Below are 102,750 nucleotides of genomic sequence, written 5' to 3'. Positions count from 1 at the left end.
TCAACAGGGGGCGCTAAATGACTTTTCCAAAGCATCAGGGCTTTTCTTCCTGTCACACACACACACACACACATACACACACTGGTGACTTGAAGAGATGCAGGGAAATGCTGGGAAAAAGTGTCTCAAAAGTTGTTGGCAAGTTTGCAAACAAGATGTTAACTTAAAGGGTCCCTGACATGATTTATCAACTTTACTTAAATATGTCATATATTGTTTGTAATAATGTTCTACATTGTTTATTTTTGGAAAATGAACGGTAAATTAGCAAAAATAACATTTATAGTTCATGACGCCAGCCATGATGCGCAAGCTCTCGCAGTTCAGCCTCATTTACGGAAGTGACGTCATCGGGGTGCTATCAATCAGGTAAACAAACATGGCGGTGTACGAGACAGAGGATGTTTACAGTGATTACAGCCAAGATTTGTGCCATGTGTCAATAGTTTGAGGAGAAAAGAAGGGAGAAACATCTGGAGATGAAATAGAGAACTTGCAGAACATGGACTTAAGCCTTAAGACATGAAAATGAAGATTGGTTGCCTTCAAAATACAGCATGGTAAGTGTAAATTACTCTGGAGTTGATTATCCTGCAATTATTGCTTTCAGTGAGCGTAAAAGGGTATTTATAGCCTGATTTATTTTAGATTTTGTCGCCGTCGCCGCCCCCAACAATAAAAATACATATGGCTGTGAAAAGATGTTTATATAACATGTGTAATGCTTTACAGAACTCGGCAAAAACATCGACCGCCTCTCCTGTGGGAAGCCTCCTGGAAAAGACGGTATCCCCCCCGCCCCCAGAAGTCCTGAAGAGTGGCAAGCCGGTCCTACTGCAACATCTTCATAACCTCCTGTGCCTGTGCTGGGAGAAAGGCTACGTCCCCCAAGATATGCGCGATGCCAACATCGTCAATCTCTATAAGAACAAGGGGGAGCGCAGTGACTGCAACAACTACCGCGGCATCTCTCTCCTTAGCAATGTGGGCAAGGTCTATGCCCGCGTCGTCCTGGCACGCCTGCAGAGTCTCGCCTCTCGAGTGTACCCAGAGTCCCAGTGTGGCTTCAGGGCTGGGCGATCTACAGTGGATATGATCTTCTCTTTACGTCAGCTGCAGGAGAAGTGCCGTGAGCAGCAGAAGCCCCTGTACATTGCCTTCATAGACCTGACAAAGGCCTTCAACCTAGTCAGCAGAAGCGGGCTCTTTAGCCTTCTGCGGAAGATAGGTTGCCCCCCAAAACTGCTCCAGATGGTCATGTCCTTTCATGAGGACATGCACAGCACAGTCTGCTTCAATGGCGGTACATCTGCCTCCTTTCCTGTGAGCAGCGGCGTAAAACAAGGGTGCGTCCTCGCCCCAATCCTCTTTGGGATCTTCTTCTCCATGCTGCTACAGTATGCCTTGAGCGTCTGTACGGAAGGCATCTATATCCGCACCAGGGCTGATGGAAAGCTCTATAACATCGCCCGTCTGCGCGCGCGATGCAGCACTGACGTCTCACACAGAAGCTGGACTGCAGGAGCTAGTGGACTGCCTGTCTCATGCTTGCAAGGAGTTTGGCCTGACTATCAGTCTAAAGAAAACAAACATCTTAGTACAAGACACCCCCACCCCACCAGACATCTCCATCGATGGTACGCACCTTGAGGTCGTAGACTCATTCACCTACCTCGGTTCGACAATCTCCAGTTCCTTTTCTCTGGACACCGAGATCAGCACAAGGATCGGGAAGACAAGAGACAAGAGAGCAAAGAGGAAAGCAAGGACAGTCGCTACCTTAGCGGCAACCTCCTTTATGTGCAACAGATGCTCCAAAGACTGCCATTCTAGGGTTGGGTTGTACTCTAGAAGATGCAACTGTGCATGATTGCGCAACACTATCATCTCCCGAGATGAATGGATGCCGGACGAATGCTTTACAGCCTTGTCGCTATCATGGAATAGTGTTAGAAGACATTATGTAAACAAGACATGACTACTCTGGCCAACTTTGACATCGTTCTTCTCGTCTTTTATTTCCTGTGTACCGACGGAATTTTTCAAACTGCGTTCATACCGTACTTTCAAGCTGAGTGCTTCTTGTAAAGGTCTTCCTTCATAGCAGTCATCAGTGAAATGATCACTGAAAAAGAACAGAACTCGAGATGGGCGTCCATCTGTCTCTCGTTCTCTGTACTTGCTTTGTGCATTGTTGTCTTAAACCTTCCACATTTGGAAAAGAAAACAAACTTACAGTATCACTCGGACACTATGGACATCCAGCAGCAACACAACATTTTGGCATGACTACTATGATGAAAAATATACTGAACCAAGTCGACCATCTACCTCGAGAAGCGTTTGTTTACTCTAAGATATACTGTATTGCAATACTTTATTGCAACTTGTTCACTGAAATTTAAAACATACTGAAAACAAAAAGAATATATCTTTTTTGTCTCTTTGATTTGTCTTTCAAGCTATTTTTCCCCAAACACAGCTATTGAAAAAGAGGGGTTGTCTTACATTCGGGTCAATATGGGGACAGTGACAGTGACAGTTTCAAGAGGGTCCTTGGACCCCTGAATAGGTGTCATGTTCATCCTTATTACTCACTCATGTGATGCATGATGGTACAATGGGAGTATTAGGGCCATATTGGAAAAAAAAAAATCTGAGATTTTGAGAATAAAGCTGTAAATTTGTGAGAATATAGTCACATATTTACGAGAAAAAAGTTGTATATTCTCCTGGAAAGACTCCTCCAGTTCCGCTCCCACAGTGAACGCTACAGGGCTTCATTCATTCCACACGCCATCCAGCTCCACAAATACCTCACCTGTCTGTAAAAGATTATTCACAACACTGTTTCAACATTCAAGATTCAAGAGTTTTAGACACTATTCTGATAAATGCACACATCCCCGCCAGGGTCAGTGCTCATTGTGGCATGTATTAGCTCTAGAATTGCCACAGTTATCCAAGTAACGGTGGAGTGATCAAAGGAACCATAGCTGATTTAATGAGCCATTCGCAGTTTCACTGTGCAGGTCCGTGTGTACTTAGACTTGCATGGCTTAATCTTTGAGACAAGCATATGCTACTGGCAGGATCAACCAGGTGGTCTAGTGGTTAGCATGTTGGCCACACAGTCATAGTCTGGAGATCGGGAAGATCTGGGTTCGATTCTCCCTTGGGCGTTTCTGTGTGGAGTTTGGATGTTCTCCCGGTGCGGGCGTGGGTTTTCTCCGGGTACTCCGGTTTCCTCCCACATTCCAAAAACATGCATGTTAGTTTAATTGGAGACTCTAAATTGTCCATAGGTATGAATGTGAGTGTGAATGGTTGTTTGTCTATATGTGCCCTGCCATTGGCTGGATACCAGTCCAGGGTGTACCCCTCCTCTTGCCCGAAGTCAGCTGGGATAAGCTCCAGCATGCCCCCACGACCCTAATGAGCAGAAGCGGTATCGAAAATGGATGGATGGATAGACACATTTTATTTAAGAGTGTTTGTCTTTTTCTTCTGCGATGGAGGTACTGTAACCAAGCAAATTCCCTTGTGGATCAATAAAGCCTATCTTAGTCTAAGTCTAAAATGACAGGGGTGCCCAAATTTCTGCACCGATCTAATTCTATTTTGATGCGTGTTAATACAGTAAACCTCATTTCACTTCTGAAATACTACTGTGTCCATCAGTTATGTGATATGCAACAATGAAATAACAGATCCAAATATCCTTTGATTTATTCAAGAACATGATGGAAATTGTCAGGGGTGCCCAAACGTTTGCATACGACTGTACTTGTCAACAGCAACAACATTCTCTGACAAGGAGGAGGAAGGAATTCCACTTATTTTCCCTTATTTTGAAATGCTGTCTTGGCATGATGCGACACTTATCCAGAGGTTGGAAGGGGGGTGGAAGGTGGAAATCCCGGAGCTGCCCAATGCCCTGAATCATTGTCCTTGCAGATTGCTGTGGCATGGAGACCATCATCATTTCCACCTGCAGTACCACGGAGGAGCATCACAATACAGTAAATTTACGGGAAACTATTTCAACAGGAAAGAAGGTCAAAATATGGGAGTTTCGCCAAAGAATTTGCTGCGATTGGACTTCCTGGATGTTGGACCCGCTGTAGCTCCAAAGCCAAGCCTCTCCACAAATGCCTTGTCATTTGGTTTTGGCCACACGCACGTGTTTCGCGTTTGCACGGAAAGACGGCGTCAACGCCCCGCCTCTCATGTGGCCCAGGGCGGGACCGTCTCTTCTACGAGGCGCCGGTCAGCACTGTCGTCAGCCATGTGGTCTTCTCATACATGTGGCCAATACTGATATTCATAGCAAAAGAGGAGGAGGAGGAGAGGAGGCCATGATATAAACTAACTGAGGCAGTAATAATACTCCTGCCTCCCATCATAAACTTCCACCAGGCTGGAGGGATTGCAGACACCCCCCACCGGCCTCCAGCGCTCTGCTCAGCATCATCATCATCGTCTAGCGACTTTATCTTATTGTCTTGTTTTGTTTTCTCACCAAATAATAGAAAGGCATTTTTCTTGCGGCTGTGGTTTCGCACGGCCGGGCGATATTATCAGCCTTCTCTAGTCTCCGACCAGAGTCACAAGCTTTCTGGCTTCCATGACATCAGAACTTTTTCCCCTGTTACATTTTTCCAAAAAAAGTTTAAAAAATTTTTGTTTTGTTTGTTTCTCATAACATTACAACTTTTTAAACACATTTTCCCTTTAATATTTCAACTATATTCTTCAAAAATGACAAAAATATTACAAATTATTCTCATTAAATTGTGACTTTTTTCTCATTGGAATATGACATTTTTCTATCAATATTTTGACGTTATTCTAGTAAAATTACAGCTATTTTTTTCCATTTTCGGCTTTCTGTTGTTTTTTGTTTCTCATAATATTATGATTTTTTTTAATTTTTACTTTATGTTACTAAAATGAGGTTATTTTTCCTTGTAATATTACAACGCAATTCTTGTAAAATTACAACGTTTTTCTCTTAATATTTTTACTTTATTCTTGTAAAATTACTACTGATTTTTCTATTTTTGCTAGGGGTTTTCTTGTTAAATTATGTTTTTATAATGTCCCACGGCCCAATAAAAAAAAAAAAAACAGCCATGGGCTCAAACGGCCACAAATTTTGACACAGTGTTGTGCCAAAATATCAACATTTCAGTGTTGGAGCATCAATATGTTGGTATCAGTCCACCCATTGCTAGCAGCTAGTTAGGTTAGCTTATCATAGTGACTGCAGGCTTGAAAACAAAAAAAATGTCACTTCCTGTCCAGCTCTCCCAGCACGGGAAGACATTTACAGCAACACACAGGGGCACAAGTCTTATTTACTGTATATCTACTATTTTGGGTAATAGGAGTGTAAAGGTGACTATAGGGGTGTTACTTCATGTCTAGAGAGCTCTAATAATGTTAAAAAGCGTATTTAGAAGGTCGTAAACAGGTTTTTACGCTCTAACTAACAAAATATTTCATTTATAAATAAGGGATCCAACTTCACAGAAAATTCACTTATCAAAGTTGGGTTTGGAGCCAATTTACTGCGATAAAAATTATAAATACATAATGCAAAAATGTAAATATGAAATACTTTGACACATTTTTGTGCCAAAATATCAACATTTCAGTGCTGGAGCATCAACATTTTGGTGTCAGTCCACCCATTGCTAGCAGCTAGTTAGCTTAGCTTATCATATCATTTACAGCAACACACACAGGCACAAGTATTGGGTAATAGGAGTGTAAAGGTGACTATAGGGGTGTTACGTCATGTCTAGAGGACTCTAATAATGTAAAAAAGCATTTTTAGGTCGTAAACAGGTTTTCTATGCTCTAACTACCAAAATAGTCCTTTTATAAATAAGTAATCAAACTTCACGGTCATCACTTATCACGGTCGAGTCTGCCAACTATCAGCCGCGAAAAACAAGGGATAAAAATTATAAATAAAAATACAAAAACATGTCAAAATATAAACATTTCAGTGTCAAGAGTATTGATATTTGGGTATAAATCCACCCATTGCTAGCAGCTAGTTAGCTGAGCTCAGCATTGTGACTGAAAACAGATGGAAGTACTTGTACAAAAACAGCACATGTGATGCTCCAAAGAGCACACACACACACACACACACACACACACACACACACACACACACCCCTTCACACACAAGTGTGCTGGCAGACATCTTAACATGGACAAGCTCCCAAATACATTAAGCCCCTTCATAATTTCCAGCCTCTCCTGCCATGTGAATTATCCCAAGTTTGGCAGGCAATCAGTCAGCAATCAGGCCAATCAGGGCTGCAAACAAGCAAAACAAACAGCGGGAGGGTGAGCGATGGCGGGATGGCGTTCCCGTTGGCCTCGCGTGACCTGGGGACATGGCGGCCCCATGACAAATAAGCTCAATCACAGTCAGCGCACTTCCCACTCCTCCCAACTCAACAAACGGCTCTATTCTTGCAATCTAGCTGCCCTTTTTTTCCTCTCCATCAGCCCCCCCTTCCAGTCCATCTGCCCGGACAGGAGGGAGGCATCGTGGGAGTTTTAATTGCCTCGCCATTTCCATGAAGCCAACTTCATTACATTAGCCGCCCCGGCCTACACGGCATACTTGTAACCTGCTGCAATGTGTTTTCTTTATTTATGCCGCTGATAGCTTCCCTCTCGGCTGGGGGGGTTGTTTGGGGACCGCTAGGTCCAGGGGGAGGGAGAAGGTCAAAAGCAGCTCTGCAAGCACAGACCATCATTGTCACCAAACACAAGCAAGAATCCAAAGCCTCCTCATGGAGGAATGATGAGGCGCAGCTCACAGGAAGTGCAAACATTTGGGAGCTTTTGGGAACTTTTAAACACTAGAATGTAGTGAAAGGAGTGGTATCATCGATATTAGCGTGATGAGACCGATATTTCTCAGTTGCATTGCAATTAGGCCTTTCAGGATAATCGATAAATCGATTACTCGAACGAGACAAAAACAAAAACAAAACAAGTCGATAATTATGCCTGCCTCGATAAATTGACATGTGCACGCAAGCGTGTTTCATGAATAGTGGAATAAACGGAGAGAGTGAACCCTCATCTCGTTCAGCCTCTTTGAGGAGGCGGGGCTACTGAGTGCTAGCAGTTAGCCTCGTGAGCCAGCATACGCTAACATGAATGAAGAGAGCCGATAGCCACAGTGTGGGAATATTTCGGTTGTAAACAGAATGAACAAGGTGAACGCATGAGCACCGACGAGCCGATATGTCGCATTTGTTCAAAAGTAGTGCAACACGACCGACTTGCATGCACACCTGGAACACCACCATCCTTTTCAGTTTTCCCCAACTGCGAAAAAAACACTGCTGGAGGTGCAGCAGAGCCTTCGTCCCGACAGCCAGCGCTTACTGAGGTGTTTGGTCTGCAATGTGTCGCTCGCTACACTGCGACCATTCAATACGGTTATAAGGCATACTTCTTATGCCATATAATTCATGAAAAAATTGCCTCAGTAAACATTGTCAATAATATCGATTATCGACGATCATTTGTTGCACAATTATCGACCGGCAAAATCTGTTATTGTGACAGGCCTGACTGCAGTTGTCATGATTCAAAGAAAATGTCACCTGCTTTTTTGCATCTTAAAAATGTAGTCCCAAAAATAGGTGTTGAAAGACAGGGGGTTGTCCATTAAGTACTTCCTGTTGGACTAGGCTGTCCAAAGTGCAACCCGGAAGCCGGGCCTCTGCATATTTGAAAAATGACATTTACAGTGGTACCTCGGTTTTAGTTACTAACTAAAACTAATTCCAAACGGTCCTACAAAAAACGAAACATACAAAAACTGAAACAATTTTTCCCATACGAAATAATATAAATCCAATTAATCTGTTCCCGACGTCCAAAAATACATTTTATAGACGTGTCCCATTGCTGGGGATGTAAATTTCTTCGTGCTAGACGATTCGACACGCATCAGGATATACAGGTTAAGATACGATTCAAAAACGATACATTTTAAAAACAGAACGATCCCACACAATTCGATACAGTCTACAAACGACACGATTTGATTTGATACAGTTCAACGGTTCCATTTGTTGACGTAGACATGATTCTTACATTATAAAATAAAGAAGCCAACTGTACAAAAGTGTCATTCTTACAGTCTTTTCAAATGTGTAAAAGAGCACAACATATCCACCAAGCAAGCAGGAAAACGGAAAACGTTCAGGCGCAATGGGAAAAAAAACACTTAAAAAAATAAAATAATTTGTAAATAACTACATTCAATTTTATGTAAATGGATGTCAATTTTGGAAATATGGGCCAATATTTTATTTGAAAAAAAACAGTTAGAAATCCCACAGTTTGTTTGTTGCAACTTGTCCTGCTTTGCTCGACGGTCCTTGAAAGCACCATGTAACTTTGTCCCACGCTGCACAGATAGACTACTATACTGTATTTGCACCCTTTTTCTTTCACCTCATATTTGCTCCCTGTCCCGTGCAGCCCACCACCATCGCTTCAGAAAATCCTCGGGGAAACCCTGTGTATTCGTTTAGCGCAGGGGTGTCCAAGCTATTTCCACTGAGGGCCGCATACTGAAAAATCAAAAGATGCGGGGGCCGGTTTTACATTTAAAAAAAAACAAAAAAACAACCCAAACTAAATATTTTATATAATGGATATATATATTTACAAATATAAAATAATATTATTATTATTTTGAACTGTTTGTCCTTACATTACTTTTACAAATATATCAACATTCTACATCCTCATACTAATATGACTTCTCTTAATATTTTAACTTTATTATCATAACATTATAGCATTTGCCCAACCTAATTTTCAGGTAATTTCAACTTAATTCTTTGTTTGTTTCTTATATTACAACTTTTTTCCTATAATATTTCAACTTTATCCTGTTTTTTTCCTGTTAATATAATGACTTTACTCTCTTCATGTTTTGTCTTTATTCTTGTTGAATTACTGCTTTTTTTTCCATTTTTGCAGTTGTTTTAAAAATTTCATTGTTTACTTTTAGAATGTGCCGAGGGCCAGTAAAAAAACAGTCGCGGGCCTAAATGGCCCCGGGGCCGCACGTTGGACACCCCTGATTTAGTGCTTTTAATTTGATGTTGTTCCTGTCTTAGTTTTTCCACAATACATAATACATAAGATGAATGAGATGGCTATAATGTACGTCAGGGGTCACCAACGTGATGCCCGCGGGCACCAGGTAGCCCCCACGACCACATGAGGTGCCCGCAAGCCTGCTTTTCATTCAGGCTTCCAGTTAATAATGAAAGAAAAACAACATGTGAGTTGTGGACACCAGCATTTTGTTCATGTTCTGGTAAAACAAGCATATTCGCTTTGTTTGGGTTTAAAATAAGCTCTGAAAATAAATGTTCCAAAAATGAGTAGCTCTTGGCCATTTTCATTTTGTAAAAGTAGCTCTCACAAGGAAAAACGGTGGTGACCCCTGGTGTACGAATATTTTGCTCATGTGTTGAAAATCTTTCCCGGTGACGAGCTAGCACGCTCCTACTGCTATTTACATCCATTCTCGACTTTAGCCGCGCTCACATTGACACAAGCCCCCAAATAGCTGTCCTCGGCTATGCCTGCCGATAACTAGCAGCTCGTAACCCAAATTTTAGCTTGCAGTTCAAAACAAAAAAGTGAGCTGACAGACGGCTGGCATCTAAAAAACATTTAGTTGGGACACTCGTATGCCAAGGTACCACTGCATAAAGGACTATTTCAAAAAATAACTTTGGTCTTGTTGCGAGAGCCATCTGCCAGGGCTTTGAAGGTAAATTTACCAATCAAAATACCCTTTTCTTTCTTCATTTCTGCTCAATATTTGCTCGCGCTTGGGGTTCCACATCCACCGCTACATTTCCTCAAACTACGGTGTGGGCCGAGGGTCAAACAGGATGTGCGCACGTTAATCGCGCATCAAAACAAATAGTGGCGTTAAAGGAAATTCACTTTGACGGCCCTAATAATTACCTATTTTTTGGGGGCCCTTTCCCTCCCCCCATACGGCGCCTCTGGCCGTAAACATCGTCGCACATCGCTACGCTACGTCTTTTTCGTCAACTTTTGACCCTTCATGATGTCTCTTAAGCGTGAGGCAGACTCTTCTGATGGCAATGTATCAAAGAAAGTGAAAGCGACAAGTGAAGTGACCGTGGAGAAACGCCGACCGACATTGGCTGCATGTGCACGGTCCAAGCTGCCACCAACGTGAAGGATAAAGACTACAGATGGGCGATATTTTTGTTTGTTTGTTTTTCAAACCGATACCGATAACGTTCTGCTTTTTAAGACTGATATAACAACTTTTTTATATCTACTTTTTAAAATGTAGATTTAAGTGTAGTTTGTGCACACCTGGAAGTAAGAAGGACTGTAACAAATTAGGATTTGACCAGGTGTACCTGCTGATTTGTCCTAATCAAATATGATGACATTACTACTACCACATCACTACTATCAGGAGAACCAGAGTATAGAGCAGAGGGAGTCATCTGCTGTGGCCCAGCAGGGTGCACTGAATTCGGACACATGCTCAGAGCAGCCGGTGTGCCGCTACGGAGGTCGGGAGAACCGAAGTATAGAGTGGAAGGAGCAACTCGGCATGGCCCAGCAAGGTGCACTGTATTCAGGCACACGCACCGAGCAGCCGGTGTGACGCCATGAAGGTCTCTGGCAAACCTTTGCCAACTTTCAAACACCGCAGTGCTGGCGTTTCAGGTGGCTGATGAGGTTTTTTGTGTGCTTGATGGGGTTTTTTTCCCCCTCATCACGCCGCACCTGGTACAACTAGCACGCAAAATGTCTCTGAAACAGCGAATGTCTGTTGAGTTACAACAGTCCATTAACATCACAGGCAGGAGAAAAAAGGAGCGCATGTACGGGTAATTTCGCCTCATTGGAGCGTTTTTTTTCAATTCAGATTTATCGGTTAGGCGTAGGGCTGGCCGATATGGAGCAAAACCCAATATTTTTTTCCACAAAGTGAGTTTAGACAAAGTCAAAGCCAGATATGAGTGTGACATTTATACAAATTTTTTAAATCTTTTACAAAAAATTAGCCGCAGAAAAAAAAATAGTCCATTCTCTTCTTGAAATAAATGTAAAAAAAAAAGTGAAATATAATCTTCAGTCTTAATCGGGCCGCACTCACAGTCGTCCCGTTGCAACCGCGTTAGCACCGTTAGCTCTTCCATCTTGTTGGGGGGGGATCTCGCCTTCCCCATGATGACAGACGGTAAACATGGTTTATACCGTCTTTACCGCTGTCGGCGCTTCACTCCCGCTATGCAGCTCTCCTCCTCTGTATCTCCGCGGGGATCTCCGGTCGCCCGGCGTAGCGAAGGTGTGTGTGGCTCAAAGCTAACAGCTGCTCTCGAGTGCATGAATGAATGCATCTCCCGCAACAAGCAAGAGGCAAGCTACAAACGTAACAAGACGAACATCCATAGCTGCACACTTGCTTAGGGGGCCGGTATGGCACAAAAACCAATAAGAAAGTACCAATAAAGCACTATTAAACACTAAAAAACGTTGCAAAAAATACAGAGCTGCTGTACCTAGCGGCGCCACCTTGAAACATGAGACCTCCGCATCAAATCCAGTCTACAGTATATCGATATGAACGATATGCTTGTTTTTGATATCGTGCTTAAAAGAAATGTGAATACATCGCCCGGTCCTAGTATGACGTCATCATTCCCTCGCATCAGCCTGATCATTTCCGTGCGCCGCTCACGAAGATGGTACTCTTGAACATGTGAAAGGATCTGCACCCATGAAATAGACAGTGATAAATTAACTCATTATTGAGACCTTCCTCCTCCGGATCAACCTGTCTCTCCCTTTCTTGCAACGCCCTTTCCAAGCGAGGAGTGCATCCGAGTCTGCTGCCACCTTGACAGGAACAGGTTTCGCTGTCATACAGGACACACAGAAAAGCCACCATTGCTCCATACGTGCATGCAAACACACACACATGTCCCCATTCATGAATTCCTCTATGTTCCACCCACTTCCATGTACAGTTCACGGCATAGTCCTGACGTGTGCGCCTCTTTCACAAGTTCCCACTTTGTAGGCATTGCACAAAGCACTCTGCCATAGTTATCAGAGACAATATGTACTCCGACAACACTGAAATAAAAGGCACAGATAACATGCAGACGTCTGGAGGGGAGAATGGTGCAAGAAGTAGAAGCAGTAAGACAATGGGGAGAGAGCGGTGTGGCCGTAATGAAAAAGTGTCTGTGGAAGTGAATATGAAGGCAGATGAGCCTCGCCAACCTCGTCTGACCACATTAACAAAACCTAATGGAACGGCCGGCTCCAAGAGGCCTCGTCATCCATTATCTGACTGTTGCCCCGCGCAACCAGATAGGCTGGCGGCCTGGGGAAGGCTGCGGCTCGCCCGTCATAAACGCCGTATTCTCTCCCCCTTTTGCTTGTCTTGTTCTCCGTACGTCGATACCCTAATGAACTCCATCGCTAGATCCATCGCATGCTGTGGGTCACAAATCAGTGTCAGGTACGAGGAGGGGAAAGGATTTCCATAAGCGAGGGGCAAAAAACAAAACAAAACGCAAAAACAAGATCCATCACGATTAGCGCATGGAATTAAATCAGCTTCTATTTATGCCAGAAAGGAAGACATTAATAAAAGACGGGGACAGGTAGGGACATCATGACCTTCATCTGTCGTTCTGCATTGACCTTATTTTTTATGTAAAACTTACCTTGAATAGACAGAATCGCTACAAAAACTGAAATCCCAGCACGATCAACGGTCAGAAAATACCGATTATTTAGAACTACAGCGGCGTGAAAAAGTGTTTGCACTCTTCCTGATTTCTTGGTTTTTTTTGCACGTTTGTCAATGTAATGTTTCGGATCATCAAACAAATGTAAGTATCGGTCCATGACAACACGACAGAGCACAAAATCGAGGGAAAGGCTTCTTGAGACGTCATCTGTACTTCTGTGAAGAAGGTGTCGGACGTTTCGCTCCTCATCCGAAGAGCTTCGTCAGCGAACTAACAAGTGCTGGTAGCCTAGGCCTTAAATACAGTAAGAGTGGGCGGAATTGGTGTGCCAACACCCTCCTCCTATTGGTTCCTTACACTAAGCCAGGGCGGAGTAGTGGTATAATGCTCTCCGGCTATTAACAAAATGAAAGTTTTTATTGTCGAGAGAGAAGAAAAATCCAAACCTACAAGGCCCTGTGTGAAAAAGTGATTCTCCCCCCTCCCGTTCAAACAAAACCTGACTGTGCGAGTTCAAGTTCACTAACCTAGCTAGCTTTGGGACTCCAGCTAGTCCAGGTAGTAATGTTGAGACTAGCGAGGCGTTGTGTCACTACGCCAGTAAAGCATAGTTCTTTGTGTTAGCTGCTACAATAACAATATTGCTTAGGTTAGGTTAGTTATGGAAATGGGACATTATTGGTGGTTTTTGGAGGGTTTCTTTTGGGCTTTATTGTCGAAATAGGAGTGACTCATGACGTCTATTGTTAGCTCCCTAATGCTAGCTGTTTTTCTCTCTTCAGAACGCAGAGAAAAGGGAAAGACGTGCGTGGTCATGTTTCACATCAGGATTGTGGATGACGGGCAAAAATTCCCCCAAAAAAGTGCACTTTTCCTTGAAAGGGTCCTTGATGTGATTTATCAACTTTGCTTAAAAATGTTATATATTGTTTGCAAAAATGACATTTACAGTTCATGGCGCCAGACATGACGAGCTAGCTCTCGCCGTTCGGTCTCATTTCCGGAAGTGACGCAATCAGCTACACAAACATGGCGGCGCACAAGACAGGATGTTTACACTGATTATGGCGGAGATTTGAGAGATGTGTCAATAGTTTTCAAGGAGAAAAGGAAGGAGAAACATTTGGAGATGAAATGGAGAACTTGCAGAAAATGGACTTAAGCCTTAAGACATGGAGATGAAGATCGGTCGCCTTCAAAAAACAGAATAGTAAGTGGTGGAAATTACTCTGGAGTTGCTTATCCTTCATTTATTGTTTTAAACAGACTTCTTAATGAGCGCAAAGGGGTCTTTTGAGCCTTTTTTATTGTATATTTGACCCCCAACCTTCAACATATTGCTGTGAAAACATGTTTACATACCCTGTATAATGTTTTGCAGCCTTGTCGCTATCATGGAATAATGTTTAGAAGACATTATGTAAGCAAGACATGACTTTCTCTGTTCTGTGGCAACTTTGACGTCGTTCTTCTTGTCATTTTTTTTCCTGTGTACAAATGGAATAGTATCTGTACACAAAACGCATTTATATTGTATTTTCAAGCCAAATGCTTCTTTGTTATGGTGTTCCATCGTAGCAGTCATCAGTGAAATGATCACTGCAAAGAACAGAACTCAAGGTGGCCGTCCATCTGTCTCTTGTTCTCTGCACTTGCTTCGTCCGTTGTTGTCTGAAACCTTCCACTTTTGGAAAAGAAAAACTTAAATAGTATCACTCGGTTACTATGAACATCCAGCAGCAACACAACATTTTGGCGTGACTACCATTTTGGTGAAAAATATACTGAACAAAGTGGAACATCTACCTCTGAGAAGCGTTTGTTTTCTCTGCTTAAGCTGAAAGGTGTCACCCTGACGACGTCACTTCCCAAAATGACACTGAACAGCGAGAGCGCCATCAACCATAAATGTCATTTTTGCAAATTTACCGTTGGAACAATGTAGAACATAATTACACGCAGCATATAACATATTTAAGCAAAGTGGATCAATCATGGCAGGGAGCCTTTAAGTAGGACTGTTAGTCACTAATGTCTTAGCGGTAGGTTGCTAATCGCCGGTTAATTCGCAGCACTTACCCACGCATACGCTCGCTGACTGAACCTTTTGTGTGGCCGCACAGAGGATGCGTTTCTGCGACCGAGGGCTCGGGGGCGGCGCCAGCTCGCACTGGTTCTCGACATTCCCAGGGACGCCGGAAAGAAAGGGAGACACTGTGTCACACTCATGACTCCACACTGTCCACACTTTTACAGACTGCATCATGTGCTTCCTCCACTTTTAAAATTCCGGGAAGTGATTGATCCGTTTCTCAATTGTGCGGAATCATTAGGATTGACAGTTTCCACATGCGCTCCAAATTGGTTTTGTGCTTTGTTTGCTGCCTCCCGTCTCATCAGCGTGCATGGATCAGTCATACACGAGGAGATGGTGACGCCAAGCTCCATTAAAGTGGGATGGAAGGACATCATATCAGCATTAATCTCCCACTTAGCAAGAGCAGCCTGAGGGCAGAGCGAGCGATGGGAGGAGGAAATGTGATTCTCAGCTCTTCCCCACCCGGACTCGGGCTTTTGATTTTTATGACGTTCTCTCTCTCTCTCGGATATAAAACACGTGAAGGTCTCGTCGAGTCAAGAACGAATCCACTTTGGTGTTCCCGTCAACGTTTTGCCAAGATTGGGATCGGGAACTCTCTGCACCAAGCGCCACATTACACAACTGGAGGAGTTTTAGCCCTCGTTTGACTCTGCCTTTAAGATCAGAGATACAGCAAATCCCTCATTTATCACGGTTAATTGGTTCCAGACCAGACCGCGATAAGTGAATTTCCACAAAGTAGGATTCCTTCTTTATAAATGGAATGTTTTCGTAGGTATGGCATAGAAAACCTGTTTACGATCTTTTTTTTTTTTTTTTTTTTTTTTCTTTTACCCCTGTCCTGTCCAGCCTTTAAAGCAGATAGAATTGTAGATCTAAATGCCGTCAAGTGCTCAACAGATTTACTCTGCCAGAGAGAAGTGTGATATACACTTCCCCTGTCATACAAAATTTATTCGACCTTGATGCTTGTTATAAAGCAAATTTGGAGCGACCGGACCGGAGCAGGAGGGGACAGAGAAGAAGAGAAAAGGAAACGGGGGGGGCGAGAGGGGACAAAAACAAAAAAAGGAGAGACAAGAGACAAGGACAACAGCAGCAACAACAACAATTGTGACAGAACAACAGAAACATACAGAACGACATCAGCAAATAAATGTCCGTGACAACTATAAAGACGAACAAGGATAAAGGACAAATCAATATCAACAACCACAATGACAAAGCTGTCAATGACAATCAGACATAATAGTAGTCATGAAATGATGAACTATGACAGTGATCACAATGACAATACTGCATTGAAACAGTCGCACACAATAGCAGTCATGAAATGATGAATTATGATAGTGATCACAATGACAATACTGCATTGAAACAGTCACACATAACTGTAGTAATGAAATGATTATCCATGATAGTGAATAGAATCAAAGTTACTGTAATGCACATCATTGTAATAAAAAAAAAAATATACATATACACATATATATATATATATATACATACATACATATATATATACATATATATATATACACATATATACCGCACATACACACATATATATATATAGTCAAACTGCTGATATCACCGTCGCTGTAATAAAACCAACAACATAATAACACCCTGGTTAACTCAGTGAGTAATGTGGGGAAGTACGTATGTACTGTGAGTGTGCATATGTACAGGTATCTCTGTATGTGAGGAAGACTTCATATATATATAAAGGTGCAGGAATGTGTGGGCGTGTAATTGTCACTGAGAATGCATGAAAGGAAAGGGGCCGCCTTCCACCTCCCAGAGAGCCCCGCCCCAAATAGCAAGGCCGGGCCCCGGCCGCCAGAAGGCCACCAGGCCCATAGGGGCAGGCAGCACAAAGATCAGTGCCCCAAGAGCCAGCCCAGAGAGCCCCCCCCCCGGGAAGACCAGTAAGGGGCCGAAGAGAGGTAATCCCAGCCAAGGACAGGGCGCCAGCGGGCCGGAGGACTGCCAACCCCTGAGACCAGCGAGAGATCACACCCCACAAAGGCAGACGGGTACCGGGGGCCACAAACCGGCAGGCCCAGAGACGCCTCCACAGCCGGAAAGAAGCCCGCCCGCGCCGGAAGCGCCAATTTCCGCCCACCGCCACCCCCACCCCCAGGGAGCGGAGCCCGGCCCGCCCCGGGCCAACCCCCGCCCGACCCCCGACACAGGGCCGCCCCGCCAAGGGATGCAGGAGGCACACCCTCCACCCACCCGGCGGAGGCACGGGCGGCAGTTTACGATCTTCTACATACGCTTTGTAACATTATTAGAGCCCTCTAGACATGAAATAACACCCCTATAGTCGCCTTTACAATCTTATTATCCAATATAGTAGACATAATCAAAGAAAATAAGACATAGAAAACCTGTTTACAACCGTCTAAACACGCTTTTTAACATTAGAGCCCTCTAGACATGAAATAACACCACTATAGTCACCTTTACACTCCTATTACCCAATATAGTAGACATAATCAGAGAAAATAGGACATAGAAAACCTGTTTACAACCGTCTAAACACGCTTTTTAACATTAGAGCCCTCTAGACATGAAATAACACCACTATAGTCACCTTTACACTCCTATTACCCAATATAGTAGACATAATTACAGAAAATAAGCCATTTAAGACAGTTTAACTTGTAGGGGACCAGAATAGGTGGCGGACAGAAAGTAACGTCAGAGATGAGTTTTAGCTTGTTGCGGGCTATGGCTGCAACAGTAGCCCGGGTTATTATTATTAGTAGTATTATTACAGTATTATATTTTTACTTGCTGTGAGATCATTTAAACTTGCAATGAAAGCCTGTTGCTCTGGCACTGAAATCTGGTGCTTGTCTCACTAAACAATTACTGACACCTAGTGACCAATGTAGAATACTACATTCACATGTAGACCGGCGGCCTTAATGCCGGGGTGTCCAAACCTTAACGGTAAACTCAAAGAACACGCGTCCCATGTTCATATTTTGCATTTTGTAAAACAACACATGAAGACATGCTAACGAGTTACATTTAAAGACAAAACAACCCACATCTCCGCTTTGTGTTATAGGTGACAAAGTGTATTATTACTATGATTACACACAGTGGTGTGAAAAAGTGTTTTCATGAAATTAAAGCTCCCCCCCACACACTTTTCTTGTTATTTCTGTTAGTTTTCTCCTTTAATTGTATTTTTAAAATGTGCCGAGGGCTGATAATAAAAAAAAAAACACCCACAGGCCCCGGACCCCGGGCCGCACTTTGGACACCCCTGTCTTAACGGCTTATATTTGTATTTTAGTTCTCTTGTTATGCTTGAAAATGCTTAATTTAGGCAAAGGAAATGTGTCAAATGTGCTTAAATGTGCATATTTTGTTGACTAATATCAGGCCGTAGTCATTTATTAATTCATGAATTTTTGAAAACCTGATAGAGTGAGGGAGCGACCTTCAATGCAGCGAGCGATGACGGCACAACATGGAAATACAGGAAACACCACACGATTCTCTACACAGTATATACAGTAGATACACTTTAACTCGCTTAAGTCACCAACCCGTCTGTGTCGAACAAGTCATCATGTCCCGGGTGATTGTGTTATTATTGTTTTTTTTTTGTTTTTTTTTAAACACAAAAGCATGTATCGCTCTCAGTTCCACTGCATCCTTTCAGTCCATGCGCCGCCACCACCAGTCCACACTGCCATCATAAGTCAGAATGTGACCCGAGTACTGCACATACAGTAAGTGGAAGTTGTCGCACGGTGTCGTAAGGGAAAGTCTTAACTTCTTACACTTCCACAAACAATAACATTGCAACATTTACTTGTGAAAAAAAAATGTACGCCTTTCTCTGATCTTATCACAAAATGTCAGTGTGAGAGTACAGGCTCCCCAACATCAAGCGCTTCCACTGGGTAATTTAAATAATAGAGTTCATAAACGCACGGCGGCAACTAAATAATGTGTTGCAGAAACGCTCTAAGGCAGGGGTTTTCACATTTGGAAAGACATGGTCTTCTTTTGTTTTCTCAAGGTGCCGCGTCTCACCTTAAATCTTTTCAGGGCTGGCCCGCCTCACACTAAATCAAAAGGCAAGCATCACGTTGAAGAAGCTCTTATTTCATTGTTTCACTGTTTTGTTGGTTTCATACCAAATTTGTCGTACAATTTCAAGAAAATCCTTTTTTGACTCTGTGTAGTCACTCTGTTTACAATGCTTTAGCGCCCCCAAATGGCCCATTAAGGCTCGTAGCAGCAATGGGGAATGTGCAAAAAAAGAAAAAAGAAAAATATTAAAATTTAAAAATTGTGAATTTTTTAATCTAAAATGTTAAATTTAAAAACAGAAAATTGTAGACACTTTAAAAATTTTAAATTTTTAGTTTTACATTTTTAATTTACAACGTTTTTTATATATATTTTTTAATTTAAAAATACAACTTACAATGTGTTCAATTCCAACATCAAGTTTTAAAAAATGTTTTTTCCTCATATTATGACTTTATGCACGTGAAACAAGTTTTTTCTTACATTTTTTTAAAATCCTTTGACAAGTGTTTATTTTCACATGTCACTCTGTTTACAATGCGCCCCCAAGTGCCCATGTCGGCTCGGAGCAGCAATACGCAACAGGGAACATGCAAAAAAATAAAAAATCTAATCCAAAAAAATTTTTTTAAACGACTTTTACATTTTATATTTCTACATTATGCTTCAAAAAAATACCGCGTATTATGACTTTATGCAGGTAAAAAAAAACATTTTTTCTTGTTTTTAAAATTTCAAGAAAATCCTTTGACAAGTGTTTATTTTCAAGTCACTCTGTTTACAATGCTTTAGCGACCCCAAGTGGCCCATTTAGGCTCACATTGCGCCTGTCCTGGAATATGCCTGAAGGACCACTGATTAAATCCGCTTTTAACATTTAAATCCCCGATATTTCTCATAAAGAAATTCTGAGTTTGTAATTTCTGGAGTGTCTTATATGTAAAACATAAAATTTCTTACACATTTCTTTTGTAAAGCAGAAATAAACCATAGCACATTTGCCTGATTAGAATTGTGTGACTGAGTAGGAGCTGTCAGACAACGCAGGCTGGGGGTCGATGGAAAATACAACTTTAAAATTTTTAATATTTTAACATTATGCTTATTAACATTATGCAAATTACTTGTTTTTCATATTATGACTTTATGCAACTTTTTTTCTTGTTTTAAAATGTCACGAAAATCCTTTGACGAGTGCTTAGTTCCATGTCACGCTGTTTACAATGCTTTAGCGACCCCAAGTGGCCCATTTAGGCTCACAACAGAGACGGTTGCGCCCGTCCTGGAATATGCCTGAAGGACCACTGATTCCTTTCGCTTTTAACATTTAAATCTCCGATATTTTCACAAAGAAAATCAGAGTTTGTAATTTATGGAATGTCTTATATGTAGAAATATAAAATATCTGACACTTTTATTTTGGAAAGTAGAAATAAACCATAGCACATTTGCCTGATTACAATTGTGTGACTGGGTCCTTAGGAGCTGTCAGACAACGCAAACTGGGGGTCGGCGGAAGACTAGATTTTATTCCCAGCTGTGTGAACTGACTGCAGTAGCCAAAATGTTCGAGGAGGCGAGTGAAGTGTTCGATAACATGTTCAAATCCTCATTTCCCCTTACCTTTATTGTGTTTATCCCCGCGGTACTCATCCTGGTGTCGCCGCTCCCGGCCGAAGCGGCACATGAGTTCACCGTGTATCGCATGCAGCAGTATGACCTGCAGGGACAGCCCTACGGTAAGATCCACAGTGTCTTTTAAATGCTTAACCTCCACAAAATTTCTTTTTTTAATTTTTTATTTTACATTGACTTACAAGTCGACTGGTTTGGAACGCGACGTAGCTTCTTGCTCAGTTTCGCTTTGAATGACAGCATGTAGGGTTAGCATGATTTAGCTAACTAATGAAACCTGAGTTGCTCGTTGCCGTCATGCCACTCGACTGTCGCTCTTTTGTACAATTAAGTCATACAAGAGACACCCGTTAAGTTGAATTAATTGCATGTTATTAAAAAAGCATCCTTTTATATGACGTTTTACCTTCCAGTTACCAAGTGGCTTTGTGGACACTAGACAGTAAAAGAACTGATTTGTTACCACTTCAATTCATGCCAACTTTATTTGTAAATGTGCAATTTACGTATCGATACTAAAATATCGACACTTCCGATACCAGGCGCTTCATGCTCTGAAATTGATTCACAAATCCCAAAAATATTGATACTTTTGATACTTCAGTCATTTGGGGTGATGAAACGTTGGTTTGTTGAAACGTTGACTGCTTGTTAAACTAAAGTATGAGTCATTTATTTTATTTCTTTACTATTTTTACTTGTGTTTTCCTTTTTTATTGTTTCAATTGCACATATTTTCTATGATTCTGACCCGTTTTTTCTCTTGTTGTATATTAGCTTGACTATATTGTTAATACTAAAATAAATAATTGCTTAAATTGATTGTCATAATTTAATTAATAAATTAATGAAATTCCTTGTATTATTTATGCTATGATATGAAATGCGCTACTTTTTAAAAATTTATCAGACACATTAGGTGAATTTGCAAAGTGTCGGATTGATATCGCAGATACCAGCCTGAATTTTACTCCGTATTGATTCAGAAACGAAATCAGTGGGCCCAATCACTATTGTAAAGTAGATGTAGGCACTCCAAGGCACTCATAAAGCGCTTGGGGCACTGTCCTTCCTTTTCTTTACACAGGAAGTGTAAAAATATAGAATATATGAATTATATCATTACATTGTATTTTAAACAATTAATTGACATGCATTCGGAGTCGTTTTAAATCAACTCTGCTTCTTCCTACTCCAGTGAAGACATGGAGAATTGAGCAAAAGTGTGTGTGTGTGCGTGCGTGCGTGCGTGTGTGTGTGTGTGCGTGCGCGCGCGTACAATGGTGTGAACTAGTGTGTGCCCCCTTGCTGATTTTTTTTTTTTTTTTTTTTTACATGTTTGTCAGGCTTAAATGTTTCACATCATCAAACAAATTAAAATATTAGTCAATGACAACACAAGTGAACACAAAATGCAGTTTTTAAATTGAACTTTAACGAGAAAAACTATCCAAAGCTACATGTCCCTGTGTGGAAAAAGTGATTGCCCCCTAAAGCTAATAAGTGGTTGGCCCCCCTTAGCAGCAACAACTGCAATCAAGCGTTTGTGATAACTTGCAATGAGTCTCTTCCAGCGCTGGGGAGGAATTTTGCACAATTGTTGTCATTCAGCCACATTGGAGGCTTTTCCTTTTTAAGGTCATGCCACAGCATCTCAATAGGATTCAGGTCAGGACTCCGAAGTCCTCATTTTGTTTATCTACAGCCATTTATCACAGCAAGTCTTCCAGGTCCTGAAGACCATCACACTACCACCACCATATTTTACTGTTGCTATGATGCTCTTTTTCTGAAATGCGGCGTTACTTTTATGCCAGATGTAATGGGACACACACCTTCCAAAAAGTTAAACATTTGTCTCGTCAGACCACAGAGTATTCTCCCAAAGGTCTTGGGGATCATCAAGATGTTTTCTGGCAAAATGGAGACGAGCCTTAATGTTGTTTTTGTTCAGCAGTGGTTTTGGTCTTGGAACTCTGCCATGCAGGCCGTTTGTGCCCAGTGTCTTTCTTATGGTGGAGTCATGAACTCTGACCTTAACTGAGGCAAGTGAGGCCTGCAGTTCTTTGGATGTTGTTGTGGGGTCTTTTGTGACCTCTCGGATGAGTCGTCGCTGCGCTCTCGGGGGCCTTTTGGTTGGCCGGCCACTCCTGGGAAGGTTCACCACTGTTCCATGTTTTGGCCATTTGTGGATAATGACTCTCACTGTGGTTGGCTGGAGTCCCAAAGCTTTACAAGTAGAAATGGCTTTATAACATTTTCCACACTGATGGAGCTCAATTCATCTCAGTTAAGTTATGTTTTAACGGGGGGCAAATCATGTTTTCACACAGGGACATGTAGCTTTGGATTTTTGTCTCCCTTAATAATAAAAAGTTTCATTTCAAAAGTGCATTTTGTGTTGAGTTGTGTTGTCATTGACTAATATTTACATTTGTTTGATCTTAAACATTTAAGTGTGACGAACATGTAAAAAAATAAGAAATCAGGAAGGGGGGCAAGCACACCACTGTATATGGTGTTGGTATTGCACTGCTGGTGATGTGTTCAGGTCAGAATAAAGTTGGAAAAGAGCATCAGACTCTGTGTGACTGTGGGGAACTTCACTGTGACAGACGGCGGTCTGTCGCCCTAACAGAGAGCGGTGGCTTGCCATGATGCGTATGTGCTAATTGCGCTAAAAACATGTACGTAATTAATGAAGTAAATTAGTTACCGCCATTAGCGAGCTATTTTTTTACAGGCCTAATTCATATATGAATACACACATACCCATAAATACACAAACTACATTTCCCTTTTCAATTTGTTAGGCACCAGAAACGCCATCCTGAACACCGAGGCCCGGACTGTGGAGGCGGAGGTACTAAGTCGCCGCTGTGTCATCATGCGGCTGGCGGACTTCTCCTACGACAAGTATCAGAAAGCCTTGCGTCAGTCGGCGGGGGCGGTGGTCATCGTCCTGCCCCAAAACATGTCCACCATGCCGCAGGACATCGTGCAGGTATGCATGCATGAAAAATCCACATGCTGAGTAGTGGCAGCACTGGGGGGTAATGGTTAGCACTTGTCTATGTGCCCAAAGTTGAGTCGCATTGCAAAATATTCTGCTCTCCCTGGTTTTGACTTCCCTGTTGTTACACAGTGTGCAATTACGCTGCAGTGTTTGAAGGACGTGTTCCCCGCAAGCGTCAGCCCTCAGCGTAAAGTCAAGCACAAGCTTCTCACGGTTGAGTTTGAGGTTGCTGACGTTAAAGAGCTTTTCGCAGCGATTCCTTAACAAGCCCTTGGGGGCTTTTTCCACTTGACAAAGCAGGCCATTGTGGAGTCTATGCAGTTCTTTCTTGACCAAGGTCCAGATTATCTGACTTAAGAATGCTGCGCTAGCAGTGATTGATTAGCCACTGCCTTCAGAGGGTGTCAGTCACCTTTCTGGACAGCAACAGCATGGACGCTGTATTTTCCATAATGTTGTTCTGCTTGAGGAAACCACTATCTTGTTGAACGTGAGACAGATGCTGTTGTCGCTCTTAATTATGCATTTCAAGTATGTGTGTGTGTGTGTGTGTGTGTGTGTGTGTGTGTGTGTGTGTGTGTGTTATTTTGTAGCAATTCATGGAGCTAGAGCCGGAGATGTTGTCCACTGAGACCATCGTCCCTGTCTACTTTGCCATGGAAGATGATGAGCTGCTGTCTATTTACACCCAAACCCTGACCTCCTCCTCCTCGCAGGGATCTCTGTCTGCAGCAGAAGGTGAACACCTAACTGTTTGACGCTCCCAGCTTCAAACCTGGCCGTCATAGAATCAAGTAGGGTGGCAACTAACCATTGTTTTTTAGTCCGTTAACCTGAAGCTTGTCGTTTCGATGAATCGAGTCATCATATAGAACCTAGACCATCATTTAACAAGAAGTCTAAAATGACAATAATGGCAAACATGGAAAAATCAGCAGTCATTTTAGAGGAATAAAGCCAAAATATTAAGAGGAAAAAGTTGTAATCTAACGAGGAAAAATAATGTAATATTATGAGAGGGGAAAAAAGTCATTTTAGCAGCATAAAGTTGAAATATTAAAAAAGTAATATTATGAGAAACAAACACAACAGGGAATGCAGTTGTAATTAGTGTAACATGAGCTGTAATGTTATGAGAATTATGAGAAGTCCAAATATTATGGAAATAAAGTAGGGATGTCTGATATTGGCTTTTTTGCCGATAACCGATATGCTGATATTGTCCACCTCAATTTTGGATTCTGGTATCTTACTGGTATGTGCAACATCACATATCTCCTGTTGTTGGAGGACTGGACTGGACTTATTACAGTATTTATTATTATTATTGTTATGATGATTATGATGTGTTATTGCACTACAAATTTGACGTGATGTGTTCCGTATTTATTTCTGCCAGTATCGGGCCGATATTATCGGACATCCCTAGAATAAAGTCAGAATTCCCAGAAGACGATGTACAAGAAGAAATTGGAAATAGTCAGGAAAGTTAAAAACAACAGGCGGGCAGCAGTCATTTTCAGAGAATAGTCAAAATATTGAGACAAAATAGTCGTATTCTAGGGAGGGGAAAAAGTCTCACTTTTAAAGTTGGAATATTAGGAGGAAAAATAATGTTCTTATATATATTCTTACATGGAAGAAATGATAACATTTTGGGGGTGATCCGGATCACCGTCTGGATGCAGGAATTTATTTTTCAAGGATCCTTTTCTTCCAGGAGATAGGACCATTTTCGGCAATTGTGCAGATAACCCCACAAAAAATGGCCAGAGCACTTGGGGGTATCATTATTATCATTTATTGATATCATTATGAATCCACTTGCTAATGCTATGTTTTCCTGGTCAAGGAATCTAAATATGTCGATGAAACAAATGTAGGACTAATATTTATGCTGTAAATCATATGGGGGAACTATGGCGCTTGGCGGAGCTCTGCTCTTCTCGATTTTAAAAGGCGTAACACTATGACAAACAAACAAGTCAAAATATGGGAATAAAGTGGTGTTACAAGAATAAAGTCAAAATATTATGGGAATAAAATCATATTACAAACAGAACAGCAAAAATGGGTTAAAAAAAAAAGAGCAAAGAGAGAAGTTGATACTAATAATAGGCTTATTCACCTACCGTATATCAGAGAGATGAGATACACTTGTTCTTGTACACAATCTCAAAGTGGCCCTTGCATCCTTTCAACTTTTAGTATGTGGCCCTCACTGAAAAAGTTTGAATACGCCTGCCCTAGAAGGACCGACTCAATGTGAGGCAAACGCAAACAGTTAGTGGTTTGGTCCGCAACATATCAGGAAAGAGGCAGGAAGTGTCCATCACTGTCCTCCAACGTGAAAGTGTGTGTGGTGTGTGGGAGTATCTAGCTCTGTCTAAAACACAAAGATAACACCTCTGCTTTCATGGACCACTAATTCAAAAATAATCACATCTGAGAGGCTGAAATCGGAGCATATTTACATTTTCAAATCAAAAAACTATCGAATAAAAAAAAATAGTTGTTGGTTTACAGTGCATAATCAATGAATCATTGATTCACTGTTGCAGCTTCAGAAACAAATGCACTACCTTGTGGTGTTGTTGTTGTTGTTGTTGTTGTGCAGTGTTGCTGCATACGGCCACTGCAAATGGCTTCCAGATGGTCACCAGTGGTGCTCAGAGCAAAGCCATGAGCGACTGGGCCATCACCAGTCTGGAGGTGAGCGGCTGAACCAAGAATGCACGCTAACATTCTACCTCTTATTCATCACCTGGTAATTGATGTGTTTTTATCCGTGTTTGTGTAAAAGGGGCGCCTGGCTGGCGTCGGAGGAGAGGACCTGCCCACAATAGTTGTGGTGGCCCATTATGACTCCTTCGGGGTCGCTCCGGTACGTTCCCCACCCGAGCACGGCCGCCATTTGGAAGCGTGCCGCGACCTGCCATGTGTAACAGTGTACCGTGTGTTGTGCGTGCAGTGGCTGTCCTACGGCGCCGACTCAAACGGAAGCGGCGTGTCCATGCTGCTGGAGCTGGCCCGCCTCTTCTCGAAGCTCTACACCTACAAGAGGACACACGCCGGGTAAGCACGCTTGGACCACCAGCAGATGAAGTGCGCCCCTGCCCAGAGATGACTAAATTCACATTTTAAAATAAATCTTCTCACCAGTTGAGACGCGTCGTGTGTGTGTTAGTTTGCAGAAGTACTGGCATACTGAAACATGTTGACAATGTTTCGGAGCAGTTTGATGTTAGAGATGCGTGATATCAGGAACTTTCATCTTCTCAAGGCCGATACAATCACGCCTCATTGGAGCGTTTTTGTTTTGTTTTTTTATTCTCGGTTATCTGAGCTTCTTTTACTGTTAGTGGATTTGTCAGTATGACGTCATAATTCTCTTCATATCGACCCGATAACGATCGTGTGCCCATAGTTTATGAACTTGATTCTAATCGCATGTGTCGTTCAGATACAACTTGCTGTTCTTTGTATCTGGTGGAGGGAAGTTCAACTACCAGGGCACCAAACGCTGGCTAGAAGACAATCTGGACCACACGGGTAGGCCTCACTCATCTCACCTGCGCCTCTTTGTCCTGTGGTAGCTAGCGCCGTACCGTCCACCCTCGTACCTTTTTATTACTATTTGCATAGACTCCAGCCTGCTGCAGGACAACGTGGCCTTTGTGTTGTGTCTCGACACTTTGGGCAACGGAGACGCTCTGCACCTGCACGTGTCCAAGCCTCCCAAAGAGGGAACTCCTCAGCACGCTTTGCTCAAGGAGCTGGAGATGGTAAGATTAGTCAGGTGGCTTTTTTTTTTTTTTTTTTACTCCACAACATCTCACTGTTCCTAATATTTTGCTGACCACGCTCGCCCAGGTTGCCGGCAGCCAGTACCCGGGGCTCAAGTTCTCCATGGTCCACAAGAAAATCAACCTGGCCGACGACATGCTGGCCTGGGAGCACGAGCGCTTCGGGATCCGCCGCCTGCCGGCCTTCACGCTCTCCCACCTGCCCTCGCACCGCCTGGCGCGGCGCTCCAGCATCATGGACGTGCGGTCAGTGTCTCCCTTTCCTCGCCACGGAGCGGGAGAGCCCCCTGCTGGGTGGGTTCATTACTGCACAAGACACATTGTTTTGTTGTCCCTGCTGCTTTTTCACCTCCCTGACAGGATGATACATTATTGCTGCCGCATTATCACTGAAATGACGCATAGATAGCGTGTGTGTAGATGTGTGTATTTATTTCTTGTAGATGTGTGTGCATGAGGGATGAGGTGTACAGTGGATCCCGGTGTGTACTTCCCAGACCCCCAGCATTGGGCAAAATACCAAAATGTTAAATTTATTCACGCCAGTACTGTTTGACCCCGTGGTGAGCTATTGAAAATCAGCTGGTGAGGTAGGATACACCTTCCTACCCCCCCCAGAGTGATTCCTGCTTTTATGTCTCCAAAAGTGTCCAACAAGACCAGATATAGTGTGGTGCGGGTTACCCAGCATGCCTTGCGGTGTGTACATGGGGTGTAATTGTGCGTGTGGAGTTGTTTATTATGATGTCTGTGTGGATCTGCTGTACCCCCCTGCCTTTTGTGACGTAGTCTAATTGTGTGTGCGTGTGTGTTTTTGTGTTGTCCAGGCCTCATGTTGACATCCAGAAGCTCGGCAGGAACACCAAAGTGGTGGCAGAGGCGCTCGCCCGAGTCGTCTACAATCTCACAGAAAAGGTGAACAGACGCTCGTGGAGACACTCGGGTGTTGTGTTTGTCATCTGTCAAATCACTGCTGGGCTGTCCTTTCTCCTCAGGGAGCTCCCAGCGACCTGCAGATCTTCACCGAGCAAATGGTAAGCGCTTGAAGCTGGTGTGTGTAGTGCATACGTAGCGCTTGAAGCACGACGGTACGAGCAGAAAACCAACAGTCTGAACATGGCTTGGAACCCCCAGAAGGTCCAAGAGGAGCACCTGGCCGCCGTGGTGGACTGGCTCACAGCACAGCCGCGAGCCGCCCAGCTGGTGGACAAGGACAGCAGCGTGGTGTCCACCTTGGAGTACCACCTAGGACGCTACCTCAAAGACGTGAAGAAGCACTACGTCAAAGCAGACAAAAGGTCCAGTCTTTACTTGACACATTTGAACAATTCATCCATAACTCCTATTTGTATGGAAATGACTTGTTTCAATGACTTGAACTCTCTTGTCACTGAGCAGTAGGTGTACCTTTTTGAAAACTTATTTTGAAATGAATTACCATTACCATTATTACCTAGTACAGTAGCAGTAGTTGCTACTGGTGGTGGTAGCAGCAGCAGTAGCAGTAGTAGTAGTAGCAGTAGTAGTAGTAGTAGCAGTAGTAGAAGTAACAACAGCAGCAGCAGCAGCAGCAGTAGTAGTAACAACAGCAGTAGTACTTGCAGTAGTAATAGTAGTATAACAAGTTGTGATTGTGTTTTCAGGGATCCAGAGTTTGTGTTCTATGATCAGCTCAAGCAGACCATGAATGCATACAGGTGATCATCCTCATGCACACACACACACACACACACACACACGCACACACACACTGTGTGTGAGGTTCACAATTTTGTGTTCCTGACAGGGTAAAGCCGGCCATCTTTGATCTGCTGCTGGCCGTCTGCATTGCTGCATACCTGGGCGCCATGTACCTGGCCATACAGGTGAGCTCATCCCTACCCGTGTGTGTGTGTGTGTGTGTGTGTGTGTGTGTGTCAGAGTGCTGTTCTAAGAGTGTTGTGTTTTCCAACAGAACTTTGGCGTGTTGTACAGCGTGGCCCGTAGAGTCACACAACCCAAAACCAAGACAAACTAAGACCACACACCTTCTCAACCCACAAACTCTACTCCTATTTTTTATTTTATTTTATTGGGACGCTCTCAGGATGTTCCCCCCCCCAACCCTCCATCCGCCTCTGCTGCACACCTACAATGATGTCACATCCTGTCCTTGCTGCCAACATCCAAATCTCACTTCATACTCACCCCACACACACACCTCTTTTTTTCCCCACGTAAGACAGGGGTGTCCAACGTGCAGCCTGGGGGCCATTTACGGCACATTTGTAGAAATAAAATGCTACAATAAAACAGCAAAGAAAAGGCACAATGTCAAGAGAAAAAGCATAAATGGTCATATATTAGAATTTACAATAATATATACAGTATGGATCACAATACAACTCAAATCTTTTTTTTTTGCCAAACAAAAAATAGAATACAAATATTCTTTCATATTTGTCAGTATGCGGCTCTCGGTGGAAAACGTTTGGGCGCCCAAGTCTGTCTTAGGTAAATATGAATTATGTTCATGTCTGTGTCTTCCATCAGGTTTATGTCAGATATCTCGTGTGTGTGTGTGTGTGTGTGTGTGTGTGTGTGTGTGTGTGTGTGTGTGTGTGTGTGTGTGTGTGATAGAGACAAGGTGGGACGTACACTAGCGGTCAAAAGTTTGGAGACTCTTGCCCATACACTAACATGATAGTGTCTCCAAACTTTTGATTGGTTTATACCTTTTGAAGAGACAGCATAAAAGCGTCTCAATAATGAATAAAGTCAAAAGTTTGGAGACACTTTCCCATCCACTAACATGATAAAGTGTCTCCAAACTTTTGACCTCTTAAGAGACGGCATAAAAGCTTCTCACTAATCAAGAACGGCAAAAGTTTGGAGACACTTTCCCATACACTAACATGATAAAGTGTCCCTAGAGTTTTGACTGGTAGTGTACCTTTTTAAGAGACATCAAAAGTTTGGAGACACTTTCCCATACACTTAAGATGATAAAGTGTCCCTAAAGTTTTGATTGGTAGTGTACCTTTTTAAAAGATGACATAAAAGCTTCTCAATAATGAATAAAGTCAAAAGTTTGGAGACACTTTGCCATCCACTAACATGAGTCTCTCCAAGTGTCTCCAAACCTTTGACTGGTGGTGTACCCTTCTTAAGCGTCCCCCGTTTTGAATAATGATAAAGTGTCTCCAAATGTTGGGTAGTGTACCTTTTTTAAGAGACGGCAAAAAAGCTTCTCAAAACCGAATAAATCCACGCCTCCCAAAAGTTTGGAGACCCTTTCTTATCCACTAACATGATAAACTGTCTCCAAACTTTTGACTGGTAGTGTACAGTAAAGCTTGTCACGAAGAAAGCACTGGAAGCCTTCAAATGAATCTGGCATTAAAAGAAGCCTGAAAAAGTTCACATGTAGAAAATGAAATCCTTCTTAAAGCCTTTTGAAAATGTCTGTCCCCCTTTGAGACACAAAACAGTAGATGCTAGACCCTTAAAAATGTTGGAATTATCGTGTGTGTGTGTGTGTGTCTTATTTGGACACCCCCCATTGAGACAAAAGTCCATTTTCTTGTCTGATGGCAAGCTTTGTGTGTAAGAATGCACCCTCAGATGAGTTAGTGTCTTTCTTTATCACGCCGTGTCTCAGCGTGACCTTTGCCCTTGTCGGTTGCGTAAAACGGGCAGAAGCACTCAAGTGGTTCGGTCTTAAAAGGAAAAGTGGACTTTCTTCTTTTTTGGGGGAAATTTTGCCCATCATCTACAATTGATGACATTTACATAATGTGACAGCGACAGTTATTAACATTGTTACGCCCAAGAACTACGTTACTGGCGTAGTGACACCACGCACTCGCTCACAGTGCAAAAGGTAACGCTACATATTGGAGCTGCCGCAACTGCTGCTGTGTTTTTAACACCAGGTGTAGCGTTGCTTTCTAGGTTGCTGTGAAATCAATGCACCCAGGAAGGAAGTTAGAATGTTCACGTCTCGCAAAGGATCGTGGATGATGGGTAAAATTCCCCCCAAAATTGCACTTTTCCATTAAGACAAATATGTCGGGAGAATTTTTGGGTTTTTTACAATGTGTGTTACTGCATGACTTGTGTACAAAAACACCCTTCCTCTTTTTACAAACACTTTTCATGAGTTAATTTATTGCTCCTTGGTGCACCCGATTCCTCTTCAACTCTGCAAAAATAAAAATGTGATTCAAAATAAAGCACACATCTGATTATTTTTTAAATATTTTTTATTACTTGAACACCTTTTTATTTCAGGGGGTAACCAAAAGCAGAACAGTCTATAAAAGAGCCAGTGGTTGAATTGTGGGCGATTACAGGGATTAAAATACAATGTTTGATCCAAAAAAAGGTCTAAAAATACCCTCATTCACCCTTTTCCTTTTCTAGTGTTGATCTAGCTAATGTACATTACAAATGCTAATAAATTACAGTGCAATTCTTTTTGGACAAAAGGAATCCTTTAAGCCTGGTGGTGTTCATGCAAGCCGTCCTGCCCGCTGCTCCTACTTCACATTTTGGCACAATCAAAAAGCATTCATTTTGGACCAAAACAAAGACAAAAATCCCAAATGTTTCCTTTTGACCTTGTCGCTGCCTCACAACCCTCTCAGTACCATTTATGCCATCAGGAGCTGGGGCCTACCCCAGCCACTGTGACACTACCAAGGACATTTCTTTACGTTCACGTGACACTTTTTCCAACGTTTGCATCGAAATCAAACAAAGAAATGGGATTGTTATTTCAAGTAGTCACTTCCTGGGCAGCCTCTCAACGCAGGAGTTTCTAAGGTAGTTGAATACTTCTTTACATGCACGCAAAATCAAATTTAAAAAATGGAGTAATACTGTCGCCTCATTGATTTCCAGCAGACAGACGACACAACGTGCACGTTTCTCTTCCAATAAGAGGAGGAGACAAAAGTCAACACACGCAAAAATACCACCTTCTCATTAGGAATGATTGACCATGCCTCTTTTTCAAGACCTGAAAGTCAAGTCATTATTTCAAAATGATATATTTCTTAGCTGCTTGACAGTCGTTTGATTGATCAGGCTGGCATCATAACTTTCTTCTCTTGTTTGCTAACCCTGAATAGTTTTCCTAGAGAAGTCAAGTCAATATGGTCATTAAAGTCCAAAATCTCATTTGTGACCTGTAACACGTTCAATTAAAAAAAAAAAAAAAAAACAGGATAAATTTGGTAAGGTCACTTTTTTTTTTTATACATTTTGGACATTAACGCAATCCAATGTAGATGAATATATGCTATATCTATTATTATATCAATAATAATGAATTCATTTTGTTTTTGCCATATGCAGAGGTACCCCAGTGTCAGGGTTTTTCTTCCAGTCACACACACCAGAGGCCTAGAGACGACATGTGAGCCAGAGCTTTTCTGCCAGTTGCTCACACAAAGCAGGAACCTCGCTCGGTAAAAGTGTCCAAAAGTTGTCATCAAACAACAGAGGAGGAGTTATGATGCTCATTTGAAGATCATGCTGATCAATGAAGCCGCCATCAAACATCTGCTAGGAAAATATGAAATATTAATACAATTTCTAAAAATGATGAAATACGAATGATTTCACTGATTTTAAAAAGGATGTAAGTTTTCACCCCCGAAAGAAGTGTCTTTAAAAGAAAGGTTGTCTCATATTCGGATGAATTCAAACAAGTTAAATTTGCATGATTCTTGAAAAATGGGTTTCACACCATGTCCATATGTGGAATCACAGTCATCAGACAGGCTGTGTCTCCAATGCAATACTCCGTATGTGTACCGCGTGTACGCCTTGTACTCTGTGTACTTTGTTACTCAGGACGGCATGAGCGGATCAGTCGTATCGACACCAATGTTAGTATCGGTATCAATTACTAGTGTGATGAGACTGACACTACAATTTTTCTGTTTATTTTCACCAATACAATAATCCCTCGTTTACGCGGTTAACTGGCTCCAGACTCGACCGCGTTAAATGAATCACCGCAATATGAGTCAATGTTCATAATGGAATATTTTCGTAGTTAAGAGCATAGAAAACCTGTTTTTAACATTATTAGAGCCCTGTAGACATGTCACTTTTACACCCCTATTATTTCGTTTACATCACATTGCTCAGTCTACTGGATTACTGCAGGGCTCCCGCTAGCATAGCAAACTAACTAGTTAACCTCTCAAATGTACTTATCGGCGCTAGCATAGCAAACTGGTCAGCCTGGCCAATTGACTTACTCTAAACTTAAGTGTTTGAAACGGAGTGGTGAGGGGGGACAAATGAATCAAGACTTACCACTTCCACACGGAATGAGAGGAGAAGCGTTTTATCATTCGAGCTCAGCAAAGCACGTCGGCTCGGCTCTGCTAGTTCGATAGCCAGTCTCCATGCAGAGTGAAAGGTAATGTCATTTCATAGCTTTACTGGTGTATAGTGACCAAAATACTGCGTGTAACTTGTCTTTCAATAGTTTTTGACTAATAGGCCACAGTCAACCAGTAAACTGTCATTTATTAATTATGATTTATGATATATAGCGAGGGATTATTGTTTTTGTTGTGTTGGTTCAATTAGATTGTACAGTACAGTGTTTCCCATGCATTCATTTGTGTCACCACGAATACTTCCTGGTGCGGGAGTGGACTCCTCCCCCATCGATAAGCACTCACTGGCGGCTCAGTCATGTTCGTGACATTTTTTAACTCACTTTTTGGAAACGTGTCATGGCCGATTTACGCAAATTCGGCGATTCTGTCACTACATCAACATCCCCACCACCACAAACAGCTGCGGTCTTGTGAGAAACACTGCATTCAGTGTGAACGCACTTCCGCACTCATAAGTGCGCCAATTGAGACACAGCCATTCGTGAGTTAGCTTTCATGGCACGTGACGTCACGTGACCCGACGTTCAGCCAACAAGGAAGAGATGGTCCAGATGCGGAAGAACAAGTCCACTCTCCCTCCCTGGCCCCGCTTTGTATCGCATCACATCAGAAAACAATAATCAAATAAAATAACACACAACAGGAATAAGAACAGTGTGCTCTGACGAGGGAAAAAAACAGCAGCAGCTTCGATAGAAAGAATTCACCAAACAACAACCTGAAGTGCTGACAAAAGGTGGCATGACGGGACAGGAAGTCCAATAAGACGCTCAACAAGGCGACGTTTCATCTGCGGCCCAGTTCCGGCGTTCAAGCATGCTGCTTTTCAAAACAAGAGCCCAAAGTGGATCGAGAAGGTACCAAATCTTACTTTGTAGGAGTGACGGAGGGGGCGGGGCACCATTGTTGTGCAAATTGCATGCTTCCGTCCTTAAGAGCCACAAACACCGGGAGTGTCTGTGCGCTCCTTTCAAAATAAAGTTATGACTTTAAAAAAACTCATTCCAATGTCATGCATTCCTGAATACATGTGCATAAATATATAATTTTCTTCAATCCTATTATTGATTCTGATCTTTACACTTTTTATGGGGCTTTTTTGTTGCAAATTAAATAATAAGGATTTTAAAACAAAACCAAGTCAATCACTTCCAGCTTTTTGCTGTCATTAAAGCAGCTTGTCGGCCTTCATGCCAGTGCAACAGACACACACACGTTGAAAATTGAGGTGAAGTGTTGTAAAAGAACAGGCTGCATCCACACACACACACACACACACTATATAATGTTGCTAATGGATGTGGGAGGCCACCACGGACCCGTGCGATGAGAATAAAATCAATGAGGGATGGATGAGGAAAAAGAACACGTCACTAGGGGCATCTCCGGGTCATGTGACACCTTCACAGTCCAATGCTGACTTGTACTAAAATGCATAATAAGCAACAAGAAGAGATAACATTCACAGTGCTCTAATAATTAAAAAAATAACTCGCTTGTGTGTGTGTGTGTGTGTGTGTGTGTGTTCTTCCTGATCCTTCTCTCCTTCCGTACTGGTGGCCTCCTGCCAGGCGGGGGCGACGGAGAGCCGTTCATAGATGCTTCTCCTTGGTGATGCCGTTCTGAACGTGCTTCCTGCCGACACAGAAGAACGCTAAGTGAGGGAAGATATCAGCGTGTTGAAGGACGTACAGATAAAAAGAGCATCGCCATGGCCGCCCCGTGGTCCTGTCCGCTATTACGCAACACAAACGCCTCTTTAGCTGAGGTCAAAGGTTGCGGTGCTAATCATCAGAAGATAATACGGAGTCAGCCACGAGGCTCGTGGCGTGAAAGGATGCGTGACTTTAGATAAAGGAACGTTGAGGCTTTTTCTTCTTCAAAGCTCGTTCACTTATCTTTTCCTGATTGAGCTGGAGAGGCGGGGGACACCCTGGACCGGTCACCAGCCAATCACAAGACACACCCTAACCCTTACCCCATAAGCTTTACGCTACACCAGGGGCGTCCAAAGGTTTTTCTCCCAGCGGGGGCCACATAGTCAAACATGAAAGGATGCAACTTTGATATTTTGTAAAGATATGCGAAGAAGTTATATAGTGTACTGTATTACGTCAAGAATTTCCCATCTTTGCTCTCGCTTTGTTTTAACATTTTCCAACTCTTTCAACTTTCTTCTTAAATAATCTTCATACATTTTCTTCTTCTTCCCGCAATATTTGGACATTATTCCCGTAATATTATAACGTGTTCCCTCACCCAATTTTGTTGTGTTTCTCATAATATTGTGACTTTAAAAAATAACGCTTCTTTTTTCTTTCTTTAATATTTAAATTTGCTACTAAAATGTTATTTTTCCTCATAATATTACGACGTTAGTGTCATAAAAGATTGCACAGATTAAGTTGGGTTACAACCTTTTCTCTTCATATTTTGATGTAAAATTACTGCTGATTTTTTTTTTTTGCTGTTGTTTTTATTTATTTATTTTTTTTTTTACATTTTCAAATACAGTTTTTCAACTTTCTTTCGAAATAAATCTTCATAAATTTTCTCCTCGCAATATTTGGACGTTATTCCCGTAATATTTTAACATTTTCCCCAATCTAATTTTCCAAAAATGACAACTTTATTTTGTTGTGTTTCTCATAATATTATGACTTAAAAAACAATTTTTCTGTTTTTCTTTCTTGAATATTTAAAATTTTCTACTAAAATGTTATTTTTCCTCATAATATTCACACAGAATTACAACTTCTTCTTTTTACAGCTTTTTTCTCCTCATATTTTGATGTAAAATTACTGCCGATTTGTTTATTTTTGCTATAAATGGTCCAAATATTCAACTTTCTTCTTAAATAATCTTCATGCATTTTTTTCTCGCAATATTTGGACGTTAGTCCGATAATATTATAACGTCTTCCCCAACTCACCTTTCCAAAAATGACAACTTTATTTGGTTTTGTTTCCTATAATATTACAACTTTTAAAAAGTAACGACTTTTTTTCATTCTTTAATATTGCTCCTAAAACGTTATTTTTTCTCGTAATATTACTAATTTATTCTCATAGAATTACAACTTTTTCTCGTTAGATCACAGCTTTTTTCTCCTAATATTTTGATGTAAAATTACTGCTGATTTTTACATTTTTGCTGTTGTTTTCTTTACATTTTCAAATATTTCATTTCCAAATATTTCAACTTTCTTCTTAAATAATCTTCATAAATTTTCTTGTCGCAATATTTGGACGTTATTCCCATAATACTGCAACGTGTTCCCCAACCTAACTTTCCAAAAATGACAAATTTATTTGGTTTTGTTTCTTATAATATTACAACTTTTACAAAAATAAAAAGTTATTTAATATTTCGACTCTAAGCTAGTAAAATGGCATTATTTTAGTTTAGTCTCATAAAATTATCCCTTCTTTTCTAATTAGAACATGATTTTCCCCCTTTATTTATTCTTTGTTGATTTATTCTTGTAAAATTACTGCAGATTTTTCTATTTTTTCTGTCATCTTTTTTTTTATTCTAAGAATTTCTACTTTCTTCTTCTCAATTTTCTTCTCGTAATTTCAACTTAATTCCCCTAATATTTGGACTTATAACTTTTCCTGCAACCCTATTTCCCAAAAATTGCAAATGTATTTGTTGTCTTGGTTGCTTTTCACAACATTACGACAAAAAATCAGGCATTTTTTCTTTAATATTTCAACTTTGTGCTACTAAAATAGCGTTATTTGTCCTCATAATATTATGTTATTCATGTAAACATTAAAATGGTTTTCTCCTAATAGTTTGACTAATTTTTTGGAGGTATTTCCACCAAATACTTTTTCTGCAACCAAATTTTCCCAAAATTACAACTTTATGCGTTGTTTTGTTTGCCTCTCATAATATTGCAACTTTAAAAGAGTAACCACTTTTTTCTTTATTGTTTCAACTTTATGCTACTAAAATGGCACTATTTTTCCTCCTAGTATTATGAGTTTGTTGGGGTAAAATTGACTTTTTTCTCACTGCCACACAACTTTTTTTTCTTAATATTTTTACTTTATTATCTTTTTTTCCCCAATTTTCTTTTCCTATTTCAACTTTCTTCTTGTGAATTGTCTTCTCACAATTTTGCCTTTACTCCCATAACATTTTGACTTTATTCTCCTAGCATTAAAACTTTTTCTGCAACCAAATTTTCCCAAAATTACAACTTTATTCGTTGTTTTGTTTGCCTCTCACAATATTGCTTTAAAAGAGTAAAGACTTTTTTCTTTATTATTTCAACTTTATGTTACTAAAATGACATTATTTTTCCTCATAATATTACAAATTTATTTTCGTAAAAATGAGACTTTTTTTTCTCATTGGAAGCCAACTTTTTTTTCTTAATTTTTTGACTTTATTCTTGTAAAATTATAGCTGTTTTTTTCATTTCTGCTGAGTTTTTTTTCTCCCAATTTTTCCTATTCCAACCTTCTTCTTGTACATTTTCTTCTGTTGTGTATATTGATGTAATTCATATAGAATCACATATAATCTTTGTCAATTTTCTGTTCAGGAAATTATGACTTTAATTATTTTGGCTTGATTCTCCCAACCTAATTTTACAAAAAATGATTTATTTTTTTTATTTGCTGCTCATAAAATTACGACTTACAAAAAAAAATACATTTTTTTCTTTAATTTTTCAACTCCATGCCACTGAAATTATTTTAATTATTTTTACTCATAATACTAAAGCGTCAAACCCTACTTTTTTCTCGTTTTGCCTTTATTCTAGTACAGCTACTACTGTATAGATTTTTCCATTTTTGCTTTTGTTTTGTTTTTTCCATTCCCATATTCTTGTAACGTTATAACTTTTCCCGCAAAGCAATTTTCTAAAAATGACAACTTTATTCAATAAAATAACAGCTGCGGGACGCACTTTGGACACGCTTGGTCCACTATATTGGGTAATAGCAGTGTAAAGGTGACTGTAGGGGTGTTATTTCATGTCTAGAGGGCTCTAATAATGTTAAAAAGTGTATTTAGAAGGTGGTAAACAGATTTTCTATGTCTCACATGTCTAATTATCTCGTATTATGTCTACTATATTGGGTAATAGCAGTGTAAAGGTTACTATAGGGGTGTTATTTCATGTCCAGAGGGCTCTAATAATGTTAAAAAGCGTATTTAGAAGGTGGTAAACAGGTTTTCTATGATTTACATGTCTAATTATCTCGTATTATGTCTACTATATTGGGCAATAGGAATGTGAAGGTTACTATAGGGGTGTTATTTCATGTCCAGAGGGCTCTAATAATGTTAAAAAGCGTATTTAGAAGGTGGTAAACAGGTTTTCTATGATTTACATGTCTAATTATCTCGTATTATGTCTACTATATTGGGCAATAGGAATGTGAAGGTGACTATAGGGGTGTTGTTTCATTTCTGGAGAGCTCTAATAACATGAAAAAGTGTATTTAGACGGTGGTAAACAGGTTTTCTATGCTTTAACTATGAAAAAAATCAAATAGTAAATAAGGAAGCCTACTTGCCATCAATGGACTTGTGACGGTGTCGCGTGGACCCAAAGAAGCGCCATAATTCCATAATTTAAGAGATAGCATTTCTATGTCAAACTGACGTGTCAGGACGTCAAAATCACTCACTCATCGCCGCTTTGGTGATGTCCAGCATCATCATCATCATCCTCCTGTTTGCCGTCATTTCTGGCGGCGTGAGGGTTTCTGAGCAGGCCCGCTGCTGCCTTGCCGCCCTCCTCCTCCTCATACTCCCTGACGTCATTCACCTCCTTCATCTTCAGCACCTTCACCACGAATAAGACGATGAACTAGAGGAGGAAACGCAAACATTTCAAACAAAGATTTGGAATGGAACGTGTGTGTGTGTGTGTGTGTGTGTGTGTGTGTGTGTGTGTGTGTGTGCGTGCGTGCTCACCAAGAACCAGTAGATGTTCATGAGCAGCAAGGCGAGGAGAAGAGCGTTGAAGAAGAAGTAGAAAGGGATGTTGGGGACGGACTGCAGGCTGGACACGCAGGTGGCGTACAGCACTTTTAGGGGGAACCAGTACAGACGGAACCAGAACCTGAGGGACACACAGATGGAACGACAGCGTCACTGATACTTCTACCGGAGTGTGCAAGCTACACCTCACGCAGTGCTCTCCAAAGTGCGGCCCGAGGGCCATTTGCAACCCGCGTCACTTTCTAAACATATCATTTAACAAGAACACTTAACAACCATCTAGTGGTGTAGTAGTTAGCACGTTGGCCAACACAGTAACAGCCTGGAGATGTGAAGACCTGGGTGGGATTCTCCCTTGGGCATTTCTGTGTGGAGTTTGCATGTTCTCCCCGTGTGTGGGGGGGTTTTCTCCGGGTACTCCGGCTTCCTCCCACTTTCCAAAAACGTTAGGAATGTTAGGTTAATTGGTTACTTGGTTACTTGGTTAATTGGTGACTCTAAATGTGAACATTTTTTTTAAGTAGTAATATTATGACAAACAAAACAAAATAAAGTTGTCATTTTGGGAAAATTAGGTTGGTGAAAAAAGTTCTAATATGATGGAAATAGTATTGTGGGAATAAAGTCATCATATTATGAAAAAAGTTCTAATATGATGGAATAGTATTGTGGGAATAAAGTCATCATATGAAAAAAGTTCTAATATGATGGAATAGTACTGTGGGAATAAAGTCATCATATTATGAAAAAAGTTCTAATATGATGGAATAGTACTGTGGGAATAAAGTCATCATATGAAAAAAGTTCTAATATGATGGAATAGTATTGTGGGAATAAAGTCATCATATTATGAAAAAAGTTCTAATATGATGGAATAGTACTGTGGGAATAAAGTCATCATATGAAAAAAGTTCTAATATGATGGAATAGTATTGTGGGAATAAAGTCATCATATGAAAAAAGTTCTAATATGATGGAAATAGTATTGTGGGAATAAAGTCATCATATTATGAAAAAAGTTCTAATATGATGGAATAGTATTGTGGGAATAAAGTCATCATATTATGAAAAAAGTTCTAATATGATGGAATAGTATTGTGGGAATAAAGTCATCATATGAAAAAAGTTCTAATATGATGGAATAGTATTGTGGGAATAAAGTCATCATATGAAAAAAGTTCTAATATGATGGAATAGTATTGTGGGAATAAAGTCATCATATTATGAAAAAAGTTCTAATATGATGGAATAGTACTGTGGGAATAAAGTCATCATATGAAAAAAGTTCTAATATGATGGAATAGTATTGTGGGAATAAAGTCATCATATTATGAAAAAAGTTCTAATATGATGGAATAGTACTGTGGGAATAAAGTCATCATATGAAAAAAGTTCTAATATGATGGAATAGTATTGTGGGAATAAAGTCATCATATGAAAAAAGTTCTAATATGATGGAAATAGTATTGTGGGAATAAAGTCATCATATTATGAAAAAAGTTCTAATATGATGGAATAGTATTGTGGGAATAAAGTCATCATATTATGAAAAAAGTTCTAATATGATGGAATAGTATTGTGGGAATAAAGTCATCATATGAAAAAAGTTCTAATATGATGGAATAGTATTGTGGGAATAAAGTCATCATATGAAAAAAGTTCTAATATGATGGAAATAGTATTGTGGGAATAAAGTCATCATATTATGAAAAAAGTTCTAATATGATGGAATAGTATTGTGGGAATAAAGTCATCATATTATGAAAAAAGTTCTAATATGATGGAATAGTATTGTGGGAATAAAGTCATCATATGAAAAAAGTTCTAATATGATGGAATAGTATTGTGGGAATAAAGTCATCATATTATGAAAAAAGTTCTAATATGATGGAATAGTACTGTGGGAATAAAGTCATCATATGAAAAAAGTTCTAATATGATGGAATAGTATTGTGGGAATAAAGTCATCATATGAAAAAAGTTCTAATATGATGGAATAGTATTGTGGGAATAAAGTCATCATATTATGAGAAGAAACGTGACAAAGGTTATTTAGGAACATTGAAATATGTGAGGTTGATATTAATAATGATCTTTTCCACCTATACGACAACGCTGCCATGCCCATTTTTCTTGAGATGTGTGTGTGTGCGCGTGTTGAGGCCCACCAGGTGATGCTGAAGCTGACGGAGCCCATGTTGGACAGCACGTCATTGAGCAGGTAGTATCCTCCGCCTCTGGACTTCAGGTAGACATTAAGCTTGGTGAACTCCAACTGGATGTCGTTGATGTCGTGGAGGAACAACACCAGGATGCCCACATTGTGGTACCTGCAGCGGCGTGGCAGGTGATGTAAGAGCGCGTGCGTGCACACGTCGGAACGCTAACAAGAGACGCGAATGTACCTGAAGGCATAGGAGAAGCAGATGAGCGCCAGCGTGATGATGTGATGCACCACCATGACAGCAGAGTCCTTCCTCCACGCGTCCATGTAGACGGTGGCGTAGATGGAGTGGCCGTAGAAGCTGCCTTGGATTAGGTAGGCGATGGCGATGTCGATAGGCACTGACATTCCACTCTTCCAGTCTGGAAAAGAAGAAAAAAAAAACACCGATGTCTTCTCTCTGACCCTCAGTGGGATATGTTGTACAACAGTGGTTCTCACCATCGCCCCTTATCTCATTCAATCCCAGCCATTTTTTAAAAGACAACCCCTTTGGCACCGCCCATTTTAGACCATTTGAACTGATCTTTCCAGGCACACAATATTGTGTTCTCCGGCTACGTAAACATGGAACCTACCAAAACAAAGATTAGACTCCCGTCTTTTCTACATTTTCCCTTCTTTAGTAAACAGCAGTACAACATTTGAGTGTGACAAACATGCAAAAAAAAAAAAAGAAATCAGGAACGCTTTTTCACACCACTGCATGCAAGAGAAAATGTGTCCTCCTCCTGATAATGGCTTTTAAAGTATACATGTATTTAGAAGCTTTTGTTGCTGGTAAATATAAGAAAATATAAAAGTACGTCACGTATTCAACACAGCATTTATGTCATGAAATCAAGTCTCTACTTGGTGTGTTTGGTCATGTGTCAACCCCCCTCCCAGGGTGAACAAAAATCGCATCAAAGTACGCACCAACTTTCGTTTTTCAAGTACCGAAGCGCACAGCCTGCGTGATGTAGTCTTTGTCTTTTATCTGAGTGCCTGATTTCCATCACATAAGATAGGATGAAAAGGAGTTTGGTGGAATCCCAACAAGCGGCTCGAACCGCCGTCACACCAGCTCAACATCTCTGCCACCCGCATTCCACACCGGGAAAGGCAACCACTGAGGACAGCGCCACCAACTTCACAGGGAATAGCATTGCTTGTATGCAGGCCTGTCACCATAATGGGATTTTGCTGGACGATAATGGTCCTACAAATTATTGTCGATAATCGATACCATCAATTTGAGAACATTTTTTCATTCATCGTATGGCATAACAATAACAGTAAAAAAAGCAATTTCTGAAGAGTACTTAAACACTGTAATTGGAATAGCAAATGTAGGAGGTCATATTTGAGCTGGACCACGTATCAGTAGTGGCGGAGTGAAAATGTTTCTGATGTCCTTCAACACGTCTTCTCTCACTCGGTTGTACAGTTCAGGAATTGCTGTTTGTGACATGCGACTCCTGCAAGTCGTACTGTCTGTCAAACATTTGTAACATTTTCCCAAATGTTGTCTTCTCAGCCGTATTGAAAGGTTGCATTTGTTTGGCAATGTAGCGAGCCAGACTGGCTGTGAGCCCGCACCATTTTGTGCTATTTTGTTCATACTTATTTTGTCGACCAATCGCCTCAGTAAGCTTTGGCTGCACCTCCCGCAGTAGTTTTTTTACCCAGCTGGGAAAAGTGAAAAGGATGGTTGTGTTTCAGGTGTGTATACAAGTTGGTGGTGTTCCCCCTCTTCCTCATCACTACTTTCGAAACGCGGCCAATGGCTTAGAAACCATCGCTTCTGTGCATTCATTCATGCTAGCTTGTTGCTAGCACTCTGTAGCCACTCACTAGTAGCCCCAACTCCACAAAAAGGGTGAATGAGAGGAGGGTTCACTCTCTCCGTTCATTCCACTATAGAACCAATGTGCACAGACAGATACAGAGTGAACCCTCTTGTCATCCAGCCTGTGTGGCACAGAGAGACGAGTGAATGAAACACACACATGAATGCACATGTCCATTTATCGAGGCTGGCACAATTATCGACTTGTTTGATGAATCGGTTTATCGTGTGTATGTATTAGTTTGCTGGTTGATGCACTCTAACTTAGTCTGCAGCTTCTTAGTGTCTCTCCAGGGGGCACACAGCTGGTTGGTTGGTTGGTTGGCTGGCTGGCTGGCTGGCTGGCTGGTTGATTGGTTGGCTGGCTGGTTGGGTGGCTGGCTGGTTGGGTGGCTGGTTGGCTGGCTGGTTGGTTGGTTGGCTAGTTGGCTGGTTGGTTGGTTGGCTGGCTGGCTGGCTGGCTGGCTGGTTGGTTGGCTGGCTGGTTGGTTGGCTGGCTGATTGGGTGGCTGGTTGGGTGGCTGGTTGGTTGGCTTGTTGGCTGGCTAGTTGGCTGGTTGGTTGGGGCTTACAGCCAAAGGACGGCCTCTAGGATGAATGTTCCCGTTGACATACCTTCTCTATTATTTGGTGCGATGGCAATAAAGCCGTCTTGACTTCCTGACCTTGAGCGCTTATGTAAGACTGCAGGGCTTGTGGTGTGTGATTAAAAATGCACTTTACCCCTCCTCACTCTTCTGCACCTTGACAGTCTCGTGACAGCTGCAACATGCAACTGCAACGTGATCTCACGTGCATACAGTAATCCCTCGCCACGCCACGGCTTCACTCTCAGCACCGTTTTTCAAAAATATATTAATTCATAAATCATGCTGTTTTGTGGTTGAATATGGCCTATTATTAGACCAAAACTATGCATATTGAAGTAAAGTTTTGGTCTAAATGAGGCATTTTCAAGCATAAAAATGAAGTAAAAGACGCATTCAAAAAGGTTGTCATATGTAGTATTGTACACACTGGTCACTAGGTGTCAGTAATGTTACATTCATGAGACAATAGCCACCACAGGAAGTACTGTACAAAACAACAAGGAACTCTCCCAATTCTAACGTGTGAGTCTATATTATGTCTTTTTGTCTTAGGTGGATGTCTTATTTTTCTCATTTGTCTTATTTTCTCTTATTATGTCTACTATATTGGGTAATAGGAGTGTAAAGGTGACTATAGGGGTGTCTTTTCATGTCTAGAAGGCTCTAATAATATTAAAAAGTGCATTTAGAAGGTGGTAAACAGGTTTTCTATGTCTTCTATGTCTTATTTTCTCTTATTTTGTCTACTATATTGGGTAGTATAGGGGTGTTATTTCATGTCTAGAGGGCTCTAATAATGTATGTATGTACTTTATTTTTTTTAATAGTTAATAATGTTAAAAGCATATTTACAAGGTGGTAAACAGGTTTTCGTTGTCTTATTTTCTCTGATTATGTCTACTATATGTCTACTATATTGGCTAAAAGCAGTGTAAAAGTGACTATCAGGCTGCTATTTCATGTCTAGAGGGCTCTAATAATATTTAAAAAGTGTATTTTAAAGGTCAGAAACAGGTTTCCTATGTCTCATATGTCTTATTTTCTCTTATTCTGTCTACTGTATTGGGTAATATGAGTGTATATGTGACCATAGGGGTGTTATTTCATGTCTAGAGGGCTCTAATAATATTAAAAAGTGTATTTCGAAGGTGGTAAACAGGTTTTCTATGTCTTATATGTCTAATTTTCTCTTATTTTGTCTACTATATTGGGTAATAGGAGTGTAAAGGTGACTATAGGGGTGTTATTTCATGTCTAGAGGACTTTAATAATGTTAAAAAGTGTATTTAGAAGGTGGTAAACAAGTTTTCTATGTCTTATATGTCTTGTTTTCTCTTATTTTGTCTACTATATTGGGTAGTATAGGGGTGTTATTTCATGTCTAGAGGGCTCTAATAATGTTAAAAGCATATTTACAAGGTGGTAAACAGGTTTTCGATGTCTTATTTTCTCTGATTATGTCTACTATATTGGCTAACAGCAGTGTAAAAGTGACTATCAGACTGCTATTTCATGTCTAGAGGGCTCTAATAATATTAAAAAAGTGTATTTTAAAGGTCAAAAACAGGTTTCCTATGTCTTATATGTCTTATTTTCTCTTATTCTGTCTAGTACTTGTATATTGGGTAATATGAGTGTATATGTGACCATAGGGGTGTTATGTCAGGTTTAGAGGGCTGAAATAATGTTAAAATGTGTATTTACAAGGTTGTAAACAGGTTTTATGTGCTTTACTATCTATGAATAAAGAATCCTACTAATTTACTTCATACCTGCGCTAAAGGAGGAATGACTGTGTATATATACCATATAGAGTATATGAATGAATGATGTAGGATCTTACTATAGAAGACAGAGGGCGGGTCATGGAAAAAGGAGTAGGACGTGAAGAAGAGCAGGTAGGTGCTGTAGCACCACGACATGGAGTAGAAGACCAGCTTCCATGCGCTCTCCGGCATCTTGGCGGCATCTTTGGGCAGCAAGCTGCACCACCGTGCTAGAGGCTGGAAGGAAAGAGCACAAACACGTCCCACGGGTCAGTACACAGCATGCTGTCCTGTCTGTGTATGCTACATATCTCAGTACTTGTACCTCACACGTTTCTCTCTCTGGCATATTCATTTTGGGCCCATTAATATCCTTTATTTTAAAGTTATGTGGCTTTTCTCTCATTTATACAGGGTGTAAATTACACATACAGGATCAAATACAAACACCAGCGGTGTCCAAAGGTCCACATCGTGAAAAATGGAAGTATGTAACTTTGCCACTTGGATATTTTGTAAAATATGCAAAGAAGTTATATCTTTTGTAATGCATCTCAGCTTTTTCATATTTCTGAAAAAGCCTATTATTAATATCAACTTCACTCTTTTTTTTTTTTGCTGTTTTCCAAATATTTAAACTTTCTTCTTAATCTTCGTTTTCAAAAAATCATAATATGATGACTTTATTCCCACAATATTTTGACTTTAATCCCACAATATTAGAAATATTATCATTTTCCACAAAATTCCAACTTTATTTTGTTTTGTTTCTCATAATATTACAACTCTTTTTGAATCGAGGGAAAGGCTTCTTGAGACGTCATCTGTACTTCTGTGAAGAAGGTGTCGGACGTTTCGCTCCTCATCCGAAGAGCTTCGTCAGCTCTTTCCCTCGATGGACAACTCCTGTACGACTGAGAGCCTACACAAACTCTTTTTTTAATGTTTTTTTCTTGAACATTTCAAGTCTCTATGACTAAAATGACATTACTTTTCCTCATAATATGCCGACTTCTTTTGCTTCAATATTTTAACTTTATTCTCATAAATTTACAGCTGTTTTTTTCCGTTTCTGTTGTTTTTTTAATTTTCCAGCTATTTCAAATTTCTTCTTGTAAATTTTCTTCTGGTAATTCTGACTTTATTCCCTTAATATTTTGACTTTATTGTCCTAACTTTTCCCACAACCTGATTTTTCACAAAATACAACTTTACTTAGTTTTCTTTGTTCTCATATTATTATTAGTTATTATTATATTATATGTCTTTAGTATTTCATCTCTAAGTGACTAAACTGACATTATACTTCTTCATAATATTATGAGTTTATTCCCATAAAATTGTGACTTATTTCTTTAATATTTCAACTTTCTTCTTGTACATTTTCTTCTGGTAATGATAACTTTATTCGCATAATATTTGGACTTTATTCTCGTAACATTATAGCTTTTTCCACAACCTAACTTTCCAAGAATTACACTTTATTTTGTTTTTTTGTGTCTCATAATATTACAACTATAAATTATTCTTAAATATTTCAACGTTATGCTATTCAAATGACATTATTTACCTTCATAATATTCTGAGTTTATTGTGGTCAAATTGTGACTTTTTTATTTAATATTTTGACTTTATTGTTATAAAATTACCGCTGTTATATTTTACATTTCTGCTGCTGTCATTTTTGAAATTTTCCAACTATTTCAACTTTCTTCTTTTTACACTCAACAAAAATATAAACGCAACACTTTTGTTTTTGCTTCCATTTTTTATGAGATCAACTCGAAGATGTAAAACTTCTTCCACATCCACAATATCAGCATTTCTCTCAAATATTGTTGACAAATGTGTCTACACTGCGTTCCAAATTATTATGCAAATTGTATTTAAGTATCATAAAGATTAAATCCTGTGTTTTTCCGTTAAACTCATGGATGGTATTGTGTCTCAGGGCTCTGTGGATCACTGAAATCAATCACATACTTCTGTGATAAGTAGTTGGCCAGGTGAGCCCAATTAAAGGAAAAACTACTTAAGAAGAAGCAGACCACCATTTTCAAGCAATATGGGAAAGAAAAAGGACCTCTCTGCTGCTGAAAAGCGTGAAATAGTTGAATGCCTTGGACAAGGTATGAAAACCTTAGATATTTCACGAAAACTTAAGCGTGATCATCGTACCATTAAGAGATTTGTGGCTGATTCAGAGCACACACGGGTTCATGCAGATAAAGGCAAAATAAGGAAGGTTTCTGCTAGACAAACACGCCGGATTAAGAGAGCAGCTGCTAAAATGCCATTACATAGCAGCAAACAGGTATTTGAAGCTGCTGGTGTCGCTGAAGTCCCACGAACATCAAGGTGTCGGATCCTCCAGAGGGTTGCAGTTCTGCATAAACCTTTTATTCGACCACCCCTAAACAATGCTCACAAGCAGAAACGGCTGCAGTGGGCCCAGAAATACATGAAGACCAATTTTCAAACAGTCTTGTTCACTGATGAGTGCCGTGCAACCCTGGATGGTCCAGATGGATGGAGTAGTGGATGGTTGGTGCATGGCCACCATGTCCCAACAAGGCTGCGACATCAGCAAGGAGGTGGTGGAGTCATGTTTTGGGCTGGAATCATAGGGAAAGATCTGGTTGGCCCCTTTAGGGTCCCTGAAGGTGTGAAAATGACTTCTGCAAAGTATGTTGAGTTTCTGACTGACCACTTTCTTCCATGGTACAAAAGGAAGAATCGTGCTTTCCGTAACAAAATCATCTTCATGCACGACAATGCACCATCTCATGCTGCAAGGAATACCTCTGCTTCATTGGCTGCTATGGGCATATGAGGGGAGAAACTCATGGTGTGGCCCCCCTCCTCCCCTGACCTCAATCCTATTGAGAATCTCATCCTCAAGCATGAGCATCCTCAAGCAAAAGATCTATGAGGGTGGAAGGCAGTTCACATCCAAACAGCAACTCTGGGAGGCTGTTCTGACATCCTGCAAAGACAATCAAGCAGAAACTCTCCATAAACTCACAAGTTCTATGGATGCAAGAATTGTGAAGCTGCTATCAAACAAGGGGTCCTATGTTAACATGTAACTTGACCTGTTAAGATGTATTGGATTGGAATAGCTTTTTATTTTAGTAAACATGACCTTATATTGCTGTAAATTCAACACATTACTATTTTCAGTTCTTTACAAACTAGAAAACGTCTTTAAACTATGTTGTGCATAATAATTTGGAACAGTGCGTTTTAAGTTTTTTATTTTTTTTTTAAATACTGTTTTCATGAGGAGTTTTGTTCAATAACATTTTAAATAAAATTTGACAGCTAATGACTTGAAAATTATGCTGATCATCATTTGCATCACGTACTTTGGAAAATCAAACAAAAACATCATTTGCATAATAATTTGGAACGCAGTGTAAATGTGTGATAGTGAGCACTTCTCCTTTGCTGAGATCATCATCCCACCTCACAGGTGTGCCATATCAACATGCTGATTAGACACTATGATTAGTGCACAGGTGGGCCTTAGACTGCCCACAATAAAAGGCCACTCTGAAATGTGCAGTTTTATCACACAGCACAATGACACAGATGTGGCAAGATTTGAGGGAGCGTCCATCACCTCATGTTGCAGCAGGATAATGCACGGCCCCATGTTGCAAGGATTTGTACACAATTCTTGGAAGCTGAAAACGTCCCAGTTCTTGCATGGCCAGCATGCTCACTGGTCATGTCACCCATTGAGCATGTTTGGGATGCTCTGTATCGTATACGACAGTGTGTACCAGTTCCCGCCAATATCCAGCAACTTGGCACAGCCATTGAAGAGGAGTGGACCAACATTCCACAGGCCACAATCCACAACCTAATCAACTCAATGCCAAGGAGATGTGTTGCACTGCATGAGGCAAATGGTGGTCACCCCAGATACTGACCGGTTTTCCGAGTCCCCAGACCCGCTATTCCCCCAATAAAACAAAACTGCACATTTCAGAGTGGCCTTTTATTGTGGGCAGTCTAAGGCCCACCTGTGCACTAATCATGGTGTCTAATCAGCATGTTGCTATGGCACACCTGTGAGGTGGGATGATGATCTCAGCAAAGGAGAAGTGCTCACTATCACACATTTAGACACATTTGTCAACAATATTTGAGAGAAATGCTGATATTGTGGATGTGAAAAAGTCTTACATCTTCGAGTTGATCACATAAAAAATGGGAGCAAAAACAAAAGTGTTGCATTTATATTTTTGTTGAGTGTACATTTTCTTGTCGTAATTCTGCCTTTATTCCTATAATAGTTATATCAATTTTTCTGCAACACAGTTTTCCAAAAATGCCAACTATATTAGTTAGGCTATTCTCATGAAAATGACCCCTTTTTCTCACAAGATTGCAACTTCTTTCTCTTCATATTTGGACTTTATTCTTGTCAAATTATTGCTGATGTTTTCCCTTTGTTTGTCATCTTTTAGTTTTCTTGTTAAATTACAGTTTTAGAAAGTGCCGCAGGGCTGATAGAAAAATTGGAGTGGGCCGCAAATGGCCCTCCGGGCTGCACTTTGGACACCGATGCTATACGTACAGCCACCTAAATCTTTTAATAAGTGGTTCCAGAATGTCTTTTAACTTCATCCCTGTTCGCTTCTTGTCGGCTAACACGACTGACTGCATCCAGTAGTTTCTCAAGTCAAAGTGGAAGTTGTATGACACACGTCAGCGCTGCATCTGACCCAGTTGAAACAAATGTGATGATGCACATTTCCTCTCTAATTCCGGCTGCAAGCTCACTGTTAGTTACGCAAAGTTGGTATTATACAGTGTGTATGCTAAATACAATGTGATGATGAAGTAGACTCTACTTTAGTCTTCTATTCTCTACTTAGTAGAGAATAGAAGACTACTGGATGCTCGTTTATATGATGAGAGTATTTTAGAGAAGTCATATTTTCCATACATTCCTCTCAAGTACGTGTCTCATCCAGGATGATATGTGTTTCCAAGTGGAAGAAGAGTTCCCCTTGCCCACATTGTGCCTCCTCAGCACATGCACCAGTCCTGCCATTTATTTTCCTCACAACACAAGGCGCCCGGGTGTTTTTATAGCGTTTTTCACGACAGGAAGCTCAAAGCCCGCTTAATGGCAGCCTCATAAACAGAATTCACACGCAAATGCACCACTGTGGACTCGACGTGTGCAACGGGAGGGAGGCAGGAAATAGAAGGATGCCTGACGCATGCCTGCGCTATCCAGTACATCACACTCGCTTGTTAGCATATAATCAACAGGACATGAAGCGATAAGGCTCTGATTACACCACAACTTCATGCAGGAAGCGTGTCCTTCCAAGGTCACTGTCAAAGGAATCCTTCATTACACTACAGTATACAACCAACTGTATAGTAGGCCCTCGTTTATGGACATTCATTGGCTCCAGACCCGGCTGTGATACTTCCATTTCTGCCAAGCAGGATTCCTTATTTATAAAGAAAACATTTGCGTAGTTAGAGCATAGAAAACCTCTTTACCACCTTCTAAATGTGCTTTTTAACATTATTAGAGCCCTTTAAACATCAAATAACACCCCATAGTCACTTTTACATTCCTATTACCCAATATAGTAGACAGAAACAGAGAAAATAAGACATAAAAAAAACCATAATATACTCACACGTGTTAGCAATTTGGGTTACAAGCTGCAGGCATAGCCGAGGACAGCTATTTGGGGGATTGTGTCAATGTGACCATGACTGAAGTCGACAATGGATCTAAATATAATTAGCTGTGCAAAGCGCTACCGTAATCACCGGGAAAGATTTTCATTATAGCCACCTCATTCATCATACTTATTATGTATTGTGTAAAACTATGCCAGAACAACATCACATTAAAAGCACTAAATGAATACAGAGCCACCATCCACCAGTACCAGCCTGGACTTGGTTTTTCAGAGAGGTGCACCATACAAATAAATATTACCTTTAAGAAAAATGGTAAAAATGCAGTCTATCTGTGCAGATAGTAGTCTATCTGTGCAGAGTGGGACAAAGTGAGATGGTGTGTTCAAGGACCGTCGAACAAAGTGGGTGAGTCCCCGCTCGCCTTAAACATGCAAAAACTGTTGTATTTCAAACTGTGTATTATTTTTTTTGAATAAAATAATGGCCCATATTTCCAAAATTGATATCCCTTTACATACAATTTGATGTAGTTATTTACAAATGATTTTAAAGTGTTTTTATCATTGCACATGAATGTTGGGGGCCCCTGCCTTACAGCATGCTTGGGGATATGATGTGCTCTTTTACACATTTGAAGATCCTGGAAGAATGGACACTTTTACACAGTTGGCCTCTTTATTTTATAATGTAAGATTCATGTCTACATCAATCGTAATCATATCGTATCGTATCGTTTGCACACCGTATCGAATCGCTGTTGTTTTTGAATCATATCTTAACCCGTGTATCGAGATGCGTATCGAATCGTCTTGTGGTTAAATATGTTAAATATGAGTTAACTGTGGACAAAATGCAATTAATTGCAATTCAATATTTTAATTGATTGACAGTTTCAGTTCTCCCACAGCCTCCATCAAAACTGCACAAGCATCATGGCCAATGATGCAAATTAGACAATGACGCCATCTCGCCCTCCTCTTCAATAATGTCACTATGTATTCTTTACTTGTGTATCTTGCTTGCTGCTGTAACAAGTGAATTTCCCTGCTGTGGGATTAATAAAGTACTACTACTACTACTACTAAACACCTTACCTCTGATAAACACCAGTGTGAGGAAAATACAGCATGTGTACTGGGACTTTTGAATATTGAAAGCAGGAGTGGTTGTGTCACACTTCAAAACAAGAAGAGGAAGGAAGCAGGCAGGCGTTTAAACAACACCGATGCAGATCATGCGATGATGCAACAGCAACAGACTTTCGGGTTGTGACAACCGACACGCAAAGAGCACATGACTTGTTGTGAAGAAAGCAGACACACGTGTTGTGTCGTCTCTTCTCACACATCTGTCAGCCTCCTCCTTCACTCTCAGCGACATGCCCCGCGACATTTATTTATAGAAGCCAGCTGTCAGCAGCCCCCCCGGTCTTGCACCGCATCAACCTGCACCCCCCTCCCAAAACACAGGCCCACGCACGCTCTCCAAAGCCTGAAACACAGCAGTCTGTCAGCGATACTGCAAACACTGAATGAATGCAATCTTACTTTCTCATCATGCCCGCTGGTCCTTTTTAAAGGGTCTCTGACATGATTGATCAACTTTGCTTACATCTCTTCTATATTAGTTGGAATTATGTTATACATTGTTCAATTTTCATCGAGCCGTGACCTACAACTCTCACTGGACTGGTTCACAGTCGAGTGTGAAGCAGCCGTGATGAGAATCGGCACCTCCAAGTCCAAGTCCATGGTTCTCGCCCGGAAGAGTGCCATCTGCGGGTCGAGGATGAGATCCTGCCCCAAGTGGAGGAGTCTAAGTACTTCGGGGTATTGTTCGCAAGTGAGGGAAGGATGGAACGCGAGATCGAAAGTCGGATTGGTGTGCCGTCTTAGTGATGGGCCCGTTCTCCATTTTCTCCGCAGGGTGGCTGGGCTCTCCCTTAGAGATAAGGTGAGAATCCCTGTCATCCACGAAAAACTCTGTTCTTCCAGAGCCAGATAAGGTGGCTCAGGGATCTGGTCAGGATGCCTCCCGGACAGGCACATACGACTGGTAGGAGGCCTCATAAAAGACCCAGGACACGTTGGAGATACTATGTCTCTCAACTCGCCTGGGAGGAGCTGGACGAAGTAGCTGGGGAGAGGGAGGTAGAAGATGGATGCATGGAACGGATTGTTCAATTGTTGAAAGTGACGGTAAATTCGCAAAAATGACATTTATAGTTGATGGCGCCAGCCATAACGAGCTAGCTCTCACTGTTCAGTCTGTGACGTCATCAGGGTAACACCTCTCAGCTAAAGCAGAATAAGCAAACACTTCTCGAGGTAGATGGTCGACTTTCTTCAGTATATTTTTCATCAAAATAGTAGTCATGCTGAAACGTTGTCTTGCTGTTGGATGCTCACAGTATCCAAGTGATACAACAATGAATGACGCAAGTGCAGAGAATGAGAGACAGATGGACGGCCACTTCGAGTTCTTTGCAGTGATCATTTCACTGATGACTGCTTTGAAGGAACACCTTTACAAGAAGCATTTGGCTTGTAAGTACGATATAAACGCATTTTGGAAAAGGATGCTACTTTGCCAATCCACAGGATGATGTCAAAGTTGCCACTGAACAGAGTGCGTCATGTCTTGTTTACATAATGTCTTCTAACACTATTCCATGATAGCAACAAGGTTGTAAAGCATTATACATGTTATATAAACATCTTTTCACATCCGTATGTTTGTTTACTGTGGGGGTTGGCGGTGGCGGCTGCTACAGCGACAAAAACTCCACGGTTATTTACACTTACCATTCTGTATTTTGAAGGCAATCAATCTTCATCTCCATGTCTTAAGGCTTACGTCCATGTTCTGCAAGTTCTGTGTGTCATCTTCAAATGTTTCTCCCTTCTTTTCTCCTTGAAAACTATCGACACATGGTACAAATCTTGGCTATAATCACTGTAAACATCCTCTGTCTCTGTTTGTGTACCTGAGTGATAGTACTCCGATGACGTCACTTCCAGAAATGAGGCTGAACAGCGAGAGCTAGCTAGTCATGTCTGGCACCATGAACTACACATGTCATTTTTACGAATTTACCGTTTGCTTTCAAAAATTCAACAATGTAGAACATAATTACCCACAGGCCATCAGGCTTCTCAATGAAGCACTCAGACACGCCACACGCAACACACACTCATAGCACTTTATTTATTTATTTATTTATTTGTATTATTTACTTGCATTAATGTCTCTTCTGTTGTTGCTTAATTTCTTGGTATTTATGTATATGTGTTTATGTTTCTTATGTTCTTATTCTTTCTTGTGTTTTTCTTTCTTTTCCTTGGGAGAATGAACAGAATAAGATTTTCATTGCATGGTATAACTGCTGTTTTACCATGCACATGACAATAAAACTCTCTTGAATCTTGAATCTTGAATCTTGAATTACAAAAAATCTAAACATACTTAAGCAAAGTTGATCAATCATGTCAGGGACCCTCGAAACATCACTCCATGCCATTTCTGCTGTACATGTGCAAGGCAGTCGCTTGGCTTGTCAGCGTGTCCTCTGCAACTCATTAAAAAGTGAAAACAAAAGGGAAAAACATTGCTTAATTAAGGAGAAACCGCATTCAACTTGAAGTTGCTCAGTGGACTCGCTCTTTGGAGGCCTAACACTGGCTGTGTTGTCAAAGGGTGTCACGCAATTCCAAGACCAGGGGGTGGAACTTGACACCCGAGACTCAGGTCTACCGCCCTGTTGTGTTGAAAGCGATTGTCCCCATTAGACAAGTACCGTATCTGTAGAGCACACCTCTCACAATTCAGCGGTTATGGCGGTTTATTGGTTCCTGGTAAGTGAAATTCCACCAAGTAGGATTCCTAATTTATAAATGCAATACTTTAGTTGTTAGCGCATGGAAAACCTGTTTACAACCTTCTAAATCTGCATTAGAGGCCTCTAGAAATGAAATAACACCCCTATAGTCAACTTTACACTCATATAACCAAATATAGTAGACAAAATAAGAGAAAATATGCTATATAAGACATAATATAGACTCACACAAGTTAGCATCGGGGGAGTTCCTTGTTGTTTTTTTTTTACTTCCTGTTCTGTACAGCACTTCCTGCGGTGGCTGTCTCATCAATGTAACGTTACTGACACCTATTGACCAGTGTAGAATACTACACATCACAATGTCTGACTTGAGACAGCTGCTAGCTCACAAGCATAGTGAGCCAACAAGCTCACTAGCAAGCAAAGAAGCATTTTTTATTTTTATTTTTTAATAACATAAAAATTTGCATTTTAACAAAAAATCCGAATTGGGCATCATACCCTGCAGTGCAAACATAGCTCGAGTTTCATTCCTAGCAGTATTGTCCCTTGAGAAGAGATACGGTGTTTCAAATGTTTGGGGTGTGTACACTTGTGTTGCAGCAATGTTGCACCTTCATGTGAAGGTACGCCACGCTAAATAACCACGTGACCCACGCAAGGCTCCACTGCACTTCTGGGCCTGCCTACACAAAGAACATGGGGATAACTTCTCCTTGACCGAATTAGAAGAAAAGGGCTCAAAACAAGGCTTCTTGATTATTGGATGAGTTGGAGGCGGTCCCAAATAGTAAGTGAGCAAGCAGTGAGTGTGGTCTTATGTTGCAGCACCATTTATCAGCGTGGATCAAGGACACTGCGATAATCCCCTGAACCAGTCTCAGATAAGTGACAGGGCCTTGACCTCGGCCTTGACCGTTCAACCCTCCTCCATAAGAACCCTCCTTGGCTTTCAGTCTTTGAAATGCAAGTTTAGCCATCAGAAGCCGAGGAGGAGGAGGAAACGGACAAATCAGAGTCCGCGTGAGGGAGACCTAATGACAAGTAGTTCCCTTCGCTCCCTCTTCCAGTCCTTCCTCATTCTTTCTTTGCCATTTCCTTTCTGATCTGCAGCTGCTCCAATTACTGCGCCCTCCGCTTTCTCAAAGTTCTCACCCCCCCGCCCCTTCCAGGAAGTAAGCCATGAGAGAGGATAGAGAGGGTGAATGGACTTGGCACGGCCTTCTTGTATAAGACCATAAATTGGGCCAGTGAGTCAGGATGCTGGCTCAGGCGGTTCTGCTTGCAATGGTCCGCTTTCCTCTCTTTGGATCCTTCCAGCTGGATTCCTTCCTGTTCCGTCTGACGTCACCCAGATATTCTCTCTCTCACTTTGGCATGCTCTTACATCGCTGCATCCTTATCTCTGTCGACATTCACTGCACTGGCATTCATTCACCTGTATACAGCCTATTTATCTCTGATTAATATTACAATGAACTACTATTGATAGTTCTTTTGGATCTCTTTGTAGGTTGCAACCAAAGATTTTCACCTGACAGGCAAACAAAGCAAAAGGCAAATCAGGAAGTGATTAATTGAATATAAAACGGCAACTGTGAATGTCACACAAATGACAAAAAACAATTAGAGGGGTTTTAGTACCTCTTAAGCCACGTAATCAAAAAATTCCCCCCAAACGCACCAACATCTTATAGAAAGTCTGAACAGAACCTCTGATAGTTGTTAAAACTAGGGATGTCCTGATCTGATATTTGCCACAGGGTGTTACGGCCACATTAAAAAAAAGCTAAAAATCGGAGATTTCAAGAATAATTTTGCAAATTTACCACAATAAAGTCAGAAATTTAAAAGAAAAAATGTATGACATTATTCTGGTAAATTTACAACAAAAAAATCCGTAAATTTGGTTTGGTTTGGTTTAGTTTATTGGAACATGAAGGTTCCAATGGAATACATCTCATGAATCATTCTTTGACAGTTCCACATGTCCAAAAGGAGTAGGAAGAAGCAAAGCTTATTTAATCCTACCCCCCATCTGTTCCACATCTAGTACAGTACCTGTAGTTCACTTCCTGCATTCCATGTCATGTTTTCTATAATAATCAGAGTAATAATAAATAATAAATAACAGTGAGAAGACAAAAAATAATAAAATATATATACATATATAGATTTAAAAAATGTAAATAAAAAAAACTAAACTAAAAAAAAACGAGCATGACAGAACATCATTGTGATGATCAAGACTCTTCTGCCTTGTATTTAGCAAACATCAACTGCTTGTATTGTTTGTGAATGTGCTCATCTCTGTACTTTGTTTGAGTTCTTTACTCAATCCATTCCATAATTTAATTCCACATTTAAAAGAAAAAAAGTAGGAATATTATTAAAGCCCCCGCTTTTCATAGCTGTCTCAGACAATGCCGGTTATGAAAGAGTATTGAAATAATCAGAGATTTTGAGAATAAAGTCGTAAATTTTTGAGTATAAAGTCATCAATTTACGACTTTTTGCCCAAGGCCAAAGGTCACATAGGTCAATGCCTGTTACGATTGAGTATTAAAATAATCTGAGATTTCGGGAATAAAGTCGTAAATTTACGAGAAGAAAGTTGTACATGAATGACAAAAAAAAGTTGTACAATTACAACAATAACGTCGTAAATTGACGACAAAAAAAAACGTAAATTTCCGAGAAAAAAAGTTACCTTGACCAAAGCCAAAGGTCACATAAGTCCCCACTTCTCATAGCTGTCTCAGGCAATGCCTGTTACGACAGCCTAATAAAATTATCTGAGATTTTGAGAATAAACTCGTAATATTACGAGAATAAAGTGACAAATTTAGGATAAAAAAGTGGTAAGTTTATGCTACAGGCATTGCCTGAGACAGCTATGAAAAGGGGGGCCTTATGTGACCTTTGGCCTTGAGTATGTAGAGGGGGCGGGGTAAGGAAGGTGGGAGTGAGAAGGGCTAGCCATGCTAATCTAAATGCTAAATGCTCAACTGCTGTGTTTTGCTGCCACGTCGTAAATAAAAGCTTGCCTGAAGCAAGAGGAACGTTTCCTTCCTTCCTGAAGAGCTATGCTCTATTTTCCCTCTCACACGTACGACACCATCACACCTCATGTTAACACTTTATTACAACCTTATGCTCATAAATTTACAATCTCACTTTTTTTCCCCAATGTGACCCTCAGTATGTACTCCGTCGTACATACCGATATCGGGCTGATATCAGCAAATAAACAATATGGGGTCACATCGACCTGCATCTCAAATCTCCTATATGGACACTCCAATACAAGCAGTCGATTCCAGACTCCACCCCGACACGTCTACCCAGCAGCGACTGGATGGAGCCATGTGATCACATCGGTGTGTGTTTGTGGAGCATGTATGTATCTTTTCACAAAAAGTTGCTTTTCTCCCTTTTTTAGTTGGGAACTGCTATTTTCCTGCTGATTACTAAAGAACGGGAAACTTTTTGGTCTTTCTTTTGGTAGGTTCCATGTTTATATAGCCATAGAACACAATGTTCTGTGTGCCTTGAAAAATTCAGTCAAAATGGAAAGAACGGCCACTACCGAAGGAAAAATGGCAGCGATTGAATGAGTTAATACGACCAACCTCACTGCAAATAAGAAGCGGCATTACACGGGGGAACTCCCACCGGACGGCAAAAAGAGCGAGCCCCCGTCGGTGGGGAGTAATTTCGGGTTTAAACTCTTTGTTGAGCACCTGGAACAATGTAGTGCCTTGCTGTCACTACATTGTGGGTAAAACTACGCACCACATGCATGAAGAAGTTCATGGGCCATTTTCTCATATTGGGCCTCATTCATGAAACGTTCTTACGCACAAATGTGTTCGTAAAGCCTTCTTACGAAGATTTTGGCATTCACGAAACGTGTTGCACCCCCAGCCACGTCTTGAGCCAGAGCACGGGGCTGCTGTATTAATTAGGCAGCGTCTAATCAAATGTAACCACAGAAAAAATAAATAGTCACACACAAACTATGCATTTTGACTTTATTTTTCCATCATGATTGTGTAAATATTTTGGAGAGTTTCCGAAATGGTTTGGTTTCTGATTGATGGCCCATGTCCCGTTTCCTCCAAATCCCTCCGGTGCAGTCCAATCTTTTTTTTTGACTCTGATTTTAAGTCAAAACACTTCTTTTTAACCTCTGCGGTGGCGCGTTTCTCCGTGGAAACGGCATTTATGTTTCCTGCAATGGTGCTCCATGCCGACTCTTTTTGGATGGCCTGATGACCGGTGGATACACGTGAAAATAAGGTGGTCTTGTGTTCGCTCACTCCTTGTAAAAGCACCTCTATTTCAGTACAATTGAACTTTTTCTTTCGTTTGTTGTCCAGCTGCTCCTCAGTCTTGCCCTTGCGCGTTGCCATCTCCGCCTCCAGCTGCCTGTTGCGCACCGCACATTTTTTACCTTGTATGGGAAATAATAGGCGGTGACCTATGCAAATTAGGCCTCACATGCACGGGCATCGCAGTTGGCATTCATCAACCTAAGAACACCGATGCGAACGATTATCCCTACTTAAGAACGTGTCGTGAATGCGGCGCAGTTTCCAACCCGCGCCTTCTTAAGTACACTTCTTAAGAAGACTTTTAAGAAGATTTTCGTGAATGAGGCCCATTGTTCTCTGTTTGGGTAACATCACTTCATCAAGCCTTTTCTAATATCCCCCCCTACAAAATAAAGTAAGTATGAGTATGTATGGGTTCCGTACACGAGCCCCCAAAACTCACTCATTAGCGTCACCTTTAAATGTTTTTTTTTTTTTTAATAGCCCCTGCCGTCACTTTAACAGAGCGTCACGAAATTTGGTAGAGACGTCAATCATGACAGGACACATGAAAATGTCTCAAGAATTCATGTTCCAAAATGAAAAGGAAGTTGGCCATTTTAGATTTTCTGAAAACAAGGGGTTGTATTTCTGCAAACTAGTGCTAGGCCCTTTGAGCAAGTGAGCCCAAATGAAACTCAGACACAGACACATGGGACATGTTCTATCACAAAGGATTTTAGGCTGCTCTGTAAGATGTGGGCGGGGCATGGCAACAAACTTTGACGATCATTCAGACAATTCGCCACTAAACTGTAAACAATAACTCAGTTCCACAAGGTTGGCAACAGGAAACAGAATGCGCGCGTCCTCTGACTTACGTGAACCCTGAGTCGCGTGGGGGTGCGAGGCCCGTTCAACGCTGGTTGCAGCTTTTTTTGTTATTATTTTCATTTATTTTTAGTGATGTATTTGTGTGTCTTCTCTTTTCGATTGTTAATTGATTGTTGTGGATTTTTATCTTTTCGGGTATTGTGGAGCTGGACTGGGGTGGAGTTGGGGTTCTTTCTTTTTTCTTTATTTTGTTAATGAAGAAATTGGATTTAACCGCAGGTTAACGACTCAAGTGACCAAATATGGCAAGTATTTCCATAAAGGGTGAAGATTATCAGTGGAGCGGGACATCAAAAGCATTTTAACAACCAAAAGGTTGTTAAAACTCCACATTTTCTTTAACTTGTCACTTCCTGGAGGTGGTCAATATTTTTGTTCATGTGTCATAGATGCCAGCTGGTGCAGCTGGGCGAGAGTACGTGGTTAAACCTGCACTCCCTGACGCTTTAAGAATCATGCTGGACATCAAGTTGACAGCTCAGGCTCATTCTGACTAGGATTGTCATTCTGCAGACCCTGGTTCCACCCTGGATCCGACGGGTCACACACACCACGTGCAGTACGTCCATTATGTTATAAAACACAACACACTTTGAACAATGCATACGGGAAAACACAAAGGATGTCGTTTTAGAATGCCAGTGGCGTTATAAAGAGGACATCTCATGGAGAAGCAAGCATATGCTGGTCTCCCAACATTCTCTATTTTCTGTTTGCTTAGCTAAATGTCATTCCTTGACATTCAGTCAACAATAAATGCAGCGACAGCTTGGAAGATGCATCAGGAAGAAATGCTGTAAGAGTATGGATGGATGGATGGATGGATGGATGGATGGATGGATGATAATGAATGCAGAAGTGGAGGTTGGCTGTGTTCCTAAGTGGGTCCATAACGATACAGACAGGTTAGCAGCATGCGGCCAGCTTTTAAGGGTGCATAAGAAATGTCTCAGGCTGTGTGTGTACACTCTTGGTGGTTCGGTTCTAATTTTAAAAAGATGCTTGGTGCGTACTTTGGTGCGGTTTGCGTCACGTTCATGCCGCTCTTTTTGTCACAGCGGGAATAAAAGCTTTGCAGGGGAGGAAATTCGCATCAGGTAAGCACTCGATTGGCCAGCAAAGATTCCAAACGCAAAATGGGTTGGATATGTATTGCTATAATATTTATTTATTTTATTCTATTTATTTTTGTATTCATTTTGATTTTGTCCAGTTTAATACATTCAATTTGTATTCTACCTATTTATTTTAATTTACTTTTTGGACTTTTTTTATTTAAATTTAATTATTTAGTTTAATTATACAATTATTCATCACTATCGTGGTTTTTTCCCTTCACATTTGATCAATCATTTTGCCAGTACACTAGGTCCCCAACTTACAAACACAATTGGTTGCAGACGACCGTTCTTAAGTGGAATTGTTCTTAAGTAGGGTAAAAGGTAATATTACCAATGATATAGGTACTACATGTACGTGTATACATATACAGTATATGCGTATGTATGTAAATATGAGTTTGGATGCAGTAGTAATATTAAACCAGGATAATTAATATAAAAAACAATAATAAAAGTGATATAATAATACGTAATGATAAATGTTATTTACCTTTGAAGAGGAGTGGTCCAGCATACGTCGTTGTGGAGGAGGAGGAGGAGTTATTGGAAAAAAAGGACAAATGGTGGTGGTGGTTAGACTCTTCTAAAAGAGGTAGTGTTCTGTGGGTGGTGTAGAATTAAGCAGGCCTATTAACTCTTCATAAACTTTAATCACACGCTCTGTCCGGGTTGTACAATTTATCTGTCCATTTAGCTTTACACTGTATCTCCCCAGTCTAACTCTTCCTCTGTTGGTCCCATTAGCAGTGTCACAGTGCCCTCTACTGGTCAAGCATGTACAGTAGCAGTAGAAATACTGATTGAGCAACTGACTACAAGGGAAAATAAAATAATATATAGACCAGTCGGCTTGTGTTCGTATCCGCGAGTGTTCGCTAGTCGGGTGTTCGTAAGTTGGGGACCTAGTGTACTCAGACCACTTCTCATTTAGTGACAAATTCCCCAATATGTCCTATGTTTTACGCATGGTGTCGTATAACCCCCTCATTTATGGAAATAGCACTTTATATGTTCGCAAATACACAAATCAAAATGTAAAAATGGAAACAAACGCACGGCCGCGCAGTGTCGGCCACCTTGTCGAGTGCTGTTTACGTCTAGTGCACGTGACGTGCATTGTTCCCACAAGGGTTTGCATTGTCACCACCACTTCCTGCCTTCGTGAAGCAGTCGTGGCGTTATTTGGCCCCGCTGTATCCCGCGTGACGCCACGCAACGCTAGGCATTACCCTTACCTCATTAATTCCATTATTTGCAAGGGATCTACTTGAGAATTCCCCCCCAGACTTGCTCCCAGAGGTGGTGGAAAAGTTAACCCGTTCATGTGAATGAGACACGCGAAGGCACGCTTTCATACACACCGCCCGCATTGTTCACACATAGGTTGCGGTGTGTTCGCGGCACTTTTGTGGATTTTACATGAGTCACATTTGACAGCAGCACATGTTTTCTTTTTTGAACAAATTGCTGATTTATGCTTTGTTCTCCTTTCTTTTGTCCAATGGTGTCCAACACAGGGAAAACGATGTTAAATGTTCACTTCTCCATTTCATGGCATTGTTTTTTTCAATGTCAAACTGTTAAAAAGCGTTAAAAGACTTCTCTGCATAGATTTTTTTGTGGCATGAGTGCAGAAACAGTTAAAAAAAAAAAAAAAACAAAGCATTGCCCTCTAAGCATAATGTCCTCTCCTCCCCCTCCATCTTTGCCAAACGAGGTAAAAGCGTCCGTCCATTTGTCATTTGTAGTTATGTTTGCATTATTTCCTGCATTTAAAACTATAAAATGTGTTTGGTGTTAACATTTTTGGCTGTCTGGAACAGATGAATTGGCTTGACATTACTTTGTATGGGACAATTTGCTTTGGTTAGAGTCCGTTTTGGTTTGAGTCAGACCCTCTGGAAGGGATTAATGACGTTAGCCAAAGCATCACTTTATTCACAAACGGAGGAGGAGAGCAGAGCAGAGAGACAACACATTTTCATGTTTTATTTGGACCACCACAAATAGTGTTCACCCTAGCTCTTAAACACATGACAATGCACCTTGTGTGCCAGAGAAGAAGATGTAGCAGGAGGGATCGGTGCTTCCAACTTAGTGACTATATTCAGCAAGTGACTAGACACCTCTAGATACTCTTTTTCAAAAAAGCGACTGGCGTCAAATCCAGTAAGGAGACTTTTGAAGCGACTGACATGAAAGAACATTTGCTCTTCTCAACGAGCAGCAGGGGCCGCCATCTAAAACCACTCACAGGTGGCTACGTTTTGTTACCAATATTGAAAACAAACAAACAAAAAAAAAGCCACAGAAGACAATTCGAAACAAATTTGTTTTGCTTTTCCTGTTTTTAAAGTACGGCTGTGAAATAACCAGCCATGGGGCCAAGGAAAGTTGCCAGCAATTTGAGAAACACTATTTAATTCAAGAAATAAGTTCTCCGCTCCTCACCATCTTCGCCAACAACGGTCTCCAATAAATTTAAAAATTGTCTTTTTTTTTATTATTTGCCTGTTTCATTCGTCATTTAAACTTATTTTTGCATCGTTTTCTGCATGTATAACTACAATTATTCTCTATAAAATGTATTTTTGGTTAATATTTTGGGTGTCTGGAACAGATTACGGTCGTCCCCTGTTTATCGCGGTTAATTGGTTCCAGACCCAGCCGCGATAAGTAGCATTCCCAATTTATAAATGGAATATTTTCATAGTGAGAGCATAGAAAACCTTTTTATGACTTTCAAAATACAGGTTTGAACATTACTAGAGCCCTGTAGACATGAAAGAACACCCCTACCCTATAGTCACCACTCCTATTACTCTTTGTTTACATCACATTGCTCGGGCTGTGGAATCACTGCAGGGACATAACAGATAGCTGACGCTAGCATAGCGAGCTAGCAAGATAACTTGTTAGCATCTTCAATTAACTTATTCTAAACTTTAGACTTTAGACAAAGAAGCCAAAAATGTACCACTTTCACACGGAATGAGATGAGAACCTTGTTTTCATTCATTCTCAGCCATGGCATGAGGGCTGGGCTCTGCTACCTCGGTAGCCCGTCTCCATGCAGTGTGAAAGGTCATGCCATCTCATAACATTACTGATGCCTAGTGACCACAACACTAACTTGTCTTTCAATATTTTTGGACTAACAGTAGGCCTTTAATCGCACCCACTCAGACACACACTACTAACCTCTGTGGGTCACTCCTGTTAAATGGAGCACATCTTGCACGCTCACTAGAGCCACTTGTCGCGCTCTGCAGAGACGCTCAAGAGGGGCCAGCTGCACATTTTTATTAGGCCCCATGAAAAGTCCTGCACTCTGCATGAATGAGATCACCGTGATGAGTAAGTTAGAGGAAAAACGCAGCGCTCATAATGAAAGTGGAAACATGAGGTAAACAAATGTTCAGAGGTTGAAGACGCTCGCATTGAAATGCGCTGCTCAGCCTGCATGTGCTCAAAAAGAAGCAATGCACATTTGTTTCGCAAGGACAAGAAAAGAGTGGCTTCCTTTTAGAGGAGTGAGCTCAGCAGTGCGGACGACACTTTACCATTCCGTTAGACAGCAAAGAGGCGTGTGGAAGGTAATGAGGACATGTGAATGAAGCTGGCCTAAAGTGCCATCAAACATACTGCCTGACTGCCAACACAACTCAGCCCCACACTGCCAGAATACCGATTTCTAACCAAAGGCAGGGCTCCACACTAACTCATCAGGAGCACAGTCGCCCCTAAAGTCAAATTTTAGGGGCGCAAGCAGAAAACTTAGGGGCGTACACCAAAATCTGGCTCAGTAAAAACTCATATTTGCGCTAATTTCACTGTATTCCTGATAAATACTTGAACAATACAGTCGTCCCTCGCTACATTGCGGTTCAAAATGTAAATGAATTAATCACATACTGTCAAAAATAATGAAATAAATACATGAAAATGAACTTGCCACGTGCTTGCGTGTCTCATTTCCTCGCCTCTCGCCACCAAACAGGCAGGAAGAGAGTTCACTCTGTGCATTGGTTCAGCACCTAGATGCTTCATAGAGCAACAGTGCCAGCATACACACATACACCGTGCAGCAAGGGAGCCTCATGAGCAGCAATGCAAGGTCATGTACTAGAAATTAGGAGGAAAAAAGATGATTCCAAAGCCAAAAGCCACAGCCCCCGTATGGGAATGTTACTAAATAGCAGCGTGAGCCCATCAACATGAATGAGCCAGTGTGCTAAATTTGTTCAAATCAATGTTAAAACTCTTGTCTTGTCTCGTTCCTGTGGACACAATCTCGTACATCGGCTCATCTTGTGAGGTGGGTGTCTCTCGTGACACCCCTATTAATTATTCAATGATTGAATATTACTTGTATTAGTAGAAAATATGCATATATAAGCAAAGTGTACTTCGTCTTGGCCTAAATTAAGCATTTTCAAGCATAAAAATGGCTAAATGACCTAGTGAAATGAACTTAAATACTGTGCAAATACAAGGCAGAAGAAGAATTCAAATTGTGATTGTAGTATTCTACATTGGCCACTAGGTGTGGGTGTTTGGTGGGACAAGGGCCAGACATGATCGTCAGAAAAGGTTTAAGTGATCTCACAAACGGCACAATAATAATAATCACAATAATAACACAGGCTACTGTTGGGGCCGTAACTTACGACAAACTAATACTCAACTCTAATCCTCCGACAGCATGTCCTCTACAGATATGTTTACCCGCCATTATGGTCCACTAGGGAACACATTTACTGTGACACACATGAACTTAGTTTTATTTACGTCTTAAATTGCTTTTGTAACTTTTATTGTGTCTACTATATTGGGTAAGAAGGAGTGTTAAGGTGACTATAGGGGTGTTATTTCATATCTAGAGGGCTCTAATAGTGTTACAACCCATATTTAGAAAGTCAAACCGGTTTTCTATGCTCTAACTATGCAAATATTCAATTTATTAATATTGAATCCTATATCGCCAAAATTTATTTATTGCGGTCGAGTTTGGAACCAACTAACCGCTATAAACAAAAAATAATGAATAAATGATGGCTGTTTCGAGGGTGACTATGTCCTATTGGTAAGATAAAAAATATTGAAAGGCAACTTCTGCTGGTCAGTAGGCTTCAGTAATGTTATGAGACATGACGTTAGATTACATTGCCGAGCTGATGTGCCATGGCTGAGATCATGTGTGTGTGTGTGTGTGTGTGTGTGTGTGTGTGTGTGGGGGGGGGGGGGGGGGGGGGGGGGGGGGTTCTCCTCTCATTCCGTGTGGAAGTGGTACGTTTTTGGCTTCTTTGTCCTTCTACCCCACCCCGTTTGAAACATCTTCTTAAGTTTAGAATAAGTAAATTGGCGAGGCTAACTAGTTAGCTCAGTAACTTGCTATGCTAGCTGTATTTTGTCCCTGCAGTGACCACGGAGCCTGTGCAATGTGATGTAAACAAATAAAAACAGGCGTGTAATAGTGACTGTAGGTGTGTTATTTCTAAGCTACTATAATGTTAAAACCCGTATTCAGGAAGTCTGAAGTTTTCCATGCTCTAACTACAAAAATAGCCCATTTATGAAGATTGAATCCTACTTTGCAAACTTATCACCATAAACGAGGGACTACTGTACTCACAATGTCTCCAATTTTAGTCACAAAATACGACCATTTAGTCACAGTCTGGAGCCCTGATCGGGTTGTCTTAAATACATGGGTTGTTTATAAAGCTCAGCCATAAATGAATTTGCATAGCACTGACAATGTAGAAAGGATTATGACCACATTTCAATCGACAGCTGACAGCTATTTGCTGACTTCGGTGCTTTTTGGTCATCTTGATTGTCGCAGGTTGAGTAAATTTACAGCGGAGCAATCCAGTAATGGAGCCTGGCTGCCTTTGCTTTGAAAATACTGTATGTCTCGTCTTTTTAAGAAACGCTTCATCATTGACTCATTACTTACATTTTCACCACAGTTGTTCAATTCCTCTGTCATGCTGCACGTAGTATGCCTAGTATGCCGTCTGAATTACACCACACTCATTTGACATGTAACCAGGGATGAACATGAGCTGGCTGCAACTTATGCAATATATATACAGTGGCTGGCGACCAGTCCAGGGTGTACCCCGCCTGTCGCCCGAAGTCAGCTGGGATAGGCTCCAGCATGCCCCCGCGACCCTAATGAGGAAGAAGCGGTATAGAAAACGGATGGATGGATGGTGTGAAAGTGTTTGCCCCTTCCTGATTTCTGACTTCTTTTCATGTTTGTCACACTTAAATGTTTCAGATCATCAAACAAATGTAAATATTAGTCAACGACAACACAACTCAACACAAAATGCACTTTTTAAATGAAACTTTTTTTTGTTTGATGATCTGAAATATGGAAGTGTGACAAATGTGCAAAAAGTAAGAAGTCAGGAAGGGGGTAAACACTTTTTCACACCACTGTATATTCATGACAACCTTGCTGTTAATACAATTTGGATTTAGTTACATGGAGCTAGGGGACATGTGATGTACAATCATGTGCTCTTTATTTGTATTAAAAGATGATTTTCTTAATTGCTGTCATGAATACAGATGTTAATGCCATTGAATAAAGCCTTATTGAATGCAATAAACAAATTGCAACATGAGACTCTTTGTTCTCGACTAAACGCTGGCAACTGTGAGGAGACATACGGCTGTCATTCATTATGCAGTCTTCATCCCACAGGCGGCATCCGCACAAGAAACAGGGTTGACACGATGTGTGTATGTGTGACTTTGAGATGGAGGTTCCACAGCTCAACATTAATACCGAGCCTTCTTTAGCATAGAAGCTGCAAGTGTGTACTGTATAATACAATATTTACTAGAGTTACACTCACTAGTTTACATACACTCATCACCGGCATGAATGTCATATTCATTGTGGTTCTGACACCAGCGTATTTCACATATCGGGAAATTTCAAATACCACCCGTGGAGATTTCCAATCCAAGAGTCACGTCTGTGCTTTAGTGTCGTCAGCAAATGCAGCCAAAAGAGTATCAGCAAATGTAGCTGTCCTCCTGATTTGCGCCACACACGTGCGCAAAAACGCAAAAATAATTACAAATGGGATCTTCTTGTACGTTGTGTCGAGATGGAATTCAATATACTTCCTTGTCAAATTGCTGCCACTCGCAACTTTCTTTGGCCCAATGGCGGGTTATTTCGCAGTCACTCAATAAAAAATGCACAGCCAGTGAGCCAGGAACACGCAAGGTGCTTTGGACACTCCTAGGCCTGTTACGATAATCAATAAATCAATTAACGGCACAAAAAATACAAAGGAACTGGATCATTTTGCCCGCCTCAATATATTGACATGTGCATGCATGTTTGTTTTCCTCCTTTCTCTCTACCAAACAGGCTGGATGACAAGAGGTTCACTCTGTGCATCCGTATCAACACCTGGGCACGCTTGTTTTATAGCGGAATGAACAAGAGCGAGTGAACCCTCCTGTCAGTCATTCACTCGGGAGAAGCGGGGCGCTACATGCTAGCAAGTGCACTCCTGCCAAGCTGTGTGCATTGTGTGTTACGCAATTGAATACTTTCTTGGTGCCCGTTTTGTTGAAAACACCATCTGTCAGCCCGTTTGCGCATTGTCATTTTGTGATAAAGACAATGAGGTAAGTTTTCCCCAAGTACGACACCAAACGCATTTTGCTGCATCCAAAACATGTACTTTGACCAAACTCCCACAAAACTTTACACCCGATTAAAGGGAAACAGTTCATTCCACACACAAGGTTGCCAACAGTGTATATGCAAATGAGCTGATATCTGCGTTGACACACAATGTCAACTTCAGAGTATTTCCGGGTTATTTCTCTGGGGGGTTTTATCAATATTCAGACAATAACGAACGTGACACTGATTCAAAATGAGGAATATTGTGATTGACTGGGATTTAAGTGCAATTTTTGCTGAACTCGACTGAGTCACTTTTTTTCCCATTTTTTTCCATGGGATTTTTTCATCTTTTTTTTTGCTGAATGATGTTGTTTGATGTATTTTATTTATACATTCTACTGACATTTTTAAATACTCTTGAGCAGGGGTGTCCAAACTTTATTTTATAAGTTATTTAATTTAAAAAATATCATTCAACAAGAAAACTAGAAAAAAAGCAAAAATGAAAAAAATCAGCCGTAATCTTATAAGAATAAAGTCAATAATATTAAGAGAAGAAAGTTGTAATCTAAGAAGAAAAAGCCGTAGTTTTATGCGAATAACGTTTGAGAAAGAAAATATAGAAAATATGAGAAAATATAGCTTTTTTTTTACATCATAGGTTATAAAAATATTATGGGAATAAAGTCCATATATTCTAAAAATAAATTCTAAGTAGTATGGGAATAAAGTCCAAATATTAAGGGAATGAAGTCATAATATTACGGGAAAAACATCTACAATTGAAATATTTAGAAAATGTACAGCAAAAATGGGGAAAAAAAGAGCACAGAGTAAAGTTGATATTAATAATAGGCTTTTTCACTGATATCACAAAGCTGAGATGTTTTTTTTCTTGAAATATACATAACGTCTTAGCATATCTTCATGTGTTGCCTTGCGGCCCTTGCATGCTTTCATTTTTCACGTTGCGGCCCTGGCTTGGAGACCCCTGCTCTTGAGAAACTAAAGTTTATTGCTTGTGATGCGGTGTACTCGCTTGACATTCACTGAAAAAAAACTGTCTGAAAATAATGTTGCCAATAATATCGTGTATCGCCAATACTTTGTTATGGTGACAGGCCTAGGCACTCCATTTGGTGGAAGGATACAGTGCAGGGCAAACGGACTGGTTTGTTACGTGCAATGTTGTACTAAAGTGTGGCGTAGGAAAAGCGAGGTGTGACTGAAAAACTATTGATTATCATTTCTCCACAGGTTAGTGGGACCTGAGACAGCTCCAAGAACTGCAGCCTAAATGGACATCTGTTGTGGTCCTCAGAGATCCTGGCAGGTGGAGTCCCTGGTGAGTGCTAATGCTATTAACACTGCTTAGAAGAGAGGCCACATGACACCACGGCTGTGTGCAAATGTGCGTGTGTGCGCATGTCACATGTGCGCCTCCGACGGGCCCGACTCGTCTCCATTAGCCGGAGAAGCTTTAGGCCGGCTGATGATAATAGCTGTCACATTACAGACACTCTCCTCCACAGGAGCAACACTGCTGCGCCGGCCACGCTGCTCTTGCCTTCCTCTCCATGTGTCAATTGAAATCGCACTTAACAGAAGCGTGTCAAAGTCACCAATGACTTGTCAAGTCGCCGCCTCATTTCGGCCAAGCGCAATTGAAACAGGTGCGCTGTAATCAAGTGACCTATTTTAGGTTGAAATTTGTCATTTTAATGGACGCAAGCACAGCGGAGCCTCGGTCAGCGTTATTAATCCCTTCCAGAAGCTCCGACTCTAACGTACTCTAACCCTGGGGTGTCCAAACATTTTTCAAGTGACAGGCACGTAGTGAAAAATGAAAGGATGCAACTTTGCCACTTTCACATTTTGTAAACATATGCTAAGAAAAGTGTTCATTGGTTCATTGGTGACTCTAAATTGTGCATAGGTATGAATGTGAGCGTGAATGGCTGTTTGTCTATACAGTATGTGCCCTGCCATTGGCCAGCGTGTACTCCGCCTCTCGCCCCATCTATCTGTTGTCTTCAAAAAGTCACATAGGTTTTTGGTGGGGGGTTTTTGTATCCTTCTATTTTTTGGGACCCTTGGAATTGTCCTGACTTTTCTCCTTTATCCTGGCCTATAGCACTCATCATAAATAAATTGAAAAATGTATCGGCAGATTTCAGTCCTCTATGATTGGTATCGGAATCGGCAGCATAAAACCCTGATGGCAGCATCCCTATCCTAAACAGGCTTTCTATGCACTAACTACAAAATGAATCCATTTATAAATACGGTGTCACGGTCGGGTCTGGAGCCAATTAACTGCCATAAACGAGGCATTACTGTAGAACTGTTCATAACCCTTTCTACTTTCTGCGTTATACAAGTCCACACATGCTGTGGTGGACATTTGCAGAATAAACCCTGAGATGCAATTACAAGAGAGAGCAGTTCGGCCCATGAATTCTCGTGAGGTCCCAGCCACATCCACAGGGAGATGCGAGCCATCCATCATGAAAGCCTGGTGAACCTCAAAGGAACAAAAGGAGCGAGCACGCACACTCGCACACGGACACGCTCTGGTCCAAAAAGTGCATGAAATATGACAGATACAAGCCAGGTTCCCCCGTGATGACGTCATTATACAGCGACCTCGTTGGAAAATTCTGTCCCGTCATTCTGTCTGGGGGTAAAGAAGGCCAAGAGACCACGGACAGGCCGCACGCACAGATCAGCAGTGTTGATTCATGATACTGCAGAGGGGAGAGTGGGGCTGCTTTGTGATTGGCCACATTGGAAAGTGAACAAAAATCACTGATGCACCTGCGGACTGGATGGGAGTCACATTCCCATTTTTACAGCAAGCACTGTCGCACACTTGCATGACGCTCACACATAAACGGATATTTGTTTCCCCTTTTTCTCTCTGACAAGGCAACAATTGGGCACTTGAGTCACCAGCTTGGTGCTTGCTCGCTGTTTTTCCGTTAAGTGCTGAGTAGGTGGTACAAGGTAGGCTGCTAGAGCTTTGTTTTTATGTTTGTTGGTGTTCAGTGGGGGCTGGAGCCAACACGCAGATTGCATTAGCATACAGAGTGGTACTGTACACTGGGCTGTATTAAACAGAAAAAGCCTTCAGTGTTTAAAGGGACATTGTGTGGAGTTGGCACTGGGCCTGGCGTTAAACACTGGCAAGAGAAAAAGACAACATTCCATTAACATGTTCACTTGCTGTTGCTTCAAAACACAGCCAGTGCTCTTCTATTCGTGGTTCAAACGTTTGTTTTGGTGATGTCACTTCCCTTGAAGATGGACCGAAAATCTTGGCACTTTTCCCAACCATAATCACACATCCGTTTGCCGACATCACTGGCTAGGATGCCAACCAAAAACAAGTTACGCTAACAAGCAAGGGCATCGAGCATCAATGGGAACCAGGACTTACATTCCGATTCTCCTGGAATGTTGCTGAGCGGCAATAATGGCCGCATAACACCAACCAATAAGAAGCAGCCAAACACCCACGAAGAAGAAGCGGCAAGAAGCTCTTGTGCGCATCCATTTCACGCAAGGACAGCGCTGGAAAGTTTGGCTGAAATTCTGCTAAAAAATGAACGGTGGGCGGCATGAAACATCTGCAACGGCATCATATCATGCCAAGGAGGGTGCACCACTCACAGGATTAAACACCTCCAGATTCACGCTGTACTCAGTGGGGCGCTACGCTGGACTTCTTCCAACCAGTCAGGTACGTAAAACAATAAACTACATCGATCTTATGCCAACATTGAAGCAGCAAACACATTACAGTGTTCCCTCGTTTATGGCGGGGGACAGGTTCCCAAAATAGCCCACAATAAGTGAAATCCGCAAAGTAGCCAACTCTATTTTTGTACAATGATGGTACATGTTTTAAGGCTGTAAAAGCCCTCACCATACACTCGATACACTTTTCTCAGACAGGCATGAACATTTGATCACATTTCTCTCTTGTTTAAACACTCTCATCGTTTGAATTTTAAGGATCAACTTACAAGATTGAACACATGAAATTAAGTGACTCACCGTGGCTTGTCCTGGCGCTGTTAGGCTGGAGCGTTTTTGTATCCTTGTTCAACCATATTCCTCCTCCTTGTCCTCCATGAACCAAAGATTCCATCCATCCATCCACCTTCTATGCCGCTTATCCTCACTAGGGTTGCGGGTACTTTCGGAGATACGAACACAAGCCGACTGGTCTATATTTTCATGGGTTTTGCCTTGTAAGTCCATATTTATACTGCTACATGCTTGACCAGCAGAGGCACTGTGACACTGCTAATGGGACCAACAGCGGGACAGGAGGGGAGGAGAGAGAAAGCTACATTGTGGCTGTATGATACAACCCGAACAGAGCGTGTGATTAAAGTTTATGAAGAGTTAATAGGCCTGCTTAATTCTACACCACCCACAGAACACTACCTCTTTTGGAAGAGTGTAACCACCACCATTTGTCCTTTTTTTCAATATCTCCTCCTCCTCCTCCTCCACAACGACGTATGCTCGACCACTCCTCTTCAAAGGTAAATAACATTTATCATTACGTATTATTATATCATTTTTATTATTGTTTTTTTCATTAATTATCCTGGTGTAATATTACTACTGCATCCAAACTCATATTTACATACATACGCATATACTGTATATGTATACACGTACATGTAGTACCTATATCATTGGTAATACTACCTTTTCCCTACTTAAGAACAATTCCACTTAAGAACGGTCGTCTGGAACCAATTGTGTTCGTAAGTTGGGGACTTAGTGTATATGGACAATTTAGAGTCACCAATTAACCTAACATGCATGTTTTTGGAATGTGGGAGGAAGCCGGAGTACCCGGAGAAAACACACGCACGCACGGGGAGAACATGCAAACGCCACACAGAAATGCCCAATGGAGATACAAACCCAGATCTTCCTCATCTCCGGACTGTGACTGCGTGGCCAACATGATAACCACTAGTCCACCGTGCGGCCCCCGTTCATGACATACCACAGATTAATCAATATCAGTGAAAATGTAGCTGATTTTTTTTTTTTTTTTTTTGCTGCGCCGCGATTCAGTGAGCTCCCTCCCTCCCAGTGTCTCTCTCGGCCTGCCTGCTCCCTGCCGCTCTCTCTCACTCAGTCCGCAGTAGGAAGAGACAGCTCCTGAAATGCATTTTATTTTCATGGTAAGCAGTGACTTAGCAAAACAATATAACACTACACGAATGCCACGCTGCCAGGGCCCGTCAGGGAGAACATTCTGGTTTTCACGCAAGTTTTAGAGAGCGTATTACAGCGCTTTAGCGTCGCATACGTTGCATCTCTGTGAGGTAAACCTGGATGCAACTGTTAATTCACATGTCCACCTTTAACTAAGACTATTATACCGCGTTTGAAAGATATATGCAGATATATTCACAGCATCCCACTTCACTTCCCTTCATACTTCCATCCAGGATTGCCAGGGGCTCCAACAGTCACAAGTTCATGTCTTCATGCAAATCATTTGGTAAATGTTCCAGGTCATGTATTTGGTTGGCATTTGATATGTTGCATGTTTCAGCAGCTACGTTGTAACATAAAATGTAGTTTAGTCCCTTGTATCAAGTCTAGTAACGTGGTGCATCGCTTGATTACATCTTATTTTCTTTGTAGTCAACTTCTTTTCCCCATTTTTCAATGTTTGTGTGAGCATTTGTTTTTCAGCTGTTTGCAAATACTCAGTGGCTGCAGAACAAGTTGGTGGCAACACCTGAAAGTAAATCACAAAGAGACATGTCCTTATGTTGAAAGCCTTACTAATTAAACTTCCTTATTTTCATTTGGTAGTCTTCTGCTTCTTTGCGCTGACGTGTATTTTGGGTCATTATAAGACTTTATGTTCATGTACAGTATATATCAATGCTCTTTTGTCATATATTGGCCGATATATCAGATATTGCCGTTTTTCCGCCCCCAATATCAGTATCGGCTGGGCTCTAGTCTGTATGACGGACAAAAGGGCTCACTCCGTTCATGCCGCCTGTTTGGAGGCGGCAGATGAGGAAACCGGGCATGCATGCACATGGCAATATATTGAGACCGGCCAAATGATCCAGTTCATTTTCATTAGGGGTCGCGGGGCTATGCTGGAGCCTATCCCGGCTGACTTTGGGCGAGAGGCAGGGTACACCCTAGACATTCTGACCTATGGACAATTTAGAGCAGGGGTGCTCACACTTTTTTAGGATGCGAGCTACTTTTAAAATGACCAAGTCCCAAAGATCTACCTACTACTATAAATACAGAAAGTATATATATTTACTATATTTATTTATTTTTAATTTGAGTATGTATTTATTTACATTATACATGTATATCAGGAGTGCAGCAGTATATCAGCACGTAAGTTACAAGTCTAAATGATCTACCTCTTCCTATAAAACATATAACATATACAAAATGTAAGCAGTAAACTGTGAAATTCTATTGTAAATATTCATGATTAGTATTTCACATTCACATGTTCAAAGTTGACAGGTCATCAAAGTAGTTGCTATCATAATTCACTTCAATATGGAAATAAAGAACATTCCACATAAGTCCTAAATAGTTGTGTACTAGTGAGTGAGTACTGCTAATATGTCAGTCACATTAGCTACGTAACGTTCATTAGGGCACACAGTTCATGTATTAAAACCAGTTAGCATTTGCTAGCAAACATTAGCCATATACAAGAATTTAAAATGATGATGCAAAAGACAATGCAGCCCAAGTCAAGGCAACCTATTGAAAAGGTTTCACCAATGGGCACATTTTAAATTTCATCATGAAATAATAGTTTAAGAAGCCAACGTGTAGAAAACACTGATTTCTGTAGTAGAGTTCATGACGCCAATCAAAGCCAGTAAACAATACACTTTTTTTCTACGTAGCTAGCCGCTACAAGTGAACAGATAACTTTATAGATATACAAGTAGACATCTTACCACAGAGTTAGTTCATCCATAATCACAATCATAAAGATGAAAGTTGCATCTTCATGTGTAGCTTGAAACGCTGCGGGGGAGCAAGCGCCAATCAGGAGGGGAGCTTAATGTCAGCTGACTGATGTCATATGACAACTACAAAGTGACGTTTACGTGATCTACCCAAACTACCTTGGCGATCTACCGGTAGCTCGCCATGGACGTAATGGCCGCCCCTGATTTAGTCTCCACTGAACCTAACAGGTGGAATGAAGGGATTTAGCCTGACCCGTGATAGATTATTGATTTGATTAAGGTACATGCTTTGCTGATATCCAATCTAATCTGTCCTAAGTTTGCTTCCGATGGGCTGCTCCTGAACAACAACTGAAAAGGAGAGCAGCACATAAAACACGACGGGGCAAGGATCACATGCCACGAACTGTTTAGGGCGATGGATTGAGATTACAGAATCATTGACACACAATACATGCCACTAATAATACCCGGACCTTAATCAGGGTCAGAATTCCAAGACGTTCACCTGAGTGAGCACATTCGGCCCAGTGGACGAGCACTTCCCCTGACCACCATTCAAGTGTCGGGTTGCTCCTTGTGGCGCTAATGCAATAAGAATGAGCAAGAGGAGGAAGGTGATCTTGTATTTTGCGGTCGGGGGACCTTGTTCAACCTCCGTCTGCTTTCACTTTCAGGCATATTCGTTGCTCCTCGACTCTGCCCAGAGAGATAAGCTCTTCTGCGAGCTGGCAAGCTCTGATAGTTCAGTGTGTGAAAATGTGTGTGTGCCAGGCTTTGGGTGATATTTACATGAGACTTTGAAAGCGCTGTTATGCTGCTGCTGTTGACAGACTTCTATAGCCATGCATGCTTTTGACCTCACTGTGTGTATTTACAATCTGCTGCCCTTTGAAAATAAACCTCCGGGAGCTGGTATGTTTCTACCATGTAACATATTGCATTAATGATTGGTCGCTGCATGCTGAGTCAACAGAGTTTGCACCTCAGCTAACAGCTCACTTCTCTGCTGTGTTCCTTCCTGCCTCTGCTCGCGCTTCCCTCTTTGTACGCGCGTCCATGTGACCTCACACGCCGCACAATGGCTCAGCTGTTCGGGCTAACGTAGGAAGTGACCTGCTGCAACACGCGTGGACTACAAATACGTCCGTGACATGTGTACTTTCATAATATCACTACACTGTCATACTCCATCCAGCATGTAGTAGCATGCGATTCCAGGAAAGGGTATGCCTAAGACACCCTCTGTGATTGGTCGCAAGAATGTAAACAGGAAGAAGGCATGGTCTACAGATGAGTGAGTACAACATGGCGTGGCGCAGAACTGTATTCTGGACTCACACGAATGTACAGCATATACGTGTGCCACCACTTCAGTATACATATTGCAGACAGAATGTCATCGTGAGGAGAAGGAACGGTTGTGTGTGGAAGTATTTCCCCGGTGGACCCATCAATTGTGGCAAACCTGAAACGGTGGCCTGAAATACCGGCAAAAGTTGGCAAAACTGCTGTCTTACAGAGCGTGAACGGAAGCTAGCTGGGTTAGCTTAGTTTAGCAGAGGATGCTAAATTTAAAAAAAAAAGTGGACCATGTGTCGTTTCATCGCCATTACGCGTTTCGGGTTAAACCTGACTGGCTCATTTGACAGTGGCGTCGGCTAAATTTCAGATCACTTTCTCACGAGAACCCAACCTCACTATGGTTGTTTGGAACCATAAACACATGGGGAACTGCGGGGAACCTGCATGAGGAAATGAACTGCGGTTCCGTCAGGTAGCTTGTCTGAAAGTGCCTTCAGACTTTAAGTGGGTCAACTGTCATTCTCAAAACATGATCACTCTGCATTTGACATCCTTCCCTATTCGGACGATGAAGGCAGACGGCGGTCCCTCAGTGTCTTGGTTCTCCGCAAGGTTTCTTCCTTCCTTCCCGAGGTTTTTACTACGTCGCTGTTTCCAAAGTGCTTACTTGTGGTGGAGGAAGCGGAGGAAAATGGATGGGTGATGAAAACAGTACTTGGAACAGAACCACTCTTTTGAACTATTTGACAGTCTCTAACAGTGCACCATTGTTTTTTTTTCCCAATGTTCAGCAGAACCACTACCTCACACTCATGTGATCCAGAACTGCAGGCTTCACAAGATGGTTAGTGTAGTGTCCTGTTTTGATCTTTACCACAGACACTACTTGCCAGCCCCAAGACTTGTCAGACACATTGCTTGCTATCTAGCGTCAAAGTCAATCAAGGATCTCCACACCTACTGTATATTTGCATTCAAATCACACTCACAGCTTTATTGATAATCCATTACAATCCCATCGATTAAAAGTCCAATGCTCAAACTTGTTAAATCCATGGACTCCAGCAAGCACACTTGCCTTTGATTCCTCCCGGTCGCGTCACCGAAAAGACGTCACATTCACCCAATCCCACAGTGTACCTGTAACGCCCCCTACACACTAAACAAAGTAGTGAAAACAAAACAAATCTAGACACAAACATCTTGCAAATTGGGCTCTAACAGTTACCGTATTTCCCGGACTATGAGTCGCTCCGGGTATAAGTTGCATCTGTCAAAAAATGCGTCATGGAGCTAACAAATACAATTAGAAATTCCATCCATCAATCCATTTTCTATACCGCTTCATCCTCATTTCACAAAATTCATGACCAAGAACAGACATTTCACCTGGTAGATATTCGACTACACAAGAGCATAAAGATCATACCTGGGATGCTGACTAGCATAAATTAACATAACAAGCCAGCAAGTCCAACTAGCAATACTGGTAAGCAAGTTCACCGAGCTCCCGATCTCATCCACATCACTGAATGGCAATAGCAGCATATAGTTGGCACAAACCTAAAGCGCCCTCTCACAACTGTCAACGGTAATGTTCACTCCTTGGCTCATGTCAGTCAATATGAATTAACATTTAAAAACATGTTTTCGAAGCAATTTATTATATTAAATGCCAAGGTACATATTAATTGGTTGTAGAACGTTGATATACATATTTTACATTTGTGCAAATTGTGTTTGCAGCAGAATAATGTGTTATTTTGTTCATTGATTGTTCATTGATTGTTTTGTGGGAGGGGTTTTCCAACAGAGTTGGCCATTCAGTTGTCATTTGTTATTATTTTTGTATCATTTCCTGCATGTACAACTATAATGATTGTCTATAAAATGTGTTTTGTGTTAACATTTTTGGGTATCTGGAACGGATTAATTGGATTTACATTATTTTCTATGGGAACATTTGCTTTGTTTAGAGTCCATTTTGGTTTGAGTCTGACCTTCTGGAACGGAATAATGACGTTAACCAAGGCACCGCTGTATACTGATATATAAGTAACACCTGTCTAAACTATGAAAAAAAGTGTGACTTACAGTCCGGAAAATCCGGTAGTACTGGACAGTGAATATTTATTACCTGCTTTGTCCACATGTCTGACCCCAATGTGGTGTGTTTACGCAGGGACTGCATGTGATGTCATTCATTTTGGCCAAATGACAACTGTCACACATCGCTGTGATTGCACACACAACACGATGAAAACCGCGCGCTTAATCATTCCTGACAAGTTAATACAAGCTCTGTGGGTTAATAATAAGCATCCAACAAAAACACATCCTGTTTGTTCAGCTCAGGGTCAATTAAGGGCTCAAATAATGCGGTTGGAGTCATCTGGCAAACCCACTACAGCTTCTCAGATACGTACATCCGAGCAATACTTCATGCATTAGCCGAGCCCTGAACCGATTCTGCATATTACACATGCACTAAATAATCAAAAGCTCAATGGCCGACTCCATCTGACGATGCCGTTCAAAGATGCGTATCAAACGCAAAAGTATTTCCTGTATTCCCAGGTCACATCTGGTTTTACGCATGGATCTCTGAGCAACAGTATAGCATCATCATCATCATCATAGCATCCGACACATGTGGATACTCAACTTCCCACTCATCATGATGGCAGAATAATAATAGGCCAGAGGCCAAAATGAGAAGGGCCTCTCTCCTGTGTAAAGGCAACAGGATGGAAGCACTCAGGATTGGATGGGCCAAGAAAAGAGACCAGCCTTTTTGTCTAAGTGCATGTCCTTGAGCACAGAGGGTTTCTAAACCATAGCACCATGGATCTTCTGCGTAACGGAAATCCAACTATACTGCAAACCTACTCTCTGTTCAAGCAAACATTGCTCTGTATGCACATTTTATTTTCATGCAAGCATTCTTATGTGGTAGATCTTAGAAAGACATCTGCTGCACGAGTGAGACATATTGCCAAGTCGAGGATGTACAGTGAAAACCTTGGTTAGCGTCATGAATCCGTTCCCGACGGTCCGACTCTAACCAAAACCTACTCTAACCCAATCCATCGGAAACCATGTACTGTAAATCCAATAGATTTGTTCCAAAAAAAGCCAAAAATGTGAACACAAAACACATTTTTATAGTTTTACAGGCAGAAAACAATTCTAAATGAACATTTAAGGTTACTTTTACCTTCATTGAAGACGTGATTGTTGATAAATACACAATGTGGCAGCGAGATCGGTACAGACACCTCCTTCCTGTTTTGCCATGAGTGATTTCTTGAATTCAACAGTGTTTCTCGCCTCAAGCCCCTGCTTTTCTTATTGATCACGGCTGCAAAATACACCAATGGAACCAAGGAAAGCTGCACGTGGCAGCATTTTGATAACAAAGGTGAGAAACACTGCTGAATTCAAGAAAGAACTCATGGCAAAACAAGGAGGTGGTGGAAGTCTGTTTGTTCCTTGGCTCCATTTTGGGGGATTTTGCAGCCGTGAGCAATAAGAAAGATAGAGACCTGAGGTGAGAAACACGACTGAGTTCAAGAAATAACTGCAAAACAGTAAGGTGGTGTCCGTGTTGCCAGATTGTGTCTTTGGCAACAATCACGTCTTAAATGGAGGTAAACGTAACCTTAAACGTAAATTTTTCTCTTTCATTTCTCATTTGTATCCACTTACAACTGCATGCATTTAAAACTATAATTGTAAAATGTTTTTTTGTTAACATTTGTGAGACCTGTGGCGTAACTGTGTTAGTTAGCCAAGAACTACAGAGTCAACCGCTGATGACATCAAAGACAGGCGACGGCATTCACTTCACTTCCGCTTCCTGTTTCCATGTATATATTAGCAAGCTAATAAAAATAACCACAGTGTATTAATAACATGACAAGACGTGCGCCGCATTGTTCACTAACCGGAAAATCTACGCAAACCGAGGCAAACTTTTGGCGTTAATTTTTTACGTTAACTGGCTTCGTCCGGCCCTCCGTTTAACTTGATGTCGATTTTGGCAGACGTGGCGCATCAACTGCCTTGATTTTTTCCCCCCCACTGCTTCTTTTAAGTCGCGTGCCTTCTTGGCTTTTCTTGTTCATTTACAGTAGTCTTCGCTGCCACCACCTTCCTGTTTTGCCGTGAGTATTGAATTCAGCAGTGTTTCTCGCCTTCTTCATCAAAATGCTGCCACCTGCAACTTTCCCTGGCTCCATTTTGGGATATTTTGCAGCCGTGATAAAAAAACAAACAAACAAAAAAAAGCAGAGACTTGAGGTGAGAAACACTATTGAATTAAAAAAATAACTCATGGCAAAACAGGAAGGTGGTTATCGCTTTCATTCATCATTTAAATGCATTTGGAATTGTTTTCTGCATGTAAAACTATAATTGTAAAATATGTTCTTTCTAAATATATGTGAGACTTGTGGTCAGTTAGTCAAGAACTACATACAGTCAACCACTGATGACACCACAGACGGGCGACGGCGCTCACTTCCGCTTCCTGTTTCCACGTATTAGCAAGCTGTTAACAAGGACATCTTGTGAGCAAACTACGTGAAGAATACAGTTGGACTCCGGCAGCGTTTTAATAACACAAGATGCATGCCACACTGTACGAAAAACTGAAAACTGAGGTTTTACTGTACTGTACATTGTTTCCTCATCGCTCAACCCCTCTACCTTGTCCCTCTACTTTCTCTCTAAAACGTGCCTGAATGTTTTTGCTTGTCATAAGAAAACCGGGGCATCCGAAAAGCGAAGTTTGACTGTACTGTACAATGTTTCATCATTGCTCAACCCCTCTACCCTGTCCCTCTACTTTCTCTCTAAAATTTGGCTGAATATTTTTGCTTATCTCATAAAAACCAGGGCGTCGGAAAACCGAGGTTTGACTGTACTGTACATCGTTTCATAATCGCTCAACCCCTCAACACTTGCTCTATCTCAACCCAACCGCTCGAGGTAGACAGCCGCCCCACAGAGACCCGGTTCTGTTTGAAGCCGGTTCCTGGGAGGTAGCTTTTCCTTGCCTCCGTCATTGAGTGCTTCTTTTCTTTCATGTGTGAGGCGCGTGGTTCCAGACCTGCCAAACATTAAGGGCCTTGAGATCACTTTTGCTGGGAAGTGGCACCTGATGGTCCCTACTCATAACTTTCTTTTATGACATGAGCTACAACTGCAAAGGAAGTATGAAAAATACCAACGCATCTAGTATCGATATTTGGATCGATCTACGGATTACACCTGCTTCGTCTGTGAGACCTTACAATGCTGTGGATGTGGGGGGTGCGCGTGTGTCACCCACCTTGAACAGTCTTTCAGTCAACCCCCGTCTGATCTGAGTCCACAAAAAGGCGCAAAAGAAGAAGAGGGCTATCTCGGTCCAGGTGATGTACGCATTATCCAGAAGAGTCCGTCTGGTGAGCTCCAGACCACACTGGCTACAATCTCTCCACGCCGTCAACATGACGCTGGAGGCTCGGCTGATGAGGTCCAAGTATCCCGGCATGGGCTCCACATCCCCGGTCTGAGCGCCCATCGTAGCAAGGAATAAAAAAATAGTAAAAAAAAAAAAAAAAAAAAAAAAAACGAATGGGAAACTGAGGGGATCTGTCTAGAGCACAGGCTTTGTGTGAGCTAATCCGCTAACAAGCTTGCTAGCTGACTTAAAATTAAAAAAAAAAAAAACCTTGATCACTGTCTGTCTTTCTTCGCCTTATTCTTTGTTTTCCATATTTCCAGCATGGACCCGCTCGATCGCGGCCCTTGAGATGTTTTAATAAATGACAACCGGGCCGACCAGGACGTGCCTGTGTACGAAAATCATAGCAAAACGTGACAGAAAAGGCAATTAATGTGAGCCATGATGATGAGCCACAGCGTGGAGGCTTCCTCTCGCCATCATTCCGCTGCGCACGCGTGCTGGTTAGCCGCCTTTGCTAACTTCCAATCACTCGCACGGGACTGGAAAACGACGAACATTGGCTTCCAAGATGGTTTTATGTCTTTTTTCAAAAAAAGGAGGGCTCCCGGTGGGCAAATAAACGACAAATACAGTCCACACAAAGCGAGCGCGGGGTTGCTCCAGACGGCACACCGCTATTGTGCCGCACCAACGTCGCGTTTCATCCTTGACCGTTAACTCGTCGGATTACGTAACGCGCAACTTTTAAGAGCACAATAAATACACTGAAACGGCGTGTGCGTTACGTATACACACATATAAAACCCCCCCTTGCGACGTCCAACCGCAGCGCTGTCGGACCGGGATGAGACTGGACGGGCGGGGGGGTGAAGAAGACAGCCACGTTTATGCAAAAATAGGAGGGAATAAAAGACGAAAGGGGGCGTGACGTAAGCAGGGACCGCTAGCTCAGTAACCGTTAGAACCTTTGTGGATTACAGCCGGGAACAGCACAACAGTGACAAAGCGGCAATAAGCAAACCCGTGCGGCTTCTTTTTTTCCCCATTTCGTTTGCTTTGGCTTCCATTACACACACACGCACACACGCACACACACACACACACGCCGTGACGTGCGTTCGCATTTATATGATGTTCAAAAGAATGCTTATAATAAACAATATGCACGAGTGACACTAGAGTACACCTGCACCGTCCAATGACATGTAGGAGATATTTGGATGTATTTCACAAAGCGCAGTTGCAGTGGTGTAGCAGTGCATTGCGTCATGCGGACAGCTGTTTCTAATATGTTGTTTATGTCATGTAGCTAACTTAAAAAATATATACGATAACAATGCTTCTAAATATGATGTAGTGCCTATGCTGCTACAGTGGGGTACGCTTATGCACCCCCAGGGGTAGACCCTGAAAGTTAGTACAATTCCAAGTCATGGGCCCTCCAATAACAGGTAGAAATTAAAATATCACTTTGCAATCTGGGTTGAGACTGAAGTGTCCCAACTTTTTCCATCGAGGGTCACATGGTGAAAATTGAAAGGATGCAAGGCCCACTTTGATATTTTGCAAAGATATGCCAAGAAGTCATATATGTTTCAAGAACAAACTGCTTCTCAGCTTTGTCATATAGGTGAAAAAGCACATTTTTAGTAGGAACTTCAGCCTCCTTTTTTTCCGCCCATTTTTGTTTTTTTTTATTTTCCAAATATTTTAACTTTCTTCATAATATGACTTTACTCCCATATTATCATTTCTTCCCAACCTAATTTCCCAAAAATTACAACTTTTTGTTTTGTTTCTCATATTACTTTAAAAAAAAAAAAAAATCTTTAATATTTCAACTCCATTCAAGAGATTCAAGAGAGTTTTATTGTCATGTGCACGGTAAAACAGCAGTTCTACTATGCAATGAAAATCTTATTCTGTTCATTCTCCCAAGAAAAGAAAGAAAACACACGAAAAAGAATAAGAACATAAGAAACATAAATACCAATAAATTAAGCAACAACAACAGAAGAGACATTAATACAAATAAATAAATAAATAAATAAATAAATAAATAAAGTGCTATGAGTGTGTGCGTGTGTTGAGTGCGGCGTGTGCGAGTGCTTCGTTGAGGAGCCTGATGGCCTGTGGGTAAAAGCTGTTTGCCAGCCTTGTGGTCCTGGACTTCAAACTCCTGTAGCGTCTGCCTGACGGTAGGAGTGTGAATAATGAGTGTTGTGGATGTGTGCTGTCCTTGATGAGGTTGTGTGTTCTTCGTAGGACTCTAGTTTTATAAATGTCTTGCAGTGAGGGGAGGGCTGCCCCAACAATGTTCTGTGAGGTCTTGATCACCCGCTGGAGTGCCTTCCTATCACGTGTTGTACAGTTACCGTACCAAACAGTGATGGAGGCGGTAAGGACACTTTCCATAGTGCATCTGTAGAAGCAACTCAGGATTGTGGTGGACATGCCAAATTTCCTCAGTCTTCTCAGGAAGTACAGTCTCCTTTGGGACTTCTTCATAATTTGTTGGGTGTTGTGAGACCAGGTGAGGTCCTCGCTGATGTGTGTGCCAAGGAACTTGAAGGTTTTCACCCTCTCCACCTCAGTCTCATCAATAAACAGGGGTCTATGCGGCTCCTTTTCCCTTGTTCTTGGGTCGATGATCATCTCTTTAGTCTTATCTGTATTGAGAAGGAGATTGTTATCACGACACCAAGCTATGAGGTCCGCCACCTCTCTTCTGTATGATGTTTCAACACCACCAGTGATCAGGCCAATGACTGTAGTGTCATCTGCAAATTTAATGATGCTGGTGTTGTTCTGGGAGGCCACGCAATCGTAGGTGAAGAGCGTGTAGAGGAGCGGACTCAGCACACACCCCTGTGGGGTCCCAGTGCTCACAATTCTTGAGCTGGATGTGCGGTTGTGGACTCTGACTGACTGGGGCCTGCCTGTTAGAAAGTTAAACACCCAGTTACAGAGGGAGGGTGACAGGCCAAGTGTGAGGAGCTTATCTGTGAGTTTGTGGGGGCTGACTGTATTAAAAGCAGAGCTATAGTCTATAAATAGCATTCTGACGTATGTGTCCTGGCCCTGTAGGTGAGAAAGGGCTGTGTGGATGGCAGTGTTGACTGCATCATCCGTGGACCGGTTCTGGCGATATGCAAACTGTAGAGGGTCCACAGTTGCCGCCGGGATGCTCTTTTTGATGTGGGTCATGACTATTCTTTCAAAGCACTTCATAACAATAGGAGTGAGTGCTATAGGGCGATAGTCATTCAAGCAGGTCACGTTGCTCTTCTTGGGTACGGGCACTATGGTGGTGGACTTAAAGCAGGTCGGTACAGATGCTTGTGCAAGCGACAGGTTAAATATGTCAGCAAGCACATCAGCTAGCTCTGATGAGCAAACCCGAAGTGCACGTCCTGAGATGTTGTCTGGCCCTGCTGCTTTTCGTGGGTTTGTTTTGTTTAGAACCCTGCGCACATCAGCTGATGTCACCATGAGAGGTGAGTCCTGTGTGCTCCCCAGGTTCAGCCACCCTTTCTGCTCATCAGGAGTTTGGGTGTCAAAGCGGGCATAGAACTCGTTCAGCTCATCAGGAAGTGTGGTTTGGCTGGACGTGGCTACGCTACTCCGCTGTCGATAGTCTGTGATGTGCCGGAGCCCCGCCCACATGCGCCGGGGGTCTGAGGTGGAATAGTAGCCCTCCAGCTTCTGTCTGTACTGTCTTTTGGCCTCTCGTATGGACCTCCTCAGGTCATATCTGGCCTTTTTGTAGTCATCAGCGGTGCCCATGACAAATGCAGTTGAACGAGCACGTAGCTTAGCCTTTACATCACAGTTCATCCACTGTTTTTGGTTAGGGTATTTTCTGTAATACTTGGTGGTGCTAACAGTCTCTATGCATGTGCTAATGTAGCCAGTAACAGCAGAAGCATATTCATCCAAATCAACAGTACAATCTTCCCTCCCCGCTGCAGTTTTAAACACATCCCAGTTTGTGCAGCCAAAGCAGTCCTGAAGTACTTGATCAGTTTCTTCATTCCATACTTTAACTGCTGTACGTACAGGGGGAGCTTGTTTAAGAAGTTGTCTGTATGTTGGATAAAGGAATATAGAGATGTGGTCGGCCTTTCCAAAGTGGGGTCTTGGAACAGCCTTCAAAGCACCTTTCATGTTGCAGTAGACTTGGTCCAGGATGTTATTTTCCCTTGTGGGAAAGCTCACATGCTGGTAATATTTGGGGAGGACAGTCCTGAGGTTACAGTGGTTGAAATCGCCAGATATAATAAATACAGCGTCTGGGTGTTTGGTCTCGTGTTTATCAATGATGTCATGCAGTAGGCCTAGTGCGTTAGCAGTGTTAGCTCGTGGTGGGATGTAGACAGCAGTTAAATACACAGCGCTAAACTCACGAGGCAAATAAAAAGGTCTGCATTTCACCATCCTGCGAGCAGTGCTTTTCCATTGTCTGTACGTCCATGCTACTAAAATGCCATTTTTCCTCATAATATTACAAGTTTATTCTTTTTTGTCATAACAATTCTACAACGGAGTATTATGGCCACATTAAAAAAAAAAAAATCAAAAAATCTGAGAGGTCAAGAATAAAGTCGCAAATTACGACTTTATTTTTGTAAAAGTAACTTTACGAGAATAAAGTCGTTACATGTGAATAAAGTTGTAAACTTATGACAAAAAGAGTAATATTATGAGAATAAAGTCGTAATACAGACGCTACAGGAGTTTGAAGTCCAGGACCACAAGGCTGGCAAACAGCTTTTACCCACAGGCCATCAGGCTCCTCAACGAAGCACTCACACACGCCGCACGCAACACACACTCATAGCACTTTATTTATTTATTTATTTGCAATAATGTCTCTTCTGTTGTTGTTGCTTAATTTATTGGTATTTATGTTTCTGATGTTCTTATTCTTTCTTGTGTTTGCTTTCTTTCTTTTTCTGGGAGAATGAACAGAACAAGAATTCCATTGCATAGCAGAACCACCAGTTTTACTGTGCATATGACAATAAAACTCTTGAATCTTGAATATGTGAAAAAAGTTGTAAATTTACCAGAAAAAAGTAATATTACGAGAATAAAGTCGTAATATTATGTGAATAAAGTCGTACATTTACAAGAAAAAGGTAATATTACAAGAATAAAGTTGGAATATTATACCAATACAGTTGTACAATTCCGAGAAAATAAGTCGTAATTTACGAGAATAAAGTGGTAAATTTCCAAGAATAAAGTCGTAAATTTACAAGAAAAAGAGTAATATTACAAGAATAAAGTCGGAATATTATGTGAATAAAGTCGTAAATTTAGCAGAAAAAAAGTTGGAAACTTACGAAAGTTTTTATGAGAAAAAAGTTGTACATTCACAAGAAAAAAGTCGTACATTTACATGAATAAAATTGTAAATATGAAAAAAAAGATAAATATTACAACAAAAAATCAAAAAGTTGGAATATGAGAAAATCGTAAATTTACGAGAATGTCAGAAATTTACATGAAAAAAGTTGAGATGATTTACGAGACAAGTCGTAAATGTACAAGAGTAAATTGCGAGAATCAAGTAAAATAAATAATAAATTTAGGACTTTATTCTCGAAATCTGACGGGGGGGTTTTCCAATGTGGTCCTAATGAGCCGTCCTACTTTTTCCCCCAAATATTTCAACCTTCTTCATAAATTTTCTATTTATATTTTGACTTTACTCCCACATTATCATTTCTTCCCAATCTTATTTTCCAAAAGTTACATTTTGTTTTGTTTCTCATATTACTTAAAAAAAACATTTTTTTTTAATATTTCAACTCTACGCTACTAAAATGACCTTTTTCCACTTATTTTACAGCTTTATTCATTTTTCTCAATACAATACGACTTTTTCTATTATTTGGACTTTATTCTGCTGTTTTGTTTTGTTTTATATTTCACAGCTATTTCAACTTTCTTCTTGTAAGTTTTCTAATCGGAATTCTGACTTTATTTCCATCATATTTTTTACTTTATACTCATTATACATTCTAACTTTTTACGCAACCTGATTTTCAAAAAAATACTTTCTCATATTACAACTTAAAAAAAACAAAAATCTTTTCCTTTTAATGTTTCAACTACTAAAATTATGTCATTTTCATAGGACATTCTCCTAAAATTCCAACCTCACGTTAGATGATGACTTTTTACTTCATATTTTGACTTTGCTCTTGTATTTTTCCATTTTTGTTGTTGCTGTGGGGTTTTATAGTTAAATTATAGTTTCTGAATGTGCCATGGGCCAATAAAAACAATAGCCACAGGCCACAAATGGCCCCCCGGCTGCACTTTGGACACCACTGTCATAAAATGATCAAAAACAATCCTTGTTTTGACTTCTTTTTGGCAGTGAAAGTTAAATCTACACTGACCAGTAAGTAATCCAACAAGTATATCTGCATGAAATGGTTTGGTCCTGCCTTAGCGCAGACCGGTGACGGTGCTTCGTTGCAGCCAGAGCAATGCAATGTTGCCTATGCCTCGGACTAAACTAAAATCCGGTTTTCAAAAAGGAGAGCGAGAAGGGAGCAGGAAGAAAGCCAAAATAAGGAGACTGGACAGTACCACCAGGGCTGCGTTAAAAATTGGAATCGTCCCGTATTTAGAAACAGAAGTACATGTCCTGTTTTGAGTCCAAAAGGGAAGTCATTTTGTCCTTTATTACTGTGAGAATTGTTTTTCAAAGTCTGTAAAATGTCAGTGAAATGAACGAAAAGCGCTTAGATCAGGGATGGGCAAAATGCAGCACTCGCTGGGCATTTCCACATTCCTCTTTTTTCTTTTTAAATCTTTACCATGGAAAATGTAGCTTGCAACTTGACCAGCAGTGCTATTGTTGCAAAGATTTAGTCACATGCAATCTGGAGCTTGTAGAAGAGAGCCATCCAAACAACACACGACCCACAAAGTAACCTACTGTACCTACTGCACCATTACGGCATACAAATATCTACATGCAAGACCCATGCCTAAAAAGCGCCTACTCTATATTCCCGCCGCAAGGCATGCTGGGTAGCTTGTGGTACACTTTCTCCCAACATATTGCCATGTTTTTCACATTTTTGCTAGATAGCAAAATATGTTTAGATTGTCAGAGAAGTAAGCAAGGAGGAGTTAACATACTCTTGACATTCAATCTTTTATTGTTCATCGTTCATCATTGTTGTTGGTTATGTGTTATGTTTAGCGCTTAGTTGATGATTTATGTGATGAGTTAACTTGCTGTGGATGAGTTGTTTTCGTTTTGTTGCACCGTGAGCAAATGTGTCGTTCTGTTGGATGCCACCTATACACACACACACACACGGCCCTCCGCCAAATGTGGCCCGAGAGTCAAAAAGTTTGCCCACCCCTGGCTTGGACAAACCTCATTCCTTTGCGAAATATGAACATTTTCACAATGGTATTTATATTATTTCATAATGGTACACACACTGACCAACCAGGGTAAAGCACCTGTGTCTATCCCAGGTTGTTGCACATATACAGTACATTCATTTGTTTCCCAAAGTATTCATTTCACTCCAAGAAATGCATCGAACTAAATTCAGGTTTGAGTCAAATAGTATAAAAGTAGCTTGTAAGGGTGAGTTTCGTCGTGGCGATGTAGTGACCTGAGCTGTGTACGGGACCCGGAATTACTGCTGGCGTCCCTATGTACACCAATTGTCAAATAAAAACTATTAGCGCCTTACTAGTGCACCTGAACGCCTCACGGCTCAAGGGAAACGGAGCAGGAGACAGAGCATCTCGTTGTTGACTGCTTTGTGTGCATCGTATGGACAAATAAGTAAGTTTGATGATTGTTTAGTGCATGAAGAGTGTTTCATCTTTTATAATCCCCACACGGCGTCACTGGGAAAACCTGTCGCTGTCAGTTATCCTTAGTTGAATGTGTTTTTCTGCTTGGGATGCTACTTTATCATGACTGATTTTTTGACATGGGGCTGTATGACATCCCCATCTGCAGTGTAGTACCTCGATGGTGACTTACCCTTTCATTTGGCATGAAATGAATATGCAGACTTGAACCATAGCCACCGTGAGTCGAGTGAAGCTGAAAGTCAAGCCATTCATACGGAAGGAGGCCAGCATCAACGTGGAATAAAAGATATGCAGGATGAGTACTCATCTATTTATCCGTGCTCATGTCAAACTTTATCAAAATATCACCACGCAAAATACACATTTTGACCCGGAATGGCTATAAAACGAACAAACCACTGAAAATGTCAAGTTCTGTTTGTAAGTGTGCAGGAGTAGGGGTGGGTACATGGCTTCAGGGGTTGTTTGGGAACCACTGATGTAGGCGATATTTGGATTTATTGAACAAAGTGTTCTTGCAGTGGTGTAGCAGTGCATTGCATCATGCTGACAGCTGTTTCTAATATTTTGTCCATGGCATGTATCTAAATAAAAAATGCTGTGGTACTACCAGATGTTTTCTACAGCGCTGGTCTTCTTTGAGGGGTCATTGGTGAGCTGCAGCCTATCACACCCTGGACTGGTCACTAGTAAATCACAAATTAGTTTCCCACCGTAATAAACAGAATGTTACAGTACATCCCACACAGATTGTGCATGTGTACCTAATGAAGCGTCCTGTGAGTGCATTTCATTTTACTTAAACAGGTCAAAAACATCAAAAGAGACAGGAGGATGTTAACGGGTGAGGGGCCCGTCATGCGGTGGTGGCGGCGGCGGGAGCGTACTGCATGGCGAGCCTGTCAAACTCGTTCCCCTGCAAGAAAAACAAAAAAGACTCGGGACATCAGTCACCGGAGAGGCACAGCTGTGCATAGCATGACGCCTTCTGGTTAAATGGTACGAGCCAGTGTTTATGTACATCTGCGCTTCTCGTGCAAATGCATGTGTGGCAAAGGCGAAAGACCCGGCTGATAAAGGGGGGAGTTACACAAACATACACTAACCTTGGTGAAATAGTCTTTGAGGAAAGGATGTGACTTGTGTGCATCTTTCAGCTGGGACAGGTATCTGTTGGTCACCTGTGGACACAAATACATCATTCAGCTTATACGAGTAGCTCAGAAAGACAATAACCAGTGTTTCCCATACAGTCATTTATGCGCGGAAGCCCGCCACTAATACATTTGGACCCCCACAAATGGATTTGGCGCTCCCTGCTCCAGATTCCCGCGCGGTATGCGTTAAAAGTGAATTCACTCGGTAATCAAATACAAGCGGTCACAGAAGGCAGACATGCAGGGTACCTCCACAAGCCCGGGTGCGTGGAAGCCTGCCCAACACCCCCACGAGCGTGAAGCCCAGCCTTTGACTAGAAGACAAAGCGTTGAGACACTCCTATGTCGTTTGCTAACACTTAGCCTTCCCAGTGAAATATGCAAAGACCAAAGTGTGGGCCAGAGGCGGTTTGCGAACGACAGCTCACTTTTTATTTTATTCATTTTTTTTATTTATTTTTTTTTTTTTAAATGGACCCATGGCACCTTGTAGAAACAAAATAAACAGAAAATTAATTAAAAAGGTAATTATACATTTTTTTATGGAAAAATGGAAATGGGAAAAATAGCTGTAATTGTAGGAGAATTAAGTGAAAATATTAGGAGAAAATTATTTTAATCTAACAAGAAAAAAAGTACAAGAATAAATCTGTAATATGAGAATTTTTTTAAAGCTGCAATATTATGAGAAGCAAAACCAAAAAAGTTGATATTTTTAGAAAATTAGGTTGAGGTAAAAGTTATATTTATGGAATAAAGTCAAAATATTATGTAAATAAAATCATAATTATGAGAAGAAAATTTACAAGAAAAAAACCAAAATAGATGGAACATTTTTTTTATAAAACAACTACACAGTAGAAATGGAAATGTATAATTTTATGAGAATAAAGTAACAACATTATGAGAACAAGAAAGTATTCTAACGAGAAAAAAGGCGCAATTTTATGGGAATAAACTCGTAATATTATCAGGAAAATTATTTAAGAAAAATTTATAATTTTTGTAAAAAGTCGTAATATTATGAGAAACAGCAAAAATGGAAAAAGCAACAAAGGCATACTGCAGGTGTGTCCAAACTTTTTTCATCAAGGGCAGCATACTGAAAATCAAAGGCTGGATGTGCTACTTTGATATTGTATGATTTGTACACCAACCCATATAGATATGCTAATAAGTATATTTCAAGGAAAAACAGCCTTTACATTTTCTTCTTTGGTTCTGACTTTATTCTCAGAATACTTTGACTTTATTCTCGTAATATTATAACTTTTTTCCCCCACTCTAATTTTCCCAAATTGCAACTTTAATCTTTGTTTTGTTTGTTCCACATTAAAATGTGTTCTTTAACTCATTCAATATTAAAGACTAATTTATACGTTTTTATGAACCCGAACGCTGCATTCCAAAGATGTATTTATATGTCTTTTTGCGCGGTGTACAAGGCGAACCATGTCCATGTGTACCTCCCGCCAGGTTTTGGGGACTGGATAGCGGCGAGGCGTACGTGCGTGTTCAGTGGACAAAATGCGTGCCTGTTGGTCGCTCTGATGTGATAATACGTTTTTTCAAAATGTTCTCGCAATCGACCGGCAAAGTCCCAATGATCGACAGCTTGGCGACCCCTGATCTAGTGCTTCAAATGTGAAGTACACCTCTCATGACAAAATCGCTGTCAATAATATCGATTATCGGCGAAAATTTGTATCACAATTACCCACCATGGCTGCACGGTGGGCTAGTGGTTAGCATGTTGGCCACACAGTCAGTCTGGAGAACGGGAAGACCCAGGTTTGATTCTCCCTTGGGCATTTTCTGTGTGGAGTTTGCATGTTCTCCCAGTGCGTGTGTGGGTTTTCTCCGGGTACTCCGGTTTCCTCCCACATCCAAAAAACATGCATGTTAGGTTCATTGGCGACTCTAAATTGTCCATAGGTATGAATGTGAGTGTGAATGGTTGTCTTTATGTGCCCTGCCATTGGCTGGCCACCAGTCCAGGGTCTACCCTGCCTGTCGCCTGAAGTCAGCTGGGATAGGCTCCAGCATGCCCCCGCGACCCTAATGAGAAGTGGCATAGAAAATGGATGGATGGAATTATCCACCAGCAAAATTTGTTATCGTTACAGGCCTAGCTGCATCTACTATGTTTCATTCATTTCGCTTAATGACAGCTCGCAGTGAAACACCACCCTCCCTGGAGAAGGTAATTGTGCAAGTGTACCTGAGGGGCGTGCTTGCAGGTGATTTGCACGCAGCGTTCTTGCGAAAGACGCTATCTGCCGTTATCTCTTTGCGGCGATGGCTCTGAGTCAATGGTCAGCACTCTGCTGAGTTACTATCGCGACTTTATCTCAATCCGCAAGCTCCTCACTTTGTGAGCGTGTGTGGACTTAAACCGGCCAACATGCTGACGCGACATGTTTTAATGGGAGACGGCAGTCAAGAAAGTGCACGGCTAAACGCACGCATTATGAGTCTACTGATCTGGAGTAGTTGCTCAGATGGCGTTTCTCAATCGGAAAAGACCTGCTCACAGCTTAAGGTCCAAAGTCTAACCTCAGGGGCTTTTCCAAGGTGCTGAGTCAGCACGACCAGGTTGACCAACGTCTCCGGGTGGCTGCTGTCCTGTAAAGCGGGGTTAACAAACAAAGAAAAAGATGTAAGGTTCATAGCATGTGGAAGTCAGGATACATTTACGACACCAAAAAGGTTAACCGCCAGTTTAATCATTTCTCCGCATCAGCCAATTATGGCGTCGTAAAACTGGCGTCCATTTATTATCATCGCTCAGTGGCTCTCATTAACCTCATCGCTGCTTTTCACAGTCAAAGTAACCTGACCTGAAATGTCAACCACGTGTGCACCCTCAAAAGACTGCACAGTGTCCATTAGGCCCTCGTCCAGCCGAATTCATGGAGGACAAGATCTTTGGCGCCCTCTGTTGATCAAAACCAGGTATTCCTACTCTACTGCTGAGAAATGAACCAGCAGACGCAGACATACCGTAAGTAACTTGTGTTGTTGGCGATGTGCTCGGCTGACCTAAGCTAGATGCACACACGCTTGAAACGTACTCTTCTGCCCCCTCCCAACTAGCAAAGAATAAAAATGAAATGGCGCAAGCCAGAGGTGCAGAGGGGGGCCCACTGCTGTTTTTATTGGACAGAGGATTAGGGCCACACTGGGAAAAAAATATAGTCCTAAATTTATGAGGGAAAAAAGCCATTATATATTACCGATGACCAAGCCCAAAGGTCACATAAGGCCCCCCTTTTCATAGCTGTCTCAGGCAACGCCTGTTACATAAAGTTACACGTTTTTTCTCGCAAATGTACAGCTTTATTGTCGTAATATTACAAGGTTTTTTTCTGGTAAATTTACAACTCTATTCTCACGGTTTATTGTCAAAATCTCAGATTATTTTTAATACTCCGTCGTAACAGACATTGACTGAGACAGCTATGGAAACGGGGGCCTTATCTAAGGGGCGGGACAAGGAAGGCGGAAATGAGAAGGGCTAGCCATGCTAATCTAAACGCTAAATTCTCAACTGCTGTGTTTTGCTGCCACGTTATAAATAAAAGCTGAAGCAAGAGGAAAGTTTCCTTCCTTCTTGAAGAGCTACAGTACGCTCTATTTTCCCTCCGACACCATCGCACCTAGTAACACTTTATTTCTCGGAAATATACGAATTTAATCTCGGAAATGTATGACTTTTTTCCTCCTAAATTTACATCTTTTTCCTCGTAAATTTAGGATTTTCCCGTAAATTTACAACTTTATTCTTGGGAATTTGCGACTTTTTGTCTTGTAAATTTACAACCTTTTGTCGCGTAAATTTATTACTTTTTTCCCGTAAATTTTGATTTTGTTTTTCCAATGTGGCTCTAATCCTCCGTCATACATACATAAATATAAAATACATATAGTATATAAGTAATTGTACAAGAACAAAGTCAAAAAGTTGTAATCTAATGAGAAAAGTCGTAACTTTCCGAGAATGTTGTAATATTATGAGGAGAAACAATGTCATTTTAGTTACATGAAGTTGAAATACTAAAGAAAAATAAGTCATGATATGAAACACACAAAGTGTTTTTTTTTAGAAAATTAGGTTGCAGAAAAAGCTAAATCGTTACGATAATAAAGACAAAATATTATAAGGTCATAACTATGAGAAGAAAATGTATAAGAAGTTTAAATTGTTGGAAAATTGAAAAAAAAAAAAAACAACAAATAAACAATAGAATAATTAATAAAAGAAATGGAAAAAATAAACTATAATATTATGAGAATAAAGTCCAAATATTGAGAAAATTGGTTTATTCTAAGTAGAAAAAGGAGGCAATTTTATGAGAATAAACCTGTAGTATGAGGAAATTTATTAAAGGAAGAAGTGAATTTGTAAAAGTCACAGTATTAAAAGAAACAAAAACAAAAAATCAAGTTGTGATTTTTTGGAAAACTAGGTTGCAGAAAAAGTTATAATATTATGGGCATAAAGTCAGAAATATCAGAAGAAAATTTACAAGATGTAAGTTGAAATACTTGGAAAATTAAAAAAAAAAACTAAACAGTAGAAATGGAAAAAAAAGAGCTGTAAATGTACGACAATAAAGTCAAAATATGAAGAGATTTTTCGTTATTTAAGAAGGAAAAAAAGTTGTGATTTTACGAGAATAAACCTGAAATGTTCTGAGAATTTTTTTTTTTATTATAAATTTTTTAAAATTATAAAGCTGTAATATTATGAGAAACAAAGCCAAAGTAATGTCGTTTTTGGAATATAATGGGAATAAAGTCAAAACATTATGAGAATAAAGTCATAATTATGAGAAGAAAATTTACAAGAAGAAAGCTGAAACAGTTGGAATTTATTATTATTTTTTTTAAATGGAAAAAATAGCTGCACTTTATGAGAATGAAGTAAAATTATTACGAGACAAAAAAATGTATTCCAACAAGAAAAAAGGTCGTAACTTTACAAGAAACCGTAATATTATGAGGAAAATTATTTAAGAAAAAAACGTAATGTTGTGAGAAACAAGACAAAAAAAAATATGAGCATACAGTCAAAATATTAAGGGAATAACGTCATCATATTACGAGAAGAAAATTATTATAATTATAATATAATTATAGATTATTTAAAAAAAAAGTTTAAATAATTGTAATATTTTTTTTACAAACCAGCAAAAACAGAGCCAAGACCAAAGTTCACAGTAAGAATATGCTTTTTCCACCTATAATCACAAAAGGTGAGATGCAGTTTTTTCCTATCAAAGTGGCAAAGTTGCATCCTTTCAATTTCCACTAGATGGCCCTTGCTGGAAAAGGTTTGGACACCCCTGGCATTTCAAGTTAAAGAAATATTTGACAGTGCGAGCCAGAAACCAACATCATCGCCACCCAACCTTGTCGAGCGCCTCCTGCAGCACTCCCTCGGCCTCCTCCCACTTGTTCTGCGCCATGTAGCAGGCGGCCTGGCCGTTGAGAAGCAGCAGCGTCGAGGAGTACTTGTCTGACATCTCCTGGAAAATGTAGTAGGCGTCTTGCAGCTTCTCGCCGCCCTGGAACCACAAGCAGAGGGTCATCAAAAGCAGCGTGAGGAACATTCAGGCGGGGGATGGGTTGAAGCGCTGCGCTCACCACAGCTAAATTAACCCAGGCGGTGGCTAGCTGGGTTAGCGTAGCGTCCTCATCCTGCTCCTGCATCTTCTTCAGCTCCTTCCTGTCGCACAGAAGAAAATACGCTGCCAACGCTGTAAGGACTAGAGGCAATGACAACTACATACCTCTCCTGACCAATGTTCCTAAAGTTAACTTCTTTTTACACTTACACCGTATGACAGGTTGTCCGGGATGTCACCCATCGTTTTATTCTTCTTAGGTATTGATGCTAGCAGGGCCTAACTTATTTTTACACTTGTATGATTGTTGAGCATGTGAAAATGTCCCTTTGACAAGTGACAGCTTCCTTTTACATAATTTCAGGGGGAAAACAACGTCAAACCGGGTCCCACAAGGGATGTGCTCGACGTCCGTTAATGCTAAAATGACTTCATACCTTGCCAGGTCGACACGATCCAGACTCAGCTGCACCTGAATGGTCATGGCCATGCTGCAAAGAGAAATGGCACACATCAGTTTGGCCAATCTTTCGGACAGGCATTTAAACAGACAACATGAAAGCGGTTTCCATAGAATCACATCGCATTGTATCACATTAGTGCAACACGTTGGTATGCTAGACGTTTGGACTCCTGACAAATTACAACAGAGTAGGTGGATTAGAGAGGCTGCCAGGGGGAGAAGAATGGACAATTACACCTTACACAACTTTATCGAGTATTTAATTAGCGCAAACTTGCCCCTGAAATGAGCAAGATAAATGAAGAGGACACGTCAACCCTTCTCTCACCACTCCAGGCTTTCTCCTTGGTGCAGAGTCCTGAGTGCGGCATCGGTGTTCATCTCATGGTGGTAGATGGAGGCGGCCATGAGGAGGAAGGTGGTGTTGGCCGCATCCACGCTCTTTGCCATTTTCTTGTCTAGGTCAGCGACAATAGCATCCCTGCAGTTGACGACAACAGTGTACAAACCATTTAGCACAGGTGTCCCATGTGGACGTACTGTGGTCGCTCCAACCCTCCTCAAGACCGATATGGTGCAGATGACCGATGTCGTTCTTAAGTCTACTTTTTTTCTTTAGATTTAACTGTAGTTTGTGCACTCCTGGAGCTAAGAAGGACTCAAACAGATGAGGAAGTTGATTTGTCCTCATGAAATATCATGACATTACTACTACCACATCACTACTATCGGGAGAACCAGAGCCCAGCAAAGTACACTATAGTCGGTCGGACACATGCTCCGAGCAGCCAGTGTGCCACTACGGAGGTCCGGAGAACCGAGCGGGAGGAGCCACCTGGCGTGCCCCAGCAAGGTGCACTGTATTCGGGCACAAGCTCCAAAGAGCCCGCGTGAGGTACTGTGGCAAACCTTTTGCCCTTTTCCAAACACCACGGCACCAGAGTTTTAGGTGGCTGATAAGGTTTTTTGTGTGCTCGGTGTTTTTTTCCTCCCCTCATCGCAAAGCATTTGGTACAAATAGCACGCGAGGTGTCTTCGTCAGAGAGTGAATGTTTCTTTACAGGTGAGCTCAGGCAAAGTTACAACAGGCCGTTAACTCATTCGCCACCAAAGACGGATTTATACGCTTTTTTAAACCCCAACGCTCGCTCCCAAAGACGTATTTTAAGTTTTTTTTGCGCAAGAGGCAAACAGAGGTGATGACGCAACAGCAGACTAAAAGGAGTCCCGGTCAGTGCAATTTTACGGCATAAAAGTGGCCACAAGGTGGCAGAAGTGCATTTAATAATGCATCTTTTATATGTATTTACACACTCAACAGCATGGAAGAGCATGGTTTATGCCACTGTAGGGATACTTTAACGCATGCACATGCGTGCACTCGCGTGCACACACAGTTTCGTTCCAAATGTGAAAATTGTAAATAGTTTGTGGCGTTATATCTGCAAATAAATTATTATTTTGATGTAAACCAACCCTCTTTTATTGTTGTTTAGATATTTGAGCTGTCACAATAGCAAAAAAATGTGTCAAAGTTAAAGTTATGCTTGAAATGTACTGTCTTTTCACAAAAAAAGCTGTTTTTGCTCACCCGCACAGTATGGGTATTCTCACCTCATTGCAGCATTTTTAAAAATGATCAGTTATCTGAGCTATTTTAAATGTTATCAGATTTATCAGTAGGACGCCATAAGTCCCTCCCTCATATCGCCCGATAATTATGGTGCACCCCTACTAGAGATACACTAAAGCAGTGCACAAGAAAGTCCTTGCCGTTTGGGACAAATAAAGTTGACCTTAATCACAACTTTTAAACAGTCCAACACAAACTATATTTACCGTTTGCTTTCACTAGACAGATACTCTGCAAACATCCTGACAGCTTGAAGCTCTGGCGAAGAGTTGGCCTTGATGTCATCCAGGACAACGGCATACTTCCGCTAAAAGATAAAATATGCTCCAGATGGGCAAACTCGAATTGCTCCTAATCCTAATAATACTTTTTGACACAATTCATGAAAGAGCAATGCTGGTAGACATTTATTTACCTGGGCAACGTATGCTCTGTATAAGAAAGTGTCCCGTTCAGTTTCCTTTTCTGGCGATGAATTCTATACAAGGCAGAAACAAAGGCAGCGCTTATGTATATGGTCTCTTCCATTCACTGCTAGAATTATTAGCCACAACATATTATTAGCAAGTTAGCTCGCATACTTTAGGGCGGATTCAGCTGGCCACACAGGCAACAGGACAGCAAATCAGCGTACCATGAAATGATAAACATTTTTACAAATGTGACCTACCTTTACTTTCTGAGCTTCGTTGATACATTGCTGATAACTGCCGATGTAAAAGGCATTTTTTACGTCGAACAGTTCGTCAATATCGCTCTGCTGCGCCGCCATGTTGGACACACAGTGCTTCCTGACACGTATTAGAAATACGTCACTGCTGTCTTTGAATGCTGCATTGTGGGGGGTGAAGTCCGACACCAAACAACACTTTTCAACGAACACGTTCACAATTAAAAGTAACTTGTACTGAAATTTTATAAAGTGTGTTTTAAGGAGCCCCCGAGGAAAAAACTAAAAGTTTTGTGTTCCCTCGCAGAACAGTTTCGCGTTCTCTCGCAAAAGTTCGTTCTTTTTTTAACCATCATATTTTTTTCTTCATGTTCCCACCGAGGCTCCGTACGGTAATACGGAGACAAAATTGATGAGTAACAAAAAAAGAACGACTTTTTGCGAGAGAACGCGAAACTGTTCTGCGAGGGAACACAAAACTCTTTGCACTTCCGTGTTCACCTCCGGATGTTTTGCGGTGAAACTTAAAATTAAGAGCAGCACTCTTTGAGTAGTCTTTTGAGTACTGGCACTCGAAAGGAAATACATCGATTAGCCATAAATAGTATTCTTTGAATTGTGTGCACTGCTTGTCCTACGAGTAAACAGTCATTTCAGAAAGTCAACGAATGCGCTGCTCTTAATCTGAAGATTCACTGCAAACATCAGCTTTGCACACGGAGGCGAACACGGAAGTGCAATGCTCTTAATGTAAATAGTTTTGCCTTCCCTACTACTACTTGTATTCGCAAACGTTTTGCGGGATCTCGCAAAAGTTCGTCCTTTTTCTACAGGCTATCATAAAAGTTGTCTAGCTGAATGTTGTGATGTGAGGGATAATTTCCACCGCTAGAGGGCAGCCCAAATTAATTTTTATCACGTACTGCGACCGTGTCGTGCCTGTCCAAAAATAAATACATTAAAAGCAGGTTTTACGTACACAAAATCCAACCTCTCTTTTTATGTTAAAAGATGAAGTTCTCTGATGTAAATCTTAATAATATGCTCAAAATATAAAATGTATTGATGTATATTATGAGATTATATTGTATGTATAATTCAATTGTGCTATTTTTATGCATTTACTTTTGAAACACTGTAATGGTTGGTGGATTATTTCCAATGTGTTGTTATTGTTGTTGTCCAAAAACGTCTTAGCATTGTTTTTTAATAAATTTTAGTCAGTCAGGATTGTTGAATCGCAAATTGTTTTGAAAAAAATGCTTTAAATAAAATCAGGGTAGAACGAGATGTGAGGGGCATGGCTATTAGAGGTAGGAAAAGCGTGATTAAAGGAAAAAATAGTGGCAGATGTCACTGTAGTGATGCAAAACAATCATACTGAAAACAACGACAGGTAATAAATAAACACACATTTTATTACTCTTTGTGATGTGGTTTGTTTTAAGCATTGTGTTGGCGAATGGACCCAAACGTCGACAGTATTGGTACCAAGTGTAGTATTGACACTACCACTAGCAAGTCGATATTTTGCAGTTCTGTTTATGTAAACTGGTTTGAACACAGGAAGTGAACAAATGATAATTAATTGTTGTGACAGAGCAGTGATCATCTTGGAGGTGTGTGGGCTCACTTTGCCAAGGGAGGGCACCACTCATACATCCATTTTTACAAACAAGCTCTGGATATGACGCTGAGCACGTGCACTCAACTTCCTTGGTGGATCATGGCAGGCCTGTCCTGAGTGGAAGCTGTCCTGTTAAAGCGCACTATAGTCTTGGCCACCGTGCTGA

General features: G+C 41.1%; 3 protein-coding genes across 8 annotated transcripts; 1 reads left to right on the top strand and 2 right to left on the bottom strand.

Moving 5' to 3' along the window:
• Positions 1–20,450: 20,450 nt before the first annotated feature.
• ncln (nicalin) lies at positions 20,451–30,120 on the top strand. 4 transcript variants are annotated; one of them, XM_054788940.1, is made up of 15 exons: positions 20,451–20,738; positions 23,448–23,638; positions 24,244–24,388; positions 26,268–26,362; positions 26,454–26,534; positions 26,622–26,725; positions 27,114–27,202; positions 27,296–27,435; positions 27,524–27,702; positions 28,284–28,371; positions 28,452–28,490; positions 28,594–28,754; positions 29,100–29,153; positions 29,243–29,321; positions 29,411–30,120. In XM_054788940.1, the coding sequence occupies exons 1-15, from the start codon at positions 20,564–20,566 to the stop codon at positions 29,471–29,473; spliced, it is 1,683 nt and encodes a 560-aa protein (XP_054644915.1). In that variant the 5' UTR covers positions 20,451–20,563; the 3' UTR covers positions 29,474–30,120. The 4 variants fall into 4 exon arrangements, with proteins under 4 accessions (XP_054644915.1, XP_054644913.1, XP_054644914.1 ...); XM_054788938.1 differs by having other exon boundaries at positions 27,524–27,750; XM_054788939.1 differs by having other exon boundaries at positions 20,452–20,738; positions 28,591–28,754.
• Positions 30,121–31,216: 1,096 nt separating this feature from the next.
• Positions 31,217–84,411, bottom strand: cers1 (ceramide synthase 1). 2 transcript variants are annotated; one of them, XM_054788942.1, is made up of 8 exons: positions 83,419–83,438; positions 73,828–75,547; positions 46,320–46,479; positions 42,237–42,417; positions 42,000–42,161; positions 39,805–39,952; positions 39,516–39,697; positions 31,217–35,495 (listed from the first exon to the last, which is right to left on the bottom strand). In XM_054788942.1, the coding sequence occupies exons 3-8, from the start codon at positions 46,432–46,434 to the stop codon at positions 35,453–35,455; spliced, it is 831 nt and encodes a 276-aa protein (XP_054644917.1). In that variant the 5' UTR covers positions 46,435–46,479; positions 73,828–75,547; positions 83,419–83,438; the 3' UTR covers positions 31,217–35,452. The 2 variants fall into 2 exon arrangements, with proteins under 2 accessions (XP_054644917.1, XP_054644916.1); XM_054788941.1 differs by lacking the exon at positions 73,828–75,547 and having other exon boundaries at positions 83,419–84,411.
• Positions 84,412–88,984: 4,573 nt separating this feature from the next.
• Positions 88,985–101,337, bottom strand: cope (COPI coat complex subunit epsilon). 2 transcript variants are annotated; one of them, XR_008572776.1, is made up of 11 exons: positions 100,958–101,337; positions 100,703–100,765; positions 100,494–100,594; positions 98,983–99,135; positions 98,629–98,682; positions 98,211–98,292; positions 97,976–98,131; positions 95,118–95,186; positions 92,511–92,585; positions 92,169–92,320; positions 88,985–92,090 (listed from the first exon to the last, which is right to left on the bottom strand). XR_008572776.1 is itself a non-coding variant. In XM_054790812.1 (10 exons), the coding sequence occupies exons 1-10, from the start codon at positions 101,057–101,059 to the stop codon at positions 92,261–92,263; spliced, it is 915 nt and encodes a 304-aa protein (XP_054646787.1). In that variant the 5' UTR covers positions 101,060–101,336; the 3' UTR covers positions 88,991–92,260. The 2 variants fall into 2 exon arrangements, 1 of the variants encoding a protein (XP_054646787.1); XM_054790812.1 differs by having other exon boundaries at positions 88,991–92,320; positions 100,958–101,336.
• Positions 101,338–102,750: the final 1,413 nt, after the last annotated feature.

The sequence above is a fragment of the Dunckerocampus dactyliophorus genome, chromosome 10 (assembly GCF_027744805.1).
Source record: "Dunckerocampus dactyliophorus isolate RoL2022-P2 chromosome 10, RoL_Ddac_1.1, whole genome shotgun sequence".
Taxonomy (NCBI): Eukaryota; Metazoa; Chordata; class Actinopteri; order Syngnathiformes; family Syngnathidae; genus Dunckerocampus; species Dunckerocampus dactyliophorus.
This window is presented reverse-complemented; position numbering and strand designations above follow the sequence as displayed.

Coding starts and splice junctions, on each gene's coding strand:
- ncln (XM_054788937.1), top strand. CDS start 20,564: ATGTTCGAGGAGGCGAGTGAAGTGTTCGATAACATGTTCAAATCCTCA. Junction 23,639..24,243: donor TGCCGCAGGACATCGTGCAG/GTATGCATGCAT, acceptor GTTATTTTGTAG/CAATTCATGGAGCTAGAGCC. Junction 26,363..26,453: donor GGGCCATCACCAGTCTGGAG/GTGAGCGGCTGA, acceptor TTTGTGTAAAAG/GGGCGCCTGGCTGGCGTCGG.
- cers1 (XM_054788941.1), bottom strand. CDS start 83,652: ATGGGCGCTCAGACCGGGGATGTGGAGCCCATGCCGGGATACTTGGAC. Junction 46,480..83,418: donor TGACTGAAAGACTGTTCAAG/GTGGGTGACACA, acceptor CTTTCCTTCCAG/CCTCTAGCACGGTGGTGCAG. Junction 39,698..39,804: donor TGAACATCTACTGGTTCTTG/GTGAGCACGCAC, acceptor TTCCTCCTCTAG/TTCATCGTCTTATTCGTGGT.
- cope (XM_054790812.1), bottom strand. CDS start 101,059: ATGGCGGCGCAGCAGAGCGATATTGACGAACTGTTCGACGTAAAAAAT. Junction 99,136..100,493: donor CTGTCTAGTGAAAGCAAACG/GTAAATATAGTT, acceptor CGTCAACTGCAG/GGATGCTATTGTCGCTGACC. Junction 92,321..92,510: donor TCAAAGACTATTTCACCAAG/GTTAGTGTATGT, acceptor TTTTTCTTGCAG/GGGAACGAGTTTGACAGGCT.